A 144179-nucleotide genomic window follows, 5' to 3' on the forward strand; every position below is an offset into this window, starting at 1 on the left:
TTCCTGCTCAGATATGCACTAGTGTTGTCTGCCTTTTTGCTGGCGCTTTATTTTAAAATCGTAGCTTTTTGAAAAATTATTCATGCATGACAATTTTACAATAAAGGAATACAAAACTAAAATTGAGATTTTTGTGCAAAACTGTAGAACAACATGTTGACATTGCTCATTGAAAATTAATGTATCAGATTCCACAGCCATGGAGTGAAGATTGAAGATTATTAAATAACTATAGCTCAATGGTCAATTTGAATGAATAGGATTTGCTTACAGAATGACATTGAATCAAAATAGTGCAGCACAACGGACGGCCATGGAGTCTGTTTTTTGAAGAGCAGTGCTGTTAAGTCCTACATCTCTGCATTTTCCCCACATCCCTGCAATTTTATCATGTTGGAATACTCATCCACTTCACTAATAAAGACCACCGTTGAATGGGAACACACTACACCAAAAGAATTCCAAATCCTAACCACTTGTCTGTGTGCACTGCAAACTCTACTATGGGGAAATCGGAGGTAGTCATCAGTTACTGATTTACACATCTATTAAAATGGTCTTAAAAAATAAAAGAAAGGCTCACTTGTCTTGGTTAAACTCGTCCCTAATTCTGTTGATCTTGGGTAGTTATGCTTTTGATTTGCATACTACATTTATAAGTCAACATGATGAAATGCTCTATTAAAAAGGAAAATAGTGCAAGCAAGCACATATGATATCAAATATCTAAATCAGACTGCTTTTCAGGATCTAATATTCTGATAGATACAGTCCTCGCTTAAAAATCCAACTCAAGAGACCTCCTCCTAACTTTTAGTACTCTGTTACATACATACAAAGCAAACACGTCACAAAAAGTTCAACAGGTACTGGATTAATTACAGGATGTAGGTGTTGATGGAATGTAAAAAGGATTTTTTGGAGTCTCCAACACAACTCAATGCCGTGACACTGGTACCCACCTGGTATTGTGTTTCTATCCACAAGAGCCGATGGCCAATCAGAAAAATAACACCATTTTCATGAAAGAAGTCCTGAGCCTTCAGATCCATCACAATGGAGCCTCATGCTATGCTCTCACATAATGTGGCATATAGCTTCTGAGTGAGTTTGTTGTCATGTCTTGATTAATAAAAATCTCTGAGGTCTCTCCTTATCCATATTTACATTACACAACCAAAGTTTTCATTCTACGGTAGAGGTAGTAAATTCTGCAATGATAGCCATGTACCCAAAGAAAAGGCTAACTTCCACATCCCAGATCTTGCCCTTGCCCAGTTCAATGTACAAACACAGCAGCTGTGAAGTATTATTTTCCGATGCTAGCTACAGAATGATTGGTGACATTTGTGAAATCAGTTGCAAGTTTTAAGTGTCATTGTGTCATTACATTTGCTACATGACATGACAAGGAGGTAATTAGTGTTGTTTAAAGACTATCATTTTTAATGTGCATTCCTGGATAATGAATGATCTACTGATGACGTGCTAATTGCAGATAGCTGGGTGGCATTACTGAATAAGTGGAGGATGATTACTACAATTGACCCAGCAATTCCAAAAGTTCTACTCAGCTTCCAAAGAATAAAATTTAACAATCCATTCCACTTACATATGGTATTAGTCATTTTGCATAGTTAGTGTGGAGTTGACATTTGATCCAACAAAGCGAGCGAGTTTCTAATTGTGGTTCACTGAGTTAGCCGCAGGTTCTACTTGCAATGCATGGAATTCCTCACATTCTTCACGTTCCCTTTTGTGTTGCTCTCCCTGTCACCCCTATAACCTTCAGCGACTCCCGTTTCTGTTGAGCCCCTTTACAGAACTGTTAATATCTCCAACTTATCTCAAGAGCCCATGATTTTGGAGATTTTCAAATGCAGAATTAGTCCTACATCCTCCCCATATAGTCGCCAGAGTTACCATGACCTGTATGAAAGTGACCCAATATGAAGAAACCTATGCTCAGAATTGTGTTGCTTTCTTTCTCATGGATTTCCCCCAATAAGTTCATAATCAGTATCATCAAACCTCCAGGGCTGGCTGCATCTTCTCCCCAACCCCCACCCCACTGACTGACTTGGCAGGACAACCCCAACCAGTCATGGTCTATGTCCTACACTAATGTCTCCACCGCACTCTGACCAACAAGTCTGTGGTCTTGGGCTGATTGCACTTGACCTGAAAGACTGATTGTGGCCCAATCCCCAGTCTGCAAAGATAGCGGCCCCTAGACTCTGGTAGGACCAAATGTATAACTGACTGCAATCTAATTCCTGTAACGCAATCAATCAAGGCCCTGGGATGCCAATAGGCAGTAACCTCTGACTGATAGCAATCCCCTTTCAAGCCAGTAAGCCTTTGACCTCATCCCACTATCTGTTTGAAATGCATTCAGTGATTTGATGCATAAACTGCTGATATTATTCATGCTGCAGGAATAATGTTGAAATGGCACAGTGTCCTACAGGGGAATGCCCAACTCCCTTGATTGTTCAGTGTTCCCCAGCCTGACAGAGCGGCCTGCCTCTCCAACTGTGGTAAAAATCAATGCAATTGACAAAGACTGGCAGGCTGTACCTAAGCACCAAAATCCCTGTGCACTAAGAAAACTACACAAGCCACGTACAGGCTTACCAGCTATTAAGTCTTATTCTGAAATCAGCATGAGTGTGCTCAGAAAGCAGACTGAAGTACAAAAGGGCTGGCAACCTCCAAAATAGATACAAAATGAGTGAGAGCTAAGGAAAAAACCAAGATCGATAGATGAATCCTGTGCAGGTACATGAAACGAGTGTGTGTCCCTGCTCACACGGTGACTGGCAGAAGCATGTAAATCATAGATGTTCCAAAGTAACTACTGAAAGCATGAAGTGATTTGTGAATTGGTCTGACAGCGGGCAAGCTGACATGGTAAGGCTGACATTTACTAATTTCAACTTGGGTTAACAAATGGTCAGGAAGATAACAGAAACAGTTGCTGGAAAAGCTCAGCAGGTCTGGCAGCATCTTTCTCAGAGCAGGAAGGGTCACCAGCCCGAAACGTTAACTCTGTTTTCTCCTTCACAGATGCTGCCAGACCTGCTGTGCTTTTCCAGCAACTCTGTTTTTGTTCCTGATTTACAGCATCCGCAGTCCTTTTGGTTGAGGAAGACGCTGGCCATGCAGCATGTAGGGACACTGTTGTGACGAAACATTTAAATGGATATCTGGGGCAGGTATTAAGTGAGCTGCTGCCTTCAGGTACCTGCTCTGCTTTACATTTCAGGATTTGCACCACTTAGTTTCTGGGGGAAAACGAGACGAGGATCAGAAGTAGCATAAAATATGGCAAGTTGGGGTTTTAATGAGATGCAAATAAATGGAAATAAGGTAGTTACTATTCGATGGTGATATTCTGAAATTGCCATTTATGATTTGAGGGGAAAAATCACAATAGTTTATCGTCAGTGTTGGTGATTCTGATTTTTTAAAATTGCTCACATCACACCCGGGAGAAGAAATCTCTACCAGATGTATCAGAGAATAGTGTACACAGTACAATAGGTTATAGGCTTGCTGATGAGGTCACATAATCTTTGGGTAGACAATCAAGCAGGAGGTAGATAAGCCATCTCTGGCTCCTGCTGATTTTGAAATTGAGTCTAACTAATTAATATAACTATTGCTAACATGCAAGAATCTGCACATTAACTTGCATAGCAAAGACCTCTTCTTGTTAAAATGCACTAGTGATCTATTCTCTACCACTGATAATTAAACAAGCTCCTAGACTTAAAAGGAGAAATGAGGGCTCATATGGTACAATGGCTGTGATCGTACTTTTGAGCTAGGAAATTCAAGTTCCACCTGCTACAGATGGCATAGATTTTTAGAGGTAAACGTCACAAAAAATGGCCCTTCAAGTCTGCACCAAGCAAAAACAAGCACTTAACTATTCTTATCCCATTTTCCAGAACTCGGCCAATAGCGTCGTGCACCTTGGCAACAAAAGTGCACATCTAAATAATTCTTAAATGTTGTGTGGATTTCTGCCTCACCTCCCATCCTCACAATCAGTGGGTTCCAGATTCCCACTTTCTTTTGGGTGAAAAGGCTTTTCCTTGCATCCTTCCCTAAACCTCCTGCTACTTACCTTAAATCCAAGCCCACTGGTTCCTGGGAAATATCTTTTCTGTTTATCCTGTGTATGCCAATTACAATTTTATACATCTCAATCTTGTCCCCACCTCAGTCTTCTCTGCTCCAAGGAAAACAAATCCAGTCTATCCAATGTCCTATTCAAACTAAAACTCTCCAGCACAGGCAACATTCTCGTAAATCTCCTCTGCACCCTGTCCATTGCAATCACATCCCTCCTATAATGCAGGCTCCAGAACTGCACAACCCCATAGGTATATGATACCATCTTTTCACCAACATTTCCAGAGATATCTACAAAGGAGGACTGGGAGGGTTCATCATATCACAGCACCAACGTCCCTATTGCTAGGCCTGAAGAACTAGGCTCAAAACCCACATACTCTAGAGATGTCATAACATCTATGAAAGATTGATTAAAATACTTAGAAAGGAGGAGAATTAGGACAGTGAAGTGCATCAAGCACAAATTGCCATCGGCTGGTACTCAAAAATCTAATACCTCAATCCTTGAAAATAAAATTGAATAGCAATTAATCAGATGGTACGGTTGCTCAGTGGTTAGCATTGCTGCCTCACAGACTGGATTCAATTCCACCCTCGGACGACTGTCTGTGTGAGTTTGTATGTGTTCCCCGAGCTCCTTGCATGTTTCCTCCCACTGTCCAAAGATGTGCAGGTTAGACAGATTGGCCATGCTAAATTGCCTGTCGCGTCCAAGGATGAGTGGGTTAGGTGAATTAGCTTTGTGAAATAAACGGGATAGGGTTGGTGGGCTGAGGGCGGTGGGGGGGTGGTAGATAGAACATAGAACATAGAACAGTACAGCACAGTACAGGCCCTTTGGCCCACGATGTTGTGCCGAACTTTTACTCTAATCCTAAGGTCGACCTAACCTCCACCCCTACCTTATACTATCATCCACCCCTACCACTCTCTGAGTAAAGAACCTACCTCTGATGTTTCCCCTATACCTCCCTCCACTCACTTTAAAACTATGTCCCCTCTTAATAGCTACCTCCACCCTAGGAAAAAGTTTCTGGCTGTCCACTCTATCCATACCTCTGATCATTTTGTACACCTCTATCAAATCACCTCTCATCCTTCGTCATTCTAAAGAGAAAAGGCCTAGCTCTCTCAACCTTTCCTCATCAGACCTTCCCTCCATTCCAGGCAACATCCTGGTAAATCTCCTCTGCACCCTTTCCAATGCTTCCACATCTTTCCTGTAATGAGGTGACCAGAACCGGACACAATACTCCAGAAGTGGCCGAACCAGGCTTTTGGAGAGCTGGAGCATAACTTTATGGCTCTTGAACTCAGTCCCTCTATTAATGAAAGCGAACACACGATATGCCTACTTAACAACTCTATCCACCTGAGTGGCAGCTTTCAGGGAACTATGAACATGAACCCCAAGATCCCTCTGCTCCTCTACACTGCCAAGAATCTTTCCGTTAACCCTGTATTCTGCTTTCAAGTTTGTCCTTCCAAAATTAACCACCTCACACTTTTCAGGGTTAAACTCCATCTGCCCCTTCTCAGCCCCACTCTGAATCCTATCAATGTCTTTTTGTAACCTAGAACAGCCTTCCGTACTATCTACAACTCGATCCACCTTCGTGTCATCCATGAATTTACTGATCCATCCTTCCACTCCTTCATCCAAATCATTTACAAAAATTACTAATAGAACAGGACCCAGGACAGATCCTTGTGGTACACCACTGTTAACTGAGCACCGTGTCGAATATTTTCCGTCCACTACCACCCTTTGTATTCTAAGGGTCAGCCAATTCTGAATCCAATCCAATTTCCCCCTATCCCATGCCTCCTTACTTTCTGCATGAGCCTACCATGGGGAACCTTCAGGCCCGGGGGACTAATGTATCTTCAAGTTCCTCAAAATTCCTAGGACATCTTCCTTACTAACATCGACCTCCTCTGGCTTACCAGCATATCCTCCTCTACAACTAGGTCCCTCTCAGTTGTGAATACCAAAGAAAATTATTCATTCAGGATCTCTCCTATCCCTTCAGGCTCCAGGCACAAATTCCCTTTCCAATCCTTGATTGGCCCTACCCTTACTCTGGTCATTCTCTTATTCCTCATGTATGTGTAAAAAGCCTTCGAGTTTTCCTTGATCTAGTCTGCCAAGGTTTTCTCATGACCCTTTATAACTTTTCTCAGTCCTTTCTTCAACTCCTTCCTAGATAACTTGTATCCATCTATAGCCTTTTCCATTCCTTGTTTCCTGAACCTTATCCTTCTTCCTCTTAACCAATTGTTCAACCTCTCTTGAGAACCAAGGCTCCCTCACTCGACCGCATCTTCCCTGCCTGCTAGGTACAAACACATCGAGCACACGCAGTATGCATTCCTGAAACAATCTCCACATTTCTATAGTGCTCTTCCCTGATAGCAACTGTTTTCATTTTATGTTACCCAGTCCTTGCCTAACAGAATTATAACTACCCTTCCCCCAATTATAAACCTTACCCTGCTGTGTGTACCTATCCTTTTCCATGACTATTGTAAAAGTAACAGAATTATGATCGCTACCTCCAAAATGCTCTCCTACTAACAGGTCTAACACTTGGCCCGGTTCATTGCCAAATCCAAAGTGGCCCCTCCTAGTGTTGGTCTATCCACATACTGTGTCAGGAATCCTTCCTGAACGCACTGGACAAGATCCGCTCCATCTAAATTATTACAACTAAAATGTTTCCAATCAATGTTTGGAAAGTTGAAGTCACCCATGACTACAACCCTGTGACTTCTGCACCTTTCCAGTATCTGCCTCCCAATCTGCTCCTCTGCAACGATTCGGGGGTCTGTTAAAAAAAACCCAACGAAGTGATTGTTCCTTTCTTGTTCCTGACCTCAACCCAAACTGACTCCGTAGACATATCATTCTTGAACTGCCTTTCAGCAGCTGCTATACTAGCATCTCTTCTCCATCAGCACTCCAACTCCCCTGCCCCTATTGCATAAATGCTGCTCCCTCCAACTTCACTTCAACTCTGATGAAGAGTCACTGGACTTCAAATATTAGCTTGCTCTCTCTCCACGGATGCTGTATGACCCACTGTTATCTCCAGCATTTGTTGTTTTCGGTACAGATTCCAGCATCTGCTGTAATATAAACATGTTGGTAACACAGTGTGGAGCTGGAGGAACACAGAAGGCCAGGGAGCACCAGAGGAACAGGAAAGCCGACACCCCAGGTCAGGACCCCTCTGGATCTGGATGGGATGCTCTTTGGAGGATTGGTGTGGTCTCAACAGACTGCTTCTGCACTGTAGGTCTACGAAACTTGCTTATTTTTAGAGTTAATATGAACATTGTTGCTGTTAGAGGAGTGGACAAGAAAGCTTTTGCTGTTGCTCAACAGCACCACCTTCAGAGCTTTCTCAAACTTTTTTTAAACTCAATTTTAGAATACGCTTACAAACATGAAATATTGCACATGCTGTAAATACCAGCTGAAAATATGCAGGTCAGGCAACATCCGTGGACATAGACATAGAGAGCGAGAGAGAGAGAGAGCGCGCGAGAGAGAGAGAGAGCGCGCGAGAGAGAGAGAGAGAGAGAGCGCGCGCGAGAGAGAGAGAGAGAGAGCGCGAGAGAGAGAGCGAGAGCGAGAGCGACAGAGAGAGAGAAAGAGCGCTAAGGTTTCAAGTCTGAGAGATTTTATCTGAACTGGTGAAATTCAGTCTGCAAAATTCATTGACGACAACAACAGCAAAAGTTGCTGGAAAAGTTCAGCAGGTCTAGCAGCATTGTGAAACATAACTCAGAGTTAATGTTTCGGGTCCAGTGACTCTTACTCAGAACTCATTGCAAAATTCATTGTACAGTTGTTAGATCTTTAAACTCTGAAGCTAATTGTTCAATGCATGGCCCAAGATGGGTGCAGACAGTAAATTTTCCCTCAGAAAGAGTGCAGAGAGAGTCTGGAAAAACTCAATTACAGGTGAATCAATGAAAAAGAAGTAATGCCTAAAAGGTAGAAGTGCGAAAATCTGAAGACCTGATCCTCCACCCACAGGCTGTTCCTCTCCTGTATGAGTGAACCTATCAGCAGCAAGTAGGGGACAGAAACAGACTGCACTTGGGAAGAACAGCAGGAAAGTGAGCACAGGAGTCTCTTCATGGATGCTGCCTGAACTGCTGAGTTTCTCCAGCAGTGTTTTTAGTTTAGTTTTTAAAATATTTTTATCTACTAGTCTGGAGAGATAATTAATGAAATTATCCACTGACTCCTCTGATTCTGAATTGCTGTTATATTCTTCCTTTTTGTGGAATCTATTATTCTCAGATTAAAACACTTATCAGACGCTATTTGAACATCTTCAAAAAGCATCCATACTTTCTTCCATGTTTTATGGCCGTGCCTTATGATGCCTGTTCACTGGTAGCAATGGTCATTTTGTAGGACAAATATTTCATTTCACCTCTTGTCCTTTTAGTCTGTCTTCCGCACTTTTATTTAAAAAAAAAAATTCCCCCTTGCCCACAGGGATTTCTAAGGTTATTTATGGAGCTCTGAACTGAGGGTTTTATCACTTCCCCAGTGAATAGATTCAACTCTCATCCTAGCCCACAGTGATTTTTCTGTTTCTTACCAGCTCTGAGGTGGTGGTTTTCTTTTGAAGTCTTCCTTTTGCAGACTGCTGTTCACTTATATGCTTTTGGCTGCTGACTGACTATGCTTTGGTAAAGCAGTAAGCACACTATTTACAGAATTCCACACGCCACCCCCCAATGTCAGGTCAGGTGGATTTTTCCACTATTGCTAAACTCAAGTTAGTTATGCTACAATCCCACACTGATCACCATGTCATATGTTGTGGTAGCATAGCAGTGCTGCTCCCACCACTCCTCCTTCCAACTCTTTTAAAGTAAGCCTTCAAACAAATTAGACAGCCCTTGTTGGGGGCGGGGGGGGGGGGTGCTGCATGAAAAAACACAAAAATAAAATCAAAGGATTCACAGAATTTTTTAAGATGTCATCTCTAAGAGAATCTTCTTATCTATTCCACAAAGTTAGCAATAAAAAAAAAGTTTAGATGGCTGGGCACTGCAACAAAAAGTCATCAACTTGTTTTGATAAAATTAAATCAAAGTATTGTTTCTTGGGCAACGTAATGCCTCAGCCCCTGCTGGTCCCCCGATTGTGAAGACATGTATCGTACTGGTCAAGTCTTCATGCTTCCCCTCTACAGACAACCAAACATGGACATAACCATACAACAGGTGCAGACAGTTGGATGCTACAAGGTCTTCTATGGCCTGGTACCTGTCTTTATTGATGCTCAAGGTCTGCCCACCCTACTCTGCACAGTTTGCTCACAGATCCAAAGCATGAGAATATAAGATATCATTTGAATTAGGCCATCCAGCCATTTGAGCATTGCTACTATGTTTCTCAAACCCTTTCTCTGGCCTTCTCCCCATAACCCTTGAATCAAGAACCTATCCCCTTCTTAAAAAGGCTCAACAACTTGGCATCCACAACTTGCTACAGCAACCGGTTCCACAGATTCACCACTCTCTGGCTGAAGGAATTCCTCATCTCAGTTCTAAAGGTTCTCCCCTTCATTCTGAAGCTGTACCCTCAGGTACCAGTCTCTCCTATTAGGGGAAACATCTTCTACCCAGGCCTCTTATTATTCTGCAAGTTTCACTATGACCACCCTCATCCTTTTAAACTCCATCCAGTACAGACCAGGAGTCCTCAACTAGCTAGCTGGCTCCCCTTCATATTTCATCTTCTCCCCACCCCCATTGCTTTTTGCATTACTTTCTGCTGGTCTTCAACGGCTTACCAATCCTCTGGTTTCCCACTAATCCTCACTGCGTTGTGTTTTTTATTGCTTTTATGCTGTCTGACTTCCCTGGTTGGCCACGGTTGCCTCATCCTCCCCTCTATATGGTTATCCTTTGGGAGAAGATTTCTGCTATGCCTCCTGAATTACTCTCAGAAACTCCTGCCAATGCTACTCCAACACCTTCCCTGCTGGAATTCCCCTTCCTCTGAACTCTGGCCAGCTCGTCCCTAATGTCTTTGTCATTACCTTTACTTAATTATAATACCGTTATATCAGACTCCAGCTTCTCCCTTTCAAGCTGCAGGTTGAATTTTATCATATTATGGTCACTGCCCCCAAGAGTTTCTTCACTTTAGCTCTCTAACCAAGCCTGCCTCATTACACATCACCAAATCCAGAACTGCCTGGTCCCTTCTGGGCCCTACCACTAAACTGCTAAAGAAAAGAAAACCCATCTTGTAAACATTTCCATGTATTTTCTTTTCTTGCGATCCACTGCCAACCTAGATTTTCACAATCCACCTGCATATGAAGTCCCCATGATTATTGTATTGATGCCTTTCTATCTCCCGAAATATTTTCTTCCCCACATCCTGGCCACGGCAAGGAGGCTTGTACCGTAACTCTGGCAAGGATCTTATTTCCTTTGTGGGTCCTCAACTCTGACCACTCCCACACCTTCCAATTCCAATCACTTCTTGGTAATCAATTTAATTTCATTCCTTATGACAAGGCCCCCCTCTGCCAATCTGCCTAGCTTTTCCATAGGACATGTATGCTTGGATATTTAGTTCCCAGCCCTGATCCCCTTGCAACCATGTCCCTGTGATACCCACAACAGTGAAACTGGCAGGTACAATCCACACAAGGAAATATTGCATGTATTTGAGTACAACACTCTTACTCCTGCACTGATTGCCCACCTTCTCAGCTGTCCCATTATCTGGTGTGCCTGAAGGTAGATTCCTGACTTTTTCCCCTTACTCTGTCCTACTACTTGTTCTTCAAACTTTAATAACCTCTGCGTCAACCCTCCCCCCACCACCTAATTAACATTTTCCATGCAAGTGAATCCACGATTCAGTTTAAAGCCCTATCTACAGCTCTAGTTATGCAATTCGCCAGGACTCTGGTCCTAGTATGTTTCAATTTAGTCTCCCCATTGCAGAGGAGACCAAACACAGACTGGGTGATTGCTATGCAGAACACCTATAATTCTGTCTGCAATGACCGTAAGGTTAATTCACTGCCACTTCAACACACCATGTTCTCTGGCCAACATCTGTCTCCGGCTTGCTACAGTGCTTCAGCAAAGCTCAACACAAGCTGGAAGAACACCTCACGTTCCACTGCAGCCTGATTGGCTCAATATCAAGTTTAACAATTTTGAAACCTGAACACCTTCTATATCCTTTACCAACCCCCACACCCTTTCGTGACATGGGCTGCGCTCAGCACAGCCAACCTATTTTCAGCTTTGCACCATCCCCATTATCAGTTTTGCCTTTCTCTCTGGCAGACTTTCTCTCTCTCTGCCTATCTGCCCAATCTTTTCCCCACACCCCATCTTCAGCATACATATCACATTTTTGTGCTATTATCTGTTCTAAAGAAGCATCACTGGACGCAATGTTAACTCTGCTAAACTCTGCTTTCTCTCACGAGATGCTGCCAGACCTCTTGAGTTTCTCCAGCAATTTGTTTTTATTACATTACATCTGGGGCAGGTCAGACTTGAATCTGGGTCTTCAACGGCTCTTCTGGTCCAGAGGTAGAGACTCTACCACTGTGTCACAACGGGCCCATAAACCTCCAATTCTTCTAAATGCAAAATTAAAAGATGGTTTATCAGCCCCTCAGGTGGCACTGTAACAGAAACACCACTAATTGGTTAATGAAAAATTTAGAAACAGTAAACTGAACCTTATCAAATCAAAATAACATTGTCCAGAGTGATGATACACTCTGGCCCTGGAGTACCCACCAGTCTCTAACATTACCGAGTCTAAGGGCCCATTTAATTAGAAGCAATAGGGGGACAAACCACTAAGTTACAACGACAAGGCAATTGTCTTTAACAAGATATAGTTTATTGCATGACAACATCAAGTAAAAAAATGCATTGACCAGTTTGGCACAATTACAAAAAAAGACTCATTAGAAGCCACAGATGACACATCTGACCCCATTGTTCAATTATTGTTCCTGCTCCCAAAAGCTGTGTGACCTCAGAGTGGGTGGAGATTGATGCAGCTTCAATGTTAACTCTTTCAGAACCACTACCTTTTAGAACATTAAGTTAAATATCTGGAGAAGGCCACCTTAAAATAAAACAACTCAAAATTTGGAAGACAACATTATTACAAGACTGCATTACCTTGCAAAGGAGTTAATGGAAATGGAAAAAGGAGCCCCTGAGAAACAAAAAAAAATCAAAATGCAGTCAAGAAAATCTCAATCAAAAGAGTCTTCCAAACCAAAATTTAAAAGTAATCCCTGATTCAAAAATTCACTTAAGTACCCCAAACCAGTGAGTCAAATTTAAGCAATAAAGTATCTGCATAATCACTTTCTCACCAGTTTTTAAAACCATCCCTTTGGCACTGTCAAATCCTTTGATTGATATTTATAACGGAAGCAATAAGCTGCTTTGAAAGACATTTCAATTAAACTGACTGCTTTTCCCGATTATGAAACTCCTTCCAGTTTCACTGTCCAACCATCTTCTGAGGGGAGAGCAAACATGGAAATAGAGGACAGATACACAAGAATACCTTGTGGTGAAGAAACTGTCCATTTCAGAGGCTCTGGGACTCCCAGCATTGTTACCTAGAAAGACGACAAAGGGCATGAAATAAAAAGTCTAACCAATACACCAAACCTATTGTTTCCTCCAGACCAGGTTTGTTAAGAGGTTATCTTACCCAGCATTAAGTAGTTGAATTCAGACCCGGGACTGGGGGTAGACATGGTGCTAATCACCAGAGTTCATACCTTCAGATGGAGGCAAGGCAGAGGCAGAAACGCCTCTCTCTTTCAACAGCGTCAATATGCTTACAAGCAAATACACGAGTGCTCAGCTGCATGCTAAGTCCAGTACCTCAAGTTCCTATTGTCTTGGATGAAGTGACCAAGGGCAATGGCCACTTTTTTTGGGAAATATCTGCCAGGATACATTCTTGGGGCAGAGGTAGCAGGAACTGCAGATGCTGGAGAATCTGAGATAACAAAGTATAGAGCTGGATGAACACAGCAGGCCAAGCAGCATTAGAGGAGCAGGAAAGCTGACGTTTCGGGCTTAGAGCTTTCGAAGGGTCTAAGCCCAAAACGTCAGCTTTCCTGCTCCTCTAATGCTGGTTGGCCTGTGGTGTTCATCCAGCTCTACACCCTGTTATGTCTTATCGTACATTCTTGGTGATGTGGCTTACATCAGTCCTTAACCGTCCTCCCACATGGGTACCACCCTGCTAAAAAAAGGTCTCCATTTGCTGTTTTCAGAGCAGGCTTTCCCCCACGGGCAAGTGAAATATTTTAACCTGAGCTTAGTGGAATGAAGCTAGGGTAAGGCTTGTGAGGCTTAACCTTTATTATTTCCCTGTCAAGGATCAGAAAATCATACAAAAGGTTTAGTATCGTTTGAGTTGCTTTCTTACATGCCAGATTACACATTTCTCACCTGCTCTCATTTTCACATAAAAGCGTTCTACCTCACTGACTGTGAATGCTACACACCTCAAAGGATATGAGTGGGTGGAGAGGCAGGAATAAGGGACCATGAAACAGGAGAGGCACCATGGCCATGCTTGAATTGGAAATCTGTTCGGTGAATAGATCTATCAAATCTCATTCATCTGCAGCGATTGCATTGCAAAACTGTAAGACGTTTTAAGCATAAAGAGATTAGATGAATTAGAAGTGGAGACAAATAAGGAATTAGTTGAGTTACTGAAATCTGGCTAATGACAATGAAGTGGAGGTGTGATGTTGTACAGGGTAGACAAAATCAGATGTCACATGACACCAGGTAAGAGTCCAATAGCTTTATTTGAAATCACAAGCATTTGGAACACTGTTCCTTTGTCTGGTGAAGGATCACCTGATGAAGGAGCAGTGTTCCGAAAGCTTGCAATTTCAAAAAAAAAGACAAAAGACAAAAATAAAGAGAAAAAGCGCTTTATATGATCACTAGACATTTTTACAGTCAATGAATTTTTTTCTGTTAGATATACTTACTCTTGTAAAGTAAGAAATGTGGCAGCCAAATTACACTCAGCAATTCTCAAAAGATCTATTTTTTCTGACGCTGATCAAGAGAGAAATTTTGGCCAGAACAATGGCAATAATTCCTATTCAGAATCATTAGGGGGATGATGGTAGCTGATGATATCTGATGGTATAATGCTCTCTCAGCATTGCTTCTGGAGTCTTCACTTTGAATTTTATGCTCAAGACCTGGAGTAGGATTAGAAACTGCAGTCTTGTGATTCAGAGGCAAGTGTAGTACCAAGTAAACCACAGCTAATACACAGGCTGTCTTATGCAGGCTTCAGAGAAGGAAGGTCTACAGAATAACAAATGTAGAACAGGGGAAGTTACATACATGTAAGAACTGAAAACTTGCATAAAAATGTTTTTGGGTTGATGTGGAAAACAGAAAACAGGAATAACGATACAAGGCCCCTGCAATAAAATGGAAGTACCATAGGCTGCTCTCAGAGAGAGGTTAGAACAGTTAGTGACTTTATACTGAGGGTCAACGCACCTCAAGCGAGGAGCAAAGTCTTCATGGTGACTTCAGCTAGCACAGAAATTGAATCCGTGCAGTTGTGCCACTGCATTTAACTTGCTGTGCAGCCAACTGAGCTGACCATGCCTCCAATAAAGTGGAGGTGGGGATATACTGTCTCTAAAGGTCAAAAAGATTAGTGATGTAGCCTTGGCTGTAATGATAGTAGATTTTAATCTTCCTGACCTAGATGGAACTTGAATAGAAAGGGATGTCACGGGAGGTACAGGAAAGAGAAATATATGTAAATTCTGAAATATACAGGAATGCAATAGGAAAAAAAAACAGAAGAACTAGAAAAATGAAACAAACAAATCAAAGGATAAGAAATTGATGAGACGTGTAAAGCTGGAAACGGACAGAAATACAGAAGAAAATACAACAGGCAATAGCAAGACATTCTTTAACCCTGTCTTTCTCTGATATAAAGCAGCAGAGATACTGGATCAGACATTAGCAGTAGAGGGTGGGAGGACAGTATTTTGACTGGAGGACAGAGTAGTAGTAGAATAATTTAAAAATTCCTTGATAGTTTCTATTGCCATTGGAAGATGGGTTATCAGATGTGGGCTAGGAAGCCGGGGGAAAATGAGGAGCGATATCCAAGTGGAAAAGAATTAGGAGGGAGATGTGAGACTGGAATACCCATGGTATTAGAAGAAAAAAAGTCTCCAAGTAAAATAAAACAAATAACTTGGTAGTTATAACAAATGTGCAAAATCAAAAAGGAATTTCATTTACAAAGCAGTAGAAAGTTGGAGTCAATAACAATAGGTATTTATCTGTAATATATGGCCTCAGAATGTTTCACAGAAACTTTCACGAATTGCTTCAGGAGATGACTGAAATCTTGGCTAAAAAAAGAGTAGATTTTAAGAAGCATGATCATGGAGGGAAGTGAGATAGAGAGGTGGAAAGGCTCAGGAACGGTATTCCAGAGCTGAGGGTCTTGAAGCTGAATATATAGACACCAGCAGTGATGTAAATAATATGGGGGATAATCAAGAGGCCAAAATTGGAGGAGTGAGATATCACAGAGTTGCAGACTGAAAGGGATGGATGAATATGAGAACAAGCAAGTTTGAACAGTTTCAGAGATAATGGGAACTGCAGATGCTGGAGAATTCCAAGATAATAAAATGTGAGGCTGGATGAACACAGCAGGCCAAGCAGCATCTCAGGAGCACAAAAGCTGACGTTTTGGGCCTGGACCCTTCATCAGAGAGGGGGATGGGGAGAGGGAACTGGAATAAATAGGGAGAGAGGGGGAGGCGGACCGAAGATGGAGAGTAAAGAAGATAGGTGGAGAGAGTATAGGTGGGGAGGTAGGGAGGGGATAGGTCAGTCCAGGGAAGACGGACAGGTCAAGGAGGTGGGATGAGGTTAGTAGTTAGATGGGGGTGCGGCTTGGGGTGGGAGGAAGGGATGGGTGAGAGGAAGAACCGGTTAGGGAGGCAGAGACAGGTTGGACTGGTATTGGGATGCAGTGGGTGGGGGGGGGGGCGGAGAAGAGCTGGGCTGGTTGTGTGGTGCAGTGGGGGGAGGGGACGAACTGGGCTGGTTTAGGGATGCAGTAGGGGAAGGGGAGATTTTGAAACTGGTGAAGTCCACATTGATACCATTAGGCTGCAGCGTTCCCAGGCGGAATATGAGTTGCTGTTCCTGCAACCTTCGGGTGGCATCATTGTGGCAGTGCAGGAGGCCCATGATGGACATGTCAGCTAGAGAATGGGAGGGGGAGTGGAAATGGTTTGCGACTGGGAGGTGCAGTTGTTTGTTGCGAACTGAGCGGAGGTGTTCTGCAAAGCAGTCTCCAAGCCTCCGCTTGGTTTCCCCAATGAAGAGGAAGCCACACCGGGTACAATGGATGCAGTGTACCATATTGGCAGATGTGCAGGTGAACCTCTGCTTAATGTGGAATGTCATCTTGGGGCCTGGGATAGGGGTGAGGGAGGTGGTGTGGGGGCAAGTGTAGCATTTCCTGCGGTTGCAGGGGAAGGTGCCGGGTGTGGTGGGGTTGGAGGGCAGTGTGGAGCGAACAAGGGAGTCACGGAGAGAGTGGTCTCTCTGGAAAGCAGACAGGGGTGGGGATGGAAAAATGTCTTGGGTGGTGGGGTCGGATTGTAAATGGCGAAAGTGTCGGAGGATGATGCGTTGTATCCGGAGGTTGGTAGGGTGGTGTGTGAGAACGAGGGGGATCCTCTTAGGGCGGTTGTGGCGGGGGCGGTGTGTGAGGGAGGTGTTGCGGGAAATACGGGAGACGCGGTCAAGGGCGTTCTCGATCACTGTGGGGGGAAAGTTGCGGTCCTTGAAGAACTTGGACATCCATTCCCTATTCCCAATTCCTCCGCCTCCGCCGCATCTGCTCCCACGATAAGACAGTCCACTCCCGCACATCCCAGATGTCCAAGTTCTTCAAGGACTGCAACTTTCCCCCCACAGTGATCGAGAACGCCCTTGACTGCGTCTCCCGTATTTCCCGCAACACATCCCTCACACCCCGCCCCCGCCACAACCGCCCTAACAGGATCCCCCTCGTTCTCACACACCACCCTACCAACCTCCGGATACAACGCATCATCCTCCGACACTTTCGCCATTTACAATCCGACCCCACCACCCAAGACATTTTTCCATCCCCACCCCTGTCTGCTTTCCGGAGAGACCACTCTCTCCATGACTCCCTTGCTCGCTCCACACTGCCCTCCAACCCCACCACACCCGGCACCTTCCCCTGCAACTGCAGGAAATGCTACACTTGCCCCCACACCTCCTCCCTCACCCCTATCCGAGGCCCCAAGATGAAATTCCACATTAAGCAGAGGTTCACCTGCACATCTGCCAATATGGTATACTGCATCCACTGTACCCGGTGTGGCTTCCTCTACATTGGGGAAACCAAGCGGAGGCTTGGAGACTGCTTTGCAGAACACCTCCGCTCAGTTCGCAACAGACAACTGCACCTCCCAGTCGCAAACCATTTCCACTCTCCCTCCCATTCTCTAGATGACATGTCCATCATGGGCCTCCTGCACTGCCACAATGATGCCACCCGAAGGTTGCAGGAACAGCAACTCATATTCCGCCTGGGAACGCTGCAGCCTAATGGTATCAATGTGGACTTCACCAGTTTCAAAATCTCCCCTTCCCCTACTGCATCCCTAAACCAGCCCAGTTCGTCCCCTCCCCCCACTGCACCACACAACCAGCCCAGCTCTTTTCCCCCCCCCCCCCTCCCAACCACTGCATCCCAATACCAGTCCAACCTGTCTCTGCCTCCCTAACCGGTTCTTCCTCTCACCCATCCCTTCCTCCCACCCCAAGCCGCACCCCCATCTACCTACTACCCTCATCCCACCTCCTTGACCTGTCCGTCTTCCCTGGACTGACCTATCCCCTCCCCACCTATACTCTCTCCACCTATCTTCTTTACTCTCCATCTTCGGTCCGCCTCCCCCTCTCTCCCTATTTATTCCAGTTCCCTATCCCCATCCCCCTCTCTGATGAAGGGTCCAGGCCCGAAACGTCAGCTTTTGTGCTCCTGAGATGCTGCTTGACCTGCTGTGTTCATCCAGCCTCACATTTTATTAAGTTTGAACAGTTGATGTGTTTCTTAAGCGAGTCATTGTAGATCAGTAAACACAGTGGGTAATGGATGGATGGAACTTAGTCACCATTTACAATAAGCACCTGCCTCTATGATTGAGAGACTGAATTATTAGTGTGCCATCTGCCCTGTGTCTGCAGTAAAGAACTTAGCAATAAGATTGTCAGAGATCAGAAGGATACCTCACCAAACTCTGTGGACTGGTGCTAAATGAACTATGTTGCTTTAATGTTTATTTCTCCACCTACAACACCTAAGTTTGTTTGTTCATCTGTGCCTGTCCAAATGGTGGGCATAGGAGTTAAATGAGTTAGTCCTACAGACTAACCCTAATCAGTCGTCATGGATAATACTGTTGTCCAGAACCAATTCTGTTGCAGGGCAAGGGATCTGTGAACAGGTTAAATAAAGGTTAAGAAGCACACACAAAGAAACAAATCCTAAGCACTTACTTTAGTGCTCGATGAGCTCTTTGGAGATTTCAGTTTTAAGATATTATCAGTGGGCCACTTTATGAACATTGCATAAATTGAGGATCCCTTACTAGTGTACCTGGAGGCAAAGAAACAACACAAGATAAACAAACTAAAAGCAGAGGCATGAAGTATGATTTTTCTTTAAAAAAAAAGTTGTTTCATCTTTATTTCCATAAATAGCGTGACCCATCATCTGGCTGATTTTTGTTTTGATTTTACCACCCAAAAGAAAAATCAATATGACACCTGAGCTTATTAAGTTGGCAACTTTTTTTGTTTTGCCTCTACTGACACTACTGTCGGTTACAATAAATTCATTGTTTAGACTTCTATTACATTTAGCTTTAGACACCAATCATATAACGACACTGAGTATTTCTCTTTTAAGTTCACAGGTATTACTAAACTCAAAAATGTTTGTCTTTTAGATCTTTGGTGATAAAGTCTCATGGGGATCATGAATGCTGAAATTGGGCAGGTATACCTGAAATTAGATAAGTGAGAAGTGAAAACTTAGTTAATCAATTGATTTCACATCACTTCCATCAAACTAGTATTTAATTGCTGCACACAGGATCAGCAATTACAGAACTCAACATTGTCAAAGGTCATGGCAGAGGAAAATACCAGGAATCACTATAAAAAAGGTTTCCCTCAAAAGAATGCCATTGTGTTTACAACCTACTATCTTCCTGGTCCTCTCTGCATGTCAGCAGACTCAAAGACATGCAAATTAGTTTCACCTTCAAGCAAAAAAATGAAGGTAATAGTGACAAACGTGGAAACAGAGTGAAGGGAAGGGAAACAGTTGTTTAAATTCAGCCCTAATGGACATTACCAGATGGCTGTAGAGTTCTCCTTCTGAACGCGCCATGGTTTTGATGCATATATTGCTTCACCATTAACACTTAGCCATTGTCCCAGGCCTTCCAACCTTTCCTGGAAAATTACAGGGATAGTGCCATCTTTGGTGGGACCAATATTGAGCAGCAAATTACCTCCATAAGCAACTGTTTCCAGCAAAGTCTGTCAGAGAAAGAACAGTGCGAAGATAAAATGACTGTTTTGTAGTCTACATTACACAAAGTTCCAATTTTAATCCTTGGCCTCAATTAATTGGCATGTACAATCCTTTTCAAAACCATCCACTGCACCTCGCAAAGTCAAAAGAATTTACTGTGTTGCCCTTGTCTACGTCATCTCATTTTCTGAATCGTTCCAATTTTATACAATTTTTTTTAAAAGTGACAAAATTTCCCATCAATTTGCAAAATCCCTCAAACAAATGACAATCATGCTAAAGCAAATGTGTCTCCTACAACTCTTCTGCCCCTGAATTAGAAGGGATTTTTTTAGACTTTTCCAGTATAAAATAAATATTTTTTCAGATAAAGAATTATATTTTGCTGCTGATTTTTACATCTCATTAGAGGCAGAGGGAATAAAATTAAAAGGTTTTGACTCCATACTTTGAATTGACAGGCACTTTCAAAACCCTTACAGTTATGTGCGAGTGCTGATATGGAGCATCAATAGTAAATATGCCACAGAAGGTTCACAGCTGCACACAACATCAATGCACATTCAACCTAAGATGTATGTTAGCAATCAAAAGCACCATTCAGAAATTTAGGAAGATTTGGGCCAAGTGTAATATCTTAGCAGAGACTGGATAATAAACTGTGACCTTTCCTTTTGTTCAAATGGTTCAGCTACTCAAACTCACTCTGACTCACTTGTTGACAAACTAAGATGACACCAGAATCCAGTGCACCTTCATGTGAATTTATTATCATCCCAGTGATGTTCACAATTGGTTATCAGAAATACATACACTGATAATTGATGGCAAGTCCAACACTTCACTTAGATGCATGTTTCTACGATATCCCCATGACCTTGTGTCAATCGAGGTACACATCTCCCATTTGTGGTTCTGTAGCTTGCTTGGGCTATATTTGTCTGCACAGTTGAAGAATCCACCATGTTTACAGGAACAGCCAGCTCCCCAGCGGTCATTGGTTACAACTGTATCCTAGCAACAAGGATAATGGAATATATATTTATATAAGCACCTTTCAAAACCATAAGGCATCAAGTGATTTCCATTCAATGCAGTGAAGTGTGATCACTGCTGAAATGCAAGAAAAATGGTAGCTAATTTGTGCACAGCAAATTTCCCAAAACAGCGACGACATTGGAGCTACTCTGCCTTTTAAAAAAAGATGTTGAATGAGGGATAGAAGGTCAAGAATTTCAGATCATGGCCTCTGCCCCACATTTCTGGATTGCAGCAACAGGTGGTGATTCTACTTTTCCCATTTATACCTCTTCCAGACACACTTTGTTTCTTTACTTATTTCATTACTATCTCTTTGGCCATGTACAATCGTCTCTCATCATTTAATTTCCCCTGTCTTCTACCCAATCACAGACACTCTCTTTTGTACCATCCTCCACGACCACTTTCCTCTACTTTGCAGAAAAGCTCAGGCGTTCTGACAAAAGGTAAATGGGCCTGAATGCTAATTTGGTTTCTTTCTTTCTTCGCAGGTTTAAGGGCATGGAGGGGGTAGGAATGGAATCATCTGTCTGCATATCATAGTTACTTCTTTGTAAAATAGTGACCAGAGATTACAGAAATCTCAAAAGAATGGAATGGACAAAATATAAAGGTTGGGTTTATATCTCTAAAGCACAAGACACCTGGGAAGAAAAATAAATGGATCCTGCAAAAGACCGAAAGCTACAAAAAGTGAGCATTTCTAATGTGAAGAAAACTCAAAGTTAACTCAAAGGCACTGTGTTAGATGCCCAACTTAGGACAGATATAAAGACAAATCGATACAGATAAGGACATTTAGAATAGGAGATCTATTTTAATGGGCAATTGTCTCACTACAATACAAATGGAGGAAAACGCAAACAGTTCATGACACTGTTTACCCACAGATGACCCAAGTCATCTACAAGAGACAGTGTTCCTCTTACATTAGTATTTGTCAGTGACCTTTAATTTCAGCATGGACTTAAATGGGTTGGAGTTGAATATTTTACTTCAGAGCCATAATGACTCCATTAAAATGTACGGGTGATAGAGGTTGTACTATACATGGGGTGGGGGAGGGAGACTGGCCATAGAATGGTCAAGTTTAACACACGCAGCAACCAGGAACTCCCAGCACCAGAAGCCAATACATAACTTCAAAATGGCTGAACAATACTGCAAAGATATCAGAATAATGGGGTGCCTGCACAATATTCCACTATCAAATATCCAGGATTATAACTAATGTGGCCCAACATTTACTAACTCTCTCTCTTAAGATTTACTATTCCGGATAGATGCAAAATAATGGCATAAACACCGCCAAATTCAATTCAATGAGGGGACAACAAAACCAAATTGGATAATGGCACAGAACAGTGTTGCTCAACAGGGGAAATGGAACAATTTTTAAAAAAGAATATCCCGAATATGCTACTAAAGTAATCAAATTTCATTAAATCCCAATTGGAATAACACATTAAAATTGAAATAAATTGTAATCCTCCCTAAAGCTCATGAATATTGTGAAGTACCTTGACAGGGCTATCATTGTAAAGCCAGGCCAGAAATCCTGTGGAATTCCAGTAGGAATCTGGTGCTTCCCAGTCTCCATCTGACCAGATTATATCTGGTTTATACCTGTCAGAAGAAACAAACAAAATTCCCAGTTATTTCCAAGAGTGTAATAATGTAAACCATGCCAGCTTATTATGAACAAGAACAGTTTTCTTTAAAAATTGACTCAGAGCATTAATTGTGCTAGCAATTCAATTGCCCAGATCTTCAGGCAACTTAAAATGCAGCTTTTTCTTCTTAAATATATACAAAGAATCTTATTATTTGTAATGCAGGATTATCCCGAACTGTAAAGCTAACAAGAAAAAAATCTTACTAAAAGTCATAACACATTAGCAAGAATTCTGAAAAACGTCGTACAAGTGCCACATTATGAGTCTGAAATTATTTTGTTTTCTTAATAGCATTGATCAGCCATTTGATGCTTTCACTGACAAGTATCACAGTGCATAATTTATAGCCAGGTTTACTAAATGGGGGCATCATTGTGATCTCTCAATTGAGATGATGTAATGAACACCCTGGAACACATTTCCTTCAGCACCAACACCTCCCCACTGCCCTACAGTACCTTCCCTTGTAACCGGCAAAGGTGTAACACCTGTGCATTTACCTCCTCCCTCCCCTGTATCCAAGGGCCCAAACATACCTTCCAGGTGAAGCAACACTTCTCCTGCACTTCCCAGAATCTAGTCTACTGCATTCACTGCTCACAATGTGGTCTCCTCTACATTGGTGAAACGAAGCATAGACTTGGCAACCACTTCGCAGAACATCTACATTCTGCTTGCAAAAAAGACCCAGATCTACCTGTTGCCTGCCACTTCAATGGACCATTTTGCTTCCTGGCCAACATCTGTCTCTGGCTTCCTGCAGTGTTCCAGCGAAGCCCAATGTAAGCCAGAGCAACAACACCTCATTTTCCGCTTGGGGACCCTACAGCCCTCTCGACTCAATACTGAGTTCAATAATTTTAGGACCTATACTCTCCCATGTCCCAGTCCCCTACCCAACCCACCAGGCCTTGTCACCACATAGCCTGCCACTACACATCCCCTGCTGTTAGTTACAGTCCCCAATAACAACTATTCACCCTCCCAGCCTGATTGTGAGCAAATCCTTTGTCAACTGTCTTTCTCTCCCTTTGGGTTCTACCCTATCGTTTAGTCCCTACCCCACCCTCCTCCCTATTTTCTGCATTTAAACTGACATTTTCCCAGTGACCATCAGTTCTAAGGCAGGGTCACTGGACCCGAAACATTAACTGTTTTTCCCTTTGCAGATGCTGCCAAACCTACTGAGCTTTTCCAGCAACTTTGTTTTTGTTAATGAATACTCAGTCCATTTTAGAAATGATTCTGTCTGAAAAACTGATCATAACTTAACAAATCTTTTCATTCTTGATACCATTTAAACAGATCATCCCAACCATTTGATGTACTTTTTAGGTCTACATAGTGAAGGCCAGAAGTGAATGAAATACATTTGTGTGCACAGGAAACTCACAGAAGGTTTTGTATCCATAAGGGAGTAGGTGCGAAGATTTCTCTCAGATAACAGAAGATGCAGGTACCACTACAACATAATCAGACTGGATGAGTATTAAAGAAAAAGCAAAATGGGGTCTGGGGCTGATCTTGCAAATAAGCAGAACAATCAGTAGCAAATTCTTGATAATAAAGGAGTGACTGTATAATGTATTTCACAAAGGAAATGTGGTAAAAATGACCATATTCTATTACCTCATGACTAGATCAGACAGCTCTGGCAATGTTTTATCCACAACAAATTTTTGGGTCTTGAATTTGTTCTGTTTGTCGTACAAGTAAAGAGGATTAAACCACTCAAAGAGAGAATGGTACACTCCGTAATATAAATTCCTGTTGCAAAAAAAAAGGTTGATATATTAAATTTCAAAACAGACCATAGTTTAGTTTTCAAAACTTTTACATATTAGATAAAAAAAACTAACAGTGTTAAAATTAAGAGTGCAACAACTATATTGGGTATGAATCTATGGTTATTTAATCTCCTTATTCTTTGGACAAACTAGGTAAGGCACTAGGTGGGAAAAAAAAACTAGGGCTCAGAGCACTTGAGAATCTATGAGATTGCAAATTCTTCAGGGAGTAGGAGAACAACAGACACAGCACTAAGCAAAGAGTAACTGAGATTGCACCGAAGGAGGCGACAAACACTGAGAAGGACACTGGGAAGTAGCGAGTGTGCTTTCAGGAATCTTTGAAAGACATTTGACGATATAGCCAGACCACTAACCCCAGCGGTGCATTTCAATGACTGTGATATAGCAAATAATCCCAATTGTTTGAGAGTAGGAGCCTCCGCAAAACATTAACAATTTCTCTTGACAACACCGCACCTACATTTGATTTAACTGATAGCATGAATCTGTGTTTGCATGTACTTGCCATCTGAAGTTTCAGATGTTAAACTTTTGACAAATTTGTCAGCAAGTTCCATTTCTGGTCCCAATATCACAATGGAGATATTCCAGCTGAGTTCAGAAAACAACATAGTAAGACATGATATTGACTTTAGCAACTGAATTTATTGATTTAAACCTTCTTTGATCTTTCAGTAAATATGGGAAATACAAACAAAACCATTGTAAAGCCTGTTTTGGACTACTGAATAGCTGCAGGGGTTTCCTACATAGAGATGCCTGTACGTCGTTTGGGCACAGAGACTTTGTCACAGGGTATTTGCAATTTTTGAATTGAATTTTTGTGAAATTATTATTGAACAAACCCTGCCCAGGCTTGCAATAAGTCCATTCATATTCTGTGGATTTAGCTTGAGTTTTAATCGTCAATATGCATTCCTGAGATTGTAAAATGCTCTGCAATTTGTGCAAACATGTCAAGTTAAATACAAACCGTTGTCGGACAGCAGCTGCTAGGTCACCCACCAAATCTCGATGAGGACCCGTGTCAATAGAGTTCCAGTTCCAGGACACAGATGATCCCCAGTTTGTGAATCCTTCATGGTGTTTAGTTGTTAGAACCACATACCTAGAAAAAAAACCCATCAACCTCAGGACAGAAAAGTAATTGGAAATTGATACCAAAGTCCCTGACATTTTTTTTTAAAAAGATCAATTCAAAGGCTGGTGGGATTGTCCATCTCTAAATTGACTCTTACTTGTTTTCTGGGCAATCACATTTCCGTGGCTCTGACATCACACACAGTCATAGAATCAGAGGTGTACAGCAAAGAAACAGACCTTTCGGACCAACTCATTCAAGCTGACCAGATATCCTACATAAATCTAGCCCCATTTACCAACATTTGGTCCATATCCCTCTACACCCTTCCAATTCTGATACCCACCCAGATGCTTTTTAATGCTGTAATCATACCAGTCTCCAATATTCTCGAGTAGATTTGTGCTTGGGTCGCTCGCTGAGCTGGTTTGTTAGTTCGCAGATGTTTCATTACCCTACAGGGTAACATATCAGTACAGCCTCTGATGAAGCATTCTTGTATTTTCCCCACTTGCTATGTAAGCTCTGTTGGAGTTGATTACCTTATTTCCAGTTTTTTCCTTGCAGTAGTGCGTACGTAGGGTCTAGTTCTATGTGTTTATTAACGGCCTTCTTGGAGGAGAACCAAGCCTCCAGAAATTCCCATGCCTGTCTCTGTCCCAATTGAACTGACGGTCCTCCTTGTCTGTATGTATGGAGATGACTGTGTATTGGTCATGTCTTTTTGTTGCTGGTTGATGGTCATGTATTTCCATAACTAGTTTTCTTCCTGTCTGTCCAACATCATGTTTGTCGTAGTCCTTGCAATGGAATCTTATACATTCTGCTGGTTCTGTCCATAGTAGGTAAGGGGTCTTTGGTTTTTGTTAGCAGTTGTCGTAGGGTTGATGTGGGTTTGTGTGATACTCTGTTACGGCCACTGGACTTAACAGTCTTGTGGTCAGTTCAGATGCATTTTTAATAGATGGTAAAGAAAAAAAATAGCCCCAGCCTATTCAGCCTCTCCCTATAGCTCAAACCCTCCAAATCTGGCAACATCCTTGTAAACAAAAACATAACTTACTCGAAAAGCTCAACAGGTCTGGCAGCATCTGTCAAATCAGGAACAAAACAAATGTTTTACAGCATCACAGTTGTTTTGATTTTTATTTAATATTGTTGTAAATCTTTTCTGAACCCTTTCAAATTTCACAACATCTTTTCTTGAAAGAAGATGGAGCTAGATGTTTCTTGTCAAAAAAAAAATCATTAGACTCTAAATTCCAAACTTTGTTGAATTCAAATTCCGCAATCTGCCATGGCAAGATTCAATCGCTGGTTCACAGAACATTACTTAGTTCTGTGGATTAATAATCACGTGACAATACCGTAAGGCCATCAGCTCCCATTCCTACATAACTCTAGATTGTTTCAAAGTATGGTCAGCTTTATGAGCAGGGATCTTACATTTAAAAAAAACTTAGCACAGATTGAAGCTTGCTCATCTATTCAAATTACAAAAGATTTTCTTCCAACACTATTAATACTCAGAACATTTAGGTGACATTAAGAAACAGTGAATACTTCCAAAGAGGTTCTGATAATACAAATAAAATTACACTGCACAACAAATCTGCAGATGTAGTAAAGGAAGACATTTAATGTGGTTGTAGAAGCTATTTTGGTCACTGAATCTCAATTTGCAATGAGTTGAAACAAGGGGGACTAGGTTCACGGAATGTACCAGTACAATGAGGATGCAAGAACAGTCAATTATCGCCACATGGAGGACAGTACTATTTGCTTACAGTTCAATAAAAGATTAAAAAAAACTTACTTAGCTGTGTCACAACAATATTTTTGAGAGAACATCACAGAAAAATTAACTTCACAAAGAAGATTGAAGGTCTTGTGATAAGACAAAGATGTGGTTGACAGAACAGATCACTGATGATATATAAAATGATGGATAAATGCACAATGTAATTCCCCACAATAGGCAGATGGGGTCATTTTAGTTATAAGATCAGAACCCCTTTGAGAGCATTTTGCTGCTCATCCATTCGCCATAAAAATCAATAAATTTTGCTCCAACATCCAAATATCACTCAATGGGATTTGATGGAGTTCAAACCTCATTTGGGGTGCGCTTTAAGACAATACATAATCGATTTGTTTTGGGACAAGGAAGCAAGAGTGCTTTTTTTGCTCGTCAGCCTCTGACATAAATGTTTTGTTCTCAGAAGCTTATGAACCGCCTGTATTTTAAAGCCTTTTTTACCTCTGATTAACTCAAGGGGGTGGATGGGGAAGAAAACGCCAATTTGCTTCATTTTTCACACTGCAGAAAGAAGACACAATGCCAGTGAAGGGAAATGGGTTGGAAAAGAGGAAGACAATTCAAAATCTACAGAAAACCCGGGGAGCATTGGCAATGGGGAGTTACCTTTGTTTGTATCATATGACCGTGTCATTTGCTCGATGTCACATGATCCAAGTGTCTCATGACACACACCCCCAACCTCAAATAATACCACCAGCCGAAGCGGAGGATAGCATTGAAGTAGGCAATAAAAATGACCTTACTGGTATCAACCGCACGCAGGGCAATTAAAAATAAACAACAAAACTGCCGCAGGTGTGTTAACGCCTCACAAGCACACTCTATTTGGTTTAAATTGTGATTAATACCGATGCCTGTCAATTCCATAAAACTTCCCAGTTCATATTCGATCCCCCCACACCACACGTTCGTAACGTTTTCTAAGTTCATCATGTTGTATTGTACCTGGCTCCGGATTTCTGAATCACGTCCGCCCACTGATCCGGATCGAAGAATTCCGCGGTAAATGCCGGGGCGAACTGACTGTACTTGAACCCCTCTGGGTAGTTCTCCTTCATAAACTTCACATACTCGGGCCTGTGCACGCCTTCCCAGTTCCACCAGAACCACTCGCTCCCGAAACTGGGCACGGAAAAGACGCCCCAGTGGATGAATATTCCAAATTTACTCTCATCGTACCAGGGGGGCAATGATCTGCTGTCCAGACTCTTCCAGTTGGGCTGGAAGCGGCGATCAGCAGCAACCCCTGGCCATAAGATCCCTGCAACACAAACAAAGCTTACAAACGTCTGCAACCCCATCATCTGCAAGCTGCTCTTCCATAATAAGGCGGAAATAGCTTCTCGCGTTATTTCATTCAATTCAAAGTCCGCTCACAATATGACTGCAATAAATGTTATCGTTTTATAAATTTTATGAGACCGTCTTGTTTGTTTCCACGCTCCTGGTATAACTATACAGCATCCCAACCTTCTGTTAGCGATTCTTAGCGTCATTGAAAGTTTGCAACTAATTATGATCCTCACGCCGAAATTAGCCTTAAAGATGAAATGTCTTCCTCGAAGAGTGAATACATCTTATGAGATGTCATTTTTCACCCTAAATGTCATTAGTAGGTAACACCGCGCTTTGTCCAGCCTAATGATAATTGTGATGCATGCTTCATAAGCCTCAAAATAGATACCCTTACACACTCCCTCCTTCTCCAAAGTCCTGCCCTAGAAAACACACCCTCTTCCCATTTAGAACTGGTTGTTACATTACATTAAAATGTATCTTTAATAAGGATTTTTCTTGGGATCTGCTGGGAAGCTGAGAATGTTTGCATTGAAATTATGCCTACTTTATTTAACCGGTGTCTCTTCACAAATAAATGTCACCAACACACTGTCAAGAGGGCAAAACCAGGTTTCCATTTTTTTCTTGGGACTGCGCGATTGTGATGAACACGTTATGGAAAGATAACAAGCGAACATGAATTTCAGGAAAAGGAAACCATTTGCAAAGCAATAAATCAATAATTTAAATAAGTAATTATTTTAAATGGCCATTAAGAAGTGCCAAGCAACAGATCTGACTAATCGGATCTTTTTGGTTTGCCTTTTCACTTCAGAAGCAGAATGCCAGAGAGACAGACTAGCCTGAAGTACTGATGACTGAGAAAGGGCGTTGGAAACTATGGTTGCCATAAGATGTTGGGTTTAACAGTGGCCTTGCTTTGTACTTGTGAGGCATGAATGCACTTGTCAGCCTAAACATGGATATTGTCTAAGTCTTATGCTTCAGGAACTGAGGAGTTATGCAAGTGGTGCTGAACATGATTCAGACTGTGTTGAACACTGGGCATTCATCAGCAAGCAGGTCCACTTTTGACCTTATGATGGAGGGATGGTCAGTGATGAAGCAGCTGAAGATGGTTGGGCCAAGAACACCATCCTGTGGAACTCCTGCAGAGATGTCTTGGAGCTGACATGACTGACCCCTAACAACCATGCCATCTTCCTTTGTGTCAGGTATGACTCCAAACAGTGATTATTTCCTCTTGATTGTCATTAACTCTAGTTTTGTTAGAGCTCCTTTACGCCATACATTGTCAAATGCTGCCTTGATATCTAGGGCAATCACCTCTGCCTCACCTCTGGAATTCACTTCTTCTATCCATGTTTGAACTAAGACTGTAATGAGGTTAGGAGCTGAGTTGCCCTAGTGAAATGTAAACTCTTTATTAGAGAGCAGGTTACTGCTAAACAGGTGTTGCTCGATAGCACCGTGGATGACCGTTCCACCACTTTATTGATGGTCAAGAATAGACTGATGCGGTTGCAATTCACCTGGTTGGATTTTTTTTTGTATATAGGACATACCTAGACAATTTTCCACTTTGCTGGGTAGATGTCAATGTTATAGCTGTACTGGAACAACTTAGCATTGCAAGTGTTGAAGCATACTTCTTCAGTGCTACTGTTGGAACGTGTATGGAATTCACTGCTCCCCAGGTCTTTCTTGATATCATTAGGAGTGGATTAAATTGATTGAAGACTGGCATCTGTGATACTGAAAAACCTCTGGAAGAGGTCAAAATGAATCATCCACTTGACATCTTTGGCTGAAGATTTTTGCAAATGTATAAGCCTTAACCCTTCCACTGATGTGCTGGACTCCCCATCATTGAGGATGGCGATATTTGTAAAGTCTCATTGTCCAGTGAGTTGTTTAATTGTCCACTATCATTCATAACTAGATACTGAAGGACTGCAAAGCTTAAGTTTGATCTGCTGGCTGTGGAATTCTTCAACAGAAACAGAAGTTGCTGGAAAAGCTCAGCAGGTATGGCAGCATCTGTAAAGAAAAAAATCAGAGTTAATGTTTTGAGTCCGGTGACCATCCCTCAGAACCCGGTTCGGTCACTGGACACCAAACCCAAAACATTAACCCTGACTTTTTTCTTCACAGATGCTGCCAGACCTGCTGAGCTTTTCTAGCAACTTCTGTTTTTGTTCCTGATTTACAGCATCTACAGTTCTTTCAGTTTTCATGTGGAATTCTTTAACCCTTATTGCTGCTTATGCTGTTCGACTCACAAGTAGTCCTATTTTGTAGCTTCACCAAGTTGTCAAAGTTTTAGATCTGCTTGTTGCTGCTCCTGATATGCCCTCCTGTACTCTTAATTGAACCAGAGTTAATTCCCTGGCTTGATGTTAATGCTAAGATCAGGCATAAGCCAGCTCATATGGTTGCGGATTATGTTAACAGTATAATTCTGCTGCTGCCAATGGCCCATAATACTTTATTAATGCCTAGTCTCAAGTTATTCATTTGTACAGCATTAATGCCGGTTAGTGCCACACTAAACAATGGAGGGTGTCTTCAGTGTGAAGACTGAAGAGACAATAAGCCTGCCTGAAATAAAGATCCAAGGTCCAGTCAGAATGTGAAACTGAAATTAATTAGTCTGAGTGAAAAAATTGTATTGAAAAAATTAATGGGACTTAAAGTTGACAAGTCCTCAGGACCCAATGACCTTCACCCTAGAGTGTTAAAAGAGATGGCTTCAGATATAGTGAATGCATCGATCATCTTTCACAATTCAATTTATTCCTCGAAGGTGCCAGCAGACTGGAAGATTGTAAATGTAACACCACTGTTTAAGAAAAGGAGAGAGAGAGAGAGAGAGAGAGAGAGAGAGAAAAAACTATAGACGTGTTAGCTGCAATTCAGTACTAGTGAAAGTACAAGGAATGTCTATCTATTAAAAGGAATGTGACTACTGGATATTTATGTAAAAATTATATGATAACACTGAATCAACATGGATTAATGAAGGAAAACTTGTGTTTGACAAAACAGATAAGAGGCTTTGAGGATGCTACAAGCACAGTCCTTAAGGAAGAACCAATGGTTTAAGTTACAGACAGCCTTTGATAATATCCCATTCAGGAGATTAGTAAACGAAATTAAAGAGCATGGGACTGGGGGCAATATACTAGCATGGAGTTGTAATGTCACTGACCTATTAATCCGGATCTCCAGGCTAATATTCTGAGGACATTGGTTCAAATCCCACCATGGCAGATGGGGAAGTTTAAATTCAATATAGATCTGGAATTAAAACTCACCTAGATCACTAATGCCCTCTAGTAGAGGAAATTCCCACATCCTTACTGGTCTGGTCTATGTGACCTACAGCAATGTGGTTGACACATAATTGCTTTGGTGTAATTAGTGACATGCAATAAATGCTGGTCGAGCCAGCAACTTCCACATCCCAGGAATGAATGAAAAGAAAATTAACAATGAAACTAAGGAGCTATGAGACCAAATTGTGATAACCTCAAATATGTAACAATTGAGCTCAGCTAATTGATCCACAATAGACACTTCTACTGAACTGATAATGAAATCACCAGAACACAGAATTACTTAATGAATTTGACAGAATTTGTGAAAAAATGTTCAATTTATTTTGTCAGTTATTTACACTCTGTTTTTCTGGCCTCCAAAGTATGAAGAAAATTGTTTGGACTTACAACTTGGACATTATTTAATAACACTGTCATTCTAAAGCTAACATAATACAATTCGAGTCTCAGCTATTAAACTGAAATGTTTGTAACCATTCAGAACACTCATTCAATCCATACCTAACTTAAATAATTAGTCCTACAACAGAGCATTAAGTTTAATTTTCAATATTTCAAAGTACACAATCATACAAAAGTAATAAACCGTATTATAGTGGAGCGAGCCTCCAACTCCTACAAGATAAAAATCCAAGCAAACGTGTACATTTTTAAAAATTCCATTCATTGCAATAGCATAAAACTGTTCTGAATCTGCTATTACACTCAAATGTATGTAACCATTCAGGACACCCACTCAATCCATACCTAACTTAAATAATTAGTCCCAAAACAGAACATTAAGTTTAATTTTGAAGATTTCAAAATACACAGTCATACAAAAGTAATAAACCATATCATAGCAGAGTGAGCCTTCAAATCCTGCAAGATAAAATCCACGCAAACATGTACGTTAAAAAAATTTTATTCATTGCAATAGCACATAACTGTTCTGGATCAGCCTTATGTTAAGACTTGAACCACAAAATTTTAATTCATGATCACTTAAAACCAAATTTTGTATCTTCATTTCCCCAAACAGTTGTAAGTTGAGTCCTCTTTGCTTCAAAATACAAAATACAAATCCCATACTGCCTACCTGCAGACCAGTGAGTAACATGTACCTTTCCTTTTCCTGGATACCAATGCTCAGAGAGTCACCTGAATGGGCACTATAATCTGAAGTTTAGGCAGAAAATCAGAGAGACCATTTCTAGCAATATTCCACATCCAGATCTAGAAAAAGTGGCAGGATATCTAAAAACATCAGGCCATGAGAAGAAAGAGTAATAATGACAATCTCTGTACTATGAGTCACTGATTACTGAGGCAAAGAGTTTTACCTTATTATAGGCACTGTATGAAACATAAATTGTTGTTTTGCTTGTGAATTCTATAATTCTGAACTCCAAGGAGTCCAAACACCAAAGATATTTTATAAACCTCAATATATCATAAAATGAGAGTGATAAAGATTTTTTTTAACTAAAGCTGAAGAGAATAAACATCATTTGCTTTAACAAACTGAGAAGCAAAGTAGATAGTGACATGGGATATTTATTCTCTATATTTCACATGACCAAAAACTAAATCATATGATTTCAAGCAAAGTGAACATTTGGAGGAAGTATGCTGAAAAATATTGATTTGTCAACAATGATAAGTAAATTAAAATGAGGTTTTCTCTAATTTCTGCCATTGAGGAGTTTCTATCTGAAATGTGAAAGATCGATTCGATTGAGAGTTCAATGTATAAACAAACTACGGCTGCCAGCAGCACCACAACACTCATTGGAATTAAAATGATAGTAATGCATACCTTTCCATTTCCACAAATGCTTACTCTTCTAAAATAAGGCAAAACATGGGTTTTATATTTGTTCACAATTGCTTTTAATATAACACAAGAGCAATAAGTGGTTGTCTTGTCAGCAACACTCACATTTCCCATGAATAAATAATAAAAGTACAATTCCAGGACCACTTTTGAGTAGAAAATGTTGGTGTTGAATATCTACTACCTATGTACAATATTAGACAGGACAGTTTGCCAAGACAATTGGCTCTTTGATAGCTGCATTTTGTTTTTACTATTGAGCATGGAAGAAATCCAGAGAAAGATTTCTTCCAATCACATCCCAAGATTCACTTCCTTTTTAACACTCTTCACATAACATCAAAACAATTGTTGTAAAACTGTAACTGGATATTTTGTTGAAGTATTCAGCCCTCACCCCATTTATGAGGAATGAGGAACAAATATATAATTGCTGCCTTTAACCCCCTGTTAGGCCAAGGAATGTAGGTATCGTTGGAATCTGTCTCGAGAACTCCTCAAATAACTATTGTTTGTTTACTTCCTGTTTAAAGAAAAATCTGACTTGGAATTTGTTTACTCAGTCACTATTCTCAATTTTCTCATAAATTTGGACTTTTTCATCTGCATCGTCCAGGATTTCTTGTACTGCATGAACTTCGTTGCTTCCTGAACCCTCGCCCCCTGAGCTTAGGATCTCAGTCTCTCCATCTGGCTCCGTGGACATCCAGCCAGATTCTTTGTCACTTTCCTGAAATTCCATATCCTGCTCAGGCTGTGCTTCCAGGTCAATAGGCTCATCATCATGACCGGAGTTCATTAGACATGCACAGTTATTGCACAGTCCATAGCACTTGCCATCATGTTGCACAATTTTAGCTGCGATGCCGGTGAATGGCTTCCTGCAGACCTTGCAGATAACCAGCTTTCCAGATTTATGGATCTAGGAAAAGTTCAAACAAAATATAAAAAGGAGGAAAATAGAAGCCATACATAATATCATTGATTGATAAAGACTTCTGTGTAGTAGCAGAATGATTGGAAACTGGAAGACAGATTTAAAGGAATTGACAAAACAAATCATGGATGACTTGAGAATTGTTTTTAAATGCAGTGAACTATTGTGAACTGGAAGGGGAGTAACAATCCCAAGGGAAGTGGATAAATAGCGGAAGGAAACAAAACTTGAGCTGTAGAGAAAAGCAAAGAAGCAGGGCTATTTTGAGGGTGCTACCAAAGACCCAGCACAAGCACAGTGCTTGCATCTTCTGTCAAATAGCATCTTGTGTCCTGTATATTTTAAAGAGCTCATTGTACACATTCACATCTGTTCCATCATGTTAATTGTAATGTTTTGGGGAATGGGGTCAAGTGATGTACTCCCAATATAACAATTTATATAAAACATTTACCATATCAAACATTAAATCAGTAAAACAATAGTAATTCTTTTTTGAAAATCGGCAAAATAACTTTCAACTTCAGCTCCATCACTACTAAAGGGAGTAGATCTACTATATATAGTATTTAAAGCCAAAACTTTGAAATTGCTTTCGTTCAACCTTGAGCAAAGTTTTTTTTTGATTTTAGAAGCTTTTAATCATAAATCATCCATAATCTAATGGACATCTATTATTGTCTGTCTTTTTTGTACAAATATAGATGGCCCATTAGCTAGCCTATAATTCAAATAATAACAAGAGTGCAGACTGATTCCTTTTCCAGTTGAGGTAGATTTTGGGCTTGCCTCTTCACCCTGCCCTGAGTGTGGAAGAGAATTCTGAACCACTACTGGCAAAAATGCCAAGAAAACAGCTCAAGATGATAGATCAGACTTCAGCCAACATCCTTTACTTCAGCAAAGCACGTATGAATGAATGAATAGTGTTAAGTAAGCTGTTTTTTTATTGAGAGTCTAAAGCAGAAGTGCAGATCAAATAGGACAGCAGGACAGAAAAATGAGTCAATCATGAATGTACAATGTTAAATTATCAACTTTGTGTTTAAAAACCCTGTAGGAGAGGAAACGAAAAAAGCTAATCTCATCAAAGTCGTAGTTCTGGTACTTATCAGTCATACTTTCCCCCAATCCAGTTTACTGATTAAATAACTTTTGCAACTGTAAATAATTTGCAATCTCAAACTGCAACAAGTCTTCACACTCACAGTTAGGACATGGCTACGGAGATGCTCAAGCCGTGTGAATCTCTTCCCACAGGAGTCACAGGGATATGGTCGCTCTCCTGTATGTGATCGAAGATGCCGCTTCAAGTCAGATTTCCGCTTTACTGTATGCGTACAGAATGGACACTTGAATCTCATCTTCGGTAACATATTGCAATCTCCTTGGAAAAAATGCAATTGTTCAGCAGAACCTTCTTATACAGGAATTAAAATCATAGATCATAGGACCATAGAATCCCTACAGTGTAGAAACAGGCCCTTCAGCCCAGAAAGTCCATACTGACCCTCACAGCATCCCACCCAGACCCATCCCCCTATAATCCACCTAATTTACACATCCCTGAACACTATAAGCAATTTAGCACAGCCAATCCACCTAACCTCCACATCCGTGAATTGTGGGAGGAAACCAGACCATCTGGAGGAAACCCATGCAGACATGGGAAGAACATGCAAACTCCACACAAACAGTCACCCAAGGGTGGAACTGAACCCAGGTTCCTGGCGCTGTGAGACAGCAGTGCTAAAAACTGATCCACCGTGCCGCCCATTATCAAATATTAACAATGTTCTACATATGCATGTGACTAGATGAATGAATGCAAGTATAAATGTTATATTAAAAATGCCTGTCTGTGGCATTTAAATTGTTGGTTTTTTCTTATTCCAGGAATTCCACCTAAGAAAGCTAAACTTACATTGTATTCCCATCACAAACTTTTGCATTTCTTCAATTCACACAGAAATGGACAGCACAGTGCACCTTACCATTTTTCCTCCTGCATATCTGAAATTTGCAATTAGCAATCAATTAAAGTGGCAGCAGTGCCTATCAAATTACTGGACACTTATTGAAATACTAATATGCAGCAAATTTACAGATTTGATTTCATACATGTAGGTTAGATTGTCTTCAGATAGTAGTGAAACTAGATAGAGAAAACAAAAATAGCCAGACACTGAAACACACTAGAAATATGCCCTCCATCCCATTCTGACACAAAGATATAAACCACTTTACCGGCACCTTCTCCACTCCAATCACCCACAACTTCCAAAATTGTAGGCATTGGAGGATACCAATCTTCAGCTTTTCGACCTCTACCTCGTGAAGGTTGCCGTATTGAATCGCCGTTTCGTCGTGACAATGGCCAGTCCCTGGGCAAAACATCTGGCTCATGCCTGAACTGATAACTCACATGAGGGGCACTCAGTTCAGAATCTGATGTTCTTTTTTCCTCAACTTGAGGAATAGCGTTTATGTTTTCAGATGTTCTGGCAGTCACACCAGAACCACACAGATTACTGACTTTGAAAACAGAAAGTTCAGGCACTTCCTGATGTGCTCGATTATTCACAAAGGAGTTTGGCAGATGGTCTCTTGGAGAATGCTGGAGGTTTGCAACTTGTTGATGAAAGTTGAAGTTTCTCCAGGAATGCCCAACAATAGACCCTTGATCAGTGTTTTTTTGAACATGAATAGAGTTTGTCTCCAGGCCTCGGTTGCTGGTATACAAAGATGACACATCCCCACACTTATTCTCACCATTACTGGAATGATTGAAGTATCTCTCTTTTTCACTGATGTCCAAAGACGATTTGATGAAGCTTTTGCAGGCACTGATCACATCAGTCATCTGCAAGTAGCTGGCTGCTGACATCACATCAATCACATTTTGGCTCGTGAGGGACAGCCTCCCAGAATATATGAAGTCTAAAATAAGTGTAAATGCATCAGCAGAAAAGACATCAAAAGTTGCTACCGTAGGCTGTCCCACATCTTGTGCGTTATGTAAGAGAAGCATCCGAAAGTAGCCACAGCTGGCAAACAAAACATTACGATGACCCTTGAAGACTCTTCCCTCCACAATGATGCTGCAATCACAAAACATTTCTTGTTTGCGCTGTTCATTTAACTGTTGAAGCAATCGGGTTTGGTGAGAGGAGATCTCCATTTTGATAGCAGACTGCTAGGGAAAAGAGGAATGAAGGACATAATTTTACTGAGAGAAAATTGGTGCAGAAGTAGGCCATTCAGCCCCTTGAATCAGCTCTGCCATTCAATAGGATCATGCCTGATCTCCTACCTCCTGCAATCTTCCAGCACTTTCCTCATATCCTTTGATATCTTTAATATCTAGGAACCTACCAATTTATAATTTACATAGAATGGCAGAATAAATTCTTAGTTCATTCCAAGTAGCATTCTTTTTGCAAAAATGTTTCTGCATTAAGCAAGAAGCAGTGGAGATAATGGATGTGGTTATTTGATCTTCCAGGTTATCGATAAGGACCTATATAAGAAATTAGCATGTAAAATTAAAGTGCATCTGATTGGGGGTATTGTACTGACATGGACTGAGAACTGGTTGGCAGACAGGAAACATGAGTCGTAGTAAGTTGGTCTTTTTCCAAGTAGTAGCCAGGGTCTAGTGAGGTACCACAGGGATCTGTGCATGGACACCAGCTATTCACAATAATTTAATATAAATACAATATCTCACTTTGCAGATGACACAAAGATAGTTAGGAAGATGCAAAGATGCTTCATTGTAATGTGGACAAAATGAGTGAGTGGGTAAATGTATGGCAGATGCAGTATAATGTGGATATATTTGAAATCATTCAATTTGGTAGAAGAAAACAAGGTGGTGGGTTATTACGTAGGAAAGGTGGAGCAGCGACTAGACTTAGGTGTCCTTGTACACCAGTTGTTGAGTGTAAACATGCAAGTGCAGCAGGTGGTGAATAAAATAAATCTTCCGTTGGTCTTCACAGCAAGAGGATTCAAGTAGAGAAGCAGGGATGTCTTGTGATTGTAGAGGCCTTGGTGAGACCACAGCTGGGATATTGTGTGCAGTTTTTGTCTCCTTTTCTGAAGATAGATAGATTGGCCATGGAGAGGGTGCAACAAAGATATACCAAACTGATTCCTAGGATGGCAGGATTAGCGTATGTATAAAGATGAGATAGGTTAAGACCACACTCACTGGAGTTTAGAAGAATGAGGGGCATCTCATAGGAACTTATAACCTATTCTGACAGGAGTAGACAAAATAAACACACAAAGGCATTCCCAATAACTGGGGAATCCAGAACTAGGGGTCAAGTTTTAAGGATACAGGGTAGGTCATTTAGGACTGAGATGAGGAGAAAATTTTTCAGAGAATGGGGAGTGTCTATAATGCTCTTCCACAAAGAACATCTGAGGACAAAACACTGGAAATTTTGAAAAAGGAGTTCTTAGGTCTAAAGGGAAAAACGGGTACGGGGAGAAAGCACAGACAGTGTAGTGAATTGGACGATGAGTCATGATGATAGTGAATGGCGGAGCACACTTGAAGGACCAAATGGCTTACTCCTGCTCCTAACTTCTATGTTTCTAGACAATAAAAAAAACCCTGCAATAACACTGATTATTTTACTAAACCAAATGTATCAATAACAAGTACTCAAAATCCATCTGCTGAATTGCTTTGATATATCTCTACAAGATAATTTCAGTTGTTTCCTGTTCTGTCGTCTATTTTCTGAAGTTTCAAATAAACATTTTTTGTAGAAAGCTCTCCAATAAAACACAAGTAAGGGACAGGATTTTGGGCAGTACATCTAACTAGACTCATAGAATCATAGAGTCATACAGCATGGAAACAGACCCTTTGGTCCAACTAGTCCTCGCCAACCATGTTCCCAAACAAAATTGGTCCCGCCTGCCTGCTTTTGGCCCATATCCCTCCAAACCTTTCCTACTCATGTACTTATCCAAATGTCTTTTAAACATTATAATTGTACCTGATCCACCACTTCCTCTGGCAGTTCATTCCCACACACTAACCATTCCCTGAGTAAAATCTTTCTCCACTCACCTTAAAAATATGCCTCCTAGTTTTGAACTTCCCCACCTCAGGGAAAAGACCTTTGCTACTCATCTTATCTATTACCCTCATGATTTTATAAACCGGTAAGGTCACCACTCAACCTCCTATACTCCAGGTAAAAAAGTCCTGGTAAATATCCTGGTAAATCATTTAGCCCTCTTAAGCTTATAATATCCTTCCATAACAGGGTGACCAGAACTTCATGCAATATTCCTGAAGAGGTCTCACCGACATCTTGTACAACCTCAATATGAAGTCCCAACTCCTATACTCAAAGGTCTGAGCAATGAAGGCAAGCGTGTTAAATGCATTCTTAACCACCCTGTTTCCCTGTGATGCAAAATTTCGAAGATTTATGTAACTGAAACCCTAGGTTTCTCTATTCTACAACGCTACCCAGGGCCCTAACATTAATTGTGTAAATCTTGCCTTTGTATGTTTTACTAAAATGGAATACCTCACTTTTATCCAAAGTAAACTCTACCTGCCACTCCTCAGCCCATTGATGCCATTGATAAAGATCTCTTTGTAATCTTAGATTATCTTCTTCACTGTCTACTATACTACCAATTCTGGTGTCATCTGCACACTTATTAACCATGCCTCCAATATTCTCATCATATTAATTTATATGAATGACAAACAAAAGTAGACCCAGTAGATCCCTGTGGAACACCGTTTGTCACAGGCCTCTAATCTGAGAAACAATCCTTCACCACCACTCTGTCTTGTAAAGACAATTTTGTATCCAGTTGCCAAGACTATTGAATTAGTCTATCAGGTGGAACCTTATCAAAGGTTTTACAGGGGGTTCTGCTATAACTTTGTGTTCCAACAAAGCGAATTGGCTATAACGTGCCAAACGAATAGGGGAATTTGTGTTGCTTGTAAAACATGCACTTGTGTTGGCTATAATGCAATCCCTTCGGTGCATGAAGGAGTACACATTGACATCATATGATCGTTTTGCAGACTTTGTATTGAGCATGCTCAGGACTAGTGCCGAAAGAGTGTCCGCACTGGCATCACGTGATCATCATGCTTCCTGCGAAAGGTACGGTACTCCTTTTTTTTGGAAGAGTTTTAACGTCAAGAATGAAACTGACATTATCATGGAGGCTTTGGGTGATGTCAGTAAGGAGTACTTGCATGCAGTTTCAAGGAAGCTTCTCCCAGATGTTTTTCAAGATTTTAAAACCTTTGATCTGTCAGAAGAGCTCCCAAGAATCAAAGAACATTGTGTTCGTCTTACAAAGCAAGTTGGATTTGAAGAAGTGGAGAGTGGGAATGTTGAGTTGCTGCTTGAGTCCCACTGTAAAGACTACTCTACAGCTGATCTTCAAGAACTTGTCACGGAGGGGCAAGTAGAAGCTGGAGACAAAGATGATGAAACAGGATGCAGCACCACGAGAGCTGATGAACCGCAAAGGTAAAATAAATAAACCATAGATGAGGTTGTGTACAGGCCCCCAAACAGCAGTCAGGAGCTGGGATGCAAAATACACCAGGAAATAGAAAAAGTGGGTAAGAAAGGCCAAGTCACAGTGGTCACGGGGGATTTCAATATGCAGGTGGAGTGGGAAAATCATGTTGGTAGTGGATTGCAAGAAAATGAGTTTGTGGAATGTCTACGAGATGGCTTTTTGGAGCAGCTCATTGTGGAGCCCATAAGGGAACAGGCAATACTGGGTTTGATTTTGTGCAATGAGGCAGACTTGATAAGGGAGCTCAAGGTAAAGGAACCCTCAGTAGGCAGTGATCATAAGATGATAGAATTTAGTCTCCAATTTGAGAGGGAGAAGATAGAATCAGAGGTGATAGTATTACAGCTGAATAAAGGTTAATACAGAGGTATGAAGGGGGAGCTCGGCAGAATTGACTGAAAGAGGACTCTAGCAAGAAAGACAGTGGAACAGCAATGGCAGGAGTTTCTGGGAGTAATTTAGGAGACGCAACAAAGATTCATTCTTAGGAAAAAGAAGCATGGTACAGGGAGGATGAGGTAACCGTGGCTGACTAAGGAAGTCAAGGATAGTATAAAAGCAAAATAGAAAGCAAATGATGTGGCGAAGGGCACTGGAAAACCAGTGTGGGAAGCTTACAAAGACCAACAGAGGACAACGAAAAAAGATATAAGGAGGGAGAAGATTAAATATGGGGGTAATATAAATAGTAGCCAGTAATATAAATGAAGACTGTAAGAGTTTCTTTAGATATATAAAGGGCAAAAGAGAGGCAAAAGTGGACATTGGATCACTGGAAAATGACAGTGGAGAGTTGGTCGTGGGGAACTAGGAAATGGCTGAGGAACTCCATAATTACTTCGCGTCAGTCTTCACGGTGGAAGACACGAGTAATACCCCAAAAGTTCAAAAGAGTCAGGAGGCAGAGCTGAGTATGGTGGCCATCACCAAGGAAAAGGTTCTAGTAAAACTGATTGGCCTGAAGGTGGACAAACCACCTGGACCAGATGGACCACACCCCAGAGTTCTAAAGGAGATAGCTGAAGAGATTGTGGAAGCATTAGAATAGATCTTTCAGGAATCACTAAACTCTGGGAGGGTCTCAGAGGACTGGAAAATTGCTAAAGAGACACCCCTGTTTATAAAGAGAGTAAGGCAAAAGACAGAAAATTACAGGCTGATTAGCCTAACCTCGGTCGTGGGCAAAATTTTGGAGTCCATTGCAATGGATGAAATTTATGAACGTTTGGAATTGCGTAGTAAAATAGGTCAAAGTCAGCATGGTTTTGTCGAGGGGAGGTCATGCCTGTCAAATCTGCTAGAATTCTTTGAGAAAGGAATAAGCAGGGTAGACCAAGGAGAGCCAATGGATGTTATTTACCTTGACTTCAAGAAGGCCTTTGATAAGTGCCACACAGGAGGCTGCTGAGTAAGATAAGGGCCCACGGTGTTACAGGCAAGGTGCTAGCATGGATAGAAGATTGTCTGTCTGGCAGAAAGCAGAGAGTAGGGATAAAAGGGTCTTTCTTAGGATGGCAGACAGTGACGAGTAGTGTTCCGCAAGAGTCAGTGCTGGGACCACAACTTTTCACTTTGTATATTAATGATCTAGATGAAGGAACTGAGGGCATTCTGGCTAAGTTTGCAGATGATACAAAGATAGGACTTGAATATAAAAGCAGGGATGTACTACTGAGGCTTTATAAGGCTCTGGTCAGGCCACATTTGGAGCATTGCATGCAGTTTTGGGCGCCAAATCTCAGAAAGGATGTACTGGGCCTGGAGTGTGTTCAGAAAAGGTTCACGAGAATGGTCCCAGGAATGGAATGCTTAACATATGAGGAACATTTGAGGACTCCAGGACTCATTGGAGTTCAGAAGGATGAGGGGAATCTAATTTAAATTTTCAAAATACTGAATGGTCAAGACAAACTGGATGTTGGGAAGATTCTTCCATTGTTAAGAGAGTCTAGGACCCGAGGGCACAGCCTTCGAGTAAACGGAAGACCTTTCAGAATAGAGATAAGGAGAAATGTCTTTATCCAGAGAGTGGTGAATGTACAGAATTCACTGCCACAGAAGGCTGTGGAGGCCAGGTCATTGAGTACATTTAAGACTGAGATATAGGTTCTTGATTATCAAGGAGATTGAGGAGATCAAGGGTTACAGGGAAAAAGCAGGAAAATGGGGTTGAGGAACTTATCAGCCATGATTGAATGGTGGAGCAGACTCAATGGGCCAAATGGCCTAATTTCTACTCCAATGTCTATTGGTCTTTCCACTTCAGCTTTGTCTCTATCCTCAGGGAAATTGAGCAGCAGTTGCAGCTCTGAGAGGACAATGATTACAATGCAGAATGAAGCAGGGTAGCAGTTTGTGGAATTAAATCTTATTTGACACCTTATGAACAGCTTCTTCATGAAAGAATAAAATGGGCAAAAAAGGAAAAACTGGATGTCCTTTTTGAGCCAACCCCCAAGAAGTACTCAGAAGACAATGAACCACAGCCATCCATTTCTGGATTAACTATTTTTCATCCTAATCCTTCAACCACAATTGCACTTGGAGGTGATGATGATGAACCTTAGACCCCGCATTAATAATACAGCAATCTCAATAACTCCTCCCCATCAAGTCATCTTGATTTTTTTTCAAGGCAAGGTGTTAAATTTGCTCATTATTCGATATGAATTAAACATTTATTCAAACTGTGCTCCCCTTTGAGTTCGGTTGATGAGTGATATTTTTTGGTGGTCTATCCCTAACCCTGCTTTTCCCATACGCCCCGTTATTTCTATAGCACGATTTTCTATAACATGTTGTTGTGCAGGAATGCAGCTATTGGGTTACAGTAGAACCGCTGTACTAAAGGCCAGGTAAACAATGTGTACCACTCTGATCTCAATCTTTCTTGTTACTTCCTGAAAAAAAACTCAATCAAGTTATGAGACACGATTTCCCTCACACAAAACAATGCTGATTAGCCCTGATCATTCCTTGCCTTTCCAAATGCACGTTACTCCTATCTTTCAGAATCACCTCCAACAACGTCACCACCACTGACGTCAGACTCACAAATCTACAGTTCCCAGTCTTCTCCTTACAACCTTTCAAAAATAAAGGCACAACATGTGCCTCCCACCAGCTCTCTAGAACATCACCCGTGGTTATAGATGCTACAAATATTCCTGGTAGGGGATCCACGCTTCCCTAACTTCCCACAATGTCCTAGGATACACTTTTAATGTAAGAAAACTTAAAAGTCGTTTAAAACAAACTTTTTTAGATTATGACTCTATGGGTAACATAATTGAAATTGCTTTTCCAACAATATATATTCAAATGTGGGAGCATTACTAGCAGGCTAAGGAGAATTTATGAAGAATAGAGAAACGGCTGGGAACTAAAAGACTACTTTGTGCCTGTTTTCATTGAGGAAGACACAAGTAATCTCCCAGAACTGGAGTTTCAAGTGATTAAGGAGAATGAGGAGTTGAAGCAAGTTAATGTATTGGAGAAATTAATGTGGCTGCAATTTGTCAAATCCCAGGATGTGACATTCTATATCCCAGAGTGCTGTATGAGATGGCTGCGGAGATGATACATGGGTGACTATGTTCCAAAATACTACAGATACTGGAATAATTCCTGCAAATTGGAACATAGCAAATGTCACACCACTATTTAAGAAGGGAGCAAGAAAGAAAATAGGGAACTACATACCTATCAGCCTTAAGGAAAATTACTAGAATCTACTATAAAGGATATGATAAATAGATAAAGACAACAAAAACTGATTGGGGCTTCGTCAGCAGGATTTGAAAACAGAAAGTAATGTTTGACAAACTGAGTTTTCCGAAGACATTACTAACAAAACTGATAAAGGAAGGCTAATGAAGCTAATATATTTAGATTTTCAGAAGGCTTTTGATTAAGTTTTGACAAAGGAGACTGGGTAAAAAAATTCAGGCATGTGAGATAGGAGCTCATGTACTGACATGCATTATGATTGGCAGATAGAAAATAAAATGTAGGTATAAATGGGTCATGTTCACATGAGTACGCTGTAATTTGTGGCACCTCTGACCCTAATTGTCACAACATATATCAATGACTTGGAGGGTGGGATCAAACATAATATTTCCAAAGTTGCATATGATACAAAGCTAAGTGAGAATGTGCATTGTGAAGATGATGTAAAACAGCTTCAGAGGATTTGGACAGGCTTGGTGAATGGGCAAGGACATGGTAATGGAATATATTGTTGAAATGTTAAGACATCGGAAAGAACAGACGTACGAAAGGATCGAAGAGTCTTTATCAATAGTCAATGACCACTAATATGCAGGTGCAGCATGCTATTCAGAAGGCAAAATGAATGTCACTGCAAGGGAATTTGCATACAGGAGTAGTGAAGTCTTACTTCAATTATATAGGAGCTTGGTTAGATTGCACATGTGCACAGTTTTGTTCTCCTGGTTCAGTAAAGATATTGGTCCAAGACAGAGTGCAATGAAGGTTCTCCAGACTTGTCCCTACATGTTGGCCTGTCCTATGGTGAGAGATTGGGCAAACTGGGCATATATTCTCTTGGGTTTTGAAGAATGAGGTGATCACATTGAAATTTACAAAATAATTATCGAGTTTTTTGAGGATGTGACTAGAAAGGTTGATGAGGGTCGAGCTGTGGATGTGGTGTATATGGACTTCAGTAAGGCATTTGATAAGGTTCCCCATGGTAGGCTCATTCAGAAGGTCAGGAGGAATGGGATACAGGGGAACTTAGCTGCTTGGATACAGAATTGGCTGGCCAACAGAAGACAGCGAGTGGTAGTAGAAGGAAAATATTCTGCCTGGAAGTCAGTGGTGAGTGGAGTTCCACAGGGCTCTGTCCTTGGGCCTCTACTGTTTGTAATTTTTATTAATGACTTGGACGAGGGAATTGAAGGATGGGTCAGCAAGTTTGCAGATGACACAAAGGTCGGAGGTGTCGTTGACAGTATAGAGGGCTGTTGTAGGCTGCAGCGGGACATTGACAGGATGCAGAGATGGGCTGAGAGGTGGCAGATGGAGTTCAACCTGGATAAATGCGAGGTGATGCATTTTGGAAGGTCGAATTTGAAAGCTGAGTACAGGATTAAGGATAGGATTCTTGGCAGCGTGGAGGAACAGAGGGATCTTGGTGTGCAGATACACAGATCCCTTAAAATGACCACCCAAGTGGACAGGGTTGTTAAGAAAGCATATGGTGTTTTGGCTTTCATTAACAGGGGGATTGAGTTTAAGAGTCGTGAGATCTTGTTGCAGCTCTATAAAACTTTGGTTAGACCGCACTTGGAATACTGCGTCCAGTTCTGGGCGCCCTATTATAGGAAAGATGTGGATGCTTTGGACAGGGTTCAGAGGAGGTTTACCAGGATGCTGCCTGGACTGGACGGCTTATCTTATGAAGAGAGGTTGACTGAGCTCGGTCTCTTTTCATTGGAGAAAAGGAGGAGGAGAGGGGACCTAATTGAGGTATACAAGATAATGAGAGGCATAGATAGAGTTGATAGCCAGAGACTATTTCCCAGGGCAGAAATGGCTAGCACGAGGGGTCATAGTTTTAAGCTGGTTGGTGGAAAGTATAGAGGGGATGTCAGAGGCAGGTTCTTTACGCAGAGAGTTGTGAGAGCATGGAATGCGTTGCCAGCAGCAGTTGTGGAAGCAAGGTCATTGGGGTCATTTAAGAGACTGCTGGACATGTATATGGTCACAGAAATTTGAGGGTGCTTACATGAGGATCAATGGTCGGCACAACATTGTGGGCTGAAGGGCCTGTTCTGTGCTGTACTGTTCTATGTTCTATGTTCTAATTAAAGAGGGATAAATGCAGGAAAGATGCTGCCCCTGGTTGGGGATACAAGTGGGGACAAAAACTTAAAAATAAGGGGGAACACCACTTTGATCCATGAGGAGAAATGTTTTCACTCAGAGAGTTATGAGCCTTTGGAATTTCTGTCCAGAGGGCAGTGGAATTTCAGTCTTTGAGTATGTTTGAGTAGGGATTGATAGATTTCAGACAATCAAAATCACACAGAATTATGGGGTTGGCATAGGTAAGACACATCGAAATATCTGATCAGCTGTGATTGTACTGAATGGTTAGCAAAGCTCAATGGCCTATTTTTGTTCCTACATAAACATGTTCTGCCATATGCCAAGTTTCCTTCCTCCAGGAGCATTCCTGAAATCATTCATCATTTTCACAGGCAAGTTACATGTCATTACCACTCATTTCCTGTATGATTTGCCCAAAACCTCAACTCTCCTCAACCTCCTTTGCTCCAACAAGAATAGCCCTAGCTTCTCCTATTAGCTAAAATCGCTCATCCCTGAAACTGCTCATATGTACTTATCTACATGCAGTACATCATTTAGAAAGAAACACAAGTTGTTTTGTGCTATACAACAGTAACATTGACAAGTTAAGAAGACATTGTAAATTTTGACAGTAATGCTTCTTTTTTGGCTTTTTTTAAATTTATGAATTTTGTACTTGAAATACAAAAGTACAAACATATAAGCCAGGAACAGGTGTAGGCCACATGGCCCTCCAGCTCATTCTGCTATTTGGTATGTTTACAGTGATCTGATTGCAATCTCAATTCCATACACCCACTTAACCCCAATAACATTCCCCTGCATCCATGCCTCATGCTGCTTGCTTACCAAGAATCTCTCTACTCCTTCCTTAAAATTGTTCAAAGACTCTGCTTCCATTGCTTTTTGGTGAAGACAGTTCCAAACATTTGTGACACTTGATTTTAAAAAAATTGAGCCTCATTTCTGATTTACATGGGCAACTCTTTACTTTCAAACAGTGGCCCCAGTTCTGAATTCATTCTGAAGAGGAAACATCCCTTTCAAATCAACTCAGTCAAGATGCCTCAGGATTTTAAATGTTTCAATCAGATCACATCTACTTTTCTAAACTCAGGCAGACTCAAGCCTAGTCTGTCCAGCCTTGCCTCATAAGACAGCCTGCCTATTGTAGATATTTGTCCATTAAATCTTCCCTGAAATTCTTCCAACATACTTCCAAGCTTCCTTAAATAAGGGGACCAACAATGTACTTAGAATGCTAGATAAGCCCTCATCATTACCCTGTGTATTTTAAATATAAGCTCCTTGCTTTGCAATTCCCCACAGAATAAACAGCATTCTACATGTTATCCTAATTATTTACTGTAGCTTCAGACTAACCTTTTGCATCCCACAGCTCTGCAATCTCTCACCATTTGGCTACTATGCTTCTTTTTTATTCTTCCTGCCAAAATGAACAATTTCATATTTCCACATTATATTCTTTTTTCCACATTTTTGACCACTCTCTTAACCTACCTATATCCCTTTGTAGCCTCTACGTCCTGTTCACAATTCACTTTCCAACTTTTACTCTATGATCAGAAAATTCAGCAATCATACTTTCAGTCCCTTCATCCAAGTCATGGATAAATATAGGTTGAAGCCCCAACACTGATACCTACAGCACACCATTCATTACATCTTGCCAACCTTAAAATTATGCAGTAAACTTTCCCAGTTTCTAACTAGCTAACCAATCTTCCGTCAATGCCAAAGTACATACACTGAGTCCGTGGCAGCGATGAGGGAGCCAATAAGCCAAACTTACTTCACCATTTACAGAGGTACTTGTCTATGGCACGATCATTAGGAATGATAACCACACAAGTTAATATTGACACAAAGTCCAGTCTTCACATTAAAGTTGGCAATATTGCGTTGTGTACCCTACTGTTGAACTGAATACAATCAACTTCCAACTGATGTAGCAACTCAAAATTGGGCATCCATGAGATGCTGTAGGCTAATATAAACAGCTGAACTTTATTCAACCACAATAACCTCACAGCTAAGCATAATACCACAATCCATTACAAACTAACGGGAGATTAATCCTGGTTCAAAGAAGAGTGCAGGAGGACATGCTAAGAGCAGCACCAAGCATACGTAAAAACGAGGTACCACCTTGGTGAATCTAGAACTCAGGACAACTTGCACATCAAAGAACATGTAAAAAACAAGACTAACTGATCCCACAACCAATAGATCAGACATAAGCTTTGCTGTCATGCTGCATCCCATTATGACTGGCACTGGACAAGGGGGAAACTAAAAGGAAAGGGAGGCTCCACATATATTATCAATGATGATACAGCCTAGCCTATCGGTCCAAAAGACTGAATCATTTGTCCCATAGTGTCCAGGAATGTGGAAATGCAGGAATTATAGGGATAGAGTCAGGGATTCAGTTTGGATGGGATACTGTTCTTAGGGTCAGTGCAGATCTGATGGGCTGACTGGCCTCTTCATGCACTATCAGGATTCTATGATTCTATTTATATCCATCTTCAACTACAGAATGCCAAGTGGATGATTCACCTCAGCCTCTCTGTGAAATCCGTCACATCAAGGATGCCACACAACAACTAATTCAAATCACTATATGATATCAAGAAATGGCAGGAGGTATTGAGACTACAAAAACCTTTGGGCCTTGACAACATTTCACCCGTAGTACTGAAAATGTGTGCTCCAGAACTAGTCGCACAGCTAACCAGGCTGCTCTAGTGGTGTTAGAATATTGACATCTAGCAGACAATGTAGAACATTATCCAGGTAGGTCTAATACATAAAAAGCAGAACAAATCCAATATGACCAGTCACCACCCAATCAGTCTGTTCACCACTACCTTCGCCAGGTCAATAAAATCTGGCCTAACTAGCAAGGGCCACACCCCATGAACAGATAAAGTGGAACTTTAAAGTAGGTAAAAAAAAAATCACAGAATCCTCTAAATGGAAACTGGGCATATCTTACAAAATAACAAACTGTGGAGCTGGATGAACACAGCAGGCAAAGCAGCATCTCAGGAGCACGAAAACTGACGTTTCGGGCCTAGGCCCTTCATCAGAGAGGGGGATGGGAGAGGGAACTGGATTAAATAGGGAGAGAGGCGGAGGCAGACCGAAGATGGAGAGAAAACAAGATAGGTAGAGAGGACAGTATAGGTGGGGAGGTGATAGGTCAGTCCAGCGAAGATGGACAGGTCAAGGAGGCGGGATGAGGTGGTAGGTAGGAAATGGAGGTGCGGCTTGAGGTGGGAGGAAGGGATGGGTGAGAGGAAGAACAGGTTAGGGAAGTAAAGACAGGCTGGGCTGGCTTCCACTACATTGGGGAAACCAAGCAGAGGCTTGGGGACCGCTTTGCAGAACACCTCCGCTTGGTTCGCAACAAACAACTGCACCTCCCAGTCGCGAACCATTTCAAGTCCCCCTCCCATTCTTTAGATGACATGTCCCCCATGGGCCTGCTGCACTGCCACAATGATGCTACCCGAAGGTTGCAGGAACAGCAACTCATATTCCGCTTGGGAACCCTGCAGCCCAATGGTATCAACATGGACTTCACAAGCTTCAAAATCTCCCCTTCCCCCACTGCATCCCAAAACCAGCCCAGTTCTTCCCCTCTCCCCCACTGCATCACAAAACCAGCCCAGCCTGTCTCTGCCTCCCTAACCGGTTCTTCCTCTCACCCATCCCTTCCTCCCACCCCAAGCTGCACCCCCATCTCCTACCTACTAACCTCATCCCGCCTCCTTGACCTGTCCATCTTCCCTGGACTGACCGATCCCCTCCCTACCTCCCCACCTATACTCTCCTCTCTACCTATCGTGTTTTCTCTCCATCTTCAGTCTGCCTACCCCTCTCTCCCTATTTATTCCAGTTCCCACTCCCCATCCCCCTCTCTGATGAAGGGTCTAGGCCCGAAACGTCAGCTTTTGTGCTCCTGAGATGCTGCTGGGCCTGCTGTGTTCATCCAGCCTCACATTTTATTATCTTGGAATCTCCAGCATCTGCAGTTCCCATTATCACTGATATCATACGTACTTACAAAAGACTCTTTTGCAGGATTATGGGGAAATTGCTGTGGTGCAGGATTAAATAGAATAGTTCTTTCAAAGCAGTGATAGTCACAATAGGATAAATGGCCTATTCCGATGTTGCAAAATTCAAAGATTCCTTCTTTTATCCTACAGCTCATCAGTTATTCCCACATTCTTAAGAATGTTGGACAATTTAATTTGAACCGGGGTGTTTGAAAATAAGTTTTATTTTCACGCATGGCTGTCCACAAAACAACTTCCTATCACCAAATTTCATTATGAATTCTAGTCCACATTTGAAAGGGGAACTATTAGCCTTGGCACACTGCAATTACATTTTTGCCAGTTACTATACTCTTACTCCCAAGTTCATCCTTTTTACAGCATAACTAGAAAAATAGCAAACCTCCAACGACTTTAAATCTTTGCTTTATTAAACTATCAAAAATTGTATTACATAATAACATACACCATAAAATGAAAATGATGACACAAAAGGTATGACTTTAATACAAAATTACACAATGTGGTAAATTATCCTGCGCTCCAAACCCAAACATCAATTTATTTTTTAGAAGACTAATGCGCACAAATGGTAAAAACAAATGAAAAGTTTAGAATGTAGGGAAATCAGCCTATTTCTTGACTCAAGTTAATTTCTGCCAACTCAGTTGAGATTCCCATATGTCATCTTTATCCGATGATATCAACGGAGGGACAGGACTGCTTTCACCGGGAAGCGCCCGTATAGGCTGCTCACACTACATTCGCACGTTGAAAACAATCAGATCAGGAGTACTTAGAGGAAGCAACTGATAAACCTGGATAATTTGAGCTGGAAGATTTTTTGTAAAATTCCCCCAAAATGAAGGAGTGGACAACAGTGAAAACCTGGCGGGAAGCGTGGATAGATTCGGCTCACGTCTGCACTCAAAACCCGCCTCTTCCCAATGACCGATTCTAATTGGTTGGTTCGCATGCCAATCACAAGGTAGTGGCACAATGGATAACAATAGCGATAACGCCCAGGAGCCAATCGCCCGCCCGCAGCCCGGGAGTAACCGCCCGTGCTCGAGATCAACTGCGACTTCGCCTCGCGCTGCGGAGCTGCTACTAACCGTCAGTTTACGTCGAGCGCTGATCACCCCCTCACCCCCCCCGCGGGGTATCCGCCTGTTCAACGTGCGGTGATCCTCCTCAAGAATCCGCCCCTCGCTTGTTCGATGTGTGGTAATCCCTCTCCAACAGAATCCGCCTGGTCAGTCTCACTGCCACCCGTCTGCTCGGGGTGCGCTGCTTCCCCTCCAGAATCGCAGTGACCCCGTTCAGTCTCATCGCGCTGCGCTTGCCCTCCAGAGTCCGCGGGTGAGCCTCACCGCCACCCGCCTGTTCAAGGAGTAGTGACTCCCTTCCCCCAAAATCCGCCGGTTGAGTCTCCCTGGCTGCCTCCCGCCCACTCAATGCGCGCTGCACCCGCCGCCATTCACCCTGCTCCTGTCCCACTAGCCGTCATCCGCGTAAACTCGGAACGGGGCAAGCCCGGTGCAGAACCCAGGATTTACCTTCACCAGTTTGACCGATGGAGCCTCCGTGCAAATGAAACACCCGGTTTTCTGCGAGTCACTCGTACACACTTTCGCCACAATCTCGGTCACAGAGTCCGCCAGTACCGTGGGCTATATGCGGAGCCCCGGCCGCCAGACCAACTTTCCCTCCCTTACCGGGGTAACTGATGACCCCAAGCTCAGCAGCCCTAGGCTGTTAATTTGTATTTATGGTTTAATGCTGGCATGAAGCCCCGAACCTTTTCCTAACCAACGACCAACGCTGCACTCCACCCGGTCCGACCCGGACGTGCTTTTAACGCCCGGATTTACACCCGGAGGCACTAAGAGACGAAACACAGCACGAATAATTGAAATGCAGTTGCTGTGGTTATACTCATTTTGGCAGCTTTTGAGCAGCCAGTTTTCTCAGAGTGTAATTTTACTATGTAAGGTTTTATGTGGAAGCAGCAATCAACCGTTATTGCTTAGAGATCTGCCGACCCTCCCCAAGGAATCATTACAGGGAGAGCGACCGTCACAGCTGCATTGGTTCAAGCAACGATTATCCTTCCTGAGTACTTGGACAGAAGGGCGAAGAACAATTGGAGACAGAGAAATAAACTACACATTGATTAAGAGCCAAAAGTATAAATCTGAACGAGACTTGGCAGTCTTGATCTCCCTACTGTAGAGCTCATCTAAAAATTTCTAAAATTAACTGCTAGTCTACTCTTATTGCCAGTCTTATTTCTTCTTCACTAACCTCCAACTTATTGAATTTGGCTGGCATGTCATTTTAAGAATTCATCTGACGTACAGTAAACAGACTGTCGTTTCATCGTGTAGAATTTTCCATGGAACCCCAAGCTCTGATTTCCTATCATTCACCTTTCTGTAACATACCTAAACCATCTGTAAATAGATTAGTTTTAATTTGTTCCTCGCAGTCTCTCAATCCATTAAAGTTAGCCCTTTTCTAATTTAGAATTTTTCGTTATCAAGAACAATAATCAAAGTTTTATAAACTCTATAGTATATTATAACTTTATTATTTTTATCCAAGTAAGGCTATAGAATATCTGCAGCCACATGATCACACCCTGTTCTCAATTATAAGCAAATTAATTGTATCCATTCCCCTTCAATTCCATCCTCTTTCCACACAATATCTTCCCATCAGTATCTTCAATCTGTCACTAGTTTGGATGCTCTCCTCGACTGCCTTTGATAACCAAATGGAGGTTCTTCCTTCCCATGTCTTTTTTTGACGTAAATAAGTTTTTGTTGAGCATTATAAAGTATCTGCTCATTCCCCCACCCCCTTAGTCTGTTTTCTGAGCCACTTTAGAGTTATCTTCATACATTTGCAAACACCCTTACACCAGCACCACCCTTCTCTTTATTGGTGGCTGCATCCATGGTGCGTCATGTTCCTGTGAGGAGCTTAAGCAGTTCATCAATTTCACCAACACCTTTCAACACCCTCAAATTCACTTGGGAAATTTCTGACACCTCTTTCCCCTTCTTGGACCTCTCTGTCTCCATTTCCAGAAACCGACTCAAGCCTGACATCCATTTCAAATGCAGTGACTCCCACAACTACCTTAACTATACATCCTCTCACCCACCTTCCTGCAAAAATGCAATCTCATACCCTCAATTCATCCACCACATCTGCTCCTAGAATGATTTGATCTATTTGTCACGTGTACGAAAATACCTCAAAAAGCTTTGTTTACAAGTGGTACAGGCAGATCATAGTAAGCAAAGGATGTACGAGATCAGAGACTTAGAGCCTTAGAGATTACATTGCACAGGGGCATGCACTAGGCGAGATTAATATTAGCAAGATCAGCATTATTTGAGGCTAGATAGTCCATTTATCAGTCTGCTAACAGCCAGTAAGAAGTTGTTCCTGAACCTGCTCCTGCCTGTGTTCAGGGTTCTGCATCTTCTGCCTGATGGAAGAGGTTGTAGGAGATCATTACTAGGGTACGATGGGTCTTTGATGATATTGACAGCCTATCTGCAGCAGCAAGCCATATCAATGGGTGGAAGGTTGGCTTTGATGATGGTCTGGGCTACGCACACCACCCTCCTGTAGTTTTTTTTGGCAACTGCTCTGCCATGCACCCGGACAGTTTACTTTTAATGGTGCATTTGAAGAAGTTGATGAGGGACCTTATGGGCATGCCAAATTTTCTGAGCTGCCTGAGGAAGAAGAGATGTTGTGCCTTCTTGACTGTCCCACCTACTTGGGGAGTCCAAGACAGGTCACTGGTTATCATCAATCCAAGGAACTTGATGCTCTTCACCCGCTCAACCTCAGTTCTGTTGATGTAGATGGGGGCAAGTTCTCCTCCTTTCTTTCTGAAGTCAATGATCACTTCTTTAGTTTTACCAATGTTGAGAGACAGTTTGTTTTCATTGCACCAAGCCCTCTATCTGACTTCTGTAGTTTGACTCATTAGATATTCATCCCACTATGGTGGTGTCATCAGTAAACTTGTAGATGGCGTTTGTTCAGAATTTGGCAACAATCGTAGGTGTAAAGTGAGTATAGTAGGGGTCTGAGGACACATCTTTGCGGGGGTCCAGTGTTGAGTGGTATTATGGAGGAGTTGCAGTTACCCATCTTCACTGAATGCAATCTGTGGGTCAGAAAGCTGAAGATCCAGTTGCAGAGGCTGGAGCCAATTCTGAGGTCATGGAGTTTTGAGATCAATCTGAAGGGGATAATGGTGTTGAAGGGGGAACTGTGGTTAGCAAGCAGGATGCTGACAGAGGTGTCTTTGATGTCTAAATGTTCCAGGAATGAGTGCAGGGTTAGGGATAGGGAAACTCCTGTGGAAAAATTATGTCGGAAGGCAAACTGTAGGGAATTGAGGCAGACCGGAGTTGATGTGGGCCGTGACCAGCCTCTTGAAGCACTTCAAGATTAGCAAGGTCAGAGCCACTGGGCAGTGGTCTTTAAGGCATGTTGCAAGGGACATTCCAGATGTCCTTTTACTTTATGTACCATAATTTCCCCTCCTCTGTAATTAAGGATGCCCTCAAATACATGTCCATTTCCCATTCCTCTGCCCTCAAACCTCTCCCACTAACAGTACTAAGGATAGAATCCCATTTGTCTTCATGTACCACCCCACCACCTAAAAAGACATTTCCTTCCCTACCTGTATCTACTTTCCACTGAGACTGTTGATTCCACAGCTCCCTTGTCATCTCTACACACCCTACCAACTTCTCCACTACATCCAGTACCTGTCCCTGCAACCAAAAGAAGTGCAACACCTGTTTTGACATTTCCCTTCTCACTTTCATCTAAAGCCCCAAACAATCCTTTCAGATCCAAGAGGGATTCACCGGCGCTTCATCCAACCTGATCTATTGTATCTGTTGCTCCTGATGTGATCTCCTCTATTTCGGGGAGACCAAACACAGACTCAGGGACCGGTTGGCAGAGCATCTGTGCTTTGCATGCACCAACTAACTTGACCTTTTGGTTGCCATCCATTTTGATTCCCCTTCCCATTACCCTGGCAACATGTCCATCCTTGGCCTCCTCCATTTTCAGAGTGAGGCCAAATGTAAACTGGAAGAACAACACCTGATATTTTGCCTTGGGACCCTTCAGCCCAATGGCCTCAATATTGACTTCACCAGCTTCAAAATTCCTCCATCCCTAGTCTTATCCCATGTCCAACCCTCACCTTCCTTCTTGCCTCCCTGACCTGACCTTACTTGTCCATCTTTGTGCTATCCACTCTACCCGACCCAGTGACCAATCACAAGTAACCCCTTACCTATCACCATCCCATCTACCCTTTCCTTCACGGCCCTCCTTTTGTTTATTTCTGGACTCCCCTCCCCAGTCCTGACAAAGGGTTTTGACCTCAAACATTGACTTTCTTGCTCCTCAGATGCTGTCTGACCTGCTGTGCTTTTCCAGCTTCACATCTAATGACTCTGGCTTCTAGCATCGGCAGTTCTTACTGTTTTGAGATCCAAGTTGCTCTGCCTCAAACTGCATTTGTGATTGTTACTCTCCACAGGATTCTCAACTACAGGATCTTTTATTAATCTTACCTCGTCACACATTACTAGATCTAAAATAGCATGATCCCCAGACAGATTTTGCAATATAGTCTCTTAAAAAAATCCCAGGTGCATTGTATAAATTCATCTTCCATGTTACCCTTGCCCATTTGATTTGACCAGTCAAAACAAATTCTGTAAGTACAATAAAAGCAAAACAGTAACTAGGAAGACCTTTGGGCCCCTTGAAAATCAACACAACTACCCATGTGGAACCACAGGAGATGGGTGAGATACTAAACAAATATTTTGCAACAGTATGTATTGTGTGGAAGTATATGCAAAATAGGGAATTTGGGGAAATAAATAGTGATGTCTTGAAAAGAATTCATATCGCAGGAGATGAAGCACAAGAGGAGTACCTTTTTCACATTGAGTGTGGGAAAACAACCATGTGGGAAAATACACCAATGCTTCATCAGAGGCTGCAGTGAGGATGTTACCAAGCATGGTAATGAAATGCCTGCAAAACAGCAAACTAGCTTGGCAAGCCAACCAGCTTTGGCACAGTCATAGAGTTGTACAGCATGGAAGCAGACCCTTTGGTCCATCTCATCCATGCTGACCAGACGTCCTAAATTAATCTAGTCTCCTTTGCCAGCATTTGGCCCTTATTCCTCTAAACCCTTCCTATTTGTGTATCCATCCAGATGCTTTTTAAATGTTATAATTATACCAGCCTTCACCACTTCCTTTGGTAGCTCACTTTCATATACACACACCACCCTGTGCATAAAAAAGTTGCCCCAAAAGGTACCTTTTATTGCTTTCCTCTCTCACCTTAAACCTATGCCCTCTAGTTTTGGACTCCCATATCCTGGGAAAAAGTCCTTGGCTATTCACCCTATCTACGCCCCTCATAATTTTATAAACCTCAATAAGGTGACCCCCTCAACTGCCAACGCTCCTGAAAAAAAAAGTCCCAGCTTATTCAGCCTCTTCCTATAGCTCAAATCCTCCAACCTTGGCAACATATTTGTAAATCTCTTCTGCACCCTTTCAAGATTAACATCTTTGCAACAGCAGTGAGACCAGAACTGAATGCAGTAGCCTAACCAATGTCCTGTACAGCTGCAACATGACATCCTAACTCCAATACTCAGTGTACTGACCAATAAAGGCAAGTGTACCAAATGCCTTCTTCGCTACCCTGTCTGCCTGTGACACCACTTTCATGGTGCACCCAAAGTTTATTTGTTCAGCAACACTCCCCAGGACCTTAGCATTAAGTGTCTAAGTCCTGCCCTGATTAGCCTTTCCAAAATGCAATACCTCACATTTTTCTAAACTAAATTCCATCTTCAATTATCGACCCATCTGATCAAGGTCCTGTAATCTGAGATAAACTTCTCTGTTGGCTACACCACCAATTTTGGTGTCATCTGCAAACTTATTAACTATTCCTCCTACATTCATATTCAAATCATTCATATAAATGCCAAGAAGCAGCGGACCCAGCACCAATCCAGTAGTCACAGGCTCGTCTGAAAAACAATCCTCCACCATCACCGTGTCTCCTACCTTGAAGCCAATTTTGTATAAAAATGGCTAGCTCTCCCTGGATTCCATGTGATCTAACCTTGTTAACCAGTCTAGCCACGCAGAACTTTGTTGACTGCCTTGCTGAAGTCCATAGAGACAGTGACAACCACTCTACCTTTACAAACTTCTTTGTCACTTCTTTAAAAATACTCAGTCAAGTTAGTGAGACAATTTCGCACACACAAATCCATGTTGATTATACTTAATCCGTCCTTGGCTTTCCAAATACAAAAAGATCCTGTCTCTCAGAATGCCCTTCAACACCTTACCCACCACTGATGTCAGGCCCATCAGTCTATAGTGTCTTTACCACCATTCTAAAATAATGGCACCAAATTAGCCACCTTCCAGTCTCCTGGCACCTAACCAGTGGCTATCGATGTTACAAATATCTCAGCAAGGGATCCAACAATCACTTCCCTAGCTTCCAAAAAGTTCTGGATACATCTGATTAGGTCCCGGGGATTTATTCACCATTATGAGTTTTACAACATCCAATTTTCCTCTGCAATATGAACACTCTTCAAGGTATAACTGCATAGAGAGTTTTAAGGAACAATTCTCGCTTAGGGCTTTGTACATTGGAGATACAAGTTCATTATAAGATTTGAAAATCAACATACACATCAACAGTATGAACCTCTTCAAGCCTTCCTTGTTACCTCTTGAAAAAAGAACTCCAGCAAGTTAGTAAAACATTATTTCCCCTTTAGAAATCTACGCTGCCTCTTCAAAAGCAACCCACATTTTTCCAAGTCACTAAAAATTCCGTCCTAAATAACCATTTCCGGAAGCTTTCCCACCACTGAAATAACATTGACTGGTCTGCTATGCTGGTTTATCCAAACATTGTTTTTTGAAAGGCCTAATTTCTGCAATTCTCCAATCCTCACACACTGTTCCCAAGCCTAGGGAAGACTGGAGGATTACGGCCAGGCTGTCTGCAGTTACTCCTTACACTTCCTTCAATATCCTGGATGCATATCATCTAGTGATAAAGCTTCACTAGCTTTAAGTATCAAAAGTCTATCCAACACTTCCTCCTTTATCAATTTTGAACCCTTTGAGTAACACACTTTTCTCCTCTAGCCTGGATAGCATAACATCCTTAGTAAAGACGAATGCAAAATATTCATTTAACATTTCACCCATGCCTTTTACCTCCATGTATAAATCTTTGACTGCTAATCGGACCTACTCCTTTTACCACCCTTTTATGATTGCTGTGCCAATAGAATTTGTTGGGATTCCCCTTTACATCGGCTCCCAGACTTTTGTATTTCCTCTTTGCTTCTCTCTATGTTTTATTATCTCCCCAAACTTTGTTTTGCACTTGGATTCACAGTTGTATTTTTTAATCTGATACCTGCCTTAAGCACATTTTACTTCTTTATTTTAATTTCTATCTCGTTTGTTGATAACCAACAAGTTTCCTGACCCAGGTTTAACCTGAAGCTGACACTTCATTTTGTCTGGACTCGATGTTGTGGACTCCCAAGGCAACTCCCTCCCAACTGTATATCACTGTGCTGCCACTCTGCTGGATCTCTCCTGCCACTAGAACAGGACAAATCTTGGGATGGTGTAAAGCACGATTCTGTGAGGATGACCACATCAGGCTGTTGCTTGACTCTCGCATGAGATTGTTTTCCCATTTTGGCACTAGTGCCCAGGAGGACTTTACAGAGTGAGCAGGGCTGTTTCTGCTGTGGTCTTTTCCAGTATCTAGGTCAATGTCAGATGGTCTGTACAATTTCATTTCTTTGTTATAGCAACTGATTCAACTGAATGGCTTGCTAGGTCATTTCAGGTAGTTGAGAAGTCAACCACATATAGGCCAAACCAAGTGAGGATAGCAGATTGCCTTCCCTGAAGGATATTTGTGAGCCAGATGGGTTTTTCCAACAATCGGCATTTCAGTTATTAATCAATTCTTAATTCCAGATTTTACTTTAAATTGAATTCAAATTCCACTATCTGCCATGGTGGGATTTAAACCCAGGTCTCCAGAGCATTCGCTGAGTTTCTAGATTAATATTCTACCGATAATACCACAAGGCCACACCTTCCCATTACTGGGTTGAAATCCTGGAACACCTTACAGAATGGTGTTGTGGGACTACCTACAAACATGGACTGCAATGGTTCAAGGCACAGCTCATCATCACCTTCTCAAAGGCAACTAGGGACAGGCAATAAATGCAGATCAGCCAGCAACACCTACATCCCACAATAAAATATTTTTCAACTGTTCATTGATAGACCCCTTTTAAAAATGATTAGAATCAAAGTTCTTCACCTACGTTATACAATATAATCATAAAAGTGCTGCACGTAGATGTTTTAATAATCATTTCGAGACGACAGGTATTTCATTACAGATATTGAAGAGATGGGTATACCTGCTTTACACCCCTCTCTCGTCTTGGCAGGAGCCCAGGGGCAACAGGATCATGAAGACAACTGGGGCACAGGGAAAGTAGATCAAAGAGAAAACAGCAAAATAGGAAACAAGCTGGAACATTGTTCGGGGGAGGTTGATCATGCAAAGCAAGTCACATTGCAGTTGCCACCCGCTTGCTTGTTCTTTAACATGGTGCCCTGGACAGGCACAAACTTGTAAGTCACACCCTGCCGGTAGACCCAGTGATTGGTCTCTGCAGACCGTTAGATTTCATTCGAACCACTGCCAGTACAATTAAGACTTGGGACAAAAGGTTTGTCAGTGGGATTAGGCTGGTTTTCTATTTTTATATCCGCATAGACCGGAAGGGCTTGATGGCTTCCTTTTGTGACAAACGTCTAATGATTCCAAGTCCATCCACTCTTTCTAAATATAAAGAAGAATCAACAAGTTCCCATGCAGAATAACATCTGCATCCTTATACCTTGATTTGAAAAGCATTTAGTGAGGCAATGATAATTTTATTTTAATTTCTCAGATGCTTCCTTCATGTTAGAAAAGTCTGAACAGAGATAACAGTGTGAAGCTGGATGAACACAGCAGGCCAAGCAGCATCTCAGGAGCACAAAAGCTGATGTTTCGGGCCTAGACCCTCTCTGATGAAGGGTCTAGGCCCGAAACGTCAGCTTTTGTACTCCTGAGATGCTGCTTGGCCTGCTGTGTTCATCCAGTTTCACACTTTGTTATCTTGGATTCTCCAGCATCTGCAGTTCCCATTATCACGAAGTCTGAACAGAGGTTGCTTTTGAAATCTTTGATGAATTAATTTTATCATTTTAATTTTGATCCATTTTAGCATTTAATCTCATACTGCCATATGTATGTGAAGAAGTGATTTTTTTTGCCTCATATAGTGCTGTTCCCTCTCACTTCAACAATTCTGAGCTCTCTGGAAAGGTTAAAAAAATTGAATTCTGCTCCCATACTTTAGGTAGTTCCCCAAGTAAGCCCTTTCTCTCATTCTTTCATTTACCTATGAAATGACAAGCTTGCTGTTTTTTCGCTTGGATAAATGGGTATAGAAATTGCAATTTCTGTGTGAATCCAACAACACTTCTGATTCCATATTTTGTACAAATGACAAACCACAATTAAACAATCTTCTAAAAAGAGGTAGAAATGCAGTCAATAACATTACCCTCAGCCTCCCGCTTCCTCCTCCCCGCAAGGTAACAATAAGAGAAAACAAACAATCAAGATGAATTTCCAAAGGTAATTCATCACTAAATGGCTCAGGAGCTACTGTACCCGGAAGTACCTAAGCAGAAGTAACAACTCAGCTTCACAGCTGAACAGTGCAATCCATTCCAGAATCAAGACTACCCAGGAGGAATATTACAGGAACAAAAACAAAGTTGCTGGAAAAGCTCAGCAGGTCTAGCAGCATCTGTGAAGGGAAAAAAAGAGTTAATGTTTCAGGTCCAGTGGCCCTTCATCAGAACAGTTCTGCTGCCTCACAGAGCCAGGGACCTGGGTTTGAATCCACCCTTAGGTGACTGTCTGTGTGGAGTTTGCACGTTCTCCCTATGTCTGCATGGGTTTCCTTTGGGTTCTTCGGTTTCCTCCCACAGTCCAAAGATGTGCAGACTCGGTGGACTGGCCATGCTAAATTGCCGTAGAGTTCAGGGATGTGTAGGTGAGGGGATAATAGGGGGATGGGTCTAGGTGGGGTGCTCTGCGGGTCGCTGTGCTTGTTGGGCCGAAGGTCCAGTTTCCACACTGTAGGCATTCTATGGCCCCAAAGAATATAGAAGATCCAAACAGTTTCTGTTGCACTCCAAAAAGTATTCTTTATTACAAAACAAGACCAGTTACTGACCTGAAGCTTTAAATAGAGAAGCATGCTCCAAAGACTGGAGAAAGCAGATGGTCATTCATCGTTAATACTGTACTCAGCAAAATGGGGATTAGGATCCCAATGGAAGTTGACAGCAACCATTAAGTGTTTGCTATAAGCAATGCAGTTCCATGGAGATTGTAATGAGTAATAAATATGGAATGAGAATGTTCCTCTCTATATTTTTAAGTACAAGTTGCTCACAAAGAAGTTTTTAGTCATTTGTTATAGTAAACATTTTAAAACATCAAACTGTGTTAGTCTTTCAACTGTAAGTGGAATTGTGAAGCTCTTCATAAGTTATCAATCGCTATAGAGATTGTAACAACAGTTGAGACTAGATGTCTGGATCACTCACAGAATACTACAGCAGTGATCTCAGAAGGACAAGCAGTGGAGCAGCACAATTCTTTTAGCAATCTGAGACTACTGACATGACAAACCTACTGGTCTTCAATTTTGACATTTTTGGATTTTTGTTTCTCTTAAAACAGAGAAGATATAAAAATTATATGAGCGTTTTCAAGCATTAAGGCAAAGTAAATTTGCACAGATTATCAAACTGCAGAAATATTTGATACTTTTTTCCCCCTTAGATTGTCTAACAGAACATCCAAAACCTATTATAACAGAGTAATTTAATTACTGAATTCAGAATGCAGTGACTGGTGAGCACATACCCTTAAGTGAGAGAAAGTCAGTTAGCTTGGCTGCCAAACATACTAGAATATTCCCAATAGAGAACAAGTTAGAGACACTTATTTTTTTCCCCCTCCTACAAATGCAGAAGCAAAAAAAGGAGGGGGAAGAAAGACACAAACAATCAGCCTTTTTTTTTGAAAATCAGAAGTCGAAATGAAAGGTCCTGGAGTTAAGGTGCAGGAGGTCAGCTTTTGCAATTAATCATTTTGCAGCTAGTTGAGAGAGAAAGTTAATGCCAGAGTTAGCCCACAAAAAGGACACTGCATGTCATTTTTCCTTATTTTTTAATCTTGCCCCCCCCCCCCACCCCAGTCATCCCATTTTCAAGAGAAGGAAATTTGAAAGAAGAAAATGAGGTTTGTGTACAAAGGTTATTTTCACTTGCTATCTGTAAAACAAAACAGCAATTCAAACCAGGGCTCAGATCACTAAAGTGGTTCACGATCTTCCAACACAGGGACTAGAATTCAAATGAGGCCATTTAAAATAGACCAGATCCAAGGGTCCAATTATTAAACCTGCAGATTACATCATCATATAACTAGATAAATTGATCCTATCTACTTCAATTTTCCACGCTCCAAAATGGGCTGCACCACAAGTCCAAAGAATACAAAATATCTTAATGACATACAATATGAAAACACATTTTAATAACTGTAATACTGTAGAGATACAAAGCACTAGGTCACATTTATTGTGCTGATGGGACAGTGCACATTCTAGGCTAACAGTTACTAGAGGTGTAATAAGCCAGCGCACTGACTTTTGTCTGGGATCTGCAGTACAGTTAACAAATAAATAAACAAACAATCACTTTAAGAATATAGTTCTTGAAACTGCCATTTTGTTGGTTGGCAATAAATATAGGATTTTGTCATTTTGTTGTGCCTGCTAGCAAGTTCATACTAACAAGATCATAATTTGTGAAATTCAAAGCGAAAACACCAAAACAGTTCAGTAATATTTAGCGTTAATGATGATGGGGGAATGTTCCTTTCTCTGGGCAGAAGACACAGGTTCAAGTCCCAACTATTCCAGAGGTGTGTCCTAACATGTCTGAACAGGTTGATTTAAAAAATAATCTAGGGCAAAGTGGTAGTATCCCCATTCCTGGACCAGGAGAATCAGGTTTAAATCCCACCTGCTCCAGAGGTGTGTTATAATCTCTGATCAGATTGATTAAAAACAAAAGGTTAAAAAATATTGAGACATAATATTTAATCGCTCTTCAAAAGAAGTAGGGGAAACAACGCTCAGGTGCAACAAGTTCACATCAAGTCTCACCAAATCATGAGATCCTATACAATGACAATGGAAGCAGGTCTTCAATTTGCCCTGCGGCATTAAAGACTTGTTTTACCAGTAAAACAACTGCAAATGCAATGGTGATTAAATATCTTACAGCATATATTGACACCAAATTAAATTAAAATGACCAGGGATCAGCATTTGTACCAAAGCAATTTTGTCAGCATAAAGAAAATTCCAAATTGCCCACTTAAAATGTAGAATCTGGTTTAAACACGCCACACTTTTCAAAAATTATTCACAGACAGTGTGGACCTACAGCATTTTGATGTGGCAAATAATATCGCCTGAGAGGTTGGTCAAATGTAGTTCTTTAGTCTATGAATTTCCACATAGGAACCCTATCGCAGGTGAGCTGGGGCCAAGAGGAATGGTAAACAATAAAGGACTGGACACCACAAACATGCAGACTTCTCACTTCAAGCACAGCAACAACAGAAAGAATTTAGGAGGTTGTCTGTTGAGCCATTTTAGATAGGAAATAACGCACAATAACACATGTTTTGGAGGCAGAAAATAAGAATCCGGAAGAGTGAATGTTTTTAAAAATTAAGTAGAAAATAAGATCTATTTTAATTATATTTAGTAGAAGTTTTATACCCTGAATTCCACGTTCCATCACCAATTAGAGGTCACTCAGCAGTTACAGAAACAGGGAGGTTACTGTAACTGACTTAATTAATTCAGCTGACAGGTTTCAGAACACACAGTAATCATACAGCTATAAATTCCATTTATTCTCCAGAAGAAAGAAGCCAAAATGAGAGGGCCAAGGAAGACAAAATGAAAATCCCTTTCTTTGCATTAAGATAATATTCCTACTCAGTGATATTGCTACTGTAACACTCAATAGCACTAGCAACTCTACTATAAAGGAACACTCCTTTTAACATTAATTCAGCATATAGAACTTCTTAAAAAATTGAACAAGATTCTATTCATGCATTTTTGTAATTACATTATTTGTGAGACAGAACCTGCTCGAGAGATTTCTACATTACGGCTTAAAAATTAAACAAACATTCATTAAACAGCACATTAGCTAGTTAACATTTCTGAATATTGTGGTGTTCTCCAATAGGATGGAAAGTACTTTAATTGGAAAACCAGGGGCTTATGCTCTAACACAATACTGTTACAATAACTGAAATGCCATATTAGTTTCCAACAGCGCAGTTCAATTCTGCCTTATTCTCAGTACCCTGTGTGGATAAAGCAAGGGGTTATTCATTTGCAACAGACTACTATCCACGTCTTGAGATAAACATTACCATGCTCATGAATCAAATGTATTTACAATCAGTTTAAAGGGATTACAATGGTTAGAAGTGGAGAACAAAAAGGTATATTTCAGCCACGCTGCTACTTTTCCCCAACTGACCTTCCCTTTCTGTTAGCTAAATGCTAAACAGTCCAACTGCTCCACTTGTGTTAATGACTCTGTGATGCAAAATATAATGCCTCAGTAAAATATTGCTGAAACAAAGACTGAACAATTTGTAATTATTAAACAAAAAGTCTCAATTTTTGATTGAAAACATTAAGGCTTTTTTCTGCTCGAGTTTAAAATTGTATGGTACCTTGAGACATTGAAAATGAATGCCTTCTTACTTTGGCTACTCTGCAGTGCCATCCAACACGTCAATTTGGATATGGGTCAGTTACTGGTACATCATCTTTATTTTTCACCAAGAGATCTAACTTCTCTCTATAGTCGGTCCCTTTTGGCCAGGAATTAATTTGGTAATCTTCCCCCAGTACTGGCAATAATCAGTTGATATGGCTCTGCAGTATACTAGGTATCCCTTCGCATTTCACATATTTTAGCTTTGACTCCTTGGTTCCACTTAACAACTACATAGGTAACTTAATCTGTACTCTACCAGACAACTTTTAATCTCAACTGTCCCTGGTATCTAATGCAACAGTGTAACCTCACTTACATTACCCACATCCTTGCCCTCAGTAAGATTGCCGATTAATTATGAATAATTTATAATGTTCAGGCAACTAGAGTAGAGTGCAGTTAGCAGTTAGAGCAGAACCTATACCACTATTCTTGGCTGGATTTAATATTCAGGTCCCTAAATTTAAATAATGAAAAGACCAGGATGTTAATTTACTCCAACATCTGATCTCTTAAATTCAACTGTATTAAAGGATAAGAAAGGGGTCAGCAACACTGATTAGTTCAAGGAATTGTTTTTATAACTGAGATATGGTTGCAATAGAAAAGAAAAATTAAAAGCAGGATGTGCTGAGAAACAGTGCTCACTGATCAAAGTGATATTGGGTAAAATATGGGAGCTGGTTTGATCCGATTTGCTGTAGATAAAAAACGGCAGGGATCTTATAAAGAAAGGAATTTACTTGTAATCACTTTTGATGGGGTGGACAAAAGATGAATCAATATGGGTTATTAATCAATTGTTTTAAGATTTTGAGATAACAGGCTGTATGATTTCTGGCCTTCTGTTTTACGTTATAAAAGTATTCTCTGTTCCCAGTCAGAGAGGACAATGTTAGTCTCAGTATAATTGAGAACAAACTTTACAACATGCACGTGTACATTAAGATCACATCCATTCAGTAATTACTAAGATAAAACATTAAAATATTGTGCTGAAACCAACAGAAATGATCAGACAAGGGAACAATGTGTCAACAAGACACAAGGGACACTTTCCAACACAATGCAGCCAACACAAAACAATGACAGTTTATCCAGTTGGGGTAAGCAATGGCAATGTAACTTTTTAGACCAAGTTCAGGATTGCTTTATAGATGAGCAGTCCTTTCTGCTACTTGACCCTTTTAGACAGGTCAAATTTAAATTTTAAAAAAAATTATTGCAGTTTAAAGTTGTTCTGATGTAGCCATCAGATTACGCACACATTTATAGTGGACAATTTTCAGTTTCATTTCCTGTAGAACAAGTTCTTTTAAAATACTATTTTCTAGCCTTTGAATTTCACCTTCCAAAAGTGAAGAACAGGGTTCAAAATCTTTATCATTCCAGCTGTTCAGTTTCCATGTCCATTTAGCCAAACCTGTAGGCTGCCAGGAATGGGAATAAATTTAACAACTTACATTAAAAAAGGAGGCAGTAATGAGAATGGATACAATTATCATAAATATACAGACAAGTGCTGGAAAGCCGTCCTCAGTTGGTTGGAATCCACCCTACCTCCATCCACCTGTGCCATATCCTGGTTAAATCATGCTCTGTGTCCCACAGGGGCTGGGGAAATCCAGTGGTTCTGGCTTTCAAACGCTGAGATTAATTCTAAGTGAACAGATTTTACCCAACTGTAGGAACACCAAGACAATATCCACTATGTACAAGCTATAAAACATCCACATATTCACCGACAGTGAATACTTCATTACACCAAGACCACTGTATTTTAGTGCTATTTTTAAAAAAGAATTTTATATACAAAGTTATTCAATGCACAGTATTTGGAGGTGTTTGATCTTGAAATGTTAAATGATTTTCCAGTGGAACAGTCCTGTCAACCACTGGTGTTTTCATTCCCAGAACAATTTGCTTACTGTAGAATTATTCCAGGTCTGCTGTATTTGCGTAGAATATTGTATGCGAAGAAAAACATTTCTCACAAAGATAAATAGTCAGCAAAAGTTGAAAAGGAATTGGCTTTAAATTTTCTGCCAATGCAGAAGATTTCACTTTGGTTTTACCAGCAGATATTTGGCTCCTTCCATGAAGGAAGCTGTCACAGAAAGAGGTTTCTCAGCTTCCTCCATTCAGATTGACATGCATTCTTTAGCAGTCTTCTCTCCAGTTTACTGACCTTCAAATGAACTCCTTGGGTAGAGGTTCTTTTTAATTGCTCTGATCTCAGAGTTCTGTAGTGGCTGGAGTTTCTTTGGCCTCGAAGTTTTCAACTATATACAGCAGTACATAACTGCACCTGTTCAACATGATATTTAGAGAGTATTTGCAACCCACCTGGAAAGGAAGTAATTTCCTGTGGCCCTAAATAAATCCTTCACCATCTGTCAAGTTTCTCTGAATCTGTTGCTTGTCATCCACATTGTCTCCAGCAGATTCATTCTCTTCACTGGATTCTATGTACACAGGCCAGCTGGCATCTTTGTCTTCCTTCTCCTGGTTCTCCAAAACTTGCTCAGTCTGGCTCAGATTGACTGGTGATGTCTCCTCATTGGTGGTCATCACACACGTACAGCTGTCACAGAGGCCAAACCGCCTTGCACCATGCTGTAGGTTGCTAGTAAATGTTCTCCTGCATCCTTTGCAGACAATTGGTCTGTTCGAACGATGTACCTAATGAAAATAGAATTCAACACAGTCCAATTTTAAACTCCAGATTCTTTAGTCAAACGAAATACAATAGCACTGCAAAGAATGAAACAGTGAGTTAATTAACTTGTAAGCCATAATATTTATATTAACAAATGGTTAGTAAATTGGCAGATATTTATGGACAATTATGGAAAAGAAGTCACATTTGTGTCAGAAACTAATCATGGATCACACCCGACGTAAAAGAGTAGACAGCAACCAGTACAATTAGTAGTCAACCTGAAGTTGAAGTAGAGTCTGAAGTAGCATATCTAGTCCAGATGTGGTTTACAGAGGAGTTAAAAAGCAACTGCAGCTATGAACAAACTCCAATATTCATCCAAAGAACACAGTAAATTTGTGTTCTGCTGTTAACTGACATTTAAAACTGAAAGGTACTTCAATTCAAACCTTTGGATGGTCTTGATTTTGGTTGCTTTAAAATGGGTAGTAATATTTTTCATTGATGATGTAATTCTGACACCATTACTAGAGACATTATCCAATTTCATTCCAAAACGTACAGGGCTAGAAACAGACACAACCAGTCCATAGAGAACTGGCCCATACAGCAAAGAGTGGGTAAAATGAAGAGTAGCTGAAAAGAACAATACCCTGGTGTTTTGTCAGTACAAGCTTAAGCACTGAAGACTTCTACAGTAGATTTACAAAATTCAAATTACTTACAAGAATATTGCAGATATAAAATAAGTTATTGTATCTAATTTCTGAATAGCTTTAATAAAGATGGCAAATGCACGTACCTTGTTACATGTTGGGCCAGAACACAGCTAACATGAATTTGGGAGACTTTTTGTCCGCAGAACTGACTAGACTTGGAGTTTCAGATTAGAAGGAAGTATTAGGTGTACAATGCCTCATACAGCTGAGTCTGGTATTTCACAGTGAATGTTTTTCAGACCCTGTCCAGATACTCTCTCAGGGGTAAATTAACATTGGTCACTTCCATAGCAGTCCAAATACTTTGCATTCAGCAGTGGGACTGTAATGCCCAATATCCTACTATAAGATATCAAAGCACATAACAACAGGAACACCAAATGATTTGAACAGAATATTGTGTCATACACACATCACTAAATTTCTGAAGACAGACAAACTTGTTAGTAAACGAAACCACATATTATTGCTATCTTACCCTCCAGACAACAGGCACATTTGCAACATAACATACCTAAGCAAATACATCCCATTTTCCACATTGGCAATCTTGGTACAGTGTTTTTGACAAGCCTTCCAATTTTACCTAGATCTATGTTTCAAATGCCAGGTTTACTTGGCTGTTGAGTGACTGTCCAAAGTGTCCCTTTGATTTGATCACTGAGAAAGTCAAAAGGACAGTCACTAACTCCTTTCCCTGTTCTGTGATTAAGAAATAGGTTTGTCATTAAAACAGGATACCTCGCCTTCTCCCCTGGGTTGCAGGTTCAAGGAAAAACATCTTGGTCTACTCTCAAAATTAAGTTGAGCTACCCAGGCTTAACAGACTCAAGATCAGACGTTTGACCCTCGAAGTTGCAATCTGAATAGAAAATGAGCCATGACATTCCACATCTGAATTATCTAGTTTCAAAATTTAAATCCCTAAAATCAGTGGCTTTTATGATGAAAGGTCTGTGCGAGTTTTGTTTTAAAACATAATACTTAAACATCACTAATTTCCAATGAAAAATACCAAAAACAAACTTAAAACAATTGGCCTCAGTATGTGTCTCAATGTAAAAAACAGGGATTAAGGCATGTAGACCTGGCGAGACTATCTAGTAATTCTTGGTAGAAAGCTCATGAAGGCACCTGAGAGTACAGGATCATGTACATCTGTGAAGCCTGGCTGTGTCGAATAACCTAGTGACATATATTGCGGTGAGTGAGAAACACCTGTCAGTCTTCCCTGGACTGACCTATCCCCTCCCTACCTCCCCACCTATCTTCTTTTCTCTCCATCTTCGGTCCACCTCCCCCTCTCTCCCTATTTATTCCAGAACCCTCACCCCATCCCCCTCTCTGAAGAAGGGTCTAGGCCCGAAACATCAGCTTTTATGCTCCTGAGATGCTGCTAGGCCTGCTGTGTTCATCCAGCCTCACATTTTATTAACATAGCACAGGCATTTCTTCGCTATTTTTTCCGGTTTAATCTCTCTCAACATTTTTTGCACAAACTACCAAACCAAAGAATTCAAACTAAAATCATGAATACACAAAAAATTTTAAAAAGGGAAAACGGAGAGTAACTGATGAAAACAGAAAGGTCTAACGAAATAACGTTCACTGAAACTTGCCTGCTTAATCAAATGTTCCTTAGATTAAAACATCCAGGAGTAACAACACCAAGTGAAGAGAAGTAAAGATATTAAATAAAAATAAATACCATGGTAATAAGGAGTTAAGTAAGCAGTTCACGAATCACTGACAGCACATTATACACAAACAGTGGAAATGAAACCAGGGACTGCATTTGTAGACAACTTACAGGTTCATGCAATAACAGCAAGCATTGTAAGTTTTAAATAAACTGAGGCATAAAAAGCATTTGTGATGAAAAAGAGCAGTTTTTTGTAGTGCAGTTTCCTTTGTCAATATTTTGCTACCTCAAGGAGGAAGGAAGCACTACTCAACATTGAAACCACAAACGTAGGGAAACATTTGAGAAACCATGCCCACCATTTCAAAAGCTTCACCTATCGCTGGAAAAAGGAAAGAAAACAAAATAAAATGAATCTTAGCCAAATTAAATACATGGTAAAATAGTATTCAGAAGTGTAGGTGAGTATTATATGCATTTAATCAGGGAAAGGGGGTGAAAGGAGAGAGAAGGCTTAGTGGAGATGTGGTAGTTGATGTTTAATTTCACGAAAGAATAGGTGAAAGTAAAAATGTATTGTTTCTAATTGAACAGTAAAAAGGAGAGAACCAGAAAGAGCATGAGGAAAATGTTTTTTTAAGCATTTAGACTTCGAACTACAGCGAGTTGGTTTCACGATTTGCCATTTATAAGTCCATGCTAAATCATCGTGAAAAAAAATTCCACGTGACTACTAATTCTACCCTAAATAATTGTTTTCAGAAGCTTTCCTTCCTGCTGAAACTGATTGGTGTACAAGAGTTGGGCTCATCCTTACACCTTTGTTCAAAAACAGTTGTAATGTCAACAATTCTCCAGTCCTCTGGCACTTCCCAGAGTATAGAGTAGTTTGAAAGATATGGCCAACACTCTCATGTAATTTCCGCCTCATTCAATATCTTTGAAAATAGCTCATCTGTTTTAAGAGCCTTGTTGACTTTAACTACTGACAGTCTATCCAATATTTCCACTTCATCAATTGTGAACCATTCTAGCGACAGAACTTCCTCTGGCTTGGGTAGTATCCTTTGTCAAGGTAAAATATTCAATTAACACCTCGGGCATGCTTCTTAGTTCCATGTGTAAATCCTCTTTATGGTCCTTAATCAGCCCTATTCCTGTTACTATAGACATGCCTATGGAGAATTTGGGATTTTACGTTGGACACCAGTCTTTTCTCATAACCCCTCTTTGCTTCTCTGTTATGCTTTTCCACTGTGCCTCTGAACTTCCTGTATTCTTCTTGGGTTCTCAATTCTATTCTCTACCTGACACTGTTGTAAGCACATTTTTCTTCATTATTGCAAATTCTATCTCCTTTCTTAGCTGGGGAGCTCTGGATTTCTCTGTCCCCCTTTTCCCTTTTGAAGGACTACACCATGACTGTACACGGACCATTTCCTTTTTGAAGGCAGCCAATAGTTCAGCTTTCATTTTTACCACACCAAGTTTTTGTTTCAGTCAATCTGACCTAGTTCCGCCCCTGCTTCAGTTAATGATTCTAACTCTGGATCGCCTAAAACTATTAGGTATATGGCAAAGATAATGGCACATACATTCTAGTACCTTCCTCAAAAATCCATGTTAACTGACACCTTTTCAGTTACGGCTTTCTTTTCGTCTCAACCTTCTTAAAATAGGATGGGTTGCATTTGTAATTTTTCAATTTCAGGGCATAGTCTAGATACTTTGGAAGATTATGTCTAATGCATCTGGAATTTTCTTTCCTATTTCTTTTATCATACTAATGGGAATCTTAAGGTTGACAGATTTCCACTACCTGAAGTCCATATTATCTCTCCCTTTACTTCAATTCCCCTGTGCCACTCTTCTACGGTGAAAACGGACACACAATACAATTGAAACAAACCTGCTAATTTTTGTTAAGCTTTTATTTTTAGCTGGTTAACATTCCTCTCAACCACTTATTTCACCAAATATAATGATAAAAACATTTGCTGATAAGTGTATTATGCTTATTATTTACATAGGATTCCATTGTTGCATTTATTACCCTCTTAGTCCACTGGATTTCCATGTTAAGTTGCCTTCCTTTTGTCTCAAGTCTTTTCTTTTACTTGGTACGACTGTCTCTTTTCTTATTTGTTGACCATATTCACTTAGTGGAGCAGGTAACTTTCAGGGGAATGCACTGGTTTGTACTGTAACAATTTTTTAAGAATACACCCGACCATATGTGGTAGGATTACACATCAAGAGTTCAGCCGATTTTACTGGGGTTATTTATAACATAGAACCAGCACACAGGAGCAGGCCCTTTGGCCTGCCATGTCTGCAATGACTATCATGCCGTGCTAAACTAATCCCATCTGCCTGCACCTGGTCCATATTCTTCTATGCCCTACTTGTTCACGTGTCTATCTAATGGCCTCTTAAATGTTGTTATCATATCTGCTACATCTCCTCTGGCAGTACGTTCTAGAAACCTTGTAAAAAAAAAGCTAGCCTCACACATCTCCTTTAAACTTTCCCCTCACACTTTAAACCCACACCACCTCATATTTAATATTTCCAGCCTGGAAAAAGACGACTACTATCCACCCTATTCATCCCTCTCATAATTTTATGTACAGTAAACCTTTTACTAACTGACACCCAAGGGACCAGGAGAATGCCTGTTGATCAAATATTCTGGATGATCATGAAGTCCACATAATCAATGTAAAAACACACACTAAGTTAATTAAACATAATGCAGGGGGTATACAGGTCATTTTATTTACAGGATAAGTAAGTTAAATTATAGTGCAAGTTGGCCTTAAATAAAACTTATTGGCAGAGAGCCTTCACACTTGCACCCTCAACTGACTACTCAGATATTGTAGGGAGAAATTGACTTGAAATTGAATCAACTGTTGATATTTCGTGTGACCATTCAATTGAACAATAAGTATATTTACACTGAGGTAAATAAATTAAAAAACTAAAGTAATTGGACAGAATAACAGTAAATGCAGTATTTGAGTTATATCATTTTTGCTAGTTCATCAGATGACAGTTGAAAGAAAAAACGTGCTGTATTCCTGTATAAAGTCACCTCTCAGCCTCTAATGCTCTAGTGAAAACAAACTATGTTTATCCAACCTCTCTTTCTAGCTAAAACATTCCAATCCAGGCAACATCCTGGCAAACCTCTTCTGCACCTTCGCCAAAGCTTCCCCAAGCTTCCTACAGTGTGGTGACCAAACTTGCACACAATACTTCAAATGTGGCTATCTAAAGTTTTATACAGTTGCAGTGACTCGCCAAATTTTATTCTCAATTACCCAACTGATAAAGGCAAGCATGCCATATGCTTTCTTTACCATCTTATCCAATTGTGTTGACACTTTCAGAGAGCTACGGACTTGCACCCCAAGATCCCTGTTTATACTAATACTTCCAAGGGTCCTGCTGTTTACTGTATACTTTTCTCTTGCATTTGACCTCCCAAAATGCATCATCCCATGCTTGTCTGGATTAAACTCCATCTGCCACTTCTTTGTCCAACTTCCAAATGATCTATATCCCACTGTAACAAGGTGTAGAGCTGGATGAACACAGCAGGCCAAGCAGCATCTTAGGAACAGGAAAGCTGACGTTTCGGGCCTAGACCTTTCATCATTTCTGATGAAGGGTCTAGGCCCGGAACATCAGCTTTCCTGCTCCTAAGATGCTGCATGGCCTGCTGTGTTCATCCAGCTCTACACCTTGTTATCTCGGATTCTCCAGAATCTGAAGTTCCTATTATCTCCATACCCCGCGGTATCCTTTCACAGGCTTCCTCACTATCCTCAATTCCACCAATTGTCATGTTGTCTGCAAACTTACCAATTAGACTACATCGATTTTCATCCAAATCATTCACACATATTACAAACAACAGAGTATTCAGCAATGACCTTTGCAGAACACCACTGTTCATAGATCTTCAGTCAGAAACTCATCCCTCCGTAACTACCTTGTCTGCAATGACTAAGCCAATATTGTATCCAAACTCAAAAACTAAAAGAACTGCAGATGCTGTAAAGCAGAAACGAAAACAAAGTTACTGGAAAAGCTCAGGTCTGGCAGCATCCGTGAAGAGAAATCAGAGTTAACATTCGAGTCCAGTTCTCTGGTTTCTCTTCACAGATGCTGTCAAATTTGCTGAGCTTTTCCAGCAACTTGTTACTGCATCCAACATGCCAACTCATCCTGGATCCCATGGGACTTCGCCTTCTGAACGTTACCATGAGGGACCTTGTCAAATGCTTTGCTAAAGTCAATGCAGACAATATCCAATGGCCTACCTTAATATCTTTGTCACTTTGTCAAAAATCTCAATCAAGCTTGAGACAGAAGACCCACATGCACAAAGCCACCCTGATTATCACTAATAAGTCTATTCTTCTCCAAATAAGTAAATCCTGTCCCTAAGAATCTTCTCCAATAATTTCCCTACACTATGAAGGGGTTATCAGCCTATAATTTCCTCGATTATCCCTGTTGTCCTCCTTAAACAAAGGAACAACACTGGCCATTCTCCAGTCTTCTGGGATCTTGCCGGTAGCTAAACAGGATACAAAGATCTCTGATCCTCCTTTGCCTCCCTTATTATCCTGGGATAGATCCCAACTGGCCCTGGGACAATGTTTTTCAAGATAGTCAAAACTAGCTCCTCCTCGATATCAACAACCTCTAGAATATCAACATACCCCTCCATAATCTTTCCATCATCTACTTCCTTCTCTATAGTGAATAATGATGCCAAGTACTCATTAAGGACCTCACCCACTTCCTCTGGCTCTACGTAGAAATTCCCTCCTTTGCCTTTGAGTGGACCTACTCTTTCCCAAACTACCTTCTTGCTCCTTGTATATGTTTAAAGTGCCTTGGGATTCTCCATAATCCTACTTGCCAAGGGCTTTTAATGGTCCCTTTTCGGCTGCAAAATTCCTTGTTTAAATTGTTTCTTGCTTCCTTTACATTTTGCAAGGAATTTGTCTGATCTCAGTTTCCTAAACCTGACACATGCTTCCTTTTTTGCTTTTTAGCTAAACTTTCATTAGCTCTTGTCATCCAGGATTTCGCAATCTTGCTATCCTTACCTTTCAACCTCACAGGAACATACTGCTCCTGAATTCTGACGAACTTGGCCTTTAAAAGACTCCCATGTCAGATGTGGATTTGCCCTCAAACAGCCATTCCCAATCTAATTTCATAAGTGTCTGCCAAACAGTGTTTCAATTCACCTTACCCAATTTAGCTCTTCCATGTGAAGACAAGTGTTATCCGAATTCATATCTATCTTAAAACGCATTGTTCTCAAAGTGTTCCCCCACTGAAACTCTAATCACATGGCTCATTTCCCAATACAAGGTCTAGTACAGGCCCTTCCCTAGTTGTAGCTGCATATAATTTCCAGAAATCCTCCTGGATGCACCGATCAAATCGTGCCCCATCTAAGCTCCCAGCACTAAAGAAATCCCAGTCAACATAGGGAAGTTAAAAAAACACCCACTATAACAGCCCTGTTGTATCGATAATCTTTTTCCATGATCTGCCCACATATCTGCTCCTCTATCTCCTGATGGCAAATGGAGTCTTATAGTATCACCTCATCATAATGACTGCGCCTTTCTTATTCCTGAGTTCTACCCATATTGCCTCACTGGATAAGCCCTCCAAGATGCTCTCCCTTAGTGCAGCTATGACATTCTCCTTTGTGATAATACAACTCACCCATCCTTTTACATGCCTCTCTATCACACCTGGAACATTAAGCTGCCAGTCCTGCCCTACTCTCAACCATGTTTCTGTAACGGCTACAGCATCATAGTTCCACGTACTAATCCAGGCTCTAAGATCATCCATCTTACTTGCTATACTCCTTGTGTTAAAGTAAATGTACTTCAGACCTCCAGTTACACTGTGTTCATTAACCAAGCCCTACCTGTTCTTACTATTAGACTTACTTGAATTTTACTTGAATCCTACACCTTGAACATCCTAGGGGTTACCAGTAAGCAGACATTGAAGTGGACTCAACGTACAGGTAAAGTGGCTACAAGAACAGGTCAGAGACTAGGATACTGCAGCGTGTAATACACCTAACTCCCAAAAAGTGTCTACAAGGCACAGGTCAGGAATGCGTCAGAGTACTCCCCACTTGCCTGAATGAATGCAGTTGCAACAACACTCAAGAAGCTTAACACCACCTGGGACAAAGTAGCCCGCTTGGCACTATTTCCACAAACATTCTGTCTCTCCACCGATGCTCACAGCAGCAGTGCATACACTCTCCAAAATGCACTGCAGAAATTCAAAGATCTTTACAGAGTACCTTCCAAACTCACAAACACTTACATCTAGAAGAAGGGAGCAGATACTTGAGAACACCACCACCGAACAGTTCCCTTCCAAACCACTCAATACCGAGTATATTGCCATTCCTTCACTGTCACTGGGTCAAAAATCCTGGAATTGCTTCCTTAATGACATTGCAAATACACTTGAGGCATATAGACTACAGCAGCTCAAGAGGGTAGCTCACCACCGCCTTCTCTAAAGCAACCAGGAATGGACAAAAAGCTGGTCCAGCCTTTAAAACTCACTTCCCACAAGTAAATAATAAAAAAGACAAGAAGTTGACGGGTAGGCAAAAATGACAGGCTGGTTGAAAATATTTCTTGCAACTGGAAGATATGCTCAAGTGGTTCCAAAATGATCGGTGTTTGGGGGGGGGGGGGACTTTTTTTAAAAAATACTATAAAATATAATAGATCTCACTTTAGAACAAAGACCAGATTAGGAAACTGCAATGAGAACAGTGAAAGATTCCAGGAGGGCCAAGGTGGCATATTAGGTGACCTGCCACCATTCAATGTAGATAAACGTGAAGTAAAAATAAGGGAAGTAAATGCAATTAAAACAGGAAACCTTTAAATCGAATAGGGGAACCTTGTCTGCATTTATACGCATCAATAAACCGACATCAAGTAGATATAGTCATAAGGTGTATACAGAATCCAGTATTTTGTATCTCGTGGCACATAATACTGAAATAAGGAGTCAATGTCAAATTTGTACATGTACATAAGTTCAAGTTACAGTACAATGTTTACACAGTTTTGAGCATCCCATCTTATGAAGTACAGTATATAAAAGCGATGAGAAACATGCAGCATTCATTCACTCAGAGCTTATTAGGGACCAGCAATTATAGCAACAAATACAAGCTTGAGAAGTTAGCCTGTATGAAGACAATAAAGAAATACGAAAAGTAGGCTGTTCAGTCCCTTGGCCCTACTCCACCATTCAACAGAAGCATGACTGACATGGGGTGGGGGGGGACACTCAAAGGGAGAAGGAGGGAGAGATAAACAAAGAAAGCCAAACGCAAAGACGGTTATATAATGCAGTTCTCTACCAAATGACATTGTTGAACCAAGCATACTACTATGTCTAACATCGAATTTGTTGATGAGAGCGTATTAAATCATGTAGGAAGAAACTACAACAGTGGGACTAGTGTGAATCGAACAAACAGCAACACTGAAGAGGAGATTTGGGTCAAACTACCCTACAATATGGTGTAACATTCTAAGCTTTGAGGATACTCCAAAGTAACAGAACAGAATATTAGGCTAAATATTGTAAAGGTAGAAGAAAATAAAGAACATGAAATGGGCATATCAACAAGGTACAAGTACCATGCTGTGAAAATATTTGCAGATATTGTTAAAGATAACAAACACCAGCATTTATCCAAAGACAGAATTAAGGATCTCTGCCACGGTAGTCTGAAAATAACTAAAAAAAATTTTTTATGACCTTCAAGTATCCCAAACTCTATTAACTGGTTTTGAAGTGGAGTGACTGCTGTAGTGTCAGAAATGTGGCAGTAAATTTGCACATATCGAGGTCCCACAGACAGCAATGTCATAATCAGACTGCCTGTTTATATGTGATCTAAAGGAAAAATATTGGCAGGAACAGGTCCAAAGCTCTTTCTGGAAAATAGTGTTGTGGGATCTCTTGTATTCACTTGTGGAGCAGACAGGACATCACTTTAAACATAATAAAAGTTGGCAAATTCTACATTTCAGCAGTTGATTGGCAGTCTGGACTGAGTGCTCACGTCCTTGAAATGAGCCTTGAACTCAGACATACATAATGTACAGAGTTTAGATTGGTCAAGAACAACTATAAAAATTAGGTGCTGAAGGAATATGATAGCCAGACATAGTGGAGGTTAGGACAACTATTTTAACTAATAGCCATTTGACTGTTTAAATTTAAAATATGCAAACATTACTCACACTTAAAGCATGGCTTCGGAGATGCTCGAGTCTGGTGAACCTTTTTCCACAGGTCTCACATGGATACGGGCGCTCTCCAGTGTGTGAGCGCATGTGTCGTTTTAGGATTCCTTTCTGTTTAGCCGTGTAAGTGCAGAACGGGCACTTATAGATCTTTTTTGGCACAATTATTCCGTTCCCTAGAAACAAAAACCATCTGGATCAAAACATAGAAATCTCAGGTTAACCAGTCAGGCAAGGAGGGGGCAATAGGATAACCGATGTGGAGAATGCAAATAAAGACCTTTGCAAGGACATTACTTAGAAATCATCTGTAGGAGTAGATCTTTATCTGAAACATCAAGTGCACCAAAATAATTTCACAATATGGTGGTAATAATCCCAAAAATCAAAACATAACTGTACTGTTCTGTCAAACCTCTGCACAATCTTAATGAAGAACTCCTGAAAATGATGGACAACTGTTATTTTGAATCATACAGCATTTCATTTATGTTTATTTTCATTTTTTACTGCACACTTAACAGGAACATGATGGGATTAGTCCATAAAATAAAATACAGTCGATACTGGCAGCTCCAAATGATGGCACAAAATGTTAATTTACCCTATGCCCAGCAAAATTTCTTCCACTAGCCATTTCTTTTCCTGGAAGTATTGGTTATTTGCTGAAGCACAGTTCCACAAATGCCAGATCCTTGCCCAACTGGACAGCATCCATGCAAATGGCTCAGCATAAAGGACAGCAAACTAAAGCGTTCATTACTGATGACCAGACTAGTTATCATCCAAATCCAGAGTCTCAAAACAGGTCACTCAACAGAGATGACAGGTAGAAAATATGGGCATCTTCCATGTCCTTTTCAGGTGTGTTAAATATAACTGTACAGACTTATCACTATCCCTAAGGAGCACACCTAATAACACGAGCTAGTGATCAAATCTAGGAATTTCCAGGTGCGCAGTATACACTCACTGGATAAAGTTATTGAATCAGCAGAAGCACATATTTTTATTGCATTTAATGACAAAATAATGAAATACATCTTGAAAAAATGTAGGATACCACATGATACAAAGGCACTAAGCCAGAGAGACCACATTACAGATTTTATTCGTAGCTTCTGTAAAGTTAATTAACCTGAACCAGGGAAAAAGTCTAGGCTAACCGCACTTGATAGGAAAGAAAATGGGATGAAAAAAAAAAATTCAGGTTCCAGCTTCTGGATGTTACTCTACCTCCTGTAGGAAAACACTGCTCCTCACTCCCTTGACTCCCACTCTCCATAGACTAATTACTAGAAATAGCCATATTCTATGGCTTATGGTTCTTAAAATGTAAGTTGCTTGAGGGTTAATAATTAGAGTGAGTGGAAGGAAGGAAATAGCTCGTGAGACTAATTTTGGATTGGAGACGTGTACAGTCAATCTAGAATCACCAATGCTGCAGATCTACAGAGCAAGATTTTCAAATAATCCAATCTCAAGAGTTACAGGAATGGAATATTCACGCTGTCTCTCACACACACTGTGGCTCATTTCGGATTAAACATTTAACTTCCCCTTCAATATACTAAGCAACTATTCGACATCAACAGTTGCTACTTTGCAACATAGCTGTGTAATCCCACCTTAAATGACTGTGGTCAAAACAACATACTGGGAATCTCAAAACTGTGCCCTGGAATTTTCTTACTGCAACTACTCAGGGTGCAGGGCAAGCAAGGAAAAAAAAATCTGAAATAGTTTCACAAAAAGTTTTGCACAACTTTGAAGAACGAATCTCACCATCAAGCTCTTCTAAAAATCAGAAGGCTAAGGAAAGGTATGATTGGAAAGGATTCTGGTACCATTCTGGTGAATCACCAAAATCACCATCATTCTTCAAAGGCTTTGACATCTTTCCTAAATTGTGGTGGCTAAAGTTGGATGTCATAATGCAGCTGAGACCTAGCCATTGTGTGATAAAGTTCTGCTAAAACTTTGTTGTTTTTGAATGAAGACCATAAGATATAGGAGCAGAAATGGGCCATTCAGTCCATCAAGTGTGCTCCACCATTCAATGAGATCAGGGCTGATCCAATTACGCTCAACTCCTTTCTCCTAACTTTACCCCACAACCCTTGATTCCCCATTCATTAAAAATGTATCTATCTCAGGCCTGAATATTCTAAGCGATCCGACCTTAACAGGCCTGTGTGATAAAGAATATCACAGATTCACTATTCTCAGATAAGAAGTGTCCTCATCTCTGTCTTAAATATGCAACCGCTTATTCTGAAATTATATCCTCTAGTCCTAGACACTCCCACAAAGAAACAACCTTTCCACATCTAACCTGTCAAGTCCGCTAAGAATGTTGGATGTTTCAATAAAATCGCCACTCATTCATCTAAATTCCAACCTACTCAATTCTCCTCCATAAACAGTCCCTCTATATCCAGTATCATCAGCCAAGTGATCCTACAAATTGGGTTAGAAATCAGTTAGGAAAGAGGACACTGAGGGTAGAATTTAAGGAGCTACACCTTGTGGATAAAAGCCAATAGCAGTGTGCCACGGAATTCCGTTCTAAAACCACTTCTACTTCATCTGTATTTAGATTCAGGAATGCATGGAAGTGGGAAGGCAATGGCATTATGATATCATCACTACTTAGCTCTCTGGATGACTAGTCCAATGTTCCAAGGACCCAAGTTCAAATCCGTCCATGACAGGTGTAAGAATTTGAATTTAGTAAAGGTTTGGAATCAAAAATCCAAATGACAACAAGAAACTATTTTTGTAATACCCCCATCTGATCCACTAACTTCCTTTAGGGAAGTAAAACTGCTGTTTTACTTATAGAACATAGAACATTACAGCACAGTACAGGCCCTTCGGCCCTCGATGTTGTGCCGACCTGTCATACCAATCTCAAGCCCATCTAACCTACACTATTCCATGTACGTCCATATGCTTATCCAATGATGACTTAAATGTACCTAAAGTTGGCGAATCTACCACAGTTGCAGGCAAAGCGTTCCATTCCCTTCCTACTCTCTGAGTAAAGAAACTACCTCTGACATCTGTCCTATATCTTTCGCCCTTCAATTTAAAGCAATGCCCCCTCGTGCTCGCCGTCACCATCCTAGGAAAAGGATCTCCCTATCCACCCTATCTAACCCTCTGATTATTTTATATGTTTCAATTAAGTCACCTCTCAACCTCCTTCTCTCTAATGAAAACAGCCTCAAGTCCCTCAGCTTTTCCTCGTTAAGACCTTCCCTCCATACCAGGCAACATCCTAGTAAACCTCCTCTGCACCCTTTCCAAAGCTTCCACATCCTTCTTATAATGCAGTGACCAGAACTGTACACAATACTCCAAGTGCAGCCGCACCAGAGTTTTGTACAGCTTCACCATAACCTCTTGGTTCCGGAACTCGACCCCTCTATTAATAAAAGCTAAAACACTGCATGCCTTCTTAACAGCCCTGTCAACCTAGTTGGCAACTTTCAAGGATCTGTGTACATGGACACCGAGATCTCTCTGCTCATCTATACTGCTAAGAATCTTACCATTAGCCCTGTACTTTGCCTTCTGGTTACTCCTGCCAAAGTGCATCACCTCACACTTGTCTGCATTAAACTCCATTTGCCACCTCTCAGCCCAGCTCTGCAGCTTACCTATGTCTCTCTGCAACCTACAGCATCCTTGGTCACTAACCACAACTCCACCGACCTTAGTGTCGTCTGCAAATTTACTAAACCATCCTTCTACGCCCTCATCCAGGTCATTTATAAAAATGACAAACAGCAGTGGACCCAATACCGATCCTTGCGGTACACCACGAGTAACTGGACTCCAGGATGAACATTTCCCATCAACTACCACCCTCTGTCTTCTTTCAGCAAGCCAATTTCCGATCCAAACTGCTATATCTCCCACAATTCCATTCCTCCGCATTTTGTACAATAGCCTATTGTGGGGAACCTTATCGAACGCTTGCTGAAATCCATATACACCACATCAACCGGTTTACTCTCATCTACCTGTTTGGTCACCTTCTCAAAGAACTCAATAAGATTTGAGAGGCACGACCTTCCCTTCACAAAACCATGCTGCCTATCCCTAATCAATTTATTCTTTTCTAGATGTTTACAAAAACCTATCCCTTATAACCTTTTCCAACACTTTACCAACAACTGAGGTAAGGCTCACTGGTCTATAATTACCAGGGTTGTCTCTACTCCCCTTCTTGAACAGGGGAACCACATTTGCTATCCTCCAGTCATCTGGCACTATTCCTGTAGACAATGACGAGTTAAAGATCAATGCCAAAGGCTCGGCAATCTCTTCCCTGGCTTCCCAGAGGATCCTAGGATAAATCCCATCCGGCCCAGGGGACCCTCTGAAGGATTTCTAATACCTCTTCCGTGTGAATCTCAATCCCACCTAGTCTAGTAGCCTGTATCTCAGTATTCTCCTCGACAACATTGTTGTTTTCTAGAGAGAATACTGTTGAAAAATATTCATTTAGCGCTTCCCCGATTTCATCTGACTCCACACACAACTTCCCACTACTATCCTTGATTGGCCCTAATCTTACTTTCGTCATTCTTTTATTCGTTAAATACCTATAGAAAGCCTTAGGGTTTACCCTGATTCTATCCGCCAACAACTTCTCATGTCTCCTCCTGGCTCTTCTGAGCTCTCTCTTTAGGTCTTTCCTTGCTACCTCGTAGCCCTCAAGTGCCCTAACTGAGCCTTCACATCTCATCCTAACATAAGCTTTCTTCTTCCTCTTGACGAGAGATTCCACCTCCTTCGTAAAAGGATTGTTGCGCAACACAGACATGTTGTTTTTCTGTTCTGACAAAGAGTCACTAAACTCAAAATGTTAACTTTATCTCACAGGTGCTGACAACCCTGCTTGTATTTCTCTAGCACCCTGTTTTTGTTTCAAACTTCCGGCATCCATAGTCGTATTTATAATTTCTTATTAATGTTGAGGGTTTAGGCTTCTGGTTTTGAGTTAGTAACCAATGGGTTGTGTGTGTGTCTGCCTCAATTGATTTGTAAATATTTCTGTAGTCATTTCTTTTGAAAGTGACTTTTAAAGCCTGGCTTTAGATTGAATGGATTTTGTCCAATGTTAATCAACTTTTGTTTATTTAGATTAATTTACAACTCAACACAGTAAATAACGGGGTCTCAAGGTTTGTTAGCATATTCTGAAACTTCTTCTTTGAAAACATGAAGGGAAATGAGAGTGAGAGACATAGACACTTTTAGTTTCAGTTTTCTGTGGGAATATTCCTGTGAAGTCCTTGGAATAAGACTTGAGAGTGAAGACTGAGTGCGAATGCCAGCTAAAACGTTGGGATAAAACCTTTAAGAGGTTATTTAAAGTTGAGTTCATTTAAGCTGGTATGCGATAGCTTCTTCCTAGCGCTAACTTTAATTCCAGTCCAAATGTTTTGATTTCAACAGATTTAAACTGACTGAAGTGTTAGGTTTAGGGATGAATTACTGCAGATGCTAGAATCAGTGTGGAAAACAAAACAATGCTGGAAATCACAACGGTTCAGGCAGCATCCACAGAAACAGAAAGCAAGCTCACATTTCAAGTCTAGATGATGCTACATCAGAACATTTTGCACTCAAAACATTAGCTTGCTCTCTCTCTGCAGATGCTGCCTGGCCGGCTGTGTTAGGTTTAGGGATTCTGGTGCAAGTATTATGCGAGTGATGTTTTGTTTCTTTTCAATTTATAAAGGAGTGCTTCGGGATTAATGGCATTCTGTTTTCACTGTGTGTTTCGGAAGATATGTTTCCTGGACAAGGGGTCCTGAACTGCCCACAATGTCCCAGATATGGTCTCACCTGTACAATTGAAGGAAGGTATCTTTACTCTTGTACTCAAATCCTCAAGGCCAACATTACCATTTGCTATCCTAATTGCTCGTTGTACATACAGTTGCACTCAGTGGCATATGAACAAGGACACCTGAGTCCTTTCAGACATTACTGTCCAATCGTGCACCAGGTAAGGAATACTGTGCACTTCCATTCCATCTACAAAAATGGATAATCTCATGTCTACGATATTCCAAATGCCATTCTCTTGCCCACTCAACCTGTTCAAATTCCCTTGAAGCTGTTTTCCACCATCTTCACAACAAACATTCCCATATTGGGTCAGCCACAATATGTGGAAATATTACAATTGGTCCCAACATCCAAATCATTGCTATAGATTGTGACCAGTCAAGCAATGATCGTTCTAGTACACTCCTAGTCAAACCGAGAATGGCCATATTTTCTATGCTTTTTTTCTCCCCATTAACCAATCCTCAATCCAGCTCAGTATATTACTCACTGTATTGTGTGCTAATTCTGTTTACTAACCAGCTATGAGAGATTTTATCCAAACCCTTCTGAAACACTGATTCTCTTCATCTACTCTGCTAGTAACATCTTCGAAAAACATTTATCAGGTTTGTCAAACGTGAGTGCCCTGTCACAACTCTATGTCGACTCTGCCCAATCAGACCATCAGTTTCCAAGTGACCAGTTATCACATCCTTTATAAACAATTTTAGTATTTTCCCTACTACCGGCATCTAACGGGTCCAATGTCTCTCAGTCACAGGGTGTATTGTTAACCATACTGACCTTTATTTACTGAAAGTAATTTCAAACTAAACCTGATGGGAATTTTTGTGGGTTTTAAACAAAAAAAAGTCTCACTGTCACTTTATGAAATCTAAGATTAACTAGGTTGACTTTTACAAACTGTGATCAGAGATAATGGGAACTGCGGTGCCGGAGAATCCGAAATAAAGTGTGGAGCTGGATGAACACAGCAGACCAAGCAGCATTTCAGGAGCACAAAAGCTGACGTTTCGGGCCTAGACCCTTCATCAGAGAGGGGGATGGGGAGAGGATTCTGAAATAAATAGGGAGAGAGGGGGAGTTGGATAGAGGAGAAGATAGGTGGAGAGGAGAGTATGGGTGGGGAGGCAGGGAGGGAATAGATCAGTCCGGGGAGGACGGACAGGTCAAGGGGGCGGGATGAGTTTAGTAGGTAGGAAATGGACGTGCGGCTTGAGGTGGGAGGAGGGGATAGGTGAGAGGAAGAATAGGTTAGGCAGGCAGGGACGAGCTGGGCTGGTTTTGGGATGCAGTGGGGGGAGGAAAGATTTTGAAGCTGGTGAAATGCACATATATACCTTCGGGCTGCAGGGCTCCCAAGCGGAATATGAGTTGTGGTTCCTGCAACCTACGGGTGGCATCATTATGGCACTGCAGGAGGCCCAGGGTGGACATGTCGTCTAAGGAATGGGAGGGGGAGTTGAAATGGTTGACAACTGGGAGGTGTTCAACGAATACCAGTCATGTCTGGACATCGAGCAGTTTTTCCGCCGCCTCCATGCTTACTTCTCTAATTGTGAGCCTAACCCTCCCTCAACTGACCCCTTCACCCGCCTCCAACACAAGTCCTCCACCTGGACACCACCCCCAGGCCTCCTACCCTCCCTCAACCTCTTCATCTCCAACTGCCGTCGAGACGTCAACCGCCTCAACCTCTCCACCCCTCTCACCCACTCCAACCTCTCCCCCGCAGAACGTGCAGCCCTCCGCTCCAATCCCAACCTCACCATCAAACCCGCAGACAAGGGAGGCGCAGTTGTAGTATGGAGCACTGACCTTTACATTGCTCAGGCCAGATGCCAACTTTCCGACACATCGTCCTACCGCCCCCTTGATCATGACCCCACCCCCGAGCACCAAACCATCATCTCCCAAACCATACATGACCTCATCACCTCAGGTGACCTCCCACCCACATCCTCCAACCTCATTGTTCCCCAACCCGCCAGCTTCTATCTCCTTCCCAAAATCCACAAGCCCGCCTGCCCTGGCCGACCTATTGTCTCCGCCTGCTCCTGCCGCACCGAACTCATCTCCACCTATCTGGACTCCATTTTCTCCCCACCTACGTCCGTGACACGACCCACGCCCTCCACCTCCTCCAGAGCTTCCAATTCCCCGGTCCCCAACACCTCATTTTCACTATGTCCAGTCCCTATACACCTGCATTCCCCATGCAGATGGCCTAAAGGCCCTCTGCTTCTTCCTATCCCACAGACCCGACCAGTCCCCCGCCGCCAACACCCTCATCCACCTAGTCGAACTTGTCCTCACCCTCAACAACTTCTCTTTCAATTCCTCCCACTTCCTACAGACAAAAGGGGTGGCCATGGGTAGCCCGCATGGGCCCAATCTATGCCTGCCTCTTTGTAGGTTATGGAACAGTCCCTCTTTCGCACCTACACTGGCCCTAAACCCCACTTCTTCCTCCGTTACATTGATGACTGTATCGGCACCGCCTCATGCTCCCAAGAGGAGCTTGAACACTTCATCCACTTCACCAACACCATCCACCCCAACCTCAAGTTCACCTGGACCATCTCCAACACATCCCTCACCTTCCTGGAACTTTCTATCTCCATCTCAGGTTACCACCTACAACCCAATGTCCATTTCAAGCCCACCAACTCCCACAGTTACCTGCATTACACCTCCTCCCACCCAGCTCCTGTAACAATTCCATCCCTATTCCCAATTCCTTCACCTCCACCTCATCTGCACCCAGGATGAGGCATTCCACTCCCGTACATCCCAGATGTCCTCGTTCTTCAAGGACCACAACTCCCAACCGCACCCCCCTCCGCTCCCTGCAGTGGTCGAGAATGCCCTCGACCGGTGTCTCCTAAATTTCCCACACCTCATCCCTCACACCCCACCCCCACAATAACTGCCAAGAGAGAATCCCCCTAGTCCTCACATACCATCCCACCAACCTCCGGATACAACGCATCATCCTCCGACACTTCTGCCATCTACAATCTGACCCCACCACTAAAGACATTTTTCCAACCCCACCCTTGTCTGCCTTCCAGAGAGACCACTGTCTCCACGACTCCCCTGTCCGCTCCACACTCTCCTCCAACCCCACCACACCTGGCACTTTCCCCTGCAACCGCAGGAAGTGCTACACTTGCCCCCACACCACCTCCCTCACCCCCATCCCAGGCCCCAGGACGACTTTCCGCATCAAGCAGATGTTCATCTGCACATCCGCCAATGTGGTATACTGCATCCGCTGTACCCGGTGTGGCTTCCTCTACATTGGAGAAACCAAGTGGAGCTTGAGGACCGCTTTGCAGAACACCTCCGCTCGGATCACAATAAACAACCGCACCTCCCAGTCGCAAACCATTTCAACTCCCCCTCCCATTCCTTAGACAACATGTCCATCCTGGGCCTCCTGCGTGTCATAATGACGCCACCCGTAGGTTGCAGTAACAGCAACTCATATTCCGCTTGGGAACACTGCAGCCCAATGGTATCAATGCGGATTGCACCAGCCTCAAAATCTCCCTTCCCCCCCCTCCACTACATCCCAAAACCAGCCCAGCTTGTCCCCGCCTGCCTAAGTTGTTCTTCCTCTCACCTATCCCCTCCTCCAACCTCAAGCTGCACCTCCATTTCCTACCTACTAACCTCATCCCACCCCCTTGACCTGTCCATCCTCCCCGGACTGACCTATCCCCTCCCTACCTCCCCCACCCATACTCTCCTCTCCACCTATCTTCTCCTCTATCCATCTTCGGTCCACCTCCTCCTCTCTCCCTATTTATTTCAGAATCCTCTCTCCATCCCCCTTTTCTGATGAAGGGTCTAGGCCCGAAACGTCAGCTTTTGTGCTCCTGAGATGCTGCTTGGCCTGCTGTGTTCATCTAGCTCCACACTTTGTTATCTCTGACTTTTACAAACCCTTTAGTTGTTGATTCAATTAATTTTATCCTTTTACTACATCAGTTTCACAAACAAGCACAAAGGGCAAGGGAAATCAGCTGTTCCTCATGTACTCATGTCTAAAAGCATTTTGACCAGCAAAATTTCACTGTACCAAAATTACTGGATTAGTCATCAACAGTTGAAATGAATGTGGTACGTTATATGGATATGAATTTCTCAGATAAATGCATCTCTTTCTCGTACTGCTGATGTAATCCAATCAGGTACTGGTTAGTAATATGGATCTCACCTGCATCCTCCCCATACCAATCACTCTGCACATCCATCATATTGGAAAATGAGCCCCCTCCATCCTCTGGTCGCCCCCCTCTGGAAAAATGCTGTATGAGATCTTCCTTCCGCTGGACGTTCCCTGTCCTCAATAAAACCTCTAAGAATTGTTTCATCTGATAATTTTCATAAGCTATTTCCATAGCTGGGGCAGTCTGCAGCCTTTCCTCAGCCTGATCTGTGGCAGATGGTGTAAACTGCCGGAACCGGTCAACTGATTCTACTTCGTCCTCGTCAAACTCAACTTTAGGCTCTGGAAGTTTAGGTAATGATGGAGGGTGAAGTTTCTCTGGAGATAGGTTGTCCTGATCTTTCTGTACAAGATCTATGGGATGATAAGAATTGCACTCATTCCAAGTTATGCTTTGATTATTGTCAGGGCTTGATTCCTGCTGTTGAACTGACGAAACAGGGTTTGGACATTGATTTCTACAAAAAGACACAGCATCTCCAAAGGCTGCTATATTATTCCCATTTTCCACATGATTACAGTTATCATCTTTCTCATCTTTCACACAGATGTCAAGAGAAGATCTGATGTACAGTTTGCAAAAGCTGACTACATCAGTCATCTGCAGGTAACTAGCAGCTGACATCACTTCAATGACATTCTTACTGCAAAGGTTCAGCTTTCCAGAATAGAGAAAATCCAGTATTATGGAAAAGGCCTCAGATGTGACAATATCCAGGGAGGCAGTGCTAGGACGTCCACTATCGTGGATATAGTGAATCAGCAAGGCTCTGAAGTACCCACTGTTAGCAAACAGAATATTCCGGTGAGCTTTGAAAATTCTCCCCTCCACAATAATGCTGCAGTCACAGAAGAAGTCCTGCTTCCGCTGTTCATTTAGTTCTCCCAGAAGTTTAGTGTAATATGATGTGATCTCCATCTTTCGTGACTAGGAATTTGCCAAAAGATGTTTTGCTGCCTGCAAAATAACCTTAAAAAATCAGAAAAGGGAATTTTTTAAAAATTATTTTCAACAAGAAAATTAGTGCTACAGTTGGAGTTATTTTTCACTTTGGCACTGTATAGGATCAAGCAATTTCAAGAGCAAATAGAACAAAGCGCTACAGAATAAAGAAAGTATCATTGTAAAAAATACTCACAGCACAATATTGAAGTGATAAAGCTTCTTTTACTTTGTCCTGAAAATGCACTTTAACCACAATAACAGCCCATTTCCCTAGTGCATGACATTTTTCGCTTCCCACACTAGATTTTCTTACATTATCTGCATGCTAACCAGTAAACTCAGTTTGAAATGGATTATGATGATTTTTGTGCAACACAACTGTGCACCCTAGAGTTGAAACATGGGGTTGGTGCTACATGAAATAACAAAAGGACCACCAGATCAGCATTCACAAATGTGAAGGTTGCAGGTAATTCTACAGAAATTAGTTGACTGAACCAGTGCTAATTTCAGTTAAGCACCCATCAATTCTTCCAATGAGTCTTGGAATACCAAAATAAAATTGAAGAATGAATTTAATTCAGAAAAAGAGACATATGAATGAACATATAATGTCAGATAGACTGGATGTTCAGCAATGAATTCAAAAAGTTTTGAACTACCTAAGTGAATGGGAACAAATCGACAGAAAAACATCAGGGATCCCCAAAACATTCTCAGTACAGGGGAGGCTAGCACTCAACATTGACATTAAAATTAATTAAGAAAATATGCTAACTAAAGAACAGCAGTAATTTATCCAACAAAAATAAGGAAACTTGCTCTTACCATCAGACAACCTAACTGCACAAAAAAACCTAAAATTCCTAAAACAACACCATGTCTAAGAATGCTTGATGCAGCTGGGCTAGTTTTTCATTTAACTACTGACTTCAATTTAATTTTGTTTCCTTTGATCACAAGTTTTAAAATAAAGCTCTTTAGCTCACTTTGGAACTTGAAAATGGAAAACTGGACAGCAACAAATAATAGAATAATTATGGCATCTACGTTTCTCAGATTATGACTTTGATGTATTAACAGAAGCAAGCCTGTACTTAGGAAACCTCAATTTTGCTATTGTTTCAGGACCTGGTCTAATGGGCTAGTTTGCTTAAAATATTCGGTCCTCGACACTCCTTCTGACATCACAAAAATTTATTTGACCCGTTACTCGAATCATTTCTGAGATAAAGTTCTACCAAGACCCAGGCCCACCAAATGTAACTCCCAAAAATAAGAATTAAAGATTAAACCGTGATAGCGGGCTAACTGTCCAGTAGCAACACATCACTTAACAGTTGCAACGAAGACCACAACAGGTCAGACTTTAGGATTACACTCTCTTATTCGCCTCAGCAGACATCCCTCTCACTTCAGTTGTTAGCTCATTGACTTGTTATAGGCCAGAATCACCCAACTGACTCCATATTTACCTTTGCTTCCTTTGGCTAGAGCAAAATATCTCAGCGACGGCCCCCTCACCCACACAATCCACCAACCTAACCTATCCTCACACCGGAACTCGCTGTCGCGTCTATTAACTGACAGCATCCTAAACCAATAGGAAAAGCGTACTGGGGAAAGGATGAGAAAGTTAACCAATAGAAGAGGGACTGGTGGGCTGGACTAATCGCCCAGCATGTTAGGATGCAGGCAGATTAAGGCCTAGTGGGCCTGCGCAACAGGCCCGCTCTCGGGTGCTGTAGTTTTCCTCCGCATTGGTCGCTGTGGCAACCCGGACGGAAGGAACTACAACTCCCAGCATGCAACATACCGAGATATGCGGACCACGTCGGTGACGATAGGAAGCTACCGGTCTAGTGATTGTTTCCGTTTAGCTCAGTGGCTATCATGTAGAACCATCGAGAACCAAGCTAATTCTCAAAGACCAGACGTATAGTAATATGCTGAAGTTTAATTATAATGCTGACCCGTAGAATAGTAACAGTGCAGTAGATTATTTGGCCAGACATTCCTGTGCTGAAGAATGTCTTCAAATAGAGCAATTCACTTAGTGCCACTCCCCAGCCTGTTCTCCAAAGCCCTGCAATTTTTAAAGAAGTCTCTTTAACATAATAGTCTACTTCCCTTTTATAAACCCTAGTTGGCTCTGACGTTTGAATTATCATTTTCATTCATACGTTGAAGGCTCTTCACAATCCTACCGCGTTTGTTCTAAAACCCTTTATATCATCTCTGCTTTGTATCATATTTTATATTTCGATGTGTCCACGATAATTTTCCCACTAAAGTGAAGTGCATTGATTCCTATGATAACTAACATCCGAAGAAGGAGTAATACCCGAAAAGCTAGTGTTTACAAATAAACCTGTTGGACTATAACCTAGTTAGAGAGCTAGCAGGAACTGCCGATGCTGTAGAATCTGAGATAACAAGGTGTAGAGCTGGATGAACACAGCAGGCCTAGCAGCGTCAGAGGAAGAAGGGTCTAGGCCTGAAACGTCAGCCTTCCTGCTCCTCTGCTGCTTGGCTTGCTGTGTTCATCCAGCTCTACACCATGTTATCTTGGACTATAACTACGTTGTGTGATTTCTGACCTTGACAAACATTAAAAACATAGAATGGTCACAGCAGAGAAAAGGCTGTGTAATTATGTAGTTCCCTTTTGAAGTCCAAGATCGAACCTGCCTCCACCCACATTCTCAGGCAGTAATTCCAGTTCCTAACCACTTAATGTCAATATTTTCTTCATGACTTTGATTGTTTTGCCATTCACCTTCAGCTGATCATCAAGCAATTTGCTGATGCGTACCATTCTCTAACTACTCATGAATTTTCACTAGCAAGTTTCTTCTCAAACTTCTATCAGACGAACAGCCTCACATTTTCCAATCTATGCAATACTAGTTCTTTCGTCTCTGAAATTGTTCTTGGGAATGTTTTCTGCACCTTCTGTAATGTGTTCACATTCTTCACGAGGTGTGGTGCATATGATTGATCTCTGTATTCCTGTTGAGGCTGAACCAGGATTTTATGAAAGTTTGCCGTAACTTTCTTGCTTTTACACCCTAACATGCAATTTATGAAGTCTAGGAACCTGTATGCCTTTTCACCTACTTTATCTACCTGCCACCTTTGTCAATTTATATGCAAATAATTACAGGCCTCTTTTCCTGTGTCCCTTTAGTATCCTTTATTTTATATTGTTACTTTCAATCTTCCTCCCAAAATGAATCACTTCATATTTCTTCATATTAAATTTAATGCACCACAGATCTATCAATGAAACTAACATGTCCATGTTCTGTTGAAGGCTATTTCTAGTTTCCTCACAGTTTACAAAGCTTCCATGTTTTTTGTCACCCACAAATTCCATTATTATAGAGATTAAAAAAGTAAACCTAATATTATTCTCTCAGAAATCCCACTATATATATATTACTCCCGTCTAAAAAAACATAAACTTTTGCTATGGCTGTGTTTTTTGTCGCTCAGCCAATTTTGTGTTTTATTCATGAAATTCAACATTGTTGGCAAGCCAACTATGTTTCATTTTATCAAAAGCCTTTAGAAACCATATTAACCATGTCATAAATGTTATCTTATCAAAATGTTTAATCAAGTTAGTTAAACACAAAATGCTAGAAATACTCAGCAGGTCTGGCAGCAACAGAAGAAAGGATAGCATTTCACTCGGCAGTTTAGAAAAAAAATGCCTAATTGGAGTAGGCTCATCAGAACTGGCTGCATAAATTAGGATCAAAAATTGGCAGGCTAAAAGGCAATAGAATAATGGTTACTTTCAACGAAGATATTATTCCTTTACTGTCAAGCTACATTCCATGTAGGGAGAAAAGCTGGAACTTTTCTAAGGACAGAACTCCCCACTGACATGAAAGGTAACAAATATGATAAAGCAGACAAGGGACGAGTCTGAGAAATGTCAGGTTAATAACATAGATGATAGCCAGACAAGATAGAATGCTCAGATGGAATGTGTAAGAGAGGCAAAGAGAGAGCAAAAGAACAAGCTGACAGTTAGACATAAAAAGTGGTCAAGAAATAATAAAAGAGATAGTAAAAGGGGGGAAACAGGGCTGACAAGACATTATAAAGTAGATCTACACATGGAGGCAAAGGGTCGTGGCTGGAGTGCTGAAAGTGTACTTTACATCTCTCTTTACCAAAGGAGAATTTGCCAGCAAAATCATAGGGAAAGAGGATGTAGTTGAGACACTGCATTGGCTAAACATTAGAAAAGATGAGATAGTAGAAAGGCTGGTTTTACTTAAAGTTGACAAGGCTCAAGTCTGGATGGATTGCATCTGAAGGTATTGAGAGGTAATGAAGAAAATTGGGGAGGGGGGGCAGTGTACAGACCATAATATTCCAATTTTCTTTAAGTTAAAGGATGGTGTAACAGGACTGTGAATTGTAAATGTTACAATTACATTAAAGAAAGGTATAAGGATAAATACGGCAACTGCAGGTGAGTCAGTTTAATCCTATCATTGGAAAAAGCTTTTCAAAGTAATAATCCAGGTTGAAATTAACAGTCATCTTGGACAAGTATGAGCTAAGTGAGGAAAGACAAAATTATTCTGTGAAAGGAAAATTTGTGTTTACTAACTTGGCATGGGAGTTTTTTTATTAAATGAGATCAGAGTGTTGTAGAGAGTAATGCAGTTCATGTGGTGAATGTGAACTTTCAAAACACACTTTGATAAAGAGCTGTATGCAAGGCTTGCCAGAAAGTTGAAGCCCGCGAATAAACAGGACAGTGTCAGTATGGATATGATGTTGGCTGAGTAACAGAAACAAAATGGTGGTGAGTAGTTGTTTATCAAGGTGCAGAAAGGCTTTCTGTGGTATTTCCTAAAGACCAGCACTAGGAGCATAGTTTTTTTTTCCCCTACATGTTAACGATCTAGATTTGGGTGAAAAAGACATAAGTTCAAATTTCCAGATGATGCAGGACTTGTTAATATTGTGATCTGTAAGCTAGATAGCCATGGTTTTCAAGGAAACATTGGCTGGTGGAATGGGTAGATATGTAGCAAGTGAAATGTAATTAAGTGAAGTTATCCATTTTGAGAAGAAGAATGAAGAAAGGCAAAAAGAAAAACATGTAATTCTAAAATGGCACAGAAACAGAAAGATCTGGGGAGTATGTTCATTAATTATTTGAAGCTGGCAGGACAAATTGTGAAAGCAATTTTATGGTAGACGGAATCCTCAGCTTTTTGAACAGACAACATGAGGACTAAAACAAGGAAGTTAAGATTCTTCATAACTGTTATGGCCTCAATTGGAGGATTGCATCCAATTCTGGGTACCACACTTTAGGAAAGATGTGTGTTTTAGAGAGGATGCAGTGGAGATTTAAGAGAACAGCACCAAGAATTGATATGAATGACATGGGTAGCTGGGGATTGGTTCCCTTGGAGAAGATTGAGAGGAAATTTGATAGACATATGTTCAAAGTCGTGAGGGGGTCAAGACAAAATATGCAGAGAGAAACATTGTTCTCTTTAGCAGAAGGCTTAAGAATAAGCAAATATCGATACAAGGTGAATAACAAAAGACTCGATGGTACATTTGGGAAACACGTTTTGTCCTGAAAGTGGTTTAGATCTGTGGTATGCTGTGTCTGTGAGTGCAGATCTAATCATAGTTTTCAAAAGAGAATTGGATGAGAATCTGAAGAAAAAGGAATTTAACAGGTAACATACAAATGGAGTGACAAAATGTAAAGCAGTTCATAGAACATAGAACATAGAAAAGTACGGCACAGTACAGGCCCTTCGGCCCACGATATTGTGCCGTGGAATAATCCTAATCCAAAAATAAAATAACCTAACTTACATTCCCCTCAATTCATTGCTGTCCATGTGCATGTCAAGCTATTCCTTTTTGTTTCAATCTGTCATTGTTCTATTTTCGTTTACTTTTTCTACCTTCTTGAATAGATATTATGCTTGACATGTTTATTTTTACGTCGTTTGTTAAACTTGCTTTTTGACATATCGAGATCAAACACCCTAATTGGAAAATGTGAGCTAGATTCTACCACATTGGATACATCTGTGAACCAGGATGCAGAAAAAGTAACAAGTTCAATCATCAATGCCTACATGCAATCAATCACTGGATTTAAGTGACTAATCTATTAGATCAAATACTGCTGTAGCATTTCTCCTTTGACTTCTCTACTGTCTTGGTCAGGGTCACAGCCATAGAATGTAATATCATTTTGAACTAAGGTGAGGACAAACTTCTTCATTCTAAGAGTTGAATGTTAAAAATCTGAATGTACCAACCATGAGCATGCGAAACCATCCAGCCTCTCAAGCCTTCTCCACCATTCAATAAGATCACAGCTGATCTATTTATAACTTCAAATCGACATTCCTTGATATACTTCATTCCCTTGTTTAACACTCTTCCTTCAAAATTTTTGAGGACTTTGCTACAACCACCATTTCAGGAAAAGAGTTTGAAAGGCCCCCAACTTTCAGAGAGACAAAATTTTCCTTTGTCTCTGCTTTTAATGGCCAATCCTTGGTTTTTAAATTATGACCTCTAGTTCAGATTTTTCCGTAAGAGGAAACCTTCTCTCCACAACTATTCTGTCGAGACCCCTCCGGATTTTATGTTCTAATCAAGTCAACTCTTACTGCCCTGCACTCCACTTGATGCAACCCAATCCTGACTAACCTCTCCTCATAAGATATGCTGCCAATTCCAGGTGTTAGACTGATAAACCTCTGAACTACCTCCAAAGCATTTACGTCCTTCCTTAAATAAGGTGGCCAGTACTGTGCACAGAACCCCTGATGCAGTGTGACCAGTATCCTGTCTAACCAAAGCATAAGCTGCCTACTTTTGTGATCAGTCTCACTCACAATAAATGATAATATTCTATGAGATTTACAAATTACTTGCTGTACCTACTTTCTAATCTTTAGCAATTCATGCAAGAGGACACCCAGATTCTTCTGTATCTCAGAGCTCTACAGTTACTCGCCTTTTGGATAATATGCTTCTTTGTTATCCTTCCTGGCAAAATGGGCAAATTCACATTTTCCACATTTTATTCCAGTTGCCACATCTTTCCCCACTCTCCCAACCTTCATGTAACTTTTGTGTCCTCCTCCCAGTTTACTTTCCTACCTCTGTCTGTGCTATCAGCAATTATGTCAACCAACTTCTGTCTCTTCATCTAAGACATTTCTATAAACTGTGAATAGTTTTGAATTCTGTAGCCCAGATACCAACGGATGTTGAGTATATGGGAATGAACAGATGTTTGGACACAAAGAGAATGACAAGTGTAGGAAGGTAGAATGAAGTGGATAAACTTCTATGATGTTTGACAGAAAAGGAGGCTGAACGTGTCAAATATTGTTAGGAATGTGTATATATTTATGGATCGAGAAACTGCAATGTGAGAAAAAAACTGTCAACAGGTCAAAAAGAAACATTTATCATCTGTTATTTAGTCCAAGAGCAAATAATTTTGGGAGAAAGTCCAATGAATATTTTTGAGAGAGGTAAGAGGTGATTCTTATGGCCAGTAAATTGCTGGAGGAGCAGACTTGGAAAAGCCCTCAGGATCTGTGTTGTTAGTGCCTAGCAAGCTGCAAGACTGACATGCTTTGTGTAGTCACAGACTTAGATGTGTAAGTTGTTGAAGAAGTTTGCAGCAAAAAGCAGCTCATGCTACCTCTATCTCTCTCTCCCACCCACACACTCTCTCCCTCTCTCTCTGCCAGTAAGATACACGGTTTTAAGACAAAACCACCAGCTTGCAATCTCAATGAAGTGAGAAAACACAATCAAACTTTCAAATATAAGGACTCCTGTTTTCAGCCTAAAGATCTGTCATCATTCTGTGACTGTCAGCAATTTGATTTTGTTGACGGGAATCAAAAGAACTGAGAAGCCAGCCCATTCTACCTTCTGAATCCATACTCTTAGCTTATAGGATTGTTGATCCTTTCTCTAGCCTATTAATTTCCAGAGCCATGATATTGATGCAGAGATGTATTGCCTTGTTTATGTATGAATGTATGTATTTGTGATTAAGGATTACTTTTGCATTGTATCTTAGTTGATAACCAGTTTTGCCATATGTCTAAAGAATGAGTTTGTTTATAAGAAATGAGTTATTTTTGAGTTGACTAAAGAAACTTAGAGAAAGTCTCCTCTTCTAGCTAACAGTAATAAAGAGAAACATTTTGATCATTTAAGTGATTAATTATACATTTTGGAATGGATTGTGGAATACCAGTACACTCCTCCCATCGGAGTCATAACACTTTTCCTGTTCCTTGTTATTATGTTTTGAACGTCACTCATCCTTCATATAAACTTCACCACCCATTCCCACAACTGATCCCTTGCCATACCACCTTTCATGCCCTATGAACTACCAAGGATTTGGTCATTTAGTTATCTCTATTACCATCCACACCTCACCTCTCCTTTGTTATAACCTCATCAAACTTCATCTCCACGTCACTTCAAAACCAAGTAAATAACTTATGGATCACAATGTTTCAAAGACATTTCCCTCTAACTATTACCTTACCTTTAATTCACCACCCCATCCCCCACCTCAACTTTCAAATGTTACCAAATATGTTGCTGCCCAACATCACACCTGTCTCTCCAAAAGCTTCTTGTTAAAACCCTTTCAGTCCTTTTCACCTGCTCCAGAATGAAATGTGTGGCTTTAGTGTTGTGCCTGATCTTCAAATTTGACATTGAGCTCAAAGGTAAATTTCTCCTCTTGGGTTGAGCATCTTCCATCACAGATCCTCAATTTTACCATTGAGGATTTCACTTTTAGATTGGTGTAACTTTACACAGGCCTGTAAAACTAATAATGTTGCAGGATATATCAGTGTCTCTTTGGTACTTCATATTCACTTGATGCTCTCACTATGCAGTTTGTAGGGATTGCTGCCTGGTTTACTGTCTACCAGCCCCTTAATTCTGACACTGGGCTTATGTATGTGATATGGTGTGGGGGATAAACACTGGAGGCAGATGTTTCAGAGGCCAAGATAATTTTGATTTTATTAAACAAACAAGCAAAATTGATATATTTACAAAGCCAGAAAGTGAATATCAAATTGACCCCTGCCCCCCTGTCTCTGACTGAGACTGTCTCCCAGTTAATTAAATACAATGGGTAAAATAAATACAATGGGTGATTGTTACTAGACTAATAGGGGAAAAGAGAGAGAGAGAGAGACGGTTACCTGTTCTAATCCACTTCCCTTCCTCAGAGGTGCCCTACACCATTGACGCCAAACCTCCCCTTCCCGATCAATGACTAGCCCAGCTGGGTTAGAGGTCTCAATGACCTGAGGCTCAGCCCTGGTGTGAAAACCATGATTTCGACTGGCTCTGTCTGTAGTCGCTGGCCATAGCTGGGACTTCGCGAAGGGCTGCAGGTACTGATAACAGTCAAGATGGCTGTGTCTGTCGATGCGGTTGGACACGTGGGACTGTCCAGGTAAGTACCCTGGTTTTTCTCCTCCTCCCAGTGGTTTTGTGAGTGGGTTGTTGTGGCGGCTGGTGGAGAATGTTGCTTGGTGTTGCCCCAATGGTGTGTTGTATCTCGGGATGCCTTCGGTCACCTCGGGACATCGAGTGGAGGCTCGTAGTTAGTTTTCAGTAGCTGGTCTCACTGTACTAGTTTTGCAGTGCCCCACTCGCAGTGCAGGATTCTCACTCTTTCCTTGCTTCTCTCTCCTTTTCCTCTGCTTTTCGCTGAACCTTCCACTTCACTCACTCTCTCGTGCAGGGCTTGGGGTGTCCAGTTATACCCCTCTGCAGGCCCCCCTTATCTCCCACCAAATCTCTGAGCTATTGCTCCTATTTTCAGGGGTGAAAAGGTTTCCTGAGTACTGGAATGGGTGATAATAACTTTCAGTTGAGAAGAATGGTTTTGATGGATTTGGAATGTCCTGCATTTCCTTTGGACAGGTATCTGTTCAGTTCGCTTAGTGGTGTGACGGTTCCAAGGTGAAACAGGTTTGCATGGAACACGATGGTGTGGAATGCTCAGTAACTTTGTGCCTGAGCACTGATTTGGAATTGAATGAGTAGATACCTGTGTAGACTCCAAAGGGTCTGAAATTATTGAGGTTATTTATTTCCTGTAGACTGACTTGCTTTGATATAGCTGAGGCATGAATGGGGAGATTTCCTTTAGTTTCGCTTAGCTAGTCCCTGCCCCAGACATCTGTCCATTGGCTTGTACATTCCCCAGTCTGTTCCAGTCAGCTTTTTCCTGGCTCAGTGGCAGCCCATGGTTACTGGAATTCCAGTGACTTTAATCCAATGTACTATAATTTCCATAATGTCTCCCTTCAGAGGGAGAGGTCCAGGGTATGTCCAACAACTGATGGGAATTTTTGGCCCACCTTTCAAGTTACAAATCATTTTTCTTTCTTCAACATTGCTAACCCACTCTGAGGTGTAGATTATTCAACCAAATCTTCATCTGGCAGCTTTCTCGTACCACATTCAATTCATCCAAATCATTGTCTGACATCTTTACGTCAATCATCTTTATAGGCTAGTTTGTCTGCTCCCTAGCTAAACACTCATGCAAAGGAGTTCAATGTCTGCCCGAAAATACTTTTTTTCCCAAACTGGACATGCTTTCTTTTGATTTATGCGATAACTTTTGCAATATTTTCAACTTGTCCTTTGAGATTGATATTTCTGTTAGCTCTTCAGTAGATACTGTTATTTGTTTCCACTGTTGTGTAAGGCGCAGAATGTTTTTCAACATAATGGACAGACACGCTTGATCTCCTATTTATACATTGTTGATTTAAAACTTCAACACTTCTGCACACATTTTTAACTTGTTCAAGAGCCTCAGTTTTTTTCTATTAGCTGCCCGGCTGTCACAGCAGATTCATTTTATGCCTGAGACGATACTACCTTTAATTAGCTCATCTTTTAAATGTGCAAATGCACTGGTTTGAGATGAACTGATTTATTGATGTTGTGTATTGATCAATGGATTATTTTCCCCGTGGTGCCTAATCTTGAACATATACCATTCACGTGGAACATTCTTTTGGGCGGAAAGTATGCATTCAAAGCTTTTCAAATTTCTGCCATAACAAGGTGTAGAGCTGGATGAACACAGCAGGCCAAGCAGCAACAGAGGAGCAGGTGCTGCTTGGCCTGCTGTGATCATCCAGCTCTACACCTTGTTATCTCAGATTCTCCAGCATCTGCAGTTCCTACTATCTCTGATCGAATTTCTGCCATGTATTTTTTTGACTCTTCTGAGTGATTTACAGTGGAATATAATTTAAAACGTATGTTCCTACAGTGATAAGTATTCTGGTTTGCTCAACAAATTCATAGCTATTGTTTAATTCTGCACTGTGCATGGAAGAATTCCCAATTCTGTCTCAAGAATTTAAATAGGACCTGGAATGGGGAAAGCTGCAACCATTTTCTCATAACCAGTGTTTTAAAATATGACTTGTTTTGTTGGTTAATTGTGCTTTTTCTTTACTGGCAACTCACAGCTTTGCACGTACCTGTGTTTCCATGTGGTAAATCTGCTTTTTATTTCCGGACATTCACTTCAGTACTCCTTCTGCCACCACATTGAGTGTACAACACAAATATGTTCAAAATTAGGACTTCATTGAAGTGAACACAAGATGTCTGCCTACAATGTGTGTGCCTTATGGTAGGCTAGGAAGAGAGGAAAGACAAAAAAGAAGACATGATTATTTAAATGGAGAAAAGCTGCAACGCAAAGTGACTAGGATAGTGCGTACAAAACACAGAGAGCTAGCACACACGTGCCACTGGTAATCTGGAAGGCTAATGGAATGCTGACCCTAATTTCAAGAGAATTGGAGTATAAAAGTAGGGAGGACTTACTCGTGTGTACAGGTGTTAGTGAGATCATACCTGGAGTACTATGAAGAATTTTGGTCCCCTTTCTTAAGAAAAGATAAAATTTCATTGGAGGCAGTTCAGAGAAGGTTCAATAGGATGATCCCTGAATGGAGGGATTTAGACACAAACAAAGGCTAAACAGGTTGGGACTTTGCTCATTAGGATTTAAAAGAATGACAGCAATCTCACTGAATCATCTAAGATTCTCGAGGAGCTTGGCAAGGCAAATGCTGAGAGGATGGTTCCACAGAGTTCTGAAGAAGGGTCACTGGACCTGAAATGTTAACTCTGCTTTCTCCCCATTGATGCTACCAGGCTTGCTAGGTTCTTCAGCAATATTTGTTTTTGTTTCAGATTTCCAGCTTCTACACTTTTGTTTTTTTTTCAGTATGGTGAGACCATTTATCCTTGTTGGCTGAATAAGGAAAAAATGTGCTATAGCTATGCTATAGCTGATCAACTATGCTACAAAGCTGAATACAATACTGCAAGAGTGGTCTGATTAGTTCATTACAAGACACTGGAGACAGAACTATCGATTTGAAATTGTGAATAAAATTCTGACATTTGGCTCTCTCCATTTTTAATAACTACATTACCTTTTCAAATATTGCTTATTTTTTCCATCTGTGGTTTGCAGCAGTTGAACTGTAAAAGCTCAATGGTCACTTACTCATGTTTAATTTGAGCATATCAAAGACATTGTACATTCACCAGGGCAGTGTAGCATGGGTATAGACCATTGATAGTAGATTTTTTTTAAGAAGTGACTTTTTAGAAAGGCAGACCCTTTAGTAACTGTGGTCAAAAATTTACTAAAACCTGAAATCGCCACCAGGAGGCACCAAGAGCTAACTAAATTATTTGTTATGCTCTTCTGACGATTTCCAAGACGCAAGTAAGCTGTACCAGAAGACTGAACAATCATAAAATTAAGAACAACAAAACATATAATGACCATTCTTGCAGCAGTTTACCTAAAGGTTTATGTACTAGCCATGTCATGATGCTAATCCTCAAAATATTCCCCCTTGTGATCCATGTCCAACACTCCTACATTCCCAATTGTGTTAATCTTCAGAACTTCCTGGTGCCAATCTCTATAACATGATCTCATTCTGTCAAACCATAGAATTTCTGTTTCCACATTTCCCCAAAACACTAGCATTGGCCCCACAAAATTCTAATGAAATGCAAGATGGTTATCATTCCTAAATCACCATATCTGCAACTCAATGGGCAAAACCTTAGAAATTAACTGAAACAATCAAATGAAGTTGACCATTACACAAAGACAACATTCTGCTGATTTTATCTTGCAGTTACAGTACAATCTTAAGAGTGTGTTCTCTTAATATGGAGTGTGACGCTGATAAGTATATTCCAATTCACAAATTTCCCAAATCTAAGCAAACATTAAGTATAATGTCTTCAGGAATAGCTTGCTTGAAAAATAGTTGTTGTGGCCTAATTTCAATGACTGAAGTACATGACTATTCTGTATTCCATTCAAACTCCTTAGCCTGTGACGTAGCTGATTGTAACATCTTCCTCTAATGTCTCCCCTCCTCAGTCTGGGGAAGCAGGACAGCTTGCACTGTTACCCAATCCATCAAGATGAGAGGATCTTCAGAAATTACATTACCTCTCATTGTCTGTCTCTGAAGTACCTCAAGGGTTTATCCCTCTTCATTCTTATCTGTGAGCTGCTCTCAGTGACATTAAGTTAAAGGTACGTCACGTGGTTCCACATATACATTGACAACACCCAGCTCCACTTCACCCTTCTCAAACCCCCTGCTGCTTTTGTGCTTGCCCAATGTTGAGTCTTGGATAAGCTTTACTTTCTTCCAATTAAAAACTGGAAAAAATCAAATTCTTTGACTTCAGCCACCGCCACAATGCCTTCCATTTGCCTCCATTTCTCAATCTCTGTATCTGCCTTTGAAGACTCTTCTCAAGATTAGCAATTTGCTCAAACTATAGGCCTCCTTCTCTAAATATGTCTTCCTTAGGCTTGGTGTCTGTTTTTATTTCTTATCCTCCTTGATGCTTCTTGGGCTGATTACTGATATTAAAGTAAATACAGATTGTTGATAAAGGGGCAGCGCTCAACAATACCAGTGAGGTAACACACACGATCTTGTTTCTATTAAACAGCATTTCAAGGGCAAACAAATGGAAGAGTCATGGTAGCAATTTAAGCATGTTAGGACTGGAGCATTATCTTGTTCATCACACATCATTCTCCATGGTGCTACATCACACTATATATAGTAAGGTTTTGTATCCTTCTGTCACCTAATTTTATCTTCATAAAAACACGGCCTCGATTTTCATCAAGTCAAAATGAATAAAGAGCCCTATGGCATGCAGGTCTGGATTCTAGGATTCTCAACTACATTCCTGGGATAGAGATAGTAGGAACTGTCAATGCTGGAGTCTGAGATAAAAAGGTGTGGAGAAAAATAGTTTTTTTCTGAAGAAGGGTCCAAACCCGTAATCAGAGATAATGGGAACTGCAGATGCTGGAGATTCCAAGATAATAAAATGTGAGGCTGGATGAACACAGCAGGCCAAGCAGCATCTCAGGAGCACAAAAGCTGACGTTTCGGGCCTAGACCCTTCATCAGAGAGGGGGATGGGGGGAGGGAACTGGAATAAATAGGGAGAGAGGGGGAGGCGGACCGAAGATGGAGAGTAAAGAAGATAGGTGGAGAAGGTGTGGGTGGGGAGGTAGGGAGGGGATAGGTCAGTCCAGGGAAGACGGACAGGTCAAGGAGGTGGGATGAGGTTAGTAGGTAGCTGGGGGTGCGGCTTGGGGTGGGAGGAAGGGATGGGTGAGAGGAAGAACCGGTTAGGGAGGCAGAGACAGGTTGGACTGGTTTTGGGATGCAGTGGGTGGGGGGGAAGAGCTGGGCTGGTTGTGTGGTGCAGTGGGGGGAGGGGACGAACTGGGCTGGTTGAGGGATGCAGTAGGGGAAGGGGAGATTTTGAAACTGGTGAAGTCCACATTGATACCATATGGCTGCAGGGTTCCCAGGCGGAATATGAGTTGCTGTTCCTGCAACCTTCGGGTGGCATCATTGTGGCAGTGCAGGAGGCCCATGATGGACATGTCATCAAGAGAATGGGAGGGGGAGTGGAAATGGTTTGCGACTGGGAGGTGCAGTTGTTTGTTGCGAACTGAGCGGAGGTGTTCTGCAAAGCGGTCCCCAAGCCTCCGCTTGGTTTCCCCAATGTAGAGAAAGCCGCACCGGGTACAGTGGATGCAGTATACCACATTGGCAGATGTGCAGGTGAACCTCTGCTTAATGTGGAATGTCATCTTGGGGCCTGGGATGGGGGTGAGGGAGGAGGTGTGGGGACAAGTGTAGCATTTCCTGCGGTTGCAGGGGAAGGTGCCGGGTGTGGTGGGGTTGGAGGGCAGTGTGGAGCGAACAAGGGAGTCACGGAGAGAGTGGTCTCTCCGGAAAGCAGACAGGGGTGGGGATGGAAAAATGTCTTGGGTGGTGGGGTCGGATTGTAAATGGCGGAAGTGTCGGAGGATAATGCGTTGTATCCGGAGGTTGGTAGGGTGGTGTGTGAGAACGAGGGGGATCCTCTTGGGGCGGTTGTGGCGGGGGCGGGGTGTGAGGGATGTGTCGCGGGAAATGCGGGAGACGCGGTCAAGGGCGTTCTCAATCACCGTGGGGGGGAAGTTGCGGTCCTTAAAGAACTTGGACATCTGGGATGTGCGGGAGTGGAATGTCTTATCGTGGGAGCAGATGCGGCGGAGGCGGGGGAATTGGGAATAGGGGATGGAATTTTTGCAGGAGGGTGGGTGGGAGGAGGTGTATTCTAGGTAGCTGTGGGAGTCGGTGGGCTTGAAATGGACATCAGTTACAAGCTGGTTGCCTGAGATGGAGACTGAGAGGTCCAGGAAGGTGAGGGATGTGCTGGAGATGGCCCAGGTGAACTGAAGGTTGGGGTGGAAGGTGTTGGTGAAGTGGATGAACTGTTCGAGCTCCTCTGGGGAGCAAGAGGCGGCGCCGATACAGTCATCAATGTACCGGAGGAAGAGGTGGGGTTTGGGGCCTGTGTAGGTGCGGAAGATGGACTGTTCCACGTAACCTACAAAGAGGCAGGCATAGCTGGGGCCCATGCGGGTGCCCATGGCCACCCCCTTAGTCTGTAGGAAGTGGGAGGAGTCAAAAGAGAAGTTGTTGAGTGTGAGGACGAGTTCCGCTAGGCGGATGAGAGTGTCGGTGGAGGGGGCCTGGTCGGGCCTGCGGGACAGGAAGCGCAGTGGTAGTATGGCGTACTGACCTCTACATCGCCGAGGCCAGACGCCAACTCTCCGACACCACCTCCTACCGCCTCCTCGATCATGACCCCACACCCGAGCACCAAACCATCATCTCCAACACCATTCATGACCTCATCACCTCAGGGGACCTCCCACCCACAGCCTCCAACCTCATTGTTCCCCAACCGCGCACGGCCCGTTTCTATCTCCTTCCCAAAATCCACAAACCTGCCTGCCCTGGTCGACCCATCGTCTCAGCCTGCTCCTGCCCCACCGAACTCATCTCCACCTATCTGGACTCCATTTTCTCCCCTTTGGTCCAGGAACTCCCCACCTATGTCCGTGACACCACCCACGCCCTCCACCTCCTCCAGAACTTCCAATTCCCTGGCCCCCAACACCTCATATTCACCATGGACGTCCAGTCCCTGTACACCTGCATTCCGCATGGAGATGGCCTCAAGGCCCTCCGCTTCTTCCTGTCCCGCAGGCCCGACCAGGCCCCCTCCACCGACACTCTCATCCGCCTAGCGGAACTCGTCCTCACACTCAACAACTTCTCTTTTGACTCCTCCCACTTCCTACAGACTAAGGGGGTGGCCATGGGCACCCGCATGGGCCCCAGCTATGCCTGCCTCTTTGTAGGTTACGTGGAACAGTCCATCTTCCGCACCTACACAGGCCCCAAACCCCACCTCTTCCTCCGGTACATTGATGACTGTATCGGCGCCGCCTCTTGCTCCCCAGAGGAGCTCGAACAGTTCATCCACTTCACCAACACCTTCCACCCCAACCTTCAGTTCACCTGGGCCATCTCCAGCACATCCCTCACCTTCCTGGACCTCTCAGTCTCCATCTCAGGCAACCAGCTTGTAACTGATGTCCATTTCAAGCCCACCGACTCCCACAGCTACCTAGAATACACCTCCTCCCACCCACCCTCCTGCAAAAATTCCATCCCCTATTCCCAATTCCTCCGCCTCCGCCGCATCTGCTCCCACGATAAGACATTCCACTCCCGCACATCCCAGATGTCCAAGTTCTTTAAGGACCGCAACTTCCCCCCCACGGTGATTGAGAACGCCCTTGACCGCGTCTCCCGCATTTCCCGCGACACATCCCTCACACCCCGCCCCCGCCACAACCGCCCCAAGAGGATCCCCCTCGTTCTCACACACCACCCTACCAACCTCCGGATACAACGCATTATCCTCCGACACTTCCGCCATTTACAATCCGACCCCACCACCCAAGACATTTTTCCATCCCCACCCCTGTCTGCTTTCCGGAGAGACCACTCTCTCCGTGACTCCCTTGTTCGCTCCACACTGCCCTCCAACCCCACCACACCCGGCACCTTCCCCTGCAACCGCAGGAAATGCTACACTTGTCCCCACACCTCCTCCCTCACCCCCATCCCAGGCCCCAAGATGACATTCCACATTAAGCAGAGGTTCACCTGCACATCTGCCAATGTGGTATACTGCATCCACTGTACCCGGTGCGGCTTTCTCTACATTGGGGAAACCAAGCGGAGGCTTGGGGACCGCTTTGCAGAACACCTCCGCTCAGTTCGCAACAAACAACTGCACCTCCCAGTCGCAAACCATTTCCACTCCCCCTCCCATTCTCTTGATGACATGTCCATCATGGGCCTCCTGCACTGCCACAATGATGCCACCCGAAGGTTGCAGGAACAGCAACTCATATTCCGCCTGGGAACCCTGCAGCCATATGGTATCAATGTGGACTTCACCAGTTTCAAAATCTCCCCTTCCCCTACTGCATCCCTCAACCAGCCCAGTTCGTCCCCTCCCCCCACTGCACCACACAACCAGCCCAGCTCTTCCCCCCCACCCACTGCATCCCAAAACCAGTCCAACCTGTCTCTGCCTCCCTAACCGGTTCTTCCTCTCACCCATCCCTTCCTCCCACCCCAAGCCGCACCCCCAGCTACCTACTAACCTCATCCCACCTCCTTGACCTGTCCGTCTTCCCTGGACTGACCTATCCCCTCCCTACCTCCCCACCCACACCTTCTCCACCTATCTTCTTTACTCTCCATCTTCGGTCCGCCTCCCCCTCTCTCCCTATTTATTCCAGTTCCCTCCCCCCATCCCCCTCTCTGATGAAGGGTCTAGGCCCGAAACGTCAGCTTTTGTGCTCCTGAGATGCTGCTTGGCCTGCTGTGTTCATCCAGCCTCACATTTTATTATCCAAACCCGTAATGTCAGCTTTCCTGCTCCTCTGATGCTGCCTGGCCTGCTGTGTTCCTCCAGCTCCATACTTTGTATTCTTACATTCCTGGGATTTTTGCTTTACCTCAAGACCTTTTAAGGCTGGTTTGAGTTATGAGGCCATAAACAGGACTTGCAACTTGGCCAGATACATTGCACAGATAGGCATGACCTGCTCTCTTTTTAAGCATTCATGATTCAACACACCTCAGAGTTACTGTGATACATAGTCTGCACGAAGGAACATTTTTAAAGGTAAGTTCAAGAATCATAGAATTCCTACAGTGCAAAGAGAAGCCGTGTGGTCCATCAAGCTTCTGAAGAGCATCCCTCTCCCTCACCCTATCCCCTATGACCCAATATTTACCATGGCTGACTCATCTAGCCTGCACATCCCTGCACATTATGGGTAATTTAGTATGGTCGACTCACCTGCACATCTTTGGATTGTGGGAGACAAACAGAGCACACGGAGAAAACCGCATAGACACAGGGAGAACGTGCAAACTCCAGACGGTTGCCCAAGGCTGAAATCAAACCCACGTCCCTGGTGCTGTGAAGTAGCAGTGCTAAGAACAGTGCTACTGTGCTGGCCAATAAGAGTGCCTCAGTAAGGACTTGAACGCCGGTCCCTCAGATTAGATGTTTGATGCTCTACCAACTGAAGTACTCTAAGTTCTCCTCATTTCCACCTTGCCATGCTATTCTCCCCTCTCCCCCCCCCCCCCATAAAGCCTTATGCCCCAACTTTCATCCCATTGCTCCTCACACCACCAAATTAAGCTCTGTCTCACAACCATGCCTTTGGGTTTTAATGTCTCTTCTACTACCTAAATTCCCAACCTACCATCCATGGCCCCTATGCCAGACTGCAATATACCCATGCAAATTGGCTTACTATAAACTGCGTGGAAGCCATAATCCTTGAAGTGACCAATAGGACACATTTTTAAAAATTGTTAAAAATACTCTTGCATTGCTTCCCACTTTAAAAATATCTTACTTATCCCACAAGCTGGAGAAGTGTTAAGCATCAAATCCTTTAAAAAATCGATAGCAGAACCAGAAAATACATTAAACCTTTTGTAAATGCAAATTGTGAAATTGACAGCAAAGATCGACAGTCAGATAGGGACTCAGGTGTTCTAACAAAGTAATGGATACCTGTGCATTTCCTAAACTTCATTATAAATACTTCAAATAAGTGACATGGGATCTTGAGGGGGTATGAATGGAAAATGGAATGTATGTGTGAGGCATGGGAGTATGAGGTAGTGAGATACTGGGTGAAGAAACCTACCATTGAGTCAGGCCTTCTAAACTGGCAGCCTCAGCACATGGAAACCCTTTGTCTGCCTCTGACCTCTTTATCCTGACTAGTTGGCCCAAATGTTGCTTTCACTTGACAGTGATGATTGTGTCTTTCCTCAGACTTTCTCCTTAAGTAGATGAGAATAATTCTACTTTCTATTATCCACTTGAAGGATTAAAACCCAGGCCGATAAATCAGAATGTTAATTGTGTACAATGACATAACTGCGTAAATTGCAGACAGCTGAAACTGAACTACATACATATCATTGAAAAAATTCACAATCCTTTAAAAATTAATAAATAAAACCTAACTTTGACAAATGATAAAATAAAACCAATTTAAAAAGCAGAGGTTTTGAATGAATGACTCAATATTTTACAAAACCTTTCATGTGTTATTTCTTATTGTCAAATTATCTAGTGTTCAATCATTACAAAAGATAAAATATAAAGAAATATACACCCTTGAATTCATCCCACCTACAAAATTGTCTTCTGTATTTTTATTTTTTTTTACTGGGAGCCCATAGACCCTTTCAAAAGCTTTTTAGCTAAAGGAATTTACTAACTGCACAAGTACATGCAATTTCCATTGGCACATTGTCTAGTGTGTCCAGACAGTATAGACAAATTCTTGGCATGCAACTGCATCATTGACTGTTACAAGAAGCTCATCTTTCTATAACAAATAACATTGTTCTTATAAATAATTTGAAAACAAGTCACTAGGTGAATGTTAGTGTATTCTTTGAGTTAACTATTTCGAATTGCTTTTTTAAATTAATCTTCATTTCAAAGGGAGTCATGAATACAACTGATGTGCTTTGCTTGTACTCACAATTTAAAGATCTAAAGTGCCAAGTAGGTGGATTGGCCATGCTAAATTTCCCTGTAGTGTACAGGGATGTGCAGGCTATTGGATTAGTCATGGCAAATGTAAGGTTACAAGGATAGGTTGGAGGGATGGGTCTAAGTGGGATACTCTTTGAGCCAAATATCCTCTTTCTGCATTGCAGGGATTCTATGATTCTGTGAATTTAAAAAAATAACCACGATTTTCACAAAAACTTACAGTCTAATGTGTTTCTCCTTAAAAATAGCACCACCAATGGACTTGATTTTCTGAAAATTGTACTTTATTCTTTCAGAAGTTGTGAACGTTGCTGAAAATGCCACCATTTATTGCTCATCCCTAACTGGGGAAGGTGATGGTAGACTGCATTCTCGAAACGTCTTGATCAGTCTTGGGTTGGAAACCCACAGTGCTGTTGGAAATGGAGTTCCAGATTTCTGACACAGCAACGTTGCAGGATGGTGATATAGTTTCCTGTCAGGATGGAGGCAGTCTTTCCAGGCAGTAGAGTTAGGGAGTTGGAAGATGCTGTGAGGGAAACAATTTATCAAAATAATCGCAAAATTAACGAGTACTGGTAAATAAGGATTTCTTAGCTGAGTGTCAGATTCTTATAAAAGGCTATGAGAGTGAATTTGTTTACATGGGTGCAGAGAATTGTAGACTTCACTTGATAGACATTTCTACGAGATTATATTCAGTTTTCACCCTCCATTCTCTTTTGTCAATGTAAGGGTGTTGGTTGACTGGATGGCTAATTTTCAATTCAAAGTGACACCAATAGCGCGGGTTCAATTACAAACCTGAGATTACCATGAAGATCCCTTCTTCTCAACCTCTCCCCTTATCTGAGGGGTGGTGATCCTCAGATTAAACTCACTCTCTCTGTCTGTCTTGAATGAGAGAACTAGCCCACGATTCTCTGGGACTATGATGACATTGCCTTTGTCATTGTCTAAGTGTCAAATTCCTACAAATTCCCAAAACTTTTATTATGCCAAATGGAATGATTAGCACTTTGAAAGGATGGAAGGAACACTTTTTTAAAAGCAAATATGAATGTGTGTGAGGGAGTTTTACTCACACCGTTTCTACCATATTATTGTTTCTGTATTAGTATATACTGGGCAAATGGGCACAGCAGCACTGATTTGCTATGCAGGGTTTGAGGGGCCATGAGGGGTGGGTGGAATAAATGAATTAGCACTGAGTTGTCATGAGGCCTAGAGGTACTATGGGGAGAAAGTAGGGAAGGATGATTAGGGAGAGGAGTAGAAAGCCAAAAATGTAACCAAACTGGAACAAATTCCCAGAGAACTGAGGCGGACCTTTTTAATCTACTATCTCAATACCTGGTCCACCTCTGGCCCCCTCCAATCTGTTTTCTAGGTGAGACCCCTTATTCTGTCCCACCACTTCCCAGAGTGAAGATAAGGTGTAAAGGGGCACTCTATATCAAAGAAACTTCACAACTCTCTTTACTGAACTTGGCAGTAAGAGGGTCTAGGCCCGAAATGTCAGCCTTCCTGCTCCTCTGATGCTGTTGGCCTGCTGTGTTCATCCAGCTCTACACCTTGTTATCTCTTGGTAGTAAATGTTTAGTTTTTGGATGATGCCCACAGAGAAGGATTAATGTTTGTGACACCTGAATATTAATGAATATTATCTGTTTCCTGTCCATAATCATTTTAGCAGTAATCACAAAAAACTTTAAACTGAAATAATATTTTGCCTTTTAGAGCAGTCATTAGTCATTGATCCATTGAAGTCAATTCATCAATTTCTATCAGCACTCATTCAGAACATTACAATGTTTCGTTAATTGTTTAATGTTGTTTAAGATTATGGCTCTAAACGCAATCTTCATATTGCATTGGCTCTATCCATTCTAATTATGTCACACAGTTTTTTGTATGGACACAAGGAGCTGAATGAACCTTATGTTGTTTTGGCTAAGTGTCAACTACATTGAGTTTTTTTGAAGGGTTTTGTGCTGTGAGGCCAAGTGAGATTCTATCTTACTAACCTCATTAACTACCCAACTCCTATGACCCCTTTCATCAGACATGGTGGCTCAGTGGTTACCACTGCTGCCTCACAGCACCAGGGACCTGGGTTCGATTCCAGCCTCGGGTGACTGTTTGTGGGAGTTTGCACATTCTCCCATTGTCTGCGTGGGTTTCCTCCCACAGTCCAAAGATGTGCAGGTTAGGTAGATTGGCCATGCTAAATTGCCCGTAGTGTTCAGGGATGTTAGATTAGGGAGATAGGTCTAGGTGGGATGCTTTTTGTGTTGGTGTGGTCTTGATGGGCCAAAGGGCCTGTTTCCACACTGTAGGAATTCTATGATGGGAGTCATATCAATGCTACTGCAATTACATGCTGTTTTACTAGATGACCATTCCTGGTATCTTGCAGTATTTATCACCTCTGCTAGTATATGGTACAGGGTAAGGTTTCTTTGTATTAGTTCACTGCCACCAATTCTCCTTTCCCATTGTTTTGACGTGGACCAATCTAGTAATTATATTGGGGCATCTTCCACCATTAGAGTATTACAGAAGAAGCATTACTCTTAGATAACAAGGTTAAGTGCATGACAGATGTAAGTAAACCTACGTTTAGTCAAGCATAATTACTAAGACTTTAGGGACCTGGGTTACATATAGCTGCTGCATCTGAAATTTAAAATAGGCCTCCTTTGTTGGAAGCTTCCAGAGCCTTACATTGTAGGCTATGGTAAAATTAATGGCAGAATTATCTGCTTGAAGTCTGTCAAGGCTTATCTTGAAATCAGAAGTAATCCATCTCCATGCAGTTGCCTGGTGTCAAGGCACATTTCTCACTAGGTAGAGGAAAGTTTGTTATTAAGTTGCACATCTCACGTCATTAATAGGCAGCTTCCCATCTTAACAAATGCGCAAAACAAACAGGAATTGTCAAATGCTCAACATGGAAGGCTCAGCCTTGTGACTTCACTGAGCAGATCAGTTTTGGAGTGCTAGTGCTCATGCACAGTGGCCTTTTAAGTACGATGCCAGTGCCAGGGATGCATACTTTTCAGTGGATATCTATTGAGTGGCAAGTTGTTTCTAGAACAATTTGTGGTAAGATGGGGCTAGAATCGGATTATTTTCTGGATAAAATACACACCTTTCAACCTTTCACAGTCTAAAACACCAGTTACTTTCTTCTTCATAAAAATTTTAAACCAATTGTGGCCATTATAAATCTTGCTTTTAAATCTTAAGCTTTTGCTGATGTTTCTTCTTCTGCTAGACTCTCTCTAGTTCTCTAAGTTTATTCAAATTTAGCTTAAACAATTTCTGGGCCATCTGATTCTGTAGCCCTGGCCTAAATTTATTTTCTGGTCCGTTCCTTATAGCTGTGCTTTGTAAATACTCAGTGATGGCTGCTATGCTTTTTGTAAAGAATGTGATGTCTCTTGAACACTCTCTTGCTTTCCCTTCCTGGTTTTCTGTCATTTATCATAATTACCAGAGGATTTCTAAATTTACCTTTTGGAGCCTTCACTTGCTGCTTACAGTGCCTCCTTCACTAAAGCTTATATATTTTCAAAGTGAAGTTAGCTTTTCCCTCTTTCTGTAGCCCACACTGTTGCCCCAGTGCTTCTTACAAGTTTCTGAACTAAGCTTTGACTTTGGAATGCTGAGCTTGCCTTTCTGCTGATTCACATCTGCTATTCTCTGTCGGTAAACATGTTTCAGCTGCTGTTTGACTGTACCTTCTTAAAGCAGTATTATTCGAAGTGATAAATGCACTTGCTTGAAATTATTTATTTTCTTCTGGGTTTTTGGATTTCATCCTCTCCTCATGAAGGAGAAAGTACCTGGTGTTTTAGACTGTGAAAGGTTGAAAATTGTGTATTTTATCCAGAATGTAGTGTGGAAACTTTACATTTGCTGGTTAAGGCAGGAAAATCCAAGAAGTGGGTAGCCATGATGCTGATCACTAAAACAGATGGGAGAACATTGAAGTAGTCAGGAAATCCCAGGAGGCAATAATGAGTTACAATAGTAAAAACAAACATATTTTAAAAGCTTTAAAGCAATAAATCACCACACAATGACCACAATTTAAAGCCTCAATGAACCATTGGTTCCAGTAAAACAGAAATACAGAATGTAAAAATACTGGCTGATCAAGAAAATATGGTACAAAAACACCATAAGCTCTACAACTTAAAACTATATTGACAAATTCAAACTTAAAGAACATCAGATTTTGTGCACTATTGAAATGACAAATTCAAAATATCATGATGATAAGATTAATCAGCATATTGAAAGGAAATAAGAAAAAAACCTATTCCTAGCAGATTCAAGGTGGGAGAAAGACCACACAAAAGATAAGACTGGACTTCATGAAGACAACAATTCTTAAGATTCAGAATTTCCTTAAAATCGCATGCAAAACACAAATAGGATGCAGTTACAGAGCTACAGAAAAGAAAGAGGTTACGCACACTCAGATTTCAATATGGCACAGCATTCTCCTCTATGAAAGATAACCAAGGCATTCATAAGAATGATTCAATGATCTGGTTTTCACAGAACCTGTTTATGTCCTTGGGCACCCTGTTAAATTCAAGCTGGGTTGAAACATTGATGTCACTATCTAATCAGACCAGTAACCTTAGCTAAAGAAGCAAACACTGCAGAGATGAGAATATGCAACATAGATAGAATGACTCAAGCACAGGATTGTGATAAGTTGCATTGCAATACTGGGGGTTTAAGTGAGTTGAAACTATTTAAATAATTTGCAGTTAACACTCCTCGCTTTTGAACCAGGTCTCAAATCTCAACCTCAACTTCATCAGAATAGTTGGAGGAGACTGAATCTTGCCTAGAAAGCATCTAGTCCAAGAGCAAATAGGCCCAGCACACTGGCCCAGGAACAAACCATTATTGACCAACCAGTCAAGAGGCAAACAGTAGCAGAATTCATTGAGCATCCCAAAATCAACACCGAAGAGGAGAAGAAAGAATGAAGAGAGAGCACTTAGCTTGACATGAATGTTATTCAGCATTATCAATATAAAAGACATCACAGGACTGTGGAAATGTTCAACACTGTCTTCTAAACCAGACGAGTCAAAGACCGTGATAGAGAAATTGATGAGTAAGCAGCAACCTTTCAGCAAAACAACTGAAAGCCTACAAAGAGACAGCAAGAATTGCAGATGCAGGAGTCAGAGACAACATTGTGTGGAGTTGGAGGAACACAACAGGCCAGGCAGCATCAGAGAAACAGGAAGGATGGTGTTTTGAGTCAGGAGCCTTCTTCAGAAAGGGGGAGTGGAGAACAGAACTGGGAAATAAATAGAGAAAGGATGGGTGGGGCTGGGGAATGTAGGTGGGATGGTGATAGGTGAATGCAGGTAGGGAGTGGTGGGGATTGGTCAGTGGAATGGGTGGGGTGGATAGGTAGGAGAGAAGATGGACAGGTTGGGTCAGGTCAAGGAGGTGGGGATGAGAGGGAGGGTTGAACATGGGAGGAGGCGGGGGGTGGGGAAATTTTAAAACTGGTGAATTCCACGTTTAGGCCATCAGGCTGAAGGCTCCTGAGGCGGAATATAAGGCACTGCTCCTCCAGTTTTCAGGTGGTGTCATTGTGACTCTGGAGGAGGCCCAGGATGTACATGTCACCCGGGGAGTGGGAGAGATAGTTAAGATGGTTGGTGACTGGAAGGTGCTGTCGTTTGTCATGTTAAGAGCATGGATCCTCTCTGAGTCTACTTTTGGTCTCACCGATGTAGAGGAAGCTACATCGGGAGCAACGGATTCAGAAGACCAAGTTGGCAGATATACAGGTGAACTCCTGTTGGATTTGGAAGGTTTGCTTTGGGCCTTCAATGGAGGTGAGGGGGGAGGTGAAAGGGCAGGTGTAGCACTTCCTGCGGTTGCAGGGAAAGGTGCCGGGGGTGGTGGGGTTATTGGGGAGTGTGGAGCAAATGAGAGAGTCACAGAGAGCGCGGTCCTGATGAAAGGCAGATTGGGATGGGTGGGGAAATATCTCTTTGGTTGTGGGGTCAGATTGTAGGTGGTGGAAGTGGTAGAAAATGATATGTTGGATGTGGAGGTTGGTGTGGTGGTAGGTGAGTATTTTGACTGTGGGGAGGGGGTTTGAGGGCAGAAGTGCAGGAAATGTAAGAGATGCTGTTGAGGTCATTTTTGATCACCAGAGGGGGGATGTTGCGGTCCTTGAAATCAGAGAACAGCTAAGATGTCTCAGAGTGGAAGGCCCCATCTTGAGAGCAGATGTGGCGGAGGCGCCGCCTTGTGCGCCCACAAGGAGATTGAGCAGTTCATCAACTTTACTAACTGCTTTCACCTGAATTTCAAATTCACCTGGACCATCTCTGATACTTCTCTCTCATTCCTGGACTTCTCTGTCTCTATCTTTGGTGACCACCTCGAAACCAAGGTCTATTTCAAACCCACCAACTCCCACAGCTACTAGACTACACCTCCTCTCACCCACCTTCCTGCAAGAATGTGATCCCCTATTCCCAATTCCTACACTTCCATGGTGTCCACTCCCGAGATGAGGCTTTCCACTCCTGAGCATCCCAGATGTCCCCTTATTTGAAGGACCATAATTTACCCCTCCAGTGATCAAAAATGCTGTCAACTGCATCTCTTGTGTTTCCCATGCCTCTGCCCTCACATCACCTCCCCCGCAAAAAAATACAGAATTCCCCTTGTCCTCACATACCACCCCACCAACTTCCGTATCCAACATATGATTCTCCACTACTTCCACCACCTACAATCCGACCTCACAACTGAATAGATACTTCCCTCCCCATCCTATCTGCCTTTCATAGGGACCACTATCTCTGTGACTCCCTCATCTGCTTCACACTCCCCACTAGCCCCACTATCCCTGGCACCTTTCTCTGCAACTGCAGGAAGTGCTACACCTGTCCCTACACCTACCCCTCACCTCCATCCAAGGCACTAAACAGACCTTCAACATCAGACAGGGGATCACTTGCACATTGATCAACGTGGTCTACTGCATCTGTTGCTCCCAATGTGACCTCCACTACATCAGTGAAACCAAATAGAGACACAGAGACCGTTTTGTAGAGCATCTGCTCTCTGTACACAACAAATGACTACACCTTCTAGTCACAAACCATTTTAACTCCCCCTCCCACTCCTTGGATGATATGTCTATCCTGGGCCTCCTCCAGTGTCACAATGACACCACCTGAAAACTGGAGAAGCAGCACGTCATATTCCACCTCGGGACCCTACAGCCCAATGGCCTAAACGTGGACTTTACCAGTTTTAAAATCTCCCCACCTGCAGTGTCATCCCAAGTCCAACCCTCTCTCTCATTTACGCCTCCTTGACCTGATACAACCTGTCCATGTTCTCTCCCACCTATCTGCCCTGCCCATTCCACTGACCAATCCCCACCACTGCCTACCTGCATTCACCTATCACATTGGCACCTACTTTTCCAGCCCCACCCCCTCCTCTGTTTATTTCCCAGCTTCCTTCCGCCTCCCCATTTCTGAAGAAGGGTCCCAACCCAAAAGATCAACCTTCCTGTTCCTCTGCTGTGTTCCTCCAGCTTCACATTTTGTTATCTCTGATTCCAGCATCTGCACTTCTTGCTATCTCTGAGATACTAAGTCTGGATTGGCCACCTATTATTGGGACATGTTATTGGGACCATTGTAAGCCCAGCTATGCATAGGCAATAGACAATCCAACTCCCTTTACTGGTGGTACAAAGACCAGGCGCCAACATTTTGGAAAGTGACTGGCTAAAGAAAATATCTCTGGATTAGCAACAGATCTTTAAAATTAATACTGGCAATCTATATGACATCACTGGGGAGTATCCTGAAGTGCTCTAAGTGGGCCTCAGGAGGATAAAGGCACCAGAGTCAAGATCTATATGGACCTAGAGGCCTGACCCAAATACTTCAAGGCATAAGAGTATCCTGTGCCATGCATGCCAAAATAGAGGCCAAATTGGAATGGCTAGAGGAAAGTAGCATCAAATACCTATTACATTTTTCTTAATGGGCTGTGCTTGTAGTCCCAGTTTTAAAAGCTGACAGCTCAATAAGTTGATGGCCAACAGGGCTTCCTGCTTGGACAGATACCTATGTTGTATATAGAAGACTTGTGTGTAAATCTGGCTGAGGGACAAAACATTTTCCAAATTGTATATGAGTAGTGCCTACCTCCAACTGGAGCTTCTGGTGCCATCCATGAAGCATGTCTCTTTCAATACACTCAAAGTACTGTATGTGAGAACGCTCACTTGTCTTTTGGGGTGCCTACAGCTTGTGCAATCTTTCAAATAGTGTTGGAAAATATCCTCTAAGGGGTGCCCAGAGTGGCAGTCTATCTGGATGATGTTTTAAATTTGGGAGCTACTGTAATGGAAAACTTGAAGAGTTTGGAGGAGGTTTGGCAGTGTTTTTCTGTGCTGGAATTCAGCTAAAAACAGGAAAAATGTGTGCTCCAGGTAAATCAAAGTAATGTACCTTGGGTACAGGGTTGGCAGGATACATTATACCCTGTTGAAGGCCATAAAAAGTGCTCCAAATCCAAGGAGGACAAAGGAGTTGATGTCTTTTCTAGGTGCTATAAATTGCTTTGGAAATTCATACCAACCCTGTGACCTGCTGTCATCCCTCCTTCAGAAATAATCGTGGCAACTGCCACAAGAAAAAGACTTTGCAAACATCAAACAACAACTATTGTCAACAAACATATTAGCCGACTGCAATCCCCTGAGACCACTCATTATAACCAGTATCCATGGGGAATCACTATTTCATCTCCCTGTGGAGTTCGTTGAGTATGAGTTCCCTTGGTAACAGGCTTCTCCACCTGGAACTCATCACCTGAGCCCTTTCTTTATAAAACAGACGCAGGGATAGATCTGCAGAACTATTTGTCCTGGTCTGGGACTAGCCTTTGTATGCTATGCGTAGTGGCACTACTTTGGTGTTCAATGTTCCATTCCAGTCAGCCACCCTGAGTTATTAGATTCATCATAAAGTTAAATTTAAACGTGTCGTAAAGAGTTTGTTTAAGCACTGTACATACCAAGAAGTTTGTCATTTTGAATTTTCAAATTCATGTTCCTTTAATTAATCTAATAGGACAAATTATAATGTTTTATTAAATTGAAAGGAAAGTTTAACTATAGAACAAAGGATGAGTTAGAGTTTTGGCACATGTAATATCACTCCAAGTCTTTGATAATACTCAGCCCTAGAACCATCAAAGCATCAACAAACGGTACTTGTTTTCATGTGAGTTATAAATAGTAATGTCACTATAGTATTGTGGTATTACTTTGTGTTCACAATGCATCCACTCCCTTTCATTTAAGCTGGAATTGTAAACAGATTTACAAAATTTACTCAGCGTGGGAAAGATTTAACAACTTGTACGTTCTTTATAAGATGCAGGGTTCCAAATGGAATTCCTCCTTAAGCCAATGTAACCACAATAATGTGACAGAGACGAATTGGTTTGAAATCAGGTTTTGTGGCCAGAGGCTTGAAATGTCATCTTTGAATTCATAAAAGGTACCAAGACAATATCTCTCCACATTAAAAAGAAAACAAACAAGGAAACAGAATGAATACTGAGCGCCCTGTTGCTCTAGAAACCAACAATACATTCTGTGAGTCTGCCCAATCTTCCCAGCTGTTTGACTGCAGGCTCCAAAGTGAGTTTCGTGAAGTTGTGTATGAGTCACAGACTGCGGTGTGGGAATGCTTGAAAGACCTGATTGCAAACAACAAAGCAGCATTCTCCTTCCTGTGTCACCCAATTGTGTGACATTTCTGTTATACACCAAAGACTTGTGTTTTCTCTTTCACAGTGGCAAAAGCATGACTGTCATGTGGGTGACTGCGACTCTGTTAGCCATCAAACACAAAAGTGTCCACTATAATATGGATTGAATAGGAAAAGCCCCACTGGCCAGTATTTAAACAGGAATGTTACAACAAAATTACAGGCTTTGTGAAGAAATGTTTCGGAGAACATCTCTTCGAAATGCAGTGACCCAAAGTTTAGGAAAAAATTAGCTTGTTCAACCATTTGCATGTAAAAATGGGCTGAAATCCAGTTTTAAACTTCTAAATGTTCTTTTGAAAGGATTTTAATGCACAAATTTCAAACAAACCATTTCTATTTAAATGACCTGCATGAAAGTTCTGCCAAATTTTTGATCATGATTGTTCTGCATGTACAATCCACCCCAAGACTTCTATTTAAATTTAAAAACTGAAGAACATCAGGTAAAAAAATAGATTTGTATCCAGGAAAACTACAAGAGCCCAGACTAGAGGAGACCTTCCTGATCTCTAGTTCCTCACTGTTTTTGAGGAAGATGGATTTCAGCTGGTGAAGCATGAACCAGGACCCGTCCTGCGCTGATATAGAGATCAGAACAGCAGAAGTGAGTGAGCAGCATTGCTGTCTGCTCATCTCAGAAATGCAATCTCTCTTACATTCCTCTATGTAAGGGGTTGTGCCTCTTTGTCAATGAATTCTTTCTTTTCCATAGATACAGTCATCCAAAAAATGGCCACAACAGCTCCTCAGCACAAACCCTCTAGGAATAGAGCCCAGGCACCTCAGAGGCCCAATGGCAAACAGTTTGCCTGCAGCCTCCACCATCAGAGATTTTTATACCCATGAGCCCCTGAGCTGGAGTAGATCAGGGACACAATCTGGTGGCACATCACAGACACCAGTCCACACATGGTGCAGGAAGAAATGTCCAAATTGTCCGACTTTGGGAGGGTTGCCAGTGACCACTCCTGCTGAGGCCCAGGTAAAAGATGGGCCTTTGTATACAGTCACACTGACATGGTCATTCTGCAAAGATGAAACATCAGGCAGGGATGGCAGACACATTTAATAGACTGAAGCAAAAATGGGTCAGTCTGTCCATCTCAAACTACAATGTTTCCAGCATACAAGTGTTTAGCTGCTTCCATGGAAAGAATGGCAGTCACCTTGGAGACCCAGGTGTAGCAGGACAGTCAGTGGCTGCCAGATATGTTCTCTCATCTAAGCTCCATTGCTCTAGGCAAGGGTGTTCATCATCCCTGAAAAGTGAAAGGGGAATAAGGCACCTTGACTTTGCTCCACTTTTAGGTATGTTTGAACAGGAGACTTTCACCTGCTCAGAGCTTTCTAGTCTCGTGGACAACAGAAGATGGCCATCAAAGGTTTCACAATTACAAAATTATACCAGCCCAAAGGCCCTGGCTGGAGGTGTCTGGCCCATACTTGGACGTGGTGGTAAGTAAAGGAAGAATAAAACGTATTGAGGGTATGTTGGTGGCAAGGGTGTTTAATTAATGTAAATACTGTTTTAATATTTGCTGCAGTCACATCTCCCTGCTAGGTGCCAGCTTGGTTGTTTGAAGTAAAATCAGTGAAGCATGCTCCCATTACAACAAGAAGCTGCCCTTCCCTTGGAGCCTCTTTGATTGTTGTTGTTTATTCGCAAATTAGTAAGGCCTTTGACAAGGTTCCGCATGGTAGACTAATTAATAAAGTTAGGTCACATGGGATTCAGGGTGAGCTTGCCAATTGGATACATAATTGGCTTAATCGCAGGAGTCATAGAGTGATGGTGAGAGTTGTTTTTCAGACTGGAGACCTGTCACTAGTGGTGTTCCATAGGGATCAGTTCTGGGTCCTCTTTTGTTTGTCATTTATATAAATGATTTAGATGTTCATAAAGAAGGCATGATTGGTATGTTTGCAGATTACTCAAAAATTGGTGGCATCGTAGATATTGAAGAAGGTATTCTAAGATTACAAAGGGATCTTGATCAAATGGGTCAATGGGCTGAAAAATGGCAGATGGAGTTCAACCTGGGAAAGTGCGAGGTATTGCAATTTGGTGCAACAAACTTATGCAATTAATGATAGGGCCTTGGGTAGTGTTGCAGAACAGAGGGACCTTGGAGTTCAGGATTGTAATTCTTTGAAGTTTCTATCCCATCCACCTCTTCAGGGTGGTTAAAAAGGTGTTTGGCACACTTGCTTGCATTTTTCAATCCTTTGACTATAGAAGTTGGGAAGTTGTGTTGACGCGTGCAGGATATTGGTGAGGCTTCTTGTGGAATACTGTATCCAGTTCTGGTTGACCAGTTATAGGAAGGATATTATCAAGCTGGAGAGGGTTCAGAAGAGGTTTACCAGGATGTTGCTGGGTATGGTAGGTTTGAATTAGAAAGAAAGGCTGGATAGACTGTGATTTTTTTCACTGGACTGTAGGAGGTTGAGAGGTGATCTTATAGATGCTTGTGAAATAATAAAGGCTATAGATAGAGTTTTTCCACAGGATGAGGATTTCAAGACTTAGGGAACACATTTTAAGGTGAGGGGAGAGAGATTTAAAAAAGACACGAGGGGCAGGTTTTTACTCAGAGGGTGGTTCGCATGTGAAATGAACTTTTTGGGGAAGTGGTGGATATGGGTACAATTACAATGTTTAACATACATTTGAATAAGTACATGAATAGGAAAGATTTGGAGGGATATGGGCCAGGAGCAGGCAGGTGGAACTAATTTAGTTTGGGATTATAGTCAGGATGGGCTGCTTGGACCGAAGGGTCTGTTTCCACGTGGTATGACATCATGTACAACTAACTCAGCAGTGGGTGTGCTGGAACTCTGCCTTGAAGTACGGAGGCAACATTTAAGTGTTATGTGCTATCATTGCCATGGCACAGTTTCTGGTCCTACCATTCTGCAGGACTGAAGAGAGAGAGAGAGAGAGAGAGAGTTCAGAATGGCAGTTGTCACGTATGCTTTTTGACTCCTTGGGTCATAGCCCTGTTGTCTGGACATCTCTGACGCTGTGCTGGGCCAGCTCAGCATCCTCAACAGCAGATTCCTCTGAAGAGGTGGCTTCCTGCTTCTCCATCACATCCGGTTCCCAAGACACCCTTCCCTTTCCTGAGTCAGGTTATGGAGGGCACAGCGAACAACTATATTGAAGACCCTCTTTCTGGAGTTATTAAAGTAAACCACCTGGTACAGGCATCTGAATTTCATTTTCACGAGCTGTACAGTCTGCCCTTCGGTAGTTGGCACAGCATTATGACTCAGTTCAGTCGATGGATTCCTGACAGGAGACATAAGCCAGGCTTTGAAGGGGATACCACTGTCGCTGACCAGTAATCCCTGTAAATGTCAAGGGAGGCTGAAAAATGCATGCACCTTTTAAGTGTCCCAGATTGTGGGCATTGTGTCAGCTGTCTGCAGGCCTGCATTATCTGGCTGGTGAGGCTTCAATGCATGAAGACAGCTGGTTGCTGATATGTCACACTGATGGCTACACAGGTATAATTGATAGCACCCTGCATGTGTGGAAATCCTGCAATGAATCGAAAACAAGATCCTCAATATCTCTTGCTACCACCAATGCTTAAGATTTGTAGAAAATTGTGTTTAACTAAAAGAATCAATAAACAAAAGATTTACAAAACAATAGATCATTGTAATTCTTTTCACACTTTGTAGAATGGCTGAGTAAGAAGTTGTTGCATAATTATCATAAAAGAACCTGCCAGATGTCAAGAAAATATCGAACAACAAGTCTTTATGGTTAATTAGAAGCGCAATCTATAATCTGAATGTTCATCAAGCCAAGAGTGAGAAATCTCCTGCAAGATCCACCAGTAACTCGCAGATTCTCCACATGTATTAAAAATAGAGAATATGCATAGTTACAGGACAATCTGTACTCTTATTGTAAAGGGTCATTTAGCTCAGTTGGCTGGATGGCTGGTTTGTGATGCAGAGTGATGCCAACAGCATGGGTACAATTTCTGCACCAGCTGAGGAAGGAAACTGCCATCCTTACCTGGTCTGGCCTGCATGTGACCCCAGACCCACAGCAATGTGGTTGACTCAGAACTGCCCTCTGAGCAATTAGGGATGGGCAATAAATGCTGCCTAGCCAGCGACACCCTCGTCCTGTTAATGAATAAAGGGAAAAAAAACTCCCCTTGCCTGACATGTAGTGACCCTCAGGTTAAACTCACCACCAGTTATTTTTCTTTAGTAAGAGAGCAGGCCTAGGATCTTCTGGAACTATGGTGATTTTACCTTACACAAGCCAGCAATTACCAAAACATGAGATTCTGCTATTCTCGATGGAAGCAGATAGACTCAAAAGCAATAAAATTCACACACACCAAAGGATTGTTGTACAGCCTCCTTGGTTCACTTTTCAGTAGATAATTCTACATGTCAACGAATGATAGCAGAAAGCATTAGACCGCCTTAAATTTACTTTAATTCTACCTTATGTGGTAGTATAGTTTATTTCACCTAGATGTGCAATGTAATATTAGCAGTTTCTATTCAGCATTAGAATCCCAGCTTGAAGAACTTCAGCCCAGTCTCAAGTCGGTAAATGATGCTTGGGCTGCTTTGCAATTCATTCCGTTTTCTGGACTAGCAGTTTTTAGGAATGGATTAGGATCTGACAGATCACCAGATGCTGACTGGACACAGTGAGGTATTTGAAGCTGTCAAAAGACAGTAAACCTCAGTAAATTGATTGTGATGATGGTCAACTTTAAGCTCTGGAATCAGGTTGATTTCAACTCTGCATTGCTTCAACCTATAAAAACTCCATTATATAATCAGATAGACCAATATTTTGTAAATGTAAACAAAACTCTGTACAAGGACATCTTTGTAAAACTGCTAGAATGATTAAAGGGTCCAGGAAGTCCCATCCCTTTAAAACTTATGGCAGATTTACATTAAGGGTGTGGGTGATTGCACCAGGCAGGCATTCAAGAACCAGTAATGTAAACAGCCATCTGTCTTCCAGACAAAAGCAGTTTAAGAATTGTACTAGGAACCAGATTATTTGATAGAAAGTTGGGTGTCAAAAACGTCACGAAAACCATCAAAGACTGACAGTTGTACTTCATAACCTTAAAAGAAAAATTAATTCATAACAATTTTTACTTCATACAAAAGGAACTTTTGTGTAGAATCCTACTATCTACTATCTTGTAGATTGACCCAGAGAAATGGTAAAATAGGAACAAAAACAAAAGTTGCTGAAAAAGCTCAGCAGAATGCTGAGGAAGGGTCACTGGACCCGAAATGTTAACTCTGATTTTTTCTTCTCAGAGGCTGCCAGACCTACTGAGCGTTTCCAGAAACTTCTGTTCTTGTTCCTGATTTACAGTCCTTTCAAATTTTAAATGATATAGTAGGTAGTTTTCTCTATAGTTCTGGTAATTTAATTCAACCAGTTGCTTTTGATTTATCAGCTGAGACTCCATGCCCATATTACGATACTTTTCCAACTGTGGAACTTTAATTTACTTTAAGCATCTCTGTGGTTGAATATTGTTTTTACTTGTATAATTATAATCTATATTGTTCTTACAAAATAGAAGACTTTTCAGACCCTATTAGCTCTCTGGAAGAGTTGTCCAATTGGTTCTATGCTCTGAAACTTTTCCCATAGGACTGCAGTCATTTTCCTTTTCAAGTATTCATCCAATTTTTTGAAAGCTATTATTAAATCTGCTTCTACCATTCTTTTAGGCAACAGTTTCAAGTGTGATGAAGAATCAGTGCTGAAAGAACAGGACTTCAGAGCCTCAGAAGACTTTCAATGAAGGTCTCTGATCTGTCTAGTAAGGGCAGTATTGTAGCACAGTGGTTAACATTGCTGCCTCACAGCGTCAGGGACCTGGATTTGATTCCAGTCTTGGGCGAATGTGTGGAGTTTGGAGTTTAGATAGCCAATCCTGTGTCTAAGCAGATTCCCTCCAGGTGCTCTGGTTTCCTCCTACAATCCAAAGATGTGCAGGTTAGATGGATTGGCCATGGTTACTTGCCCATAGTGTCCAGAGATGTGTAGTTTAGGTAGATTATCCATTGTTAATGCAGGATTATGGGGGTAGGGTACAGGTCTGGGACTGAGTCTGAGTGGGATGCTCTTTGGAGTGTTGGTATGGACACCATGGGCCAAATGGCTTCCTGCAACACTGCAGGGATTCTATGACACCAATACTGTGCACAAAGCTCTGCCCAAATCTGTCTATGACTACAAAACCATCCAAATCAGTCCTCTCAGCAGATGGCAATCAGATCCTAATAAAAAAGCATGATCTACTCGTTCACTGGGCAGAAGATTTTTACAAGCTGCTGAAGCTAGACTCTTTAGTATGCAATGGTGCCATTCACTTGTTTCCGCAGCATCCCATTCTGGATTAGTTTGTCTTTGATCCATCTTATGTCAAAATTACCAAGGCAATGAAGCATCTTCCTGTGATTAACTCTCCTGAAGCCAATGGCATTCCACCTGAAGTATTCAGGAAAAGAGGAGCTCACTTGTTTAATAAATGTGCAAACCTCTTCTACTTAATCTGGTATCAGGCATTTGTGTAGTACAGAATTATTTCTGCACTGATACTCTCAGCAGGATTGACACTTACCTTAAAGATATAGTGTGCCTGGAATTATAATGTGATTTTGTGCTGAATGAGGAAGAAGCAACATGATCTTTGCAACACATCAAATTCAAGAGAAGTGTTGGGAACAGAATAAGGATCACCAAATGATTTTCATTGACATGACTGAGGTCTTCAATGGAGGAAGCTGTGAATACTTCTATGTGTCCTGTATAAATGTGGTTGCCCTAAAAACATGAGAAGAGTCATCACTGATTTCCTAACAGCATATGATGCTGAATCGTACTTTATCACATTCCTTTGCCAGCATCAAGCATCCCAAAACTGCATAATGGCTCCAAGATAATAAAATGTGAGACTGGAAGAACACAGCAGGCCCAGCAGCATCTCAGGAGCACAAAAGCTGACGTTTTGGGCCTAAAACCTTCATCAGAGAGGGAGATGGGGTGAGGGTTCTGGAATAAATAGGGAGAGAGGGGGAGGCGGACCGAAGATGGAGAGAAAAGAAGATAGGTGGAGAGGAGAATATAGGTGGGGAGGTAGGGAGGGGATAGGTCAGTCCAGGGAAGACGGACAGGTCAAGGAGGTGGGATGAGGTTAATAGGTAGGAAATGGAGGTGCGGCTTGGGGTGGGAGGAGGGAATGGGTGAGAGGAAGAATAGGTTAGGGAGGCAGAGACAGGCTGGGCTGGTTTTGGGGTATAGTGGGGGCAGGGGAAGAACTGGGCTGGTTTTGGGATGCAGTGGGGGAAGGGGAGATTTTGAAGCTGGTGAAGTCCACATTGATACCATTGGGCTGCAGGGTTCCCAAGCGGAATATGAGTTGCTGTTCCTGCAACCTTCGGGTGGCATCATTGTGGCACTACAGGATGCCCATGATGGACATGTCATCTAAAGAATGGAAGGGGGAGTGGAAATGGTTTGCGACTGGGAGGTGCAGTTGTTTATTGCGAACCAAGCAGAGGTGTTCTGCAAAGCGGTCCCCAAGCCTCCGCTTGGTTTCACCAATGTAGAGGAAGCCACACCGGGTACAATGGATACAGTATACCACATTGGCAGATGTGCAGGTGAACCTCTGCTTAATGTGGAATGTCATCTTGGGGCCTGGGATAGATTGAGGGAGGAGGTGTGGGGCAAGTGTAGCATTTCCTGCTGTTGCAGGGGAAGGTGCCGGGTGTGGTGGGGTTGGAGGGCAATGTGGAGCGAACAAGGGAGTCACGGAGAGAGTGATCTCTCCGGAAAGCAGACAAGCGTGGGGCCCCTTCCCTTCCCCTTCCCCCACCGCATCCCAAAACCAGCCCAGCTCGTCCCCTCCCCCCACGGCACCACACAACCAACCCAGCTCTTCCCCTCCACCCACTGGATCCCAAAACCAGCCCAGCCTGTCTCTGCCTGCCTAACCTGTTCTTCCTCTCACCCATCCCTTCCTCCCACCCCAAGCCACACCTCCAACTCCGACCTACTAACCTCATCCCACCTCCTTGACCTGTCCATCTTCCCTGGACTGACCTATCCCCCCCCTACCTCCCCACCTATACTCTCCTCTCCACCTATCTTCTTTTCTCTCCATCTTCGGTCCGCCTCCCCCTCTCTCCCTATTTATTCCAGAACCCTCACCCCATCCCCCTCTCTGATGAAGGGTCTAGGCCCGAAACGTCAGCTTTTGTGCTCCTGAGACGCTGCTGGGCCTGCTGTGTTCATCCAGCCTCACATTTTATTATCTTGGATTCTCCAGCTTCTGCAGTTCCCATCATCACTGCATAATGGCTCCAGTTTTGTTTGCCTGTACTGTCGTTTAGAAGGTGATACAAAACAGAATTTTGAGAAGAACAAAATAATAAATGGTTCATCATACTGAACATTATGTATATTTCTGATCAATATTCTTGGATATGCTAAACATTGGTCACAATCTCTGACAGAATACAATTCCTTTACTATCAAATAAGATCAATTAAATTTTTAAAATCAGACTTAGGATAAAATCTATATGATTACAAAGCCATTGGAAGAAATACTCAAATAACAAAATGAGCAGAGAGATGTCATATATTCATAATGACGAGTTGACAGCATGAAGCCTCTAATGTAATTTTGAGTCACTGCACAACAGAGATTTCTAGCATCAACTTGCATCATACCTTCTCACTGGGCCAGGTCAGGTACATCAGGAGAAAGAAATATCTTGGTTTTACAACATTTATTCGCAATGTTATTAATGCAATAGAGTCATGGAGATATACAGCATGGAAACAGACCCTTTGGCCCAACTCATCCATGCGTGGAAAAGCTGCCCCTTAGGTCCCTTTTAAATCTTTCCGCTCTCACCTTAGACCTGTGCCCTCTAGTTTTGGAATGCCCCCTCCGGGGAAAATATCTTGTCTATTTACCCTAAACATGCCCCTCATGATTTTATAATCTTCTACAAGGTCAGCTCTCAGCCTCCAAAGTTCCAGAGAAAATAGCCCCAGCCTATTAAGCCTCTTCCTATAGCTCAAACCCTCTAACCCGGGCAACCTCCTTGTAAATCCTTTCTGGACCCTTTCAAGTTTCACAACATTCTTCCTATAGCAGCGATACCAGAATTGTACACAGTATTCCAAAAGTGGCTTAACCAATGTCCTGTACAGACACAACATAACCTCCCAACTCCTATAGTCAATGCATTGACCAATAAAGGCAAACATGGATCAGTACCTGGTGCTATGATGTTGTGGCCATAACAGAGACATGGGTTTCTCAGGGGAGGGAATGGTTGCTGGATGTTCCAGGGTTTAGAGCATTTAAAAAGAATAGGGAGGGGGGAAAAAGAGGAGGGGGTGTAGCACTACTAATCAGAGAGGGTATCACAGCTACAGAAGCTTCCATTGTCGAGGAAGATCTGCCTACTGAGTCAGTATGGGTGGAAATTAGGAACAGCAAGGGAGTAGTCACCTCATTAGGGGTTTACTACAGGCCCCCCAATAGCAGCAGGGAGATTGAAGAAAGCATAGGTCGACAGATTTTGGAAAAGTGTGGATGCAGTAGGGTTGTTGTAATGGGTGACTTTAACTTTCCTAATATCGATTGGAACCTCCATCGAGCAGAAGATTTGAATGGAGCTGTTTTTGTAAGGTGCGTTCAGGAGGGTTTCCCAACGCAGTACGTTGACAGGCCGACGAGGGGAGAGGCCATTCTAGACTTGGTGCTCGGAAACGAGCCGGGGCAGGTATCAGATCTTGTGGTGGGAGAGCATTTTGGTGATAGTGACCATAACTGCCTCACATTCTACATAGCTATGGAGAAGGAGAGGATTAGGCAAAATGGGACGATATTTAATTGGGGAAGAGGAAACTATGACGCGATTAGACATGAGTTAGGAAGCATGGACTGGGAGCAATTGTTCCATGGTAAGTGCACTACAGACATGTGGAGACTGTTTAAGGAACAGTTGTTGCGAGTGATGAGTAAATATGTCCCTCTGAGACAGGCAAGAAGGGGTAAGATAAAGGAACCTTGGATGACGAGAGCGGTGGAGCTTCTTGTGAAAAGGAAGAAGGTAGCTTACATAAGGTGGAGGAAGCTAGGGTCAAGTTCAGCTAGAGAGGATTACACGCAGGCAAGGAAGGAGCTCAAAAATGGTCTGAGGAGAGCCAGGAGGGGGCACGAGAAAGGCTTGGCAGAACGAATCAGGGAAAACACAAAGGCATTTTACACTTATGTGAGGAATAAGAGAATGGTCAAAGAAAGAGTAGAGCCGATCAGGGATAGCATAGGGAACTTGTGTGTGGAGTCTGAGGAGGTAGGGGAAGCCCTAAATGAGTTTTTTGCTTCTGTCTTTACGAAAGAAACGAACTTTGTAGTGAATGAAACCTTTGAAGAGCAGGTGTGCATGCTGGAATGGATAGAGATAGAGGAAACTGATGTGCTGAAAATTTTGTCAAACATTAAGATTGACAAGTCGCCAGGCCCGGACCAGATTTGTCCTCGGCTGCTTTGGGAAGCGAGAAATGCAATTGCTTCACCGCTTGCGAAGATCTTTGCATCCTCGCTCTCCACTGGAGTCGTACCTGAGGACTGGAGCGAGGCAAATGTAACTCCTCTCTTCAAGAAAGGAAATAGGGAAATCCCCGGCAATTACAGACCAGTAAGTCTCACGTCTGTCGTCTGCAAGGTGTTAGAAAAGATTCTGAGGGATAGGATTTATGACCATCTGGAAGAGCATGGCTTGATCAAATGCAGTCAACACGGCTTTGTGAGGGGCAGGTCATGCCTCTCAAAACTTATCGAGTTCTTTGAAGATGTGACTAGAAAAGTTGATGAGGGTCGAGCTGTAGATGTGGTGTACATGGACTTCAGTAAGGCATTTGATAAGGCTCTCCATGGTAGGCTCATTCAGAAGTTCAGGAGGAATGGGATACAGGGGAACTTAGCTGCCTGGATACAGAATTGGCTGGCTAACAGAAGACAGCGAGTGGTAGTAGAAGGAAAATATTCTGCTTGGAAGTCAGTGGTGAATGGGGTTCCACAGGGCTCTGTCCTTGGGCCTCTACTATTTGTAATTTTTATTAATGACTTGGATGAGGGGATTGAAGGATGGGTCAGCAAGTTTGCAGACGACACAAAGGTTGGAGGTGTCGTTGACAGTATAGAGGGCTGTTGTAGGCTGCAGCGGGACATTGACAGGATGCAGAGATGGGCTGAGAGGTGGCAGGTAGAGTTCAACCTGGATAAATGCGAGGTGATGCATTTTGGAAGGTCGAATTTGAAAGCTGAGTACAGGATTAAGGATAGGATTCTTGGCAGTGTGGAGGAACAGAGGGATCTTGGTGTGCAGATACATAGATCCCTTAAAATGGCCACCCAAGTGGACAGGGTTGTTAAGAAAGCATATGGTGTTTTGGCTTTCATTAACAGGGGGATTGAGTTTAAGAGTCATGAGATCTTGTTGCAGCTCTATAAAACTTTGGTTAGACCGCACTTGGAATACTGCGTCCATTTCTGGTCGCCCTATTATAGGAAAGATGTGGATGCTTTGGAGAGGGTTCAGAGGAGATTTACCAGGATGCTGCCTGGACTGGAGGGCTTATCTTATGAAGAGAGGTTGACTGAGCTCGGTCTCTTTTCATTGGAGAAAAGGAGGAGGAGAGGGGACCTAATTGAGGTATACAAGATAATGAGAGGCATAGATAGAGTTGATAGCCAGAGACTATTTCCCAGGGCAGAAATGGCTAGCATGAGGGGTCATAGTTTTAAGCTGGTTGGAGGAAAGTATAGAGGGGATGTCAGAGGCGGGTTCTTTACACAGAGAGTTGAGAGAGCATGGAATGCGTTGCCAGCAGCAGTTGTGGAAGCAAGATCATTGGGGTCATTTAAGAGACTGCTGGACATGCATATGGTCACAGAAATTTGAGGGTGCATACATGAGGATCAATGGTCAGCACAACATTGTGGGCTGAAGGGCCTGTTCTGTGTTGTACTGTTCTATGTTCTATGTTCTATGTTCTATGTTCTATTCCAAACACCTTCATCACTATCCTATCTACCTGTGACTTCACTTTTAAGGAAAAATGAACCTGCACTCCAAAGTCTCCTTGTTCAGCAACACTCCCCATTAAGTGTATAAGTCCTGCCCTGATTTGCCTTTCCAAAATGCAGCACCTCACATTTATCTAAATTAAACTCCACTTGCCACTCCTGTGCCCAGCAGCCCATCTGATCAAGATCAAGATGAAGTAACCTTCTTTGCCATCCAGTACACCTCCAATTTTGGTGTCACCTTCAAACTTACTAATAATACATCCTATGTTCACATCCAAATCACTTATATAAACGACAAAAAGCAGTGGACCCTGCACCAATCATTGTGGCACACCACTAATCACAGGCCTCCAGTCTGAAAAACAACCCTCCACCACCTCTGTCTTCTGCCTTCCAGACAATTCTGTATTCAAATAGCTGCATTCCATGAGATATAACCTTGCTAACCAATCTACCATGAGGAACCTTGTTGAACTCCATACTGAAATTCATGTAGATCATATACACTGCTCTGTCCTCATCAATCCTCTTGATTTCTTCTTCAAAAAACTCTATCAAGTTGGTGAGACACGATTTCCCACACTCAAAGCCATGTTGTCTGTCCCTAATCAGTCCTTGCCTTTCCAAATACATGCGAATCCTGTCCCTCAGGATTCCCTCCAACAATTTGCCCACTAAAGATGTCAGATTAACAGGTCTGTAGTTTCCTGGTGTTTCCTTACCACCTTTCTTAAATAGTGGCATCACATTACCCATTCTTCATCTCACCCAGTGCATGATATGGAAAATGATTTAATTGTGACATAATTAAAAATAACATACTAGGGTATCTATGCAGCATTAATATGCCTCAGCGAAAGCACTTGGATATAACTTTTCTGGAAGCTTTGGAAACTCAAAGGTTGTTCAATCAATTCTACATCACTTGTAACAAGTTCCTAAGAACAGAGCTCAAACAATTGTAAAATAAAATAAATGGTAAATATTGGTATGAAGCATACTGGTGCTTGAATGTCATTCTGCTGGTAATAGAAACAGCCTGAATTTTAAGAGATAGATGACAGTGAATCACACAAAGGAACTTGAAGTTCACTGACTAACTTCCTGCCATTGAGTCCAACAGGACCACATCCATCATGTACATAGTGACTTTGACAAAACAATGACTTATCCTTCAATGTGACACATTACCCAAATATTTTAAAACCGTCATGTATCTTACAAAGATACGTCAGCTTAATGTTTTCTCATATTATTCAAAGCTGTTAGTTTAAGCAAAGCTAAGGAGGAACTGTTTTCATTTAAAGATGCATGCCAAGCAAAATTTTTGGTGAAAATAATTAGAAAAGGGAGAAAAAAATGTGCTTCATGTTTACATGATTTACATCTTCATAGAGTATGGATATAAACAAAGAAAATCAGCAGGACCAGGTAGCTTGCATGAAGGCAATGCCTTTTTAAAGTTAAATAGCTTATTCTCCATTAGCTGGAGAAATCAGCATCGTCTAAATTTGTATCTGGGCTGAAATCATGGTGCAGATATTTTCATTGACTGACATGAAGTAAATCAAAGATAATAAAATGTGAGGCTGGATGAACACAGCAGGCCCAGCAGCATCTCAGGAGCACAAAAGCTGACGTTTCGGGCCTAGACCCTTCATCAGAGAGGGGGATGGGGAGAGGGAACTGGAATAAATAGGGAGAGAGGGGGAAGCAGACCAAAGATGGAGAGAAAAGAAAATAGGTGGAGAGGAAAATATAGGTGGGGAGGTTGGGAGGGGATAGGTCAGTCCAGGGAAGATGGACAGGTCAAGGAGGTGGGATGAGGTTAGGAGGTAGGAGATGGAGGTGCTGCTTGGGGTGGGAGGAAGGGATGGGTGAGAGGAAGAACAGGTTAGGGAAGCAGAGACAGGTTGGACTGGTTTTGGGATCAAGTGGGTGGAGGGGAAGAGCTGGGCTGGTTGTGTGGTGCAGTGGGGGGAGGGGATGAACTGGGCTGGTTTTGGGATGCGGTGGGGGAAGGGGAGATTTTGAAGCTGGTGAAGTCCACATTGATACCATTGGGCTGCAGGGTTCCCAAGTGGAATTTGAGTTGCTGTTCCTGCAACCTTCAGGTGGCATCGTTGTGGCACTGCAGGAGGCCCACGATGGACATGTCATCTAAAGAATGGAAGGGGGAGTGGAAATGGTTCGCGACTGGGAGATGCAGTTGTTTATTGCAAACCGAGCGGAGGTGTCCTGCAAAGCGGTCCCCAAGCCTCCGCTTGGTTTCCCCGATGTAGAGGAAGCCACACCGGGTACAGTGGATGCAGTATACCACATTGGCAGATGTGCAGGAGAACCTCTGCTTAATATGGAAAGTCATCTTGGGGCCTGGGATAGGGGTGAGGGAGGAGGTGTGGGGGCAAGTGTAGCACTTCCTGCGGTTGCAGGTGAAGGTACCGGGTGTGGTGGGGTTGGAGGGCAATGTGGAGTGAACAAGGGAGTCACGGAGAGAGTGGTCTCTCTGGAAAGCAGACAAGGGTGGGGATGGAAAAATATCTTGGGTGGTGGGGTCGGATTGTAGATGGCGTAGGTGTCGGAGGATGATGCGTTGTATCCGGAGGTTGGTGGGGTGGTGTGTGAGAACGAGGGGGATCCTCTTTCGGCGGTTGTGGCGGGGGCGGAGTGTGAGGGATATGTTGCGGGAAATGCGGGAGACGCGGTCAAGGGCGTTCTCGACCACTGTGGGGGGAAAGTTGCAGTCCTTGAAGAACTTGGACATCTGGGATGTGCGGGAGTGGAATGCCTCATTGTGGGAGCAGATGCGGCAGAGACGGAGGAATTGGGAATAAGGGATGGAATTTTTGCAGGAGGGTGGGTGGGAGGAGGTGTATTCTAGGTAGCTGTGGGAGTTGGTGGGCTTGAAATGGACATCAGTTACAAGCTGGTTGCCTGAGATGGAGACTGAGAGGTCCAGGAAGGTGAGGGATGTGCTGGAGATGGCCCAGGTGAACTGAAGGTTGGGATGGAAGGTGTTGGTGAAGTGGATGAACTGTTCAAGCTCCTCTGGGGAGCAAGAGGCGGTGCCGATACAGTCATCAATGTAACGGAGGAAGAGGTGGGGTTTGGGGCCTGTGTAGGTGCGGAAGAGGGACTGTTCCACGTAACCTACAAAGAGGCAGGCATAGCTGGGGCCCATGCGGGTGCCCATGGCCACCCCCTTAGTCTGTAGGAAGTGAGATGAATCGAAAGAGAAGTTGTGGAGGGTGAGGACAAGTTCGGCTAGGCGGATGAGGGTGTCGGTGGAGGGGGACTGGTCGGGCCTGCGGGACAGGAAGAAGCGGAGGGCCTTGAGGCCATCTGCATGCAGAATACAGGTGTATAGGGACTGGACGTCCATGGTGAAAATGAGGTTTTGGGGGCCAGGGAATTGGAAGTTCTGGAGGAGGTGGAGGGCATGGGTGGTGTCACAGATGTAGGTAGGGAGTTCCTGGACCAAAGGGGAGAAAATGGAGTCCAGATAGGTGGAGATGAGTTCAATGGGTCAACCAGGGCAGGCAGGTTTCTGGATTTTGGGAAGGAGCTCTTCCCCTCCACCCACTGCATCCCAAAACCTGTCCAGCCTGTCTCTGCCTCCCTAACCTGCTCTTCCTCTCACCCATCCCTTCCTCCCACCCCAAGCCGCACCTCCATCTCCTACCTACTAACCTCATCCCACGTCCTTGACCTGTCCATCTTCCCTGTACTGACCTATCCCCTCCCTACCTCCCCACCAAACTCTCCTCGCCACCTATCTTCTTTTCTCTCCATCTTCGGTCCGCCTCCCCCTCTCTCCCTATTTATTCCAGAACCCTCACCCCATCCCCCTCTCTGATGAAGGGTCTAGGCCCGAAACGTCAGCTTTTGTGCTCCTGAGATGCTGCTGGGCCTGCTGTGTTCATCCAGCCTCACATTTTATTATCTTGGATTCTCCAGCATCTGCAGTTCCCATTATCACATGAAGTAAATCAATCTCTTTCCTCTGTTCATTAGTGTTTCTCTCTGATGGTATTGCACATAATATTAAATGGATTTAGACAGCTGAGCGGATTGGACATAAGTCGGAGGCAATTTTCAGGATATGGGGAGACTTCTAATATAAGTGAGCACATAGATTTATGGCTAAGGGTTGAAATCTTGGAAATTTTGGATGGTTCAAAAAATCAATTTTCTCGTTTCACTGAAACAATTGCAGGAAAAGCAAGTGGTGAATTTCAATCTGTTAATTGCTCTAATCATAGTTTAACATTGGTCACAAGGCTTCCTGAAACTCCCTGATGAGAACAAGGTGAAATGGTAGTGGTATTTTGAGGGAATGGAAGCCATGATCGGGAAGTAAGCCAATAAATATTCGTTTCTCCCAGCTGCATTCACAATGCCTGTGATGAAGGTGTTTTTACACATTTTGGAGTTTTCTTACATCCATTGAATAGCTCATCTACACTTTTAAAGTTTGATAGTCTGATCTGCATTTTGGAATTCTCGCGGATCTCTGTGGATCTCTGTATCAGTCTGGACCTCAGAAAAGGACCTAAAGACCCATGAGCATACTGATCCTCATAACCCTCCAGGTCTCAAAGAGTTAAGGGATCAACAGAGGTATTCAACTCACAGGAGGCCACGGACAGCACACAAGGCCCACAACAACAATATTAAAGTCAGAAGCATTAAGTAGTACAAGAAGGAAACAGACCCATTGGTCCAACTCGTCCATACCAACCAGACATCCCAATCTGGCCACATCCCATTTGTCAGTATTTGACCCAAATCCCTCTCAACCCGTCCTATTCATATATCCATTCAATGCCTTTTGAATGTTGTACCTGCATCACCTTCTGGATGAAAAAGTAACCCCTCAGGTCTTTAAATCTTTCCCTTCTCACCTTAAATCTATGCCCTCTAATTTTGGACTCTCCCTTCTAGGAAAAAGTCCGAGGCTATTTACCCTATCGATGCCTGTCATGATTTTATTAAGAAATGAGACCAAAACTGCACACACTACTCCAAGTACAATCTCACGAATGCCCTGCAGGCTTGTAAAACATTCTGAGTCCAAAATCTGATATTGTCAGCTGTGACTGGGAGAGTGTTCAGAATATTTAATATCATTTCAGACTCTTCCTTTGGGGGTATCACCAGTGATGTACCTGCTAATGGGAGGTGGCTCAATGTATTTGCATTTGTTATTTGGCTTCCTAGACAGTGTTCTAACTTGTAAATATATGCACTTTGAGACCTTCCTACCAGTTCATTTTGGCTGGGACTTTGGGAGACTACTAGTCAGATAAAGACAAGTCTGCGTACTGGAAAGTGACAATCACGTGATGCCTAAACCTAGCAGGAACAAGCTTGAGTGGGGAATAAGGCAACATGTAAGAAAAGACCCATTTTCACACCAGTAACCATCTCAAGTCTAAGGGAAAATTACCACTATATCTGTTAATGCTACTCTGATATTACCTGAGTACCTACACTCTGCCTTGATGGCTGTGATGTTAATCGCTAATGCTGCCTGTTGATTAATGTGTTGACATAGATTCCTGGCCATTCTTGTCAGTTTGTTTGTATGCAGATAAAAGGCCTACCCTGCCTTCATGTGAACTTAGATCTGCTGCTGTTCCTAACTGGGAGACTGGGCATTCAGGTTATTCCAGTCCAAGATCAGTGTTAAAGGAACCTCAGGATGTTATGTCAGCTGCTGGCAGATATTTGCAGACTCTGAGAATGAGATCAACTGCCAACTCAACATGGTAACTACTAGTGACTATCTGAGGAACCAGCTCATTCAACTCTTTTTGCCTCTGGCTCCCTCCAGGACTCTTTCGGAGCCATTTATGGGATCTTGCAGTCAGCAACATACAAAGAGATAAGATAGGTGTTTGGGGGCTCTTTTTCCACAGTTGACAAAAATGTTAATTTTGCCAGTGTTTCAGTCAGATTGCGAGTGGATTTTCAGATTAGCTGCTTTGGCAGATTTTCCTCAGGTACAGCCTATCATTGATACCACACATATGGCAAATAATGCATCCCCAGGTCACTCAGAAATGCAGCCAGCCAAGCAGCATCTTAGGAGCAGGAAAGATGACGTTTCGGGCCTAGACTAAAGGGTCTAGGCCAAAAATGTCAGCTTTCCAGCTCCTAAGATGCTGCTTGGCCTGCTGTGTTCATCCAGCTCCACACTTTGTTATCTCGGATTCTCCAGCATCTGCAGTTCGCATTATCTCTCACTCAGAAATGCAATGGTTTAATTTCATTCATGCAGTTGCGCAGCCAGTAGGAGATCTTTAAACTGGTCTGCACACAATTGCCAGGCAATATTTATTTTTTGTTCCCGTGGCAGTGCGGCCTCCCTAATCTCTTCATATTTGAAAGCAGAGACAAGGGACTTAAAACACAACCAATGACATCTTTCAGAGTAAGGTGCAGGAAAGTGTAGACTTGGGAAGGCAGAGTGAGGGTTTTGGGATTATGGATATATGTACTATATCTGTCGTTGTTTTCTGCTCTACATAAATGATTGAACTACATCCTACATTGAATCCAGGAGACTGACACCTCACCCCTGCTTCTGATCTGTTGTGCTGCCTCCAAACATTTCATTTTGGTGCCAGCACCTTCTTCCCTTTTCTGGGGAATACTCTGTTCTTCCAGACCATCATCGCCCCAAGGAGGACATCAGAGCAGGAATCACTGCTCACTTAGTCATGTTTCTTACAACAGTGGCCTGCATAGTTATAAGGCAAAGTTATAATATCTGTCTGTACATTAAAATCCATACCATACATTCTGTCTTCAGTTCTATATAGTTCTTGAATTTTACATGTTATCTACATTGAACAACTATTTGGAAATCTGCAGAGTAACATTGTAGAATTTTTTCTGACATTCAGGCAGGTGAATTCAGGGAGGAGATGGCCTCATGGCATTATCGCTGGCCTGTTTATTCAGCAACCCAGATATTGTTCTGAGGTCCCCAGTTTGAATCCCACCTTGCAGAGGGTGGAATTTGAATTCAATAAATAGCTGGAATTAAGAATCTAATGATGACCATGAATCCATCGCCAATTGTCAGAAAATCCCATGTGGCTCACTAATGCCCATTAGAGAAGGAAACTGCCATCCTTACCTGCTCTGGCCTACATCTGGCTCCAGACTCACAGCAATGTGGTTGACTCTGAACTGCCCTCTAGGCAATTAGGAATGGGCAATAAGTGCTGCCTTGCCAGTGATGCTGTCATCCTGTGAATGAACAAAAAACAAAGGAAAATTGAAGTGCTGCAACTGGTAGGAAGGTTTATTTTTATCAAGTTTTCATGTACAGATTTTTTGACAGTGTAGATAGATGAATTGTTGAAAGGACATGAATACAGATGCATGATTTTAAAAGTAGTATTATGGAAATATATAGTTACTGTGAAATTCATAACCTTTCTGAATAAGTTATTTCCTTCACCAGAAAATTCTTCACCCTAATTCATGGTGGAACATGACTAAATGGGCTGCATTGTGACACCTGACATCACTGCTCTTTTCTACAAAGAAAACATGAAGAATGTCATCAGTGATAACACAGTGTGGAGCTGGAGGAACACAGCAAGCCAGGCAGCATCAGAGGAGCAGGAAAGCTAGCTTTTCTGACGTTTTTCCCCCATTTCTGAAGAAAGGTCCTGACCCGCTTTCCTGCTCCTCTGATGCTGCCTGGCCTGCTGTGTTCCTCCAGCTCCACACTGTGTTGTCTCTGACTCCAGCATTGGCAGTTCTTACCATCCCCAATATTATCAGTGATCATTTGTTTGCATAGAAAATCTGTTTCTTACCATAAAGTGACAAGTACCAACCTGTCAGAAAGCGATGGCTTGAAACATTTGGCCAGAAAAGTAAAACACAGCAGTGGTGAATAGGCTAATTTGATGAATAAGTTCAGTGAGAGCACTCCATGGGGTGTGAAGCTACTAAGTGCCTCTGTAATGCTTCTTACGAAGTATAACTGATGTAGAACTGAGTCTTCTGTATGGAAGATAGCTTATGAAAAATACTATCTGATTAATTAGGTACCAATGACATTAACCCTTGAAATAAAACAAAGAACTGGGGATGCTGAAGATCTGAAACAAAATCAGAAATTGCTGGAGAAACTCAGCAGCCCAGGCAGCATCTGTGGAGAAAAAAAAGCTAAGGCTTTGAGTCTTTTGATTCTTCATTAGAATTCATCAGTTCAAAATAATAATTCTTTCCCCCCACAGATTCTGCCAGGCCTGCTGAGTTTCTCCAGCAATTTCTGTTTTTAGATTAACCCCTTGAGTGTGTTATTTGAAAGGATATTGCACTCTGCTAAATTACATGAAAAACATGCTCGAGACACTTATTGTCCAATGCGGATAGTTATATTCTAACTGCTATGTATATAAAAGGACAGCACTTTTCAGATACAAGAATTTTGGATGAACTCACCAATTTTTAAAAGAATTAGCCTATTTTTCCAATCAGCCTGTTCAGAGGTATTATTACCACATCTATAGAACAGGTGGGACTTGAACCCAGGCCTCCTAAACCAGGATTAAGAACACTTACACAGCACCACACAACCGATTCAGTGCTTCTGCAGAATACAGGAAAATGTTGCACCATGTTCTGTATTCTCTGCCATTAGTGTGAAATATACATGTCTAACTCAAATGGTCAATAATTATGCGTTCTTCTCTTTCCGTCTTCATTCAATAATATATTTCTGGGATCCAAAAACAAAATCATCATGTTTGGGTCATGTCTTTACTCCAAAAAAGGGGTCACTTAGCTCAGTTGGCGAGTTTATAATGCAAAATGATACGAACAGAATGTGTCCAATTCTCATACTGGCTGATGTTACCATGAAGGGCTCTTCTTCTCAACATTTCCTCCTGTTCAAAATGTGGTAACCCTCAGATCAAACCACCACCAGTCATCTCTGTCTAATAAGAGAGCAACTCTACAGGCCAGCAAGACAATGGCAAGTGTACATTCTTTGCTCCAGAAGTATGAATAATGACTTAAATATTGACTGTTAGGTGACATAATTGCATAAAATTAAGTATTTTTCCACATGTTACTAAGTAGTGTGTGAAAGATGCATTGAAGATTTATACTGTAACAGCAATGTTATTTTTAGAACCCTCCCATATTCATGTGCTTTGCATCAATAACTTCTGTAATTTCACCAAGCCACAGAGATAAAGGTTTCTTGGCTCGTGGTCGGACTTTTGACATGAACTCCTGTTAGTATCTTAAATTCTCTGTTTGTCACATTGGGAATTCTATGTCTCCCTTAGGATTATTGAAAGTTGGAATTGTAATAAGCAACTTTGGTCTTTAAGTGGAAACATGTAGAATTTTACCCACAAGATTCCTTCATTCAGCCATGATATCGTTCAAATATCCACAGACAATTTTCTATAAAAAATTTGCTGTGATGGCCACAAGGCAAAGAGAACAATGTTTATTTCTGTCACCGTAATGATTTAGTCCTTTCCTCTTGTTTGCTATATGACAAATGATGGGAAGTTTCCTGGCACTGTGCATGGGACATTCATGACCACTCTAAGCTCTGGTACTTCAGTACAAAAATGGATATCTAAGGAAAAAGCTTTATGGGTTTGATCTTTTGTGGTTCGTAGAACAATTAAAGGGTTTTTTTTTTCAATATCTCTGTTCCTGAAATAGGAACTGATGCAGGTTTGAGTCTAAGGAAGACATAAGCATCTGTTCAGCAGAATAATACTATATATTAACTTTCTGCACAGTTTGTGGGTTTTATTTATAAATGCTGTACATTCTGATGAGAGTTCATGAAACATAACTGGGAAGACAGATAAGTTAGAAAATCTGTTGGGAAATCATTTTTAGACATTAAACCTAAGGATGGATCAGAATGATGGAAAACGGTTTTGTCCCATGCTTTTGTTCTTTCATTGGATTGCAGAGGTACATCCAGAAGAGTTTTAAAAAATTCCTTACAAGAAGATTAATTAGTTTCTGGATGTCAAAGGTAACATTTTTCAATTTTAAAATTTGCCTTATATTTTAGTATGGAATTATTCAAATTAATTATTTTCAGAACTTGAAGTAAAACACGACCAATCTACTGGTAGTAACATGCTGTTGGTAACTGGCAAGACATTAAATCCATGAGTTCTGTAATTTTAGGATATTATTTGTGAAAAACAAAAGAAATTAATGGGTTGGATAAAATTGTTTTACATTTGGCAACTTTAGGCTGAAATATAAAGAAATAAGAGAAGAAATTCACAAAGGATCAATGAAGTTGTTTCAAAGAAAAAAGTGTAATCAGAATGCTGACTTCACATTGTTATCATCTGAAAAACAATTGCCAGAATTAAACCTTTCTCTAAAGAACTTAGACTTCAACAAAAATTGTTCAAGCAACAGCATCAACTCATTAAATTGCAAAGCCGTTTATTTTTCACAATTATTTATTATAAATCTCAATTTTAAGTAGTCAGTGAGTACAGTATAAATGCTGACAACGCAATGTAGAGTTCTGGGGTGGATCTGTCAGGGTTATCATTTTCCATAATATTTTGGAAGCAGACTTACAATTCAGCACCTTTGAAATTGTAACTTTTGTTCAAATAATGTTTTCATATCTACACACATTATTCATCCTGATGTTTAAAAGAATGAAAACAAAGGACAAGGGATGGATAACAAGCTTCATCCAAGAAGCATAACACCAGCAAGAAAGTAGA

The 144179-nt window shown here is 42.0% G+C and overlaps 3 protein-coding genes across 7 annotated transcripts; all 3 read right to left on the bottom strand.

Moving 5' to 3' along the window:
- Positions 1–12042: 12042 nt before the first annotated feature.
- On the bottom strand, positions 12043–28693 carry LOC125465147 (tissue alpha-L-fucosidase-like). Its single transcript, XM_048558338.2, has 8 exons — positions 28241–28693; positions 25366–25500; positions 24211–24348; positions 22426–22531; positions 20678–20878; positions 19682–19869; positions 18820–18919; positions 12043–12803 (listed from the first exon to the last, which is right to left on the bottom strand). Exons 1-8 carry the CDS (start codon positions 28597–28599, stop codon positions 12663–12665), a joined length of 1368 nt encoding a protein of 455 aa, XP_048414295.1. The 5' UTR covers positions 28600–28693; the 3' UTR covers positions 12043–12662.
- Positions 28694–32266: 3573 nt separating this feature from the next.
- LOC125465017 (zinc finger and BTB domain-containing protein 8A-like) lies at positions 32267–53043 on the bottom strand. 2 transcript variants are annotated; one of them, XM_048558053.2, is made up of 4 exons: positions 52768–53043; positions 36936–37881; positions 35897–36075; positions 32267–34673 (listed from the first exon to the last, which is right to left on the bottom strand). In XM_048558053.2, the coding sequence occupies exons 2-4, from the start codon at positions 37867–37869 to the stop codon at positions 34311–34313; spliced, it is 1476 nt and encodes a 491-aa protein (XP_048414010.1). In that variant the 5' UTR covers positions 37870–37881; positions 52768–53043; the 3' UTR covers positions 32267–34310. The 2 variants fall into 2 exon arrangements, with proteins under 2 accessions (XP_048414010.1, XP_048414009.1); XM_048558052.2 differs by having other exon boundaries at positions 36936–37884.
- Positions 53044–64026: 10983 nt separating this feature from the next.
- LOC125465053 (zinc finger and BTB domain-containing protein 8B-like) lies at positions 64027–92316 on the bottom strand. 4 transcript variants are annotated; one of them, XM_048558126.1, is made up of 4 exons: positions 92234–92316; positions 89801–90770; positions 79699–79877; positions 64027–69015 (listed from the first exon to the last, which is right to left on the bottom strand). In XM_048558126.1, exons 2-4 carry the CDS (start codon positions 90729–90731, stop codon positions 68707–68709), a joined length of 1419 nt encoding a protein of 472 aa, XP_048414083.1. In that variant the 5' UTR covers positions 90732–90770; positions 92234–92316; the 3' UTR covers positions 64027–68706. The 4 variants fall into 4 exon arrangements, with proteins under 4 accessions (XP_048414083.1, XP_048414081.1, XP_048414084.1 ...); XM_048558124.1 differs by having other exon boundaries at positions 89801–90782; positions 92234–92310; XM_048558127.2 differs by having other exon boundaries at positions 90952–92304.
- Positions 92317–144179: the final 51863 nt, after the last annotated feature.

Source organism: Stegostoma tigrinum, chromosome 24, assembly GCF_030684315.1.
Source record: "Stegostoma tigrinum isolate sSteTig4 chromosome 24, sSteTig4.hap1, whole genome shotgun sequence".
Taxonomy (NCBI): Eukaryota; Metazoa; Chordata; class Chondrichthyes; order Orectolobiformes; family Stegostomatidae; genus Stegostoma; species Stegostoma tigrinum.

Excerpts from the sequence above, each read along its gene's own strand:
- LOC125465147 (XM_048558338.2), bottom strand. The coding sequence starts at position 28,599 with ATGATGGGGTTGCAGACGTTTGTAAGCTTTGTTTGTGTTGCAGGGATC. Across the intron at positions 22,532-24,210 it reads CTGTCTGATCTAGTCATGAG|GTATAAACCAGATATAATCT; the intron begins GTAATAGAATAT and ends TTCTTCTGACAG. Across the intron at positions 18,920-19,681 it reads GAGAACTCTACAGCCATCTG|GTACACTAGTAAGGGATCCT; the intron begins GTAATGTCCATT and ends CTTTGCCTCCAG.
- LOC125465017 (XM_048558053.2), bottom strand. The coding sequence starts at position 37,869 with ATGGAGATCTCCTCTCACCAAACCCGATTGCTTCAACAGTTAAATGAA. Across the intron at positions 36,076-36,935 it reads TTGGAGTGGAGAAGGTGCCG|GAGATTGCAATATGTTACCG; the intron begins GTAAAGTGGTTT and ends ATTTTTTCCAAG. Across the intron at positions 34,674-35,896 it reads TCCGTAGCCATGTCCTAACT|ATCCATAAATCTGGAAAGCT; the intron begins GTGAGTGTGAAG and ends AACTTTTCCTAG.
- LOC125465053 (XM_048558126.1), bottom strand. The coding sequence starts at position 90,731 with ATGGAGATCACATCATATTACACTAAACTTCTGGGAGAACTAAATGAA. Across the intron at positions 79,878-89,800 it reads TTGGTATGGGGAGGATGCAG|GGAACGGAATAATTGTGCCA; the intron begins GTGAGATCCATA and ends TTTTGTTTCTAG. Across the intron at positions 69,016-79,698 it reads TCCGAAGCCATGCTTTAAGT|GTACATCGTTCGAACAGACC; the intron begins GTGAGTAATGTT and ends TATTTTCATTAG.